Source organism: Scophthalmus maximus, chromosome 4 (assembly GCF_022379125.1).
Source record: "Scophthalmus maximus strain ysfricsl-2021 chromosome 4, ASM2237912v1, whole genome shotgun sequence".
Taxonomy (NCBI): Eukaryota; Metazoa; Chordata; class Actinopteri; order Pleuronectiformes; family Scophthalmidae; genus Scophthalmus; species Scophthalmus maximus.
This window is the reverse complement of record NC_061518.1, coordinates 20,563,601-20,707,779: the sequence shown is the minus strand read 5'-3', so window position 1 is coordinate 20,707,779 and position 144,179 is coordinate 20,563,601. Positions and strand designations below refer to the sequence as shown.

Sequence of the window (144,179 nt, the reverse complement as noted above, 5' to 3'; positions counted from 1 at the left end):
GGGGTGGTTTGGCATCACCTGTGGTCACCGTGGTAACGGCGAGAGTGTTTAATAATTCAGCAAGCGCTCTTTGAGCAGCTACTTTAACAGAAGTGCAACACAAGAACAACTGGTGTCTCTGTTAACAGTGCGACCAAACAAACTCACAAAGTCGGTCAATAATTACTCCCCATCTCAAAGCACCCCAGCAGCTCACTGAGGCTGCTCATTCTCGTTCTGTTACTCAATGCGATATTTAAATGTCATCTGGTGAAGAAAAGTGCGAAAACAAGTGACCACGTCTTATTTTGAAGTGCCGTGACAAATGCACTGCATTTCCACTGACTGTTTCACAATAAAAGCCGCCTTAGTGCTTGGTGTGTTGAACCTTTTTGATGCAAAGCAGCAGCCGTGGGACCTGTTCTGTCTGCGTTGCCGCTAATTTAATAAAGAGTAAAGAGAACAAACAGTGCGCGGGGAGGCTGATGTCATAGATATCAAATCAAACTCGGTCACACTGGATTACGTGAAGCATTGATTCCTGTGAAGTCCACAGGAAATCTGAATCCAATGTGGGAAAACAATAGAAACCGTGATAGAGAAAGATAATTACTGAATGTAATGGCTATTGCCGAAAAAGACTGAAAATCATAAATCCGATGGAAAAGAGTTTATTTTAATGACATGTTTTGTTATCATAGCTTTGAGAACTTTGAATGTAAACTTACTTAATTTCATTCTTGTTGCTATATTATTCATTTATTTTATAGGAGTCTTGTTCCTTCAGAATTTTTCCCCCAATATGTATTATTGTTGATAGGAATATGCAATATGAATACAAACAAATTTTTACACATGTGTATATATATATGTACAGTATAACTTCTGTTTGATTGTCACGCAGTATCCATCTTGGTAACCAAATCTAAAACAATAATAAATGTTGCTCTCCTCCGTTATATCCCCCTCGTGTCTTCCAGTGCAGCACAGCGTGCAGGACTCCGCGGCTTGTTTGCATTTTTGCGCTGAGAATGTGCGGCACTGACGGGGAGTTTGGTCAGGGGGAAGTGCTGAAGGCAAAGAGCCAGCAGGGACAACAGCTATTACAACAGGGAGGCTGAGGATGAACACTGTATTCTGCTGGTCACGTTGCCTCTGGGCCGAGTCCTGGAGCAGCATGACCTGGATCCGAAACAGAGCTACAAGCGAAGATTGGACTCCTCACACACAACAACACAGGAAAGACGTGCCGTGTTGTTTATTCGGGGGGGGGGGGTTATCCCACACTGTTGGGAAATATAAAAAAATCGAAGTAAATGGTGACTTTTAGCAGTTATTATTGCAAAAAAAACAAAGCACACAGAGCTCAACTCTCAGTCCCAGGCTGACATGGATGATGCTGGGCAATGAATAGGACTTTGAACAGAAGAGTGCCTCCAGCTAAGCTAGAGCCTTGTCCCACTGCTACTCAGACTGACATCCATGCAAATCATAACAGAAATGACAGGGCAGCCCCCCTCCCTCCCACCACCCACCCAGGCAGGCAGTCGTGTCAGCCAGCCCAACCGACAGAGCAAACTTCCCCACCCGAGGTTCCACCCCTGTCCCTGTACAGACAGACAGACTGGGACAAATTGGGACAATCCCCCCCCCCCCTCCATTACCACCCACTCTTCCTCTCCATTGCGCGCTGCAGCAGCCTCTGCTCAGGGGGCTAATTCCACGTTCAGATCACCATTTGTACTTATTATGCTGACATAATTAATCCCCTGTTGTGATCAGCGGGGGCATGAGGGCCTCTCCGCTCCATTGGCCTACCCCTGCCATGACACAGCCGCTCCCCCTTCTGCTCCTCATAGAAATCGGCCACTCGCTCCCTCCCATGTCCATCTTGCCTGGCTGGAGAGGTCTTCTGTCTGTCTCTCTTTAATCTGCCCTGTATCTGTCTGTGTCGTTGTTGGTCCTGTTGTGAGACAGGCCGACAGGTTGGTGGAAGAGTCACCTCAGCTCTTGTTTTTATACTCACTGAGGACAGTGGGGCAAAGTGCCTGCACCAGGCTTCCAGGCTAAAATGGCAATATTTGTTAAAACTCATCTGATTGTTGTCCTGTTTTGTAATGAATGACATCAGCCTTCATGTAATACCCAAACTGGGCCGGTCATTGAAGGTGCAGAGCAAATCCGTCTTTTGATATGGGTTTGATTTCTGCTGCCCGCCCCCCTATGGCTAGGAGACATCAGCAGGAGGCAAAACAGGTTTGATGGTAAAGTCAACGCTAAGGACAGAGGAGCAGGGAAGGGGAATGGAAGGAGAGGAGAAGACAATGGGAGAGGAGGGGAGGGGATTCTCATCAAAAAACACCAGCTGGATTAATAAATCCAACCAGTGACTGTGTCCACATCTTAACGTGTCTGGCAGATTAAAACAGAATCTCAAGTTGTGAAACATATGTCAGCAAGGCTGAGCAAACACTGGGAGTATTATAACTGAGGAGACGACTGCTGCTGTTGGCCCCAAACCGCCGCTCAGCGACAGTCTGGACCAGCCGACCAACCGCTGCTGCCTAGAAAATCAAAGACACAATTGCTGAACTCTGATCCCTTACAAAGGGGTGCCATGTATGTGTATTTGTGAGGTCAAAGATGCAGAAAAAAAAATGTGCCTGAGAACAGACAAATATACAATTCTAAGAAATTATTTCCAGTTCCAATATCATCCAGGCTGAGTAAATACAATACCTCCCAGAATTTTGAGCAAAAACATTGACAAAAGAGCTTCACTGCAAAGTTTGTTTTTTAAATATTGAAATAAACTACTTAACCAATAGTGCTGCATGTAGGTCAAGCTACCTCTATCTTTCGTCTCCACACAAAGTTAATTAAAATCTTGGCCATTTGGCATTTAAGGATACCAGGTTACCCAGAACACCTGCTAGCGCTGGGAAGCTCCGTGTTATTCTGGCCAGAGCAGAGACTGTTCAGTCAACAGGTCTGCGTGTACCAGTGGAGGAATTCATCACAAATACCGAGAAAAAAACATGAAAGGGAGATAGGTCTTCCTCATTTTGAGTTCTGTCAAATCTGAAGGCAAAACTTGGCGCAGACTGTCAGATGTGACCTGGAGCACCAGTAACATACTAATGCATAGTGAAGGGATAAGTAGCACGCGTATATATATATATAGTAATTTTGTGTATGTGAGTTTACATGTAGTAAAGTGACATAAATAACTATTGTCACTGTGCTGCTTTATACCATCAATGTCAAACTCCAGGAACATTCACTCAAAACACCACTAACCCCCTCGTCCCAAAAGCTCCCCCCCCCCTCTTCCCTCCTACCGACCCCCTCCCACCCCCACCCCCCCTCCCCTACTCCTCATCTTTACATAAAAGTTCAGGCTGCATATTAAAAGGAGCTAAAATATTCACACTGTCAAAGGTGGTCAAAGGCTTCTGCGTTCACACAGGAGCTGACAAAGAGGAGGCACCCAGCGCTTGGCCAAAAGAGCACTGCTGAAATAAATCAGCACATACAAAGACACAGAGAGATAATGGGGCTGAAGCTGGGCCTGATCCAGAAACAGAAACAGACTACGCACCAGAACACATACACACACACACACACACACACACACATACACTCACAGACACACACAGAGGGCGCATGGCTGGGAACAAAGTCTGTGCATAGATTAATATTTAGTTTTTGCAGCACACATTGTTCAGTACATACGGTATCAGGAGACTAAAAAAAACATCATAACTCCCCCATGGTGCAGCCTTGCCGTGAATCTCATGGCTGAATCAAACAAATAACAAAAATAACAAAAAACAAAAAAAAAGTTCACAGATGGTTTCACATGGAGGAGTGGATCAGAGTCTCTCAGAGACACCCATGGAAGCCCCGTGCATGGTGGGTGTGCGTCGACATGAAAGATTGTGTGTGTGTGTGTGTGTGTGTTCTTATGCATCTGTGAGGTAAAAGCTGTAAAAACAGGTACAATTTAAATGAGTAGCATATGTTCTGTTATTGAATTAAAAGAAAGTATGTCAGAGTGTGTGTGTGAGTGTGTGTGTATGTGTGTGTGTCTGTGTGGTCTAAGTATTTATCATGTTGTAGGTACCAGAATGTGTTTACAAAAGTCAGAATATGGGCACTTGTCTTCTTTTAAAATGCAAGTCCCCATAATGTAAACCGTTAACGGTCAGATAAGGTAAGCTTTAGGTTTGGATGAAGGTAACAGATAGACTAGATAGGAAAATGAATTTGAGTCAGGCATGGAGACATGACTGTATGTGTGTGTGTCATCTCACTTTGTCATCTTCTTATCTGAGATTCATATTTATTTTTCCTGTAAAATGTATTTGGGTTTAATAAAAAGCAAGAAAAAAATGTCATTGTTTATCAGCGAGGCTACATTTCCAATATGTAGGGTGTACTTTGGCGTGCCGCCCGGTGGATAAAGTCACTCAGTTTAAACTTAGTTGAATGCTACATTAGAACGTCTCATTTCACTCTTTTCAAACGAAAACATTTTTTGGGCCACACACCTGTCTGAGTTCCATGTGCTGCAATAACCGAGTGAGGACTGGAGGAGTCTTCTCTGTGTGCAGTCTAGCTAGAAATTGACGTTAGTGTGGACTAACGTGATCATCCGTTCTTGCGGCCCCCCTATCAGCATCGGGCCTCCAGGCAATTGCATGCTTTGCCTACCCTGCTGCAACGCCCCTGTGCCTACCTCCATAGGTAAATCATCAACCTGTTGGAAACCCTGTGAGGTGAACTATAACTTTTTTCATATTTGTTCACAGAAAAAATGCTTGATTGCTCAGTTGTTATTGAGTCAAATAACATGATGCAATACATTAATGTATTATTAAAAAAAACATATGATAATTGATATCCTCTCCTTATCCTGCGTTGATGATACTGTACTCAGTAAGGGGGGAGTTTTTGGTCTTTCATATTTCAATACGAATATTTTTTCCTACTCAGGCTCAAGGACGGAGTCATGTAAAGTCTTCGGAGGAAATTTAAAACTTATTCTTAAAGTCCATCGGACATTTGGCTTTACTTCAACTCACCGAGACCCTCACAAACTGGGGCTCCACGTTTACGCAGCGTTTTATTTGCCCCTGTATCAACACAGAGAGGAAACAGAGGCCTCCCTGAACTAATTTCGCTCATGAACACTCAGTCATTTGTCGAGCACCACACAGCAGGCCCTGCTGTCTGAGGCCCACGGATTAAGGCTCAATATTTGTAAACCTCAGTTGGCTTTCGAGCGGAAATGGGGAGTGGAGAAAAACGGGAAGCCTTGACAAACCAGAGTGTGAAAACTATCAAATTGTCAGCCATGACACAAGCAGTTACACACACTGGCTTCTGGCTGACAGAAACAATACACTGTTAAATCTATGAAACACTATGGCCCTGTTTGCATGAGTGTGGTTGGGTGGGAGTTTATAGGTTTTTTGGTTTTTGCGTGCAGCATAAAGCAAATATATACACTTAATAAATTTATGTCACAACCAACTTTCTCCAGCAAAACAGATGTTCCGGTCTACTCGGATTACTTCATTAATTTGTTGGTGTAGTATGTCTGTTGTTTGTTTGTAATATTGCTGGAATAATTTGTTCTATCATTAAAGCTACTTACACGAAGGCCAAGACCCTTAACTTCTCTCATAGTCACTGACCTCTTCCTCACTGGAATATACTCCCACAATGCACATTATCAGCCTCACAACAGGCCCATAAAGTACTAAAAATCCCAGGGCCTTATTTCCAGCTGTGACACACAACCCAGACCTACTTAAGTCCTCTACTTTGACCTTTGTTTGAAAAGTCTCTTTCAGCCCGAGGTCTCAGCAGTAAATTCATAGAGCTATGAAATTAATGTGCCAGAGAGCCCATCTAGTCTTTCATTAATCTCAGCCAGAGAAAGGTAGAGACAGGTTACAGAGTCACGTTTTATTTTCTGTTTTGTTTTTTTAAACTTTTCCTTTTGTAACAGGGCATATTGTGTAATGGCTGCACTCGATATTAACTGTGTTCCGCCTATCAACATCCGCACTCTTGTGAAATGGAGAAGGTGGTGCAGGGGCGGGGGGCAAACACATCTGACACATCTGTGTTCCGTGGGATCTGAACAGCCTCAACGCTTTAACCTTCGCCACCTACAAACTGCACACACATGCATCCATAGATGCACAAACACACGCGCACTTAACAAAAATATAATCGAAACACTGAACTTTGCAGCTCTTTATGTCAGATAACATAACAGCAGGCAATGCAACACAGTCCACTTGTCATCTGTGGTCAGGTAATAAACTGAGGAAAGGTTGACATGAAGAAAGTAGGCAGATGCACTTTATAACTGCGAAGGAGATGTGAAGCATATCCTGCGGGGTAATTGTACAGGCAGTGAACCGAAGCGCTGTCAATGAGGCGTTGTGTCTGGTTGTGGGTATTAAACATCAGTAGTGTGGCCGGCCACGCTATGGTCCGCGCCGCGCAGTGCTTAATTACACATGTCGCGAGCAGCAAGTGCTCAGAGCAGGAAATGACAGCCGAGTGGCGCTCACTTCAAACACAGAGGCGTAAAAGAGCATTCAATAAAAACAGACCTAAACTCTAAGCGGGTCCTAATGACCTGTGGGTAATGGATCAGGGGGAAAGGGGGACGCACGCAGGCCTACAGGCAGGAGAGTGGGTTCCACTTGGACTCAAAAAATAAATGACAGTAAAGTCCGTAAGACAAAAGAAAGGGGAAAAATGATTATGATTGCCTGCATAAAATCAAATTACTTGTTTGTTTTTTTACATGAAAGAAACAGATGATAAATCCTTAGCCAACATCATAACAATACGTTTAACTAGTTGTTTACATTGTTTATGGATATTGCAGTGTTTTGACGGGGCATTGAGACATAAACCGTCAAATTACAATTTTATTATTTCTGCTCTAAAAGTGTAAGAACTCATAATTTAGACTTGAGTATGTGCGACTATGTGTACAGGGCTGGGGGGTTGGGGGTATTCAACCCACCAGACGGCTGGCATATCTGAAGACATTCCCACCACGTTCGCTTGACAATTTTTACGAAACAATTCAAAGTTTGAACCAAATTAGCACTGCAGACCATGGCAGGTGGAGACCTCATACTATCCAAAATAAAATATTAGAGATTATCAGGAGATTTTTATTGTCAAGAGATAATAAGAAAATTCGGAAACTATGCGCATTATGTTTGGTTTTGTAGACCTAAATTCAAATTTGAATTTATATCCTGCAACCCAGAAGGCGAGTGAGACAGAGAGAAATCACTGGATGCAGTGGATGGAGTGGGTGTGGTGGAAGATCTGAGGAACACTTGACTGGGTGGACTCTGCCACACCGGCCTCAGTGATCTTCACAAGTGGCACATTTACGCATATCCACACATATAAGGGCACATACGCATACACGAAGTCTCCTTTTTCTGCGACTCGCACACGCTGAGCTCCGACTCCAACTGCCTTCTCTAAAACACAATAGCCCTGCTGCGCTGACAACTCAACTGGAAGAGAGCTTAACCTCTGACCCCCGGGGTCAGCTCATTAACACCAACACTCCTCCCCGGGATGCAGATGACCCAACTTATGAATAAATATGACACACAGACTTTATGGATGATTGATAAGATGCTGCTGCTTGATGTTTCACCGCATTTAATGAGTTGTTTTGACAAGACGTGGTATTTTTCTTTTATGATTAACAAAAAGGTTTCGAATTGTGATAAAAAAGGGTTAGGGTTAGTGGATAAACTGACACAGCTCAAACTACTAACACTGGAGATGGAATGATATAATATATTGTGTTCCTGGGTGACAGCAGAGTTTTGGAATAACAAAACCAAAAGCTTGCCTGAAGTGGCTTAAAGTGACATTGCAATTTTGTGTAATGGTTCTGGACTTAAATGCACTGATCTTTTTTCTTTTTTTGTTTTGTTTTTTAAAACAGGTGAACTTTGCAGGTTGAGCACTTCTCGTTCGGAGCGCAGTAGTAACAGAAGCTCATAATTTGAAGTATCCTAAGTGTGCAGATAAGGTAAGGTCAATGTTGAGAGCAAGGGGGCAGGCGGGCCTAATGTTTAGCTGCATGTAATTGGACAGAAGTGCAGGAGGCAGGTGTGCAGCCATTGTTCACTTTGATAGGATTATTTGCACCTCTCAATGCTGAAAAAACAGGTATCATCCGAAGGCAGTCATCTAAATTTACAATGGCTGGATTTAGGTTTTTCCTCTCTTCCTCTCTCCATCCAGGTTCTGTAATTACAGCTGCTCTGTAATTAGGGGCAGAGCCTTCAGGACCAGGGTGACTACTGACTACTTTAAAAGGGTTTCGCTAAGTACAAGACTTCTAACTGGGGGATGGGGAGAAAGTACAACGTTCCTGTTTTGCTCTTTTCTGCACTCAATCTTGGTGATTACATATCCGTTCTTAGTCGAACCCAATAACACATAGTGCCATTAAACCTATTTCAAAGCAAAGTTCTGATTAATCTAACATTTTGGGAGACACCTAGAGCACCATTGCATCAATGGTAAATCACTGCTGAAATATCACCAGCCATCACTTCTAAGTTTCCAAATTATTATTTAGTCAATAGTTGCACAGGAAATTGCTCAGGGGTGTGATCATACACCCAGTCACATTGAGTGATGGACGTTGTGCGGAAAGGTATCATTAGGTGAAGCCCTGACTGTACAGTGTGTACATAGACGGAGACAACGTGGGATTAAGTGCAGATTGCTCGGGTTATGTACGAGTGAACTCTGAGTGTGTGTTTGTGTATGTGTGTGCATGAATGATAAGGTTAGTGGTAGGGACGCAATTAAGTTGTGCATGCCCCAGCCCCCTGTGCAGGCATTTATCAGACTCCCCTTCCTCAACATGATACAGTACATCTTACAATTTTACTATCTAGATGTAAAATGTGAAGGTGACATATTGGGACTGACATGTTATAATTTCTAATCCATGTTTTCTTACCATGGTTGAAGCCTTTTAAAGGTTTTACTATTCTTTAAAAAAAATGAAAAGTTGTCACTCAATGAACAGTATTTTTAACTCCTCTCGCCTCCCTTTTGGATGAAGTGTTGAAGGCAACTTTACCAACGAAACATAAAATAATAACTTAAAGAAGATCCTCAACTAAGTTTACAGAGCCATTCAATATTCTTTGTTCACTTGATTTTGAAAATCCTAGTAAGCCGAGTCATTTCAAGTTACCGTTTTTATAGGGAACACAGGATTTCAGGATGTATTTGAAAATATCATATCATTTTGGAATCAAGATAATTAGATTTAGCATATCTGGTGTAGACGGTTACAGCTTCATTAGTCAGTTTGTTTAAAAAAAAAAAAAAATAGAAACCACAACTAACAAAATACAACCCAAATAAGTAAGTTTCACTTTTTCAAAATGTGCCTAGATTTAAATCTCCCTCCTTTAAATACCTAAAGGAGATGTTCAAATTATTAACTTGCCTACCAAGCATATGCAATAGTAAGTGTTTGTCAACTGCTCAACATAAATTATGTTACAGCAATGGAATATTTATGGTGGCATTACAAATTAGTCCCAGCATAAAGCAGCATAGTGTTAAGGTCTTTCTGTGTCGTCCTACCACCAACCAGAATCTCCCATTCGTGCATTCAAATCCACAAATATAAGTGGCGAAAAAAGAAACATATGCCTAAGTCAGACGCATTTACTCCTGACCTTCCCTGCCATGGTGCTCTGTAGCTAAGCTGCGGGGATTTGCACCAGCTCAACATTTACACCATATGGATGCTTTATTACTGAGTAATGATGTCTCTTTCTGTCTCCCGCACTCCTCTCTCTAACTAGAGATGATTTGAAAAACCAAACAGCCTCGTGTGTAACCAGGTGATTAGAGAGACTTAAGGGGGATTTAATAGAATTCTACAGAGGAATGTGGAGGCATATTTCTGCTGGCTTTATGTGAGCCCCTGTCAGATGCAGAGCATCCCGCAAACGACTCCATATGGAGTCATCAAATCAAATACAGTCTATCCAGTCATATTTGACTAAATCAGCTAATGACATGCACCAAAAGTACAACAAGAGGACAGAGTAAGCATGACTGTTACATCACCACAGTGAGAAGTCACAATATTAAAATAATGTACAAGGTTTATGTGAGGTCACAAGAATTATCATATTTATTTTGACATCGCTTACCCTGTGTGTGATATGAATATAATATAGACAAACACAAGTGTTGAAGTCATTATATCTGGGCAAATGAAAATAACATGGCGATCCATTTCCTAACTAATTTCTTCAGCTTTACCATTACCAATAATTGGATTTATATTGAAATGAGAGCTAGGCTGCTTATTGATTTTGGCCACTGCATATTAGCAGGGAATAATCAATGAAGTGGATTCAGTGCTTATTAAACTAGAATAAGATGGGATGGCCTTTTTTCATTTGTCAGCCAATGACTGTTAATCTCATAACTGGTCATGGTAATCCATTGTTCCTAATAAGGGCATATTACTATTGACAATGGGTCAAATTACAGCAGTGGCATTGATCAGTGTATGGAAATTCACATACTTGTGCAAATCATAATTGATCCATCGAGGGAATCCTATAAGATTCAAGTCACTGTACATTTTACAGTATGTGAGGGAAGTCAAATATTGGAAACGTTTTCCACAAGGGCAGAACTGGTAACTGTGAACAGCAGCTTGAAAAATGCTAACTGTAACAAAAAGGAAAAAAAACAACCTTGACGAAAACAGGAATTTAGGGCGATGCTGTCAGGCCAAAGCCAAATTACAGCTGGTCTTTACTTTCTTTAGCGGCCTCTTAGAATTTTAGTCGCGGGGAATTAATTGTAAAGGGTCAATTTGCAAATGAATGTGATTTCAGTTGTGAAAATATAACTGTGGGCTCAGTTTGGGACATTGGGACAAACAGCCCTGAGACAGAAGAAAGAGAGCATCTTTATTTATTAGCGATCTGTGACATTTTTCACCTAGAAGCCAAGGCAACTGCTCCGCCGAGACTGAAATGAAATTAGTGCTCTTCTTGAGCTGGAGAAAACAAAAGCGTCTCCAAAAAAGCAAGTGAGGTCCCAGTCTGGCACAGTGAGGTCAGCGGGCTGAGGCCTACAGCCAACCCTAAGCTGAGCACTAGTGCTGTGTGCAAATCAACCGCTTTTCTCCCATTTCATTTCTCATGCGCAGCGTTTGTGCTCCTCTTTTCATGAATGTAGGACCCTATCGTTGGCCCTCCCCTCTGAAAGGGCCTTCCCGGTGACGAAGGTGACCTGCCACTGAGAAAAAGGAGGACCTGCCATGAACTGAGTGTCAGCCATTAAATATGATTTCGCCCCTGAATGGCGCGCAAACACATTCAACCACTGAAACTCATTAAGCCCGCATAATCTCTCTTTTCTTAAGCATAACAATGATTTCAGCTGGGAAATGCAATGGTTTTGGGGAGCCGAGCCATTGGTTTGAGATGCATTCAGAGTAATAAATCAAGTCCAGCTTCACATCCTGGGCCCATTTGCCTAATTCAGCGCCTCTCACCATACTGGTCAATTAGTTTAGAGCAAATATATTCAATACACAAGGCAATTCACTGACAAGGCATAATAAATCCTGTGGCTTGGAGATTGTCCAAAATAACCTTTTGCTGCTATTCTTCCCCTTTACAAACTAAAAAAGGTACCAAAAAGTGACCGTTTAAACTGATTAAAATACAACTGAAACAACCATGCTTTGCATCAGCGTAACTATGGCCCAAGGTTCAAATAACTAAATACTGTTTTGGATTAATCATAAACCGTGACATACCATGGGGTAAACTTCAATGTTGTTATGGAGGCTGATCCTGCTTTAACTCAAATGAGGCCACTGGGAGCGAGAGAGGCGGAAATGTAAAGATGCCAACTCCTGTCTCACAAAGCGAGCTGCCTGTGTGATTCCTCTCACGGCACTTTCACTCCCTCCGTCTTCGCAATCTCACCCTGACGCGCATCCCTCTAAAGGGCTGTGCTTTTGCTCAATTATTATTTTTTATTTCTTTTTTAACAAAGTTTCCAACCGGTTTCTATTGACTTTGCTTCAAAGCATGCAGAGGGCAGCGAGTGGCTCAGCCTGCTAAATTACAGCCCTGTGGACTGGGAGAGGTGGGAGCAGCTGCGCGGAGGGCTCTCAGTAGTCAGACCATTGTAATCTGCATTAACCACATTGCAAGGGGGTGCAAGGGGTCAAAGTCTTTAAGTGCCTGCAGGGATGGGTGCTTGTGGATTACATGTTATCGCTGCGAGAGGTTGTAATAATTCTACAGTGCCGCTTGCCCCACTACTACCTGTTGTTCGCCTAGGATGATTTACATTGCAGTGTCCTTGGTGAAGGCAGCCTTCATTGTTATTTGGGTCCGAGGAGTGATATAGGATGAGATAAATTAAATCTGTGTCTTTCACCAGGATAGGTTAAAAAAAAAGTCGTTGTTTTTTTAAATCATTAAAAAGTGCGTTTGATTTAAACCAAGGACAGGGGACATGTCACCAGGATCAATGCATATGCTAATTCTTCCTGGTAACGCTGACCAGATTAAGGGCATTTCCCGGAAGGTGTGCTGGAATAGCTTTGGCACCGGCTGTATCCTGTGATGATCTGCTCTGTCTGCTCTAAACAAACCATGAGACAGTGAGAGGGGCAGAAGTAACCGCGTCACTTGCAGGCCTCTGATCGAAAGAGCCAAAAACGACGGCGGTTCAATTTTTTTTTGTTCCTGCACATTTCAATATGCGCAAATCATCTGTCAAACAGAAATGGAGTGAAAATGATTTCAGAGAATAAATGAAGTAGAGTCTAGCTTTGCATCGAGACTATGAATTATTTATAGCTACATTTCAGAGTGATTGAAATTGCGAATTAATCCCATTAACCTCTCGGATGGCAAGAATAAAAGCATATGTCCTGATGAATGTTTGCCGGGCTCAAATTTAGTGCCATTGAGAGCAGCTTTTCCCAGGCGAAGCCCAGCAGACAGATTGTATGCCATGTCGCACGGAGCTTATACAGATCCTCGCGGTCTCTGTCTGAGTCTGCGGTGGAATGACAGAGAGCTCAATGGAGGCGTCTGTCTCGCGGCCCAACACCCTGTCCGATCCTCTCCCCATATACCACCGAGCCTGTGATGAATGCATGCAGCGCCCTCTCCCCCCCACATGCATTCTGACATTATTAACACAATATAAAATGTGATGGAGCGCTCCGCCATGCTGCCGGGGCCCCCCTGATCCGGCGCAGCACAGCTCCACGCCGTGATTTATTCCCGCAACCATGAAAAAGTAAGCGTGCCATTAAAATCACAGGTGTTTGGGAGGCCACACGACTCACCGGGCGCGATCGATAATGTCACTCTTTTACACGGCTCATTTTGAGGCCGCCGCAGCATCATATGCCATTAGTGAAGCCGTGATCTATCGGGGAGCGCTCCTCTGTCTGGCTCTGCAGCTATGGGCACGCATAGATGCAAGCTCACAAGGAGCATGCACATGCATGCACGCCTGCTCCCAAGCGCGCACATGCATGCACTCCGCCAGGGCTCGTGTTTACAGTGTCTCCACCTGCACACTCACATAATTCAGCTGAGCTAATGTAGGAGATAATGCACTGTAAATGGCAAGGGCTCTGATTGATATCCGCACTTAGAACAATTACTGGTGTAAAAAGATTGGGAAAAGACAAAAGTTTGTGCTACTTACCGCTGGGTTACCTACAGTGGCCCGGGAAAGTGATTTGTTAGTGTTTGTTGAGCGTGTTCCCAAGGCCATAAAGTGTGGCACCGGCAACAAATAAGGACTAATGTCCTGGTTCCAAATGAACACTTAGCGCAACCTGTAAAATAGTGTGCAGTCTCACAGCCACACAAATTATTTGGTGCTGTTCCCAAATGCTGAGAGTCCAATTGAGATTAAAGAAAACAAATCGCCTGATTTTTTAATATCATATTTATCAAATACCTATCTGAACATATTGCAAATGTTTTCATTCTGTTTACAAATAATGACATCTTCATCCTGAAGTTTTTCTTCTTCCTGCTATTAACTTTCTGCTGTGGTTTTTTTCCGTTACAAATGAAATAAAGATCAAGATTCAAATTTCAACATTATAACACTAACACAATAATGTTATTCTTAACTTGTTTAAAAAACGACAGGCAGACAAGGAACATGTGAACCCAAACTTTTTTGGAGCAGACATAAACATGTTTTTATTTCCATGCTAATTCTGATAAATTCAGGGGAGGTATGCAAAACATTTCTGGAGAGGAAGACCATTGTTTCTGCAGCAATTCCCTGATAAAATACAACGGGAGATTATGGGAAAATGAGGATGGGGTGGCAGTCCTAAACTTCCTGGTCGCTGAGAATGCATTCCGGATGACATTGTCGTCAAGTTGGAGAAACAAAACGTCTATTCAAAGGGACTCTTGTGAAAATGCAGACTTGTGTCTTTCTGAAAGCAAAGCATTTGCATATGGCTATACAATGGGCATAAATGTCCTTTTTATCATTCATCACAAATCTCAATGAAAAATGAAGGAAAAAAATCATAAAATGATGAAATGAAAGGAAGTCCCTTTGAAAAGAAACCTATTTTATTCCCTCACTCACCTCTCCGTTTTCTTTCTCTCTCATTCTCAGCGCAACTGCCATGAAAATGAACTATTAATCTGTTTCCCAAAGGAATTCCTCACGCCACGCAGGCCTGACAGCCGCAGTACGACGGTTGTTGTGTGGTCAACAAACAATTTTCCTGGGCTTCACTGCCTTTCAAAGGCACTTCTTCATCCAGGCCAGATCATGTGAAAAATGTCGTTGTCAAAGGTTTTTCTCTGCTTTTCTTCTCGCACAAAGATGTCAGATGGAGAGAGTTAGAATTTCCAAACATGTTAATCCGTGTGAGCATAAACTCGGCCCCTTCCTCCACAGTGCTCGAGGGTTCATTCAGCACATTGGAAATTTCCTGTGCTTGAGCAACACAAGTGTGCCTTTGAGTTAGGATGCAACATGTCCTTAAACTGAAAGAATACAGGACAATGAAGTCACGTCATCCAGTCGAACAATCGATGCTTGCTTGCTCTTGACTTCATGAAATAAAATGACACCTGTTGTGTTCAAATGGAAATTCTTATTAGTAAGTAATACCATTCTATTGAGGGTTTGACACCGCATAACTATTTTGTCAAGCACATCCGGTGGACTATTTTTTAGACTAGAATATACGATATATGTTGAATGAACATTTATCAGCATGTGTGTAAACTAACTGGGGGGATTGTTCTTCTGCTCTCTGACATGACCCCAATAAGACCATTCCTTACCAGGTCGACGGGTGTAAAAAGGTGGGCCGCCTCATTACAGCCACCCCCCCCAGCCTCTTCCTGCCCGCCGCCAAAAAACCACCGAAACCCACCCATCATCCCCTCATCCCACCCTTCTCCTCCACTCTAGCCTCTCATCCCCGATCTCTCCTGTCATCACACACACATCTCCTGTCACACCGCCGTCTGATTGATGAGGCCTCGTTTGATAATGGCATCAGGAACTGGGGTGTCTGCCTTGTCATTAGATAGTATCAGCTCTGTCTTATTACGTCGGCGGAAGACCCCGGGCAGACGAGCGGGTTCCTCGGTTCCGCGCGATACGGCCACAGATAATGAAGCCCGGCGACGCTGCACTCTGACGTACCCCGAGTTAATCCATCCATCACAGGCACCAGAGTGTAGTGAGCTCCCTCAGATCACATGAACGGCCTGTTTTTAGGTCGACGGCTACACTTCCTTGTGGGAGGGACAGAAGTGAGTGTCACCACAGTTGTTGTGTTAATTTATGACATTTTTCTGCTCAATATTCTCCAATTCCATGAGGGAAGCAGAGCAAACCAAAGTTGACACACACACAGGGGCCATGAATTATAGGTGAGGGCCAGTGCCTGCTGATGATGTTTGATGACGCTTTTTATTATCAAGGAAAAAGTGTTTAATTGGTGTTAGCTGACAATACAATGTGATGCAACAAGTTTGAAACTAATCATATGCACAGTTATTTATATCTTTATAAAACAAATTCAACCTTAAATTTACAACTAGCAATGGACGATTAATAATGGTTTGTGTCATGTGCGTGCTTTCTATTAATCCAGGACAAAGGTGACGTAATGATCAAACTGCGGCAATGTGAAAGGGCCCTGCGAGCCAGGATAAGAACCATACAACACTCACAAAGGCCCCGGCTCGCCAGTGGAAGAATCACTAAGGTTTGAATTATGGAAAGATGTGAATGGTGTCTCTCCTCTACAGACGGCTGCACACATGAAAATCCAAAGGCCTGTATAATTGTACTGCTAATAAAGACTAACGCCAATTAGGCATTTAAGAGCGCTGTAATCACTTGGATGGACAGAGATGAAGAGAGGAGCCCGGTGAAGATAGAAAATCAGGCCAAAGGACAAATGAATGCCGCCCCTATTTCTCTCCCACATTGACAACCATAATTAGACATAAATTGTATGTATGCCGCTGAAAAGTCCCCACAAAACCTTTGTTGTATCTTTGCTGCTCCTGCTCTGATTCATGTCCAAGAGGTCTGCATGACAAGAGAAACAATGGAAAGGAGAAAGGGGGGGTTGCTGCATAGCAACCATACAACCAAAAAGCTGCATGAGAAATCACGCCACATGTAAATAATATGACAGCAAGACATGACCAAATGGTGAAAACTGTGTGTTTTTCTGTTTTCATATCCTTTGTTAACTCCCAGAGTCAATGTTCACTCTCTGACCCTCCGAGTAAAAAAACGTTTTAACTTTAATCTTAATCAGTGTCATTTTTTTGAGTAATACTAAGAATTTGAAGATTGGAAAGTTAGCACAAAGCTCTGTTTTCTCTGGCACTGGCTCTATTGTTGGTGTTGAAACCTGACACCAAACTATCACTGTTTTTTTGGTTTTCCGTTTGTTCAGTTGATACTGAGTTTATATATTTTTTTTCATCCAATCAGAATGTGCCACATCATAAGTGGAATGACAATTTGAGAACCAATTAATTTAGAACAAAAAATATATAGCACCAATAACAGGTGAGGGGTGTGGCCTACATCAAATACAAATCCTGAAGACCCACAACCACGTATGATATTTGTGTTAAAGTTGTCCACATCGCAGCTCACTCTTGTCAGTCTGAATCTTGTGCTTGATTTATTATTTATTATTTAGTATATTTAATATACTGTTTCGAATACAAATACAAACCATGCAACACAATCTACGCATTGTAGTTAATGGTATTATTCAATTTGCTGTACGTCTGCGTGTGTGAGAGAGAAGGAACCCTCTTTACAGAAATAGATTTGATCCTTTCTCCCTTAAAATCCTCATATTGAAAAAAAACAAAACAAACATCTGTTATCCTCTTTAATATCTCATAATTTACCCTAAACCTAACCATATCCATTTGTGAACAAAGGTTAAAGAATGTATATGTGTTTATGTATTTTCATAGAGAGGTAGAGGGACGAAAGAATGGAGAGGGCCCCCCATTCACCCTCGCTACCACCCAAAGTGACGTAATGCTCTGTGTGTGCGTGCGCGTGTTTGTGTGTGTGCTTCCCTGTAAGAGGAAAGCTGGTGTGTATCAGTACGCCATCTGACTCAGTGTCAACTTTCCGATTGAAACGGACTCGATCAAAAAAACACTGCTTTGAAGAAGAAGAAAAAAAGTAGAAGATTGTAAATGATTTGTGACCAAACAGTATTTATGACATTCCTTGGTATTTGTTTCATGACTATGATACACATTACGTTTTAAAATGTTGCGTGTTGAATAGATACACAGAGAATATTTTCTCAGAAGCTGAATCAATGTCCAACAGCACATCTCAGCCCACATTGGAACGGTGAAGAGCAATTCTGAGGTCATCAGGAAAAAGTTGACCACAAAAACAAGATGTATTTGTTTGATGCCATGTTAATAAGTAACTTCTTTTACCTCATGCCGCATCATGTGGGCTCATTTCAAAGTGTTTTGATGGGCACAGCACAGCATCAGAGGGTACTTACTGTTCAAATAAGCTTCTTTCATTGTTGTTTGCTCTATTTTCTATTTTCAAAAAGTGAAAGGACAGTTCTGGACCGTTTTCAGCTGGATGGACTGGGCAACTTTGGTTTCACAAATAAACAGGAAACATTTGACTTGTCAACCGTGTGTTTGCCCTGTGTACGTCTGGGATTAGCGCTGGACGATAATTAGTCTAGCCCTTTTCAATTTGTGCTATGCCAGATCATTCATCACAGCTACATGCAGAAATGTGCGCAGCAAAACTAAATGTACCATCGCATGCTGCGCTAACTGTTGAGGGGGCTGCTGTATGTACCGACAGTGCAGACAGGCCATAAAACCCTACAGACAAGCTGTCTGTCACAACATTTGTTTGCCAGATTGCATTCCTTTCTGCCACGGAGAGTGGCAATAAAATGGGTGAAATGCTCCAACCGGCATTGCTCTGGTCTGTCGAGCTGCAATATGTCTGTAGTCAAATATGTTTAGCGGTGGGATTGTCAGCACAAAGCCTGATGCCTGGCCCTCTTTTTTTTCCATGTTCTGGAACTTTTTAGATTCCAGCAGGCCGGGAGGACAAAAGACGGGGGATGTCTATGAGGACTATCAATACATTTAAACAGGGGCATGCGTTTCTCATAAAGTGGCTCCAAAAGCGGAGCGAGCCAATGGGAGGGGGCTGCTTGATCAACCCATAAAGGGGAACCTCGGTTATGAACAAGAGAAAGAGAAAGAGGAAGAAAGAATTGGGCAAAGGGGGAGAGAAAAAAAAAAATTTGAAAGAAAAGGTCATGAGTGGCAGTTGATTTGAGGAGTTTCTGCGACCCCACAAAGGGCCATGACATCATCAGGTATTGAAGTGAGAGAGGAGGGGAAGGGGTTCTTTAAAAAGCTGGCCGCTTACCGAGGCCGTAATTACATTTGCGCTAAACATGCCCAAGTGCTCCTGTGCTGTGGGTGTGTGTGTGGGGGGGGGGGGGATCATTTTCAGGGGTGGGGGTTGGAGGCCTGAATTAATCAGCTCTGTTTGCTGTGGGGACTCTTTATCACAAAAAATCTTTCTCACCACGAGCTTATGTTCCAACAACACCATGTTCCCTGTGTCCTCTCTTATGGAAAAATGGAATTTCCCTAAAGTGCATTTGTCTTTTGGACTACCTGTTCTCGCCGGGCGTGACTGTAAAACCCCCGGGAACTTCAAACTGTCCTAATGTCAGGATTTAATAAAAAAAAAAGAAAAAGGAGAAAAAAAATGTTTTACCCACTCTAACACCGCCCCTGACGACCCCTCAAACTCTGAGCCTCTCCATAGCGCTGGGAGCATATAAAGCATTTGCAGTGCATGGTGGGTAGGCATGGCGTGAAGTGTACAAGGAAGGAATGCTATTAAGCAAGTTATGCACATAATGAATCTGAGCAATGCTTGGGAAAACTTCAGCAACATTTATTCCTCTTTCAGTTTAGCCTATTTCTCAGTGAAAAGAACGGGCCGAGTGGTGAATACAGTAAATCACTCTTTAGTTCTGCCAGAGCCGTTTTCACCCAAGGCCAGTGCCCCCAAAGACTTCATCTATTTACAACCACATGGTGAGGCCAATCTCGTGTCAAGTTTTTAAATGGGCTCAACATATACAATGCCTCCACTGTTCCGTGTGTCAGTTTTAACGGCGCAGAGATGAGCCAAGACAAAATGATCACGTTGAAGCGGATTTGACAGACTTTAAAAAATGTGGCTTGGATATAGATATAAATCAAGCACTCCGGCTTATACAGTTGTGGTGACTGCGGTGCGACGCGAGGGTGACAAATTCACCATTCGTATGACACTTGCGGGCTCGGGGGGCTTTGCCTCACTGCTGGTGATGCGCTACAGTGCAGCGTGACGCGTCATCACCATGCTGACAGACCCACAGCTGACTGCAGCACACACATCACACAAATCCAATTAGCTTTCCCACGATGACACCACTCTGCTGTCAGGATGACACACTGCGATATGATGAAATTACACACCAACACGTCTGTTTCAGTTCTGAGCCCTGCAGGACACTGGTGACAAGAATCGCACAGCGGCATGCTAACAGCTGACAGCTTATTCCCAGTATTATCCACTTTGTGCTCGGAGACTGAGCTGAACGACGGGTGCAGTTGCTTGCTACAGGCCGAGTAAAAACACGGATAATGAAAAGCATTGAAGGGTTGTTGCCCACCTTGCATGTGCGCTATATATATATATATATAGTGTCTCTAATATTATTGGTTGCAAAAGTTAATGTTGATGACATTATATGACGTCATCTTCTTCACAATGACATCACGATGATGCCATTCCTTCCACACGATCATAAATTATTTTTCGATCTATAGTCCGACAGGATGCAGATATCCTTGAAAAATGCATTTTGTTAAACCATGCATGACCTTCTTCATGACGTTGCTTATTATATGATTAACAATATATTTCTGATAACATAAACTTGCAAAATGTAACTTTAATACAGTACTGTACATGTTAAAAGTAGATTACATTACAAATATTGAATGTATTTAAGCCAACGTACATGCCATTTACAGAATGTTTGAGCAACCGATGTCCCCAAAGACAGACTAACACGTTCCCATACTGAGTGGACTTTAATTCCGCGGCGAGCAATGATTCCACACTCGATGGATTGTATCTTTCGAGCCTCGAGCTCTTATCCATTTTCTCCTTGCCATGATCTATTTTATGGATGTTCCTCCATGATGGCCGCATGTTGCCATTGATGGTTTCCTTTCTTTATTTCTCCAAGGACTCAGAACACCTGTCTGCTTTAATCGCTAAGTCCTTCCCAGCAGGAATGCCATCACTGAATGGACACTGACGTTGACAGAAACAAGATAGTATAGATCCCCATTCGGCAACAACAAAGCAGCAGTAAAGAGATCAACAAGAGTATCCGTCTGTTGTCCAGATACTAAAGTTGTATCTTCACCGTCTGCTGCTGTATGACTCACTCATATCATAAAGGAACAAGTCCGGAGTCTCAGCAGTGACTCACCATGTATTCGTGAAGCATTGATGAATGAAATCCTATTTTCACAAGTCCCTCCGATTACGTGTCATACTCATATTCAGGATGACACGCTAATGTGCTTTTCCCAGAAGCTGAACGAGTCATCAGCGACATAGTATGACCAAAACAATAAACTAGAATCCAGGAAAAGCAATGCAGTGCATATTATATTGCTTCTGTAAGTATGCTCAATGGCCAACAGTACAAACTTTGGTGTGATTGTTTATGTATGACTACATTTTCCAACAAAAAAGACTTCCCCAACAGCTCATTATTGTGATTGTGCGCGTGTTATATATTTCTTTTTAGTTTCATACACACTGGTATGACCGATTGAAGCATTACGCGATACTCTATATAACATGACAGCATTTCAAGAGGTGAACAGAATCATTCTGGGAATTTACGTCCAGGGGACATCTAGGTCCCTATTTGTTCCAGTGGCCAACGGCCTTGACAGCTATGAAATAATTTACCAGTGAGGTTAACAAACTACATAGCTGCCACAGGGGACAAACGAATCAACACTCGCCATTTGACTGAAGAGCCAAATGCCCTCGACATCAGTGAGCTGTCCCTCCGTGGAATTTTTTTCTGAATGCAAATAATGACTCAAGTTTGCTCAGTGATGAACAGATTGTTCTATCAGTTTTTCATGGAAAACAATTTGTCCTTGAATGCACAACATTTGTACCCATGGACTTTTATGAAAGGTCCCATTTACAATTTCACATGAACCCCCCCCCCCCCACCGACACCCACCTCCCCTTAGTGAGAGATAAGGATGGGAGATTAATAAATATCCAACTCTACAGAAACACACACACACACACACACACACACACACACACACACACACACACACACACACACACACACACACACACACACACACACACACACACACACACACACACACAGAGCTGGATATTATCATAGTGGCTTGTTGTCATTATGCTGACAAAAAAATAAATACATTTAAATGTACTGTTTTCATCTCCAATGTTTCTACAGTCTTCTCCTCTGCATATCCCTAGCCCCCCCATTACACTTTCTTCTTCTCTGTTTGTTTTTTCTTGTTTTGTCTTCTTTTGTAGCGCTTTGGGTACTTAAAAAGCGCTTTATAAATCCAATATATTATTATTATTATTATTACTGACAAAGTTGTTATTTTCTATTACCACTTTTAAAAACTTTCAAAAATAAGGAAAGATAAAACACGCTCAGCCCATGGCTTGAGGCATTGGCATGGGCGTCTGCTCCTGCAGAAGCCAGTGGAGGTGGCCTTCTTAGCAGCAATAAAAGGTGGGATTATCGCCCCGCTTGTAAAGACTGCCAACCTATTTGGGTGAAGTGTAAAAAGCGACAGGAACCACAGCTGATAGTTAAGTCAAGGCAGGTGTTTGAGGAAATGAAAGCTGCTGCGCAACAACACAAACAGGTGATCTGTCAGGGTTATTGCGTCTTATTTTATCCTAATAACCGCACTGTATACCGTGTATTGGCTTTACATATCTTCATACCACAACACACATGGACGTTCTTTACACCTTCTCTTCTGTGTACTTATCTAAGTTAGCAGCATGGTTCTAGGATGGCAATGCTGGTTTGAAAGCTGATCCACTGATTCCCTTCTTTTGGGCCAGGCTGAGAAAAATCTCTACAGATACGCTACTTGACAGACTGCTAAAAAATGATGACATTCATGGCACACAGAGGATGAACACAACTGACTTTGAAATCAAGAAATTTCCTCTAGTGCCACCATGCAGTTTGTATATATATACATATATATATTTTTACTGAAATGGCTTGATTATTGGAATCAACTGCAGTGAAATCTTTCCACAGACATTCATGGTCCCCAGAGGATCAATTTCAATTGCTTTGGTGATCCATTGGCTTTTCAGATAGTGCTAACAACAGGTCAATAGATTAGATTTTTTTCTGCAAAATATCTCAAAATCTACAACACTGATTGCTGTGAATTTTTTTCTATTTATCAGATGTCCATGGTTCCCTGACTATGAATCTTAATTTCAATGATTCCCTGAATTTTCCTCTAGCGCCACTGTGAGGATGACATTTGTTTTGAGTGAGATGCTCAGCTATGTCTTTGGCAGACTGCCATGAGATTTGTGCAGAATGGAGCTGAAAAGGAGTCAATTACTCTATATTGGTCTCTTCGTCGTATGATAGGTTGTTTAATTTTTTAATGTTGAGTTGCCAGACATTAGCTTGATCCAGTTTCTCATTGGTCAGGATTTTCTACGTTTATTATTTTTCATAGTAAATTCATAATTTTCGATGTTTAAGACTTTTGGTGAGACAGAATACAAAGAAATCTATTCACCTTGCCAATTTTCTGACACTGAACTAAAGGATTAGTTGATGTAGTGTTGCAGTCCATAGGACAGGCCTTCATGTCCCACAGATAAGTTGTAATAACTCTGATGAGCCCTGACATCTTCTGGTGAAATGTTTAACTCGTCCAAAACTTGGGTTTATTAACAACTGCAAAGGTAAAGACATTTTGTCATGCGCTAATAAGCAAGTGTTAGCATGTGAACATGCTAAGCTAAGAATAACAAATGTCACCCTTATTTAACTGATGCCTGGACGCAGAAGAAAACAGTAAGATACTCAAGAAAAATCATTCACGCTGTGGCATGTAAGGACCTGGACATGCATCTTGACTGTCCCGACCATCTGTGTGATGTAAATAAGACCCAGTACAGCAGTGTGACGGTGAACAGTGTTGCCTTGAAAAGGCTCCGAGCCTGAGGAGGAAACTCTTTCAGAGGGACAGTGGTTGCTGAGGTGCAGTGAGAGAGTTCAAAGATGACAAGTTTCCCACAGAGAGAAACCAAGGGACTCAATTCAACGTGTCTTTTTCCAATGTCTTTGGAACAAAATTCAGCTTGTTGTGAAATAAGATTGTGCTTCATTAGGTTTTTAAAAGATTTGCATATGTTATAGCTCCTCTATTTGAGGATATTTAAGAGGCCGGCAATGGGATTATTCTCCAGCTGTGGGGCTTGTATGCCTGAGCATGTTTGCAGAGCAAACAGGCTGCTAAACTCACTGGCCAGTCACTCTGGCCACTGGTCACTTCTGCCTCCAAATCTGCTTATAGATTTCCTTTGCCTTGTGGCCTGAGACAGGTCAGGGGGTCAGCCTCTTGCATGGCATTCTGGGAGTGATTGTTCTCCAAAGGCCTTGGGTTTGGAATCTATCATCATTAATGCACCAGTCTGCTCTTGTTAACGGGCCGCCGAAACATGACGGAGAGAGAATGGAGGTCTTTTGAATTGGCTGCTTTTGAAAGGAGATCCGATTTTATCATTCCATCTAATAAGTGGGCCAAATAGGAAAATGCCAAAGAGGTCACAAGGTCAGGCTCAGATGATGATTTGAGTCCACGTATGATAGCTGAGATTTTGAAAATGGACGATTAGGATTTGCATTAGTACAACATTAGTACCGTATTATTCAATGGTGTGTGTCTTAAGCAAAATTCCACTATGTGAAAAATACATGTGTAATTTCTAAAACAATATACAAGAATCAGCTGACACATGACTAAGCTGCAGAGGGACCACCAGTGTGATGACCATACTTTAGCTTTTTCAGGTTGCATAGCAACAGCTGGGAAATCTCACAATGATGAATATGGCCAAATGTATGCATCCTCGGAAATGTTTACTCAAAGTTTGTGAACCGTGGTTAGATATCACGACCCAGGGCCAACGTCAGTGTCCTCCATCACCCGGTCATGCACTTCTCTCAGCTCACTGCTATTAAAACTGTCCACATGATATAGGTGAGAGGAGCCAGCTGCCGATGTTAACGTGAGGTCTCTCTTCCCCCATCCGTGGTCCAAAGCAAACGATTCCCTCATTTTATCATTGTTTCAGTTTAACCTTTGACCCCACGTGGGAAACTAAATAATGAATTCCATATTTCCCTATGGTGGACGGCAGGAGTGGCTGTTAGTGACCATCAATCAAAGCCAGCAGAGCTGAATGGTCACATGACCGACTCACACATAGTGTCTACTATGCACACACAAACTAGAATGCCACGACAGTGCAAACCCAGGCCTAAACATCCATTAGCTAAACTACAGCTACACATTTTTATCCAACTACATCCGAGGAGTCAGCGTTACTGTGTAGCCTGAATACATTCCAAAATTACCACTATTTAAACATTAATGTCTGCACATGGTCCAAAGAGAAATAACCAAAGAAAAACAATCAGATAAATATGAACAGACAACACAAACACAGAGGAAATGTCTGGTATGTGACGGCCCAAAGGTGATTTTTTATTACATCAGCTATTTGAGATGGGGCAGTTTTGCACATGTGGTCAACAGCAAGATGCGTTTCAGGGCATAGAAGTATCATAAGCCATATCAAAATAACCATGTGGGCTGTGCATTTTAATTTGAACAAATATATTCCATCTACACTATACAGTATACATTATATGTATTCTATACATTGGGACAGAAAATTTGGAAACTCTCGGGGGGGGGGGGGGGGGGGGGGGGCGGGGGCTAACATCAACATTATCCTTCTGTTGACTCTTAACACAAAAAACCCTAAGGGTTTAAACTTTTGATTTTGGTCTTAAACAGTTTTTGTCAGTGGTAATATTTTTGGAACAAAGATTAATCTTTGAGTATGATAACCAGAAAATATGAATAGTTTCTGATAATGCCTCCCGACAGTTATAGTCTGATGTTTGTCTCACTTTTGGAAATGTTGAATACGAAAGTCTGGCAGTCACGTGATTGTCATATGATGTTTACTGAACATAGAAAAAATACTTTTATTACCTTATACATGGAAGATAAAAAAATGAGAGAGGCAAAGATCTGACGTCAGTAAGTCCAACTTTGTCTGGTTGGTGTGTTTCCTGTCTGATGTTTAGGAAAGAGCGTTGATTCATTATTTCTTGCGGGTAGAGAAACATTTCTGTCTGCGCCAGCACTTGACAGCAGAATTTAATTAGGGCAGAAAGTGCAAAACAACAAGGTCTTAATTAGACGGGGCGGGTCACATGTTTATTGCAATTCCACCCTGTGATGTAGGCTTGAAAGGAAATCATGCACAGTGCAGGTTTAGATGAAAAGTACAGGAAAGCAAATACGGCAACAATGAGAGAAAATTATGGAGACCAGAGGGAGATGTGTTACGCACAGCGGAGAGAGTGGGAATGGCAGGTGTGTGAATTACATCTGGAATGACACCAGTTATATTAGGGAAAAACTATTGAAAGAAAAAATAAAAAACTACTGAAACTATTGCCCAAGATAAGAACCGTGTGAAAAATCGATGGGGGAGCTCAGTTGTCAGTATGACGATGTGCTGACTAACTCTCGGAGGAGCGAGGCAGAGTGGGAGGAGGGTTTTAAGGACGCCCACTAGAGATAAGAGACCATTCACATGGGAACAGCAGTAGCCCTTTTAATTTTTTTTTTTTCTAAAGTCACCAAATCTTTAGAGGAACAGAGTTGAGCACATGCCTCCCTCCTGATGGAGACTGGGATGACAGCCCGAGGCCCGAAGGAGGGCACCGTCGACAGTGGGAAAAGGGGAACGGGACGAACAGAGTAATCTCCTCCTAAGCCTTGCCTATTTATCACGGAGGTAATGATAAGAATCAGATTTAAAGGTGAACCCTGAGATGGGTCAGAGCCTCACACAGGCGGTAACGTGATCTGCAGGAGAGCGCTGATAACCCAGGACAATACTGGGGGGGGGGTGGGGGGGGGGGGCGCACGCCTGTCAGATAAATAAAACAAACGGTGCAGGGCTATAAAAAGGAGCCCATGTGGCATCTGCTTCACAGAACGGGCGCACCATCGGTAAGAATAGGACGAGAGTGATGGTCAGAGAGGGGACGAGAGGGATGTTAAGGAACAGATAAAGGAAGCAAAAGAGACAACTTATTTTCAAAGGAGCCCGGAGGCGGAGCACGTGCAGAGTGGTGAAAGAGGCGGACACTCGGTGCACATCAATGGTGTGCGGCGTCAACAAGAGTTTGCACTAGTGTGTTGCGCGACAAAAGTGCCATGCATTGATTAATCAACTTTTTTTAATTGGTCATTGCAAAATGCTAATGAATAAAACTGGTCTCATTAAAAAAATTATATATATATATATATATATTTATATATAGATGTGATCTACTTGGTTTTGAAACAATAAATCTGCACTTGGCACAGTGTAAAAATGAATGATATAATAAATAATAATAGTGACGGTGAGTATCATGAGGTGCCTAAATGACACTTACAAAAAACAAATATTTTGTTTGCAATTTACGAGGTTGTGTTATGAATATGGTTCATACGCTGCATAAAACAGAGGAACCATAGTCCTATTTACCAAACCTCAGTTGCATTGCATGCTACAGTAAAAAGCCAGACTTCATTCAATCTGTCCTCTGAATCCCCAAACCACATAGTGTGCTGGTTTTCATTCCAACCACCAGTTGCTTCCACTGCACACCTTCGACTAGAGATGAGGAAATAATCAGTTGAAAAATGTCTGCCGCAGAGTTGCACTGGCTTGAAAACCTGCAGACACGCTCACCGCTGTGGATCACGTCCGGCGTGACCACGGGGCTCGGGGGCCGCTGGTGGGCGTCTTGAGCCGATTGCCCTCTGCTCGATGTGTCGCCCGGTGAGGTCACACCGTGGCCTCGGGGACCCTCGGGCACTTCCCCTCTGAAAGAACAACAGTTCTTTGACCTCTGGGAATCTTCCCTCTCGGCAGCGCGTGTGAAGTCATGTTTTTCCAGGCCCCTGCGCATGTTCTTGTGTTTTCTGTCCTCCCCAGTGTACTGTATCAACACGGCTCTGCAGTTATGAAAATATAGCGAGGCAGACGGAGGCATATCCTGTGCCATCTAGGGAACAATGGGGGAAAACATGTCACTGATATTGCACAGGTTGGTCACTTGAAAGATAAAGGGGCCTGTAATGTGCAGGCTCTTTGTCACTAATAAAAGAGTCAATAGGGTTCGGAGGCGGACAGTCGCTTCCCACACGGTAAATTGATGGCCGGAGCTGCTGAGCATAGATGACTGATGACTTGGAGAGGGCTCGGGAGCCCTGTTGCCCCTGTCACCTTTGTGTCTCCTGTGGGGTCCGAGTCACTGGATCATGTCGCCCAGCACCCAGGAACCACCTCTGTGTTACAAGAGATAAAGTTGATGCTGTGATGCTTCACAGGCGACAGGCTTCATCTCAAGCCTAGTCGCCCAGTAAACCACCTGCAAACAGTGCTAATTATTCACATCATGCGTTATTCCAAGTGTTTTGGACCAGGCGCACATTCATTCAAAAGAATCAATAGATGATACCGATTGACAAACTGAAGAATTGTGCAAGAAGCCGTTAGGTAGCACATTTGATTTTGTTTGCTTTTTTACCCTGCTCCGTTATTTATGGAGGGGAAATGAAGATGTTGTGGAAACTTTTGCACAGGAAGTGCGTGTCGAAATTCCTATTTCCTGCTTTAACAAGTCCACAAAACATATTTCTGAAGTGAGCGAAAGGCCTCATCCTCTGGGTTGCTTAGACGAAGCCGCATTAGTCTACTTTACGCAGAAGCCCTTACGTGCTCTTAATTTACGGCACGACGAATCCAAACACCACTGTGTGACTGCGATGACTCACTGGATCGCACAACCATGAGGCCATGCTGTTTATATCTCCCATGAGATCATGTCTTCCCCATATCATCTAAACACACAATTACCCGGCCAGCCGCGCCAAATCATGACGTCGAAAAGAATGTGTTCATATGATTTGTAAATGAATCACACACACACGGTTTAACAACGGACGATTTCTAATCGCTGCAGAAGATATATTGGACTGTGAAGGTTTGTACTTTTTGTATTCATGTTGTAGTGCTCCTTTTATATTCAGTGAGTGTTTGATCCAAATGAATGCAATGGATCATGACAAATGCTATATGTTAAAAAACACCTCTGTGAAAGTCCGAGAGCTTTGTGTGTGAATTACACTCCAGGTATCCTGTACGCATTGTCTCCGTGGTTGTTTCCTCACACGTTTTCATCAGAACGGTGCGGCGGGCTGATAACTTGCTATTTAGTAACAACAACAAAAACAGCAAACACCAACCCCTCCCCACATTCCACACGTTTTGCTTTCCCATGTGTGCCGGAGCCTCGGCTCGCTCTTCGCCACGCAATTACACATGGGCGCTTTCAAAACATACACGTTTACCCCCAATATGCCATTGTTCTTCTTTTCTGTCAGTTGAAAGAAGTTATTTCTCCAATTCAGCAAGAGTTCCCTTTCTTTTGACATCAGGGTGCGTAACCCCCCCCACCCCCCTTTGCTCTCCGTCTCACTTTCTCCTCTTTCCTCTTCCTTTGACTCTCTCTGCCTCTTGTAGGCTAGTGTCTGCAGCTGTATTTTTAATCAAGTGAAGGATCCATAGAGAAATGGGCATTTCTTTCACAGCATTACATTCTTCCCCCTCCTGTCTGCGCTCATGGATCACTGGTTAGCTTAGAAATACAGCCGGCACAAAAGCAGCAGCTGACATGTGGGGCTTAATGGCAATAATGGCCATTTTTAAGCCCAATCAATCACATTTAGTGGACATCTCCATTTTTTGTCCGTGAAAAGGTATAAATAATAATAATGATAATAAAAAAAAGAAAAAAAAAAGAAACGGGAGGAAAATGTGGTCGGTGGGGAAAAGAAAAACCCACCTCGGTAAATATTTTAACTGCTTATTAAGATTTGGAGCTCACCACAAAAGGAGCATCTGTGCTCCACGGAGCAGAGTGAAAGAAGAGACCCAGATGGTTCTTAGAACTAAACAGTGAAAACTGATCCATGAACTGGGCAAAGGGAAGCCCATTTATTTAACCATTTATGTATTGTGTGTATGTGTCTGGGCCTGTATGCGGATGCAGTCGCTTTTGTACATGGGATGACTGAATGTGTGCTTTTGATTGTGCAAATTGATGTGTAGCACTAAAGTTGCACTAAGGTTGCACACACACACGAAAAAAAAAAAAAAAAAAATACTACAAAATCCTGAGAGGACAGAATTCTTCGGACAGCCTATAAAATGTGCAATGAATACCTCCGTTTGTTTATCTTTGCAAGGTCTAGATATTCCAATGTCTCTTCGCCTCTCCTTTTATGAGTCTGTGCGACTTGCGGTGCGATTCTTAGACACGCAATACGCCGGGCAAAAAGAGGGGGTGAGTCAGGTTGTCTTTTCACAACAATGTGCTTAATTTATGACCTCAGGTCTTTGGCCACTTTCTTGCCTTGAGGAAGAAAAAAAAAAATGTACGTCAAAACACTACAGCAAAAAGTATTGGTACAAATTAGTACTGAGTGCGATGGGGATGACTCGCTGAAAGTTCAAATTACTCCCACTTGGGCTCCGTCCTTCAGGATAATTAAGGTAAATTTAATAAGAGGGAGCAGGGGAACATAGCTTTTCACAAGATAATATGGAAAATTTTACAGCTTTCATCCCTTCCTAATCCTCCCTGCTCTTTTATCTTGTTGGCTTTTTATTGGCTGTGCAGCTCCTGGGAACTTTACCCTAATAAAAAACAATCCCGCTGAATTTTCCACACAATATATGCAGAATGCAAAAAAGATGGGTATGTACTTTCTCTCCGGACAGCACACTTTTCTGTTTTATTTTACAATCAGTGCAAATGAGTGTGTGTGTGTGTGTGTGTGTGTGTGTGTGGGGGGGGGGGGTGTTCTGAATTCTGGGCAACTGTAGTGAGAGTAACTGTGAACTGCCATGCTATTCTACAGCGACTGGACCAGAAAAATTTGATTGCTTCGTCATATATGAATTATCTATCTATATAGAAACCTATACAAAAACACAAAATGTGTCATACATTCTTTGTCCCCCGATACTGTAAAGCATCTTCTAACAGACGGCTTTCTATAAACAAAAATCATGGAGCGAAAAGATTTATGCCATTTGCATTTAGTTTGATTGATTTCTTCACCACAAGTCACACTCATATCTTTGTCCAGGTAATACATTCCATTCCATCTGCAGTAGCTCTGTTCATTTTCAAAATCAAACTCATAAAAGCATCATATAAGCAATAACCCGAAGAGAGCCCCTCGTAGAAATTTACATATTAATCCAATGTTAAAAATCCCCCTCTATTAAAACATTTACAGGCCAAAATAAAACTGAAAATGCTTCATGACAAAATGAATCTATCCTTTGCCAAGACTTTGTTCTGAGCGAGTATATCTACACGCATAAATTCGCAGTGTCCCCTGCAACGGCGAGGTGTCACGCAGGTGCCTCTGCTGTAAAGAAACACGTCCCACACAGAATATTCCCTCACCTTCTATCCCGCTGCCGGCTGTTTGTCACCGGGGGGCGAGAAATCGACCTACTGCTGCAGAAAGAGTCACTTAAACGTCCTCCACCTGACCCACAAGTTTTACACCCACAGCAGGGTGACACCGAACGGAGCCCGCAGGGATATAAAGAAATGGTACAAAGTAGATCTCCCCTTGAATGACGGGATATTTCCGGGCTGAAGTTAGTCACTGTTTAAGTAATATTCAAATCATACTTTAATGACCTCGGGAATGAGTTGGAGTATTTCTCCAACACATACCTATGACAATAGCAGAAAACTATTACAGTATTATTACAAATTATTACAGTTGGAAAAGTAAAATAGTTGTTCGAAGCATAATGAGATCAATGATAAATCACCACGGCTGAGCATGCAGTAACTTTTTTGAGAGAAAATCCAACATAATTGCTTAGCGGGGGGCCGGTTCACACTAAGAAGGGAGCGTTTTAAGTCAATACATGGAAGAGTCGGAGGAGTTGAAACTACTATTTGTTTCTGCTCATAGCTTCCTCCTTCCATTGTGGGAATCGTTATCTTATTAGCTTATTCGCTCTCCTGCCAAGAGTTAGATGAGAGGTTCGATGCAACTCTCTGGTCTGCATGTTAAATACAGAGCAAAGCCCAGAAGGCCGAGCTTTGCTTAGCATTAACCGCCTGGCTCTATGTAAAGAAAAAAAAAAAAAAAAAAACGCCTACCAGCACGGCGACAGCTTTCTCATAACGTCAATTAAAAACACCTAGTGTTTTTATTATAGAGTTATGCAAAAGTTGTTTTTGCATGCGAGTAAAAAAATCATGACCACACCAGTGACTTACTGGAGGCTCCGCTGGTTGTCTTGACAACATACTGCGATGACAGGACTGCAGGAATTAAGTTTGGATTTGTGCGAGATGCGTTATTCGACCTCATCTGAAACTTTGACATGGTTTACTCTGCGTTTGCTGGACCAGGTTCACAACGATGGAGAGGCTACTGTCAATTACTCAAATGGACATGTGACACATCAACATCGCATGATGCCGGGGGAGGGGGACGCGGCTCGGGTTATTTTCTTCAGCTTTTCTGGCGTAAAGTCATTTTATTTATTTATTTTAACGAGACTCATTTGAATGATGCTAGAGTAAATATCCTTTGGGTTCCCACGTGAAGAGTGTTTTTGGAGGGCGTCTTTTCAAGTGTCAATTGCTTTCTGTGACAAAGAGGATCTGTATCATAGTTTAGTGTTATCAGAGTTCTGTGCCAAGAGTGGGAATCTGTATTTGGACTGACAGTGGAGTGCATGTTAGATACCAGCAGAGACAAAAGAGGAGTCATTGATTTGTATTAATCAATCAATTCCATACATGCATTATATCTTATCTGAAATATCTATCAGCCTGGATTCTGACAAGTAAAAATGGAGCCAAAAGGGCAGTGAACCTCTATCTTGATACAATTATTCTGCGGTCACAGGATTGACTCGAGCACATATCGCACACTGCTCCGAACAAAAGCATCTGGAATCTGCTTTCAGTGTCAGATTTTAGTGGCGTTAACTTGCGGATAACCAGCACGGCAGAGGAACATCGACTGTGGATCAGAGTCCAAGGCCTGGGAGCAGGAGTCAGGCGTCCACCTGGGGTTAGGGCTGTCAGACACCATGTGCCTCTGTGCTGTGCAAATAATCGCATTATAGCTGCTCAGCATCAGATTGATGTGCAGCTGATTCATTTATCATGTGAACTGACAGGCGGAGCTCAGCGGCTTCATCCAGCCTCTTCCTACTTTAAACACACCCACAATGTTTCCTGACAAGTGAGGAGGAGAGTCAGAGCGGCCCAGCTGCTGCCTGCCCCCGTTCTCATAATGACTTTCTGACCGGACCGAGGTTTGTGGAGGACCACAATTATCAGGCAGGAACCCCATAGGAATCAGTCATTTCACTCTTAATAGTCGGCCCCGTGTGATAATCACCCACATGATCATTTTAATTTCTTGCAACTGGAGCATCCATAATCGGGTCCGTTTCTTCCCCAAATGTTTGCACGAATCAAAAATAGCTCAATTCCGTAGACGTTTTTGTCCAGCAGTAGGAACACAAATCATTTTCCGTAAGGCAATGGAATTCACAGCCCTAATCGGAGGGCTTCGTACTTCATGTGCCACCACATCTTAATGTTACCATGTCAGAGCATCACTGTGCTGGAAGCAAAAGCTGCAATCCAACATCGCAGTGTTTACGAGCTCGGTGCCACTCGCGTCTAAAAATAAGGCGCTGTGCACTTCTTTCACATTTACATATTTGCTTCAGGGCTTGTGAGCTTGAGTGAGTGACTGACAGCTGCTTAACACTACTACAATGGCATGCTGTCAGTGTCCCAGACGCTGTATTGACAACTATATTTACAACTCAAAGTAAATAAGTTGTGCATATTACAGAACGGTTTAGTGACGGCAAGGCTGCAGATATGACCACATGAGCAGTCAAGAATATGACTGCTGTCTTATATTTCTAAGGCTTCAACTTTAATTCACTTCATTAATTGATGAGGTGTTGACATTAGTGACCACTGGAGACGCCAAGTGTCCTGTTTATCTGGCGTTGTCAGATGGAGCATGACTTCAGCAGCGAGTGCAGTGTTCTAAGTTAAGCAAGTGGTCAACGTGACCATAATGGTGAAGAAGCAACTGCATGAGCTTTAATGTGACTCGAGATTAAAACAGCCGATTTACAATGCAGCCCTGACTGAGGCAAATATTGGGTACTGAGCAAACGAATAAATCTACAGGGCCTCTTTTAGAGGGTGTCGGAGTATAACCACTGCTCCTTCGTGTTTTTCAAAGTTTAAGGGATAGAAGGCATTCGCAATGTTAAGAGGTTTGTCAGAAGACTGAAAATGTTGAAGACTTAGTGTGTTTGAACCAGAATAGAGATTTTAGCACTCGTTGCACTGGCTGGTGTAACGCTGAAGAAGAAAATTGTGTAAAGATGCAGATTTAAGACTGTTGTTCACTGTGGATCATGGTTTTGGAGACTCCAGGAGCTACTTCTGCTTTTACACAAAATATGCAAATCTCTTATGGGCAGATTGTCATGACATTTGCAGAGCAAATTCAAATTAAGAAGGACATGAACCCTTTTGACTGTGCTCAGCTTCTTTTGTCACCTCAAGCTCCAGGCTTTTATACAAACACCAAGGTCCTCAGTTTGTTGTCGAATAAACACTTAGTTTAGTTATTATATCAGGCAACAGACTTTTAGTGTTTCTTGAATTATTGATAGCTTTAAGACGTTTTTCAGTTATTTTGTACCAATTTCGTTCTCGATGGAAATAGATAAGACCTGTTTTAAACTGGTTTTGGATTTTTCAAGAAAGTAAAAAAACCTCTGTCACGCCGAGATGAGCGTGGTCAACGGCTGATTGTGTACAGCAGCCACTAAAGGGAAGTCACCATCTCCGTCCACATCAGTTTCATTAGATAGTAAGTCGGCCTTTTGTTTTTTTTCCCCAAGCAGACATCTGTAGCCTGTCGCACAGATGTGTCTGCCATTGTGGCGTTTCACATTAATTTGATTATAACACCCTGCAACAATCAACAGCAGCAAGAAAAGGGCTCTGATATACATAATTGTAATCAAATTTGACAAAAAAGTGTCCAAAGAGCCTGCATAAATCAGATCTGGCGTTGTGCATCCACTGGGGCTCCAGTGCGACGGGCTCTTGAGAGGCTTGAACCCGACGGAGCGGGCGAAAAAGTAATGTTTGGTTAGTGACACTGGCTTCCTCAGAGGGACTTCTGCACACATACAACAGTATCTGCTGTGGGATTGGACCGTGTAATGAGAGCCAAAATAAAGAGCCACTTAAAGTGTGGCCCCAGCGCCCACAAAGGCTTCCTCAGTGTGGCGTATAATAGGGCCTGACCGTGTAACCCCTCCACCCCAGCCCACCCCCGCATCTGTGTTATTAATGTAACGGGGCTAAACATGGGCTGGGAGTTGGCCTCACACTGACAAACACATATTTCACACCAGCCCATCGTGCTGAACAGATAAACTGGGTATAAAATTATAAGAAAGAAAAAATAAATAAAAGACCACGACCATTCATCTTGACATCGGCGTTGAATGACACACATTTGTCCTGTTCTCTAAACCTTAAGTACAAGATAACATTTTTATTTCGCACAAAAGGGCATGGAGGACGTTAAATTGTATCTCTTCCGCACCATAAGTGACATGCCATTGTCCCGTGGCTGCCAGAGAGCAATTCTGCCTTTTGGTTTTATTGTTTGTCATTTTTTCTGGAGCTGACATCAACCTCGTGGTCCTGTAAATCATGTCCCTTAAAGTGCCAATGGAAACACAGGCTCATGTTACAGCTTGATTGCTGCAGCACGGCGATGGGGAGGGAACAAGGGCGATGGGACCTGTGGATTCTCAGAGATATCTCTTCCTAGTGCCTCATGGACCATTAACTGCCTATCAAAGACCCAACAGGCCCCACTCTCTGATCTGCTATCAGCGTAATGGGAAGACATTCAACCACATGCATTACTCTGAACAAACTGGCCCTGAGCTACTGTCCTTGGTAAAATGGGACTTAGTGAATTGTCATTTCAAATACTTAGAGTAATGTGTAATTATCTTAAGGTGACAACACTTGTTAGTGTTGTACCTACACTTTTTTATTTTGATGTGCCATAACTTTAAAATACAGTGAAAACAACCCTTGATGGGGGAAACAAAGGTGGTAACATGTCCATTTATCTGATTGCAGGTGGGCCGAGTGTTAGTCTGTCGGCCAAGCACCGCTGTGGCTGTCAGCTGGTGCGTATGCCACATAAACTCTCATAAATTGTATTTGCCATTCTCAGGACCAGAACAAGAGGCAAAGGCAGCCCATTGATCCTGTCAACAGTGTTGTGCATTTTATATAATTACCATGTTTATTGGATTTTTATTTTCGCAGTGACAAAAGGGCCATCTGCCTACAGCAACTCTCCAGCGGAGCTCTAAGATCAGCTGTGAAACATGTCGGGGGAACGGATCAAAGCTCCCCGACGGCCCCCACCGGGCCCCAGTTAAAGAAGATGCAGCGCTCGCTGTGTCCTACACAAGTCCAACTAAAAAAAACCTTAAACCTGCATTTTCTTGCTTTTTGGGCAATTTATTTTTAAAGGTGAGTAATATGGTTGAATCGTGAACCTGAAAGTGCTTACAATTCTTCTAGTTTATTTCCTTTTTACATTGTTATTCATGTATTCTGTGATTTTCGGAGCCACAAAAAAAAAACCCATTTAACCATCCTTGTGGATTGAATCGTATCTTAGCTAACAATTTATCTACAAACAGTAAGATATAGGTTGTTTTTAATAGATATACTCGGTTTCCCTCCTCAACAATGTTATGCACTAGACTACCTCGCCTTCACCAAATCACCCATTGTAGCAAAAAAAAACAGATTTGGATGGGTAAGGAATGATGATAGACTTTTGCTGATGCATTCTTCACCCAGGACATTGTAGGCCACCATATCAATTGTTCCATTACCTCACATGCAATGATGTGAATAACAGTATTTTAGCACTCATCTCATCTGGTCTCTGCCTGGGAGACACGTTAAAGGAAAAAACACAAATTCAATGAAAAGAACACTTCAGAGTTTGCTCAGGAGCTGTCAGGAAACCTATATCAATCAGGAGTTGTTCTCCACTCCTGTTTTATCCCACTCACAGCCAAAGATTGGCGGGGATGATCACATTTGAGCAAAGTGTCCGGTACGTCACCAACCACATAGGATGCGAAGTTGACCGCGTTAAGTTGTTAACGTAACTTGTTCATTTGGGATTTGCTTTAAGTCAAAATCCATTTAAACCTCATCATTCTGATTGTTGTGTTGGCACCATGAGGCTCTGGTCCGACAAACTATATGAACTGGTGTTTAGGAAAGGAAAAAAACAAAAACTGTCACAACATATTCCTCCGTAATTGTTTACTTGTCGACAACCACAGTACGTCTCATGACAAGTGTTAGCCATCACGTGTTGCTTGAGAGCATGAGAACCTCCTCCCCTCGTCCCGCCCGGCTCATCTGTGTCACCGCGCTGCCCCTCGACGCGGAGAGGTGAGAAGCCTGTTAAGAGACGCTCCGCCGGGAACAAGGAAAGTGGAGAGACTGCCTCGCTCCCCCTCTCAGTGGGATCGTATTTCTGAGGGTTATCAAGCGGCTCATTTAAATGAGGGCTGGTCACAGCAGGAACCAGCTGAACAAAGTTACTATTACCAGTGCCTCTCCTGTGCTGCTCTCACTCTCCCCTAATTGGGTTTGACTGCATTTGTTTAAATCCACAGTGGAAGAAAGAGAAAGGAGGGTGGAGGGGTTGCAGTGAAACTGAAGTGTGTCAGTTTGTCCAGACACGGTGGCACTTTAGAAAAAAGAGCTACCACTCCCTGGGCTTATTAAACAAAGGTTGGGTGGGTGGGGGGTGGGGGGAGTAGGTGATGCTTGGTGGGTCACAGAACAGGCCTAGTTAGTCATTGACTGGAACAAGCCAATCCTGGTCTCTGCTTGCACATGCACAATCACCTCTGGTGGTCCCAGCTCATTTCCTCAGTCAGCGGGAGCACTGACACACTGTGTACGGTGGTGCACGGACACCCACATAGGCATGTAACACATGAACACATACACAAACACCCCTAATCCATAACCACTCGCACGGTTACCAGGCCTAAGTTGTTCAGAGCTGACTTCCAAGGTACAAGTGGCTGCCCTGCGGCTCTCGTGACAAGAGGACGCCATTGATTTTGAAATAGAACAACATTTGACAGCGGTCGAGAGAAAGTTAGAGGGCGTTCAAATCTCAATATGTTTGAATCAGCAGCTTTGTCTTCCAAGGACAACACTGACCCTTTCACATACAGTCAAAATAAGGTCCTTACAGTCCAACGCTGTCACCTTCTGTGACATACCGCAAAGTCAGATGTTGCGGACCACCAACCAACAGCATTCCGAGGTAACCAGGGACAAAGCCGATCAAATGCTGTTTAAATGTCAGCCATCCGTACTTCCCAGTTCACATAAACAAAGACAAATGATAACTTTAATGGCCCGCTACCTTTTTCAAGCATGTTTCTTCCCCTCTTGACCACACTTTGCTTCGCATCACGCTAAAAAGGGATTCCTTGTAAATTTTATTGCGGCAGTGTCAAAAAGACTCCCATCGAAGGAGCAGTAAATATCCTAACAACGTCTAGATGCAAGGCCATTCCTGCTGGCTCCAGGCACTGAATTAGGCCGGCCTGTTTCTAGTTAGACAGTCATTAAAGAGATCTTACAGCCACAGCAAATGGTTTCCTGTCCTGAGTGCTTAACTCCTGTAGTAGGAAATGTCCTAGGCCGTAAAGGGTGAACCAAACTTCCTGAACATTTTTTAAAGTTACCACAGAGGGCATGCGGCATGTTCCAACCATTCGATGTGGCCAATCAAATAGGACCCTGCTTGACCCCAACATGGCACTGACCGTTTAAACAGGTGGTGTCCATTTATTGGACCAGCGTTGTGCTTAATATGGGAATGACAGGCTTGTTCACTCGCCGGGGAAATACTCAACCCCGGTATGACAAAAAAACAACACTTGGAAAATGGAAAAATAAGCATCGGAAGCTTCATTGCTAAGAAAATATCATTCATCAAAGTAGAAATGGACAATTCTTTAAGATTTTTCTCTTAGGGCATACTCCATATGAGTCTGGAGAGAGGCTTTAAGGACTGAGGTTGTCGTTATACTGGACAGCTTGTAAAACCCATTGAGGCAAATTTGTGATATCGGGCTATATAAATAAAATCTGACTTGACTTTAGTAAAGTTCCCATTGGTGTCGTTGGATCTGGGGATTTGAATGGAATCAACATTTCACAGCAAAGAGCATTAAATTCTCAAGAGGCTGTTTTGGAGGTTGAGTAAACAGGGATGAATAATTATGTGTCATAAGGAAAATATTTATAGTGCATTTGTTGTCACATTTATTTAATTGATACATTAAGTGGATTGCTCAGTTCCTTTGAGAAATCCACCTCCTCATCTCCATTTCCCTTCCAGCAGCCAGTCTGCAGGCGGCACAATCGTTCCCAAGACAGTAAAGGTGTTGAGATGAGAGAGGCAGAGCACCTGCTGGCTCCACTGTACAGGTGACTGTGTTTCTTTGACCTCACACAAATGAAAGAAGAAAAAACAAAACAGAACCCAGGGTTTCTTGTTCCCACCGCACACTGTCTGGCCTTTGACTTGCATTAAACCTGGCCTGGCAGACAACACGCATCATCTATTAGTCATGTGGAAACACATTCACATTCAGCTTAGCCGGATGTATAATGCAGCACAGGCGGGGTTTATGGTGCTGTGGTTTATTGGGCCATGCATATGTCTCCATGCCTGGGGCGCAGGGTTGAGACAAAGTGAAAAATATGATATTACAGCATCAGGGGGGGATGGATGACTAATATCCCGCGCAATGAGTACCTACTTGACTGTTATGAATCAATGCACTCAAAGAGTTGATAAAAGTACTGTAAACGTCAAGTTAATAGCCGGCTGCTATGGGTCTATGAGTTTTAAAAGGAAAAGATGAACAATGCCCACGTCGTAAAAGAGGAGGGGTTGTCGGCAGGTCAGATTCCTTTAGTTCATTAGCAAGCCGTACACCATGTTTGAGACTTCAGAGATATAAAATATACAAGTAACTTCAGAGAGACGGAGGTTATAAACTGCATGGTGACTGTCAGTGTGTGAGCCAAGGCCCGAGGCAAACAACATAAACCATGTACCTGACAAAACATTTAATCATATAAGAATCAGGCCTGTTATTAAACACGGACGGCTCATATTTGCACACCGCACGTGTTCGGGCACAGATAAAACGCATATACGCACACATGCAGCGGGTGCAGCGTTCCTCTGTTTGTGGCATCGTGTCAGTAGAGGCAGATATGTAACTCCAGAGCAGAGTGTCGGTAATGATGCTGTCCAGCCATTAATCACCGCCTGTAGAGAAAACAGAGAGTTCACTCATGGCAGAATCGGCCTGGCCCTGGGATGGAGATTAGAGGGCTAATGAAAGCAAAACAAATCTGGACATGTGAAATTTATTGGCACATTTAGAAAAGCAGCCCCAGAAGGACACTGCCACCAATAATCATTTCAGAATCCCCAGTCAAGTGCCGTTTCCTCGGCCAGACGCAATCTGGAGAGGGGATATTTGTGGAGTGGCTGAACAAACACTGATTTGCTGGTATCTTCATCTTTCCCAGCAGCTGAAAAGGCCGAGGGAAGGCAGGTCGCTGGTGTGCGGGCTGACGCCCCGCCTCGCTGCAGTTGCCTTCTGGGAACAACACTCTCTGTCCTCCTTGCTCCTCCTATGACCCAGTGCACACTGGCTGCCTATAGATACCCACGGAGAGGTGGGACTGTAGATTCCAATCCAATCAACATATTTTACGGTTATGTATGTATACATTTTATTAATATTTAAAATGTATTATTATGTTATTTTTGCAAAAAAAAAGGACCCAATCATACCTGAAATGAATATATACATTTTATCACCATAACAAGTGATTTCACAAAGTTTCATGGTAACAAAAATTAAGACACAAAACATCAAACAACATTATCAACATATGAGTTCTGTTAAACTACGACCTTGGGAAAAAAAGCTAAATTAAAACACTAACCTCTGTCATTTCATGCCAAGTTATTATAAAACTCTCCAAAGCAGAGGGCACGGATCGAGATAGAAATAAAGATATTTGGTCTAATGGCAAGATGCCTAATGTGTACCACATGCAGCAGGCGGGAGAAGGAAGAGGAAATGGTACTTAAAATGGCCATTGTTCTAATTCAGAGCCAATCTAGAGATAATGACACCGACATCAATAGCAGACAGTCGATTCGCAGATAGCGTCTTTTCCTTTTTTTTTTCTTCCTTTCTGTTGCTCCGTTATCATCAGCTCGGGGATTAGCCATTTTGATGGTCGAGGCTGTGATCTTGCTGCTTCGATAGTTTATGATTTCAGTCCTTGAAAATGTGCCTGAAAATCTATATGTGTGTGATTCGGTAATGAGAACTGCACACGAGGCAGCCGCTGCAAGCAGGTGAGTTGGACATATTTGTGCAGAGGGCACCATGGTTACGTTTGGCTCCGCACACGGTGATGAGGTTATTATGTATAACTAAAAGGGTATATGGTCACAATCCCTTTGAATCTGATGTGTTTTTGGGTCAAACCGGTCGATGTTCAGAAGATGACCCCGGTTTCTAACGGTGACATAAGCAGTTCAGCTAATTACAAGCTACACTTTGTCAAATCAGTGCATTGCTTCCTTGCTGGATGGTGTGATGCATGTGTTCTTTGTATTTGTCTCGGTGTCTCTGTCCGTCTTTGTTTCACTCACTACACTGAGCTGTTCGCCATGGTAACCACTAATTAGGGATGATTCCTTCTTGTGACCTTTGCCCTCGGTAATTTGCCTTTTTTTATTCACATTCCCCATGTGTTGTAACGGTACACCACTCCTCTGAGCAGTTTAAATTATTCACTTCTCTAAAATAGGCCTCTGGGTGCAAGGAGCCTGACTGACCTCTAACCTGTACAACTCTGGTCCTTTGGTCCAAAAAAAAATCTATATTTTTCAATTTGTGGAACTCCAGACATTCAGGAAGTGAATCTCATCACTGAAGGTCTCACTAGTGCTCTGCACATGTAGACTGACAAAACCTGACATTTAAGGCAGTGTGCAAACTAGTAAATAGAATTTATCCAAAAATAGAAACATTTAAATATGATGAGACATCTTACTTTAATCAGATTTCCAGACATCCTTGACCAAGTGGATATCCCTCAACAGTTCTACAGTTTATGTTTGTAACCTGAACCAAGAGGGTAGCAGTTTTTCATATCTTTATTTGTTTGACATCATCAGGATATCTTAAAAAAACTAAAGAAATCCTGATTACATTTGGTGGAAAGTTGGGCAAAACAAACATGAGACCAATTTAGGAATGTTTCAAAGCCAAGATTATATATATATCATTAACCAAAGAATGAAATGTTATTCTCAGCATGTTTGCAGGTACAGCCTCACAGAGGCACTAACATGGCCATGGACTCTTTCCTAATGACCTGAACATATTTAAATGTATCATCACATTAAGTCAGTTTAAAAAGTACGCTATAAATAAAGATTGTTATCATTATCATTATGCAGATCCGGATTTTAAATGCAGATTGCATAAATCTAAACATTTCCTAATAATGACATTTGGAGGACTGAGCACAGACGTATGTACCCCTTAGTTTGTGCATGAGTTGTTACCTATCTAGTTTTTGTCAAAAGACAGTTGTGGGATTAATTTTAATCTTCTAAATTTAGTTTTTGCTCTGCTGTAAATAATAACAACCGAGACATATCTGGATGTCTACTTTGTTGTTTGCTGCCATCTTTGTCTGACTGACTTAAGACGGACTGACAGACCTTTCATTTGTCCTCTGAGCCTTGTCTCTCTCCCTTTGAAGTTTCTGTAAAATGGGCTTGTTGTATGATATACATCTGATTGATGAAAAAACAAAAACAACCTTCAGACATTTTAAAACGCCGTGCAACATCAAAAAAAGAATTAAACAAATTAGGGGTAGCAGCCATAGGAAAAAGATCCTTCTCCCAAGACAAAACAAGTAGGCCTTAAGGTCAATGTGCTGAACGTGATCGTGTCAGTGTGAGCTCACATGTGAACGACTGAGCGCTGTTTGGCGCCTGGCGGTGCAGAGCCTCGAAAAATGCAGCGGGGTGCCACCGCTGACACAGAGACACTTCAAACCACAGGCACTAATCTCTCTTGAACCAACCCAGGCACCAACGTGGGACCATATGTTTGGGAGGGCACAAGAGCTTCCCTGTGTTATTTTAAGGGGGGGAGGGAGGAAGATGAAAACATTTTGCCAGCCCCTTTCCCCCCCCTGCAATCGGATCAGTCATCGAGTCCTCCTGCAAGCGTGAATGTCTCCAAAGGTATTAAGAAAACTTGCGCACATAGCACAATCAGTCCCACTCAGAGGACAGTAAAGTAAATTACATAAAACAGACGTGTCATTCTGATTCCACTCAAATTGTGGATTACTGCTTTGATTAATCACTCTTTAATCTGAGTGCAGAATTTATGTCCCCCCATCACGGAGAAATAAGCTTATTCCTCTCGAGCAAAGGGCCGTGATTATTTCTTTCTTCTCCCCGAGCTATTCTTCATTGCCCAGAGGATTGCAACTCAATTATCTTCGTGTCAGACAATTATCTCTGGCTTTAATTTAATCTCCATTACACCCCAGTCATATTTCAATTGAACATGCTATCATAGCATTAAAACATACTGTACTTAACCCTCTTATTCCTTCAGTTAATATTGTGCCGAGAGCTACCGTGGAGGGTAACAGATGTCATAATTATGCACTTATTAAACATATTTCACACTTGTCTGTGCGCGCGGTATACGGAGAGCTCAGTATGCAGCGCTATCAATCTCACGGCAATATGCTTTGGTTGTGATCTATAATACTGCCACAATCTGCTTGGCTCCCTGCTTAATTGTGACACGGAGCGAGTCGGGTTAGGGAGGTTCAAGCATTACTAGATTGCGGAGCATATCCACTGTACATCACTGCTGCCATCAACGCTACTGTGAGTCGGGTTCTTGTGTTGTGAGCGTGACACTTTTAGTCGGACGAGTTTATTTTCTGTCAACTGATTATTTCTGGTGATCAGAGGTGAAGTTGGCTGAGCTTAAGAGGCAGGAGAGTCCCAGTTTGTTCTGTGCCAGAAATGGTCAAGCAACGCAGGGCCGTTGTAGTGCGAAGGATTACTGGATTTACCCGCCTGTTTAGACAAGGTCAAACGCTCCCGTCACAAAGTGCAGTGCATAACAACCCGTTGTTACAGTTGATTCGCCGGCCACAAGTTAAATTCTATTTTTTGTGGAACAGAGCACTGTCAGCTTGCAGCAAAGTCTATGACTTGCACTTAACTTAGGTTGGAAACCTGTGTAGCGTTTCATTATTACAACATATTCCCAAAATTCACATTTTATATAGCCATTTCTAACCACAAGTAAAACATTTTTAAAAAATGATGGGAGAGAAAAAAGACGAGTTGAGATATGAGGTTAAGGTTGAGCTTGTTTTCTTGCTTTTCTATTCCATTGAGTGTATTTTTAAAGAAGAGCAAGGACACGGCAATAACTCATAAACATTCATGAGGAGAAATGATGCTGGATATTGATGTAATGTTTCAGTTTTGTTTATTTCAGAATTATTATATTACTGATCCTTGAGCTAGATTTGGTTGCCGTCCCTTCTATCAAGGTCTTTCTTTCTTAAGAAAAAAAGCTTTTATCCAAGTCGCTGCATGCTATGATTCATAATAATCAATATTATTGCAGTGGATGGTTGTGTCGTAACTCCTATCTACTCTTATAGGATAAAGTCCAGTTTTAATTCATCCTTCCTAGGATAAGAATACAAAAGAGAGAACAAGGAAACAAGTGTTAGGCAACCGCATATAGTGTTGTTGACTTGTGGATCTGTTATTCAGAGATGGATTATCGACAAAATCTGCTTTTTGTGCACTTGATCTCCTCGCAGATTATCCATGTATTTTCCTCCAAAGGTTAAGAAATCCTAATCCCTCAATAACACTGCAGCAAAGGAATACTGTATGGATAACTGCCACATACAGCCCTGCGACAAATAATAATAATGATAATAGAAAGAGAGGAGAGAGGTCTTATCCTTATCTCATTTAACTCTCCTTGTGCTATTTTCACAAACTTTGTACATCTTATGGAAATGTACCTCGACTCCAAACTACTGAGAAAAAAAAAGTTGAGCTATCTGGTCTTTAGTTGCAATCAAGGAAAGCCAGCCAAGTATGTCTCCACGTCTACCTCAGCATGATAATGCACTAACTCTGTTGCCAGTTCAATGAATCCAGACACTGGCTGCCCGAGTTTCCTCCCGCTAAGAAGAGAGAATAGATTACCAATAGCTCAGGCAGGGAGGCAAACAAACATACAAATAAGCTGCACTCAGTCGGAGCACGCCTAGCAATTAAAGCAAAATGCCTGTGATGCCCACCAGATAGGAAATGTGTGGGACATGAACCAAATGTGCAGAGCAGACCTGCCAACTGGCCCACGTTGAGCGGAAGAGCTCCGGGGCAGGCTGTCAGACATGTAGGAAACATTATGCAAGAAGGCAAACTTGAAATCTTGAGTTAGTTAAATCAGAAACAAAGGATGTTGTGAGGGTCTTAATGAAATTATTATAGAAATTCATATTATCAGATGAATCTATGCACAATAGTCCATACGCAGTATTAGATATGCTCTGTGTGGGGTGGGGGTGGGGGCTATCGAAAGCAAGGGAAACCAAGACACCCATGTTTCTCTCTGGCTAGTGTAAAACACCACCTGATTGATGCCCTGAAACAAAGTTCGCCGGCTAATGGATGCTGTGTGGTGATCTAACCCAATCTGGGAAGTATTTGAAGTTGAGCTCGATAATCTCTGCAATCTCAAAGGGATATCCTGGCGACTAATTTTTTGAGAATCAACACTAATATGAATAATATGCGTGAGAGGCCCAGGGCCGCTGGCTGCTCCGCTCTGAACATTGTGTGCAGAGCAACAGTGAGCGGAACTCCCACACAAGCACAAACACACATGCAGGTGTGGTTAAGAAGAAAAAAAAAATGGAGCTATTTACTTATATGCTGCTGATATTTACCAGAAATGGAGTGACTGGACAGGGGAGGGGGTGAGCCTGAGCAGAAGGGAGGCAGAAGAATTGAACTAAAATGAAATTCTAAAATCATTCTCTACACAGGTACATGTACACACAGTATATTTGCTTGTACATGTGAGTGCTGTGGTAGGGTCCGCGTTTTGTTCGTCTGTGCATGGAGATATATAAACGGCAATAAGCGTGGTCCCTAAGGAGGGGATGGAGAGGTGGACAGGGGGAGTGGGTGAGCGAGGGGGTGGGGGGCAGGGAGCAGAGGCAATCAGGGATTATTGTCACTGACAGGGCTGCACCTTGATGGGGCCAGGCGCTGCATTGTTTGTCACCCAACCAACCTCAATCAATCAATCAATCATCTCCCTCGGCCCACATCACCCATCAATCAGCCCGCTGCTACGCCCACAGAGGGCCCCTCTTTGCCCGGCCGCCTGGCTCGGGTTACGCCAGCCAATCAAGTGTCACCGCACCGAGCAAGACCCACATCACAGCACTTAGCGCAGAGCTCACTGTTCACAGGAGCGGCCGATGAATTTTGATGTGTTCTTGCGGAGAAAAAAAAAAGAACACAAAAAAAAAACTAATCTTAGGGAGTGTTTTATATTCATGTAATTTTTTTTTGTTCATGACAAATGAATAGTGAAGAGCCAGGTGGACCACAGCAGGTAATTATCCAGACGCTTATCTAACAATGCTGCTGTTGTAATGTCATGTTTTTATGCTCGCCTGCTGTTTGCAAAGAGTTTCAGGCTAATTCCGCACTACTGCATCTTACATGCATGTTTGTTGCATATTTGTTTGTTAACTCCCCCCCCCCCCACACACACACACGCACTGTAGCTCTGAGGCAGTATTCAAACGACGTCTCTGGAAAGTCTCAGGAAACAGCTTTGAGTCAAAGATACGGTACGCCTGATGAACTCTGGTGAGCTTCACAACAATTTTTTTCTCTTTACTTTCTTCGCACCTCTCTAGAAAATGACTTTCAATGTCACACATTTAATGAATAACACTTCTCAGGTGACTTGTACAGTGTTTGCTTATATTGTGTTATATATTGAATTGTTTTAAACTGTCTGATCTAAACATTGTTGTATCTATGACTGTCTGCACTTGTAATTCAGACAATAATTCATGCTTAGATATAGAATTGCTCTGACTAAAAAACATTTTTGACGAATCATACATTTTCTCTTTCAACGTTAGGTTCAATAATGCCTGCAAATTATCCTTAAAAATGAGCAAAAACACAAGCCCTTGCTATTGTGCAGTACGTATTCACTTTATGAGCTGCTACAGCATGTAAATATGACTCTGCCCACAGTGGATGTAAATGTATCGGATAATCACGTCCACCAGCTCTTTCTATTGATCCCTTGCATGTTGTGTGGAAGGTGTGTTTCATCCGATGAGGATTGTCTCCCTGCCAGAGCCCCAACTGGGGCTGATGTTTCTTTTTTCAGCACATTAGGTTGCAGCCTTAGGGCTGCTTTGACCAGTGGATCAATGGCTCTCGCGCTCTTGTCACCATTCATTTGGAGTGAGCGAGCGCTGGCTCCAGTCCTCGTCTGCCGCTGGCCCTCCTTTCACCTGGCCTCCACTCTCTCCCTGAGCTCCCCTGACAGCTGGCTGCCACAACCAGCAGCAGACAGACGACAAGTCCTTGGGCTCCACAAATGCATGCACACCCTGCACAAACACAGCGCTGCGGCGAGTGGTTGTGATGCATCTGGATGCTGACGCCACACACCCCCACTTTTTTTTTTCTTCTTTCCTCCCTCGCACCCCCCTCCCCTCGACCGTTTCTCTACCCCCATGCAACACACCTATCTTTCTGTCTCTGCCGCTCTCACTCTCTGTCTGGGTTTTTCAGCCTCGTCCTCTGGTCTCTGGAGTCAGGAAGGAGCAGATCATCTAGTTGGAGGGGAACCAGCTGTGGGCCAGAGTGGCTCCGACGTCAGCTTGCTCCCGCGATCCAACATGTAACCACTCCCGCTGCTGCTGCTGCTGCCGCTCCCACACTAGCTGGCTCTAGCATGTTGTTCACATCAGTAAACACAAACCCAAACACATGGTAGAGAGTCTAATAAAAGAGGAAATTGTGTTCAGGATTTTCCCTCCGTTAATAAGGCTTTCATTGGATCAAATATGATGTGATACAAGTCGGTGTAGTTAGAATGCAAAATTCGGTTTTCCACTTCTGGTACGTGAAGCCAAACCAGATCAAACCATTTTTACTGCAGCATTAAAACTGTTTACTATTCAGGAACAACAAGGACTCCTAAATATCCCCACTAGTTATTGTGCCCTTGTGCTATAGAGCATATTGCACTGTATGTAAAAATGAACAAACATCGGCTGGGCGTCAGCCATCGACGAGGAGGCTTGTTTTATCACCTGTACTTTATTACAGTTTGCCATCTGCACGGAGGTATGTTAATAGCTAGCTGCGACTATTTACACATATGAAAAAGTACATCCATCTGCCATGTTCCGCCAGTCTCACATGAATCAGTCCCGCCTTCCCCAAAGAACAACTGCTGTTTATTCACAAGGTGACAGGCAGCACCAAAGCCTGGCGACACCTGCACCTTACATCCTGCCGTCTGACATATGTGAACCCCCCCCCCCCCACACACACACACAGAAACATCTCACATCTCACCTTTCCATGTCACGCCCTCCCCATAGCCAACTCTCTCCATCACCATGATTCTCGAGGTAACAATACACAATATGTTTTGGCCCCCTTGACGTTTGCGTTTGCCACTTTGTTTTGAGAGGATTCATATGGCGAGGAAGCGCGTGTCAACGGAGCAAGAACCGATCATTTCTAATCAGTCAAAAAGGGATTATGAGGTTAATTACTTATATAGTCATGTAGGCTAATGCCCTCGCCAGGACTTGGCTTAACACACTGCCAGGTGACAAAGGCCGGCTGGGCACACATGGGCCATTTAAGGCAAGCGCAAGATCCATAGCAATTACTATCTCGCAGAAATACTGTATACACATTGCTTATAAAGTGACAGAGAAATGCTTTGAGGAAAGACGAAGGCGCTTTTAACGGCGGCAATAATCAAATAATATACGGTTATGCACACATGTGCTACTCTGCATCAAATTATGGCTCCTTTCCTTTCGCGTACATATCAGCACACTATATTGGATGAATAATAATCTATATAAACTAAATATCAGCGTGGAAAGTGAAAAATAAATCTTGATTATGCAAACAGAAAACATCCCTGTCTGCAGTGTGTACAAGACTCACATTATGCCATAAGTGTGGGGTAAATCACCGCTCTGTGAGAATGTATGCCCCCCCCCCCCTCCCCCTCATCAGTCAACAATAGCAATAATCTCACTAATCGGTGGTTTCTGCAGCAACGGCAACACAAACAGGAAGAAGACTTTTTCAGAGGTGACAGGCTGCAAAACAGGCAAGAGACAAAGAAGATAATTATTTTTTTTTTCCTTTTCCTGTGGCTTCATAACCACAATGCTTCCCTTACAGTAATAATAATAAAAAAAAATCATCACAACTCTAGTTTCCTCTTGTCCTGTATGATAAATCATTTTGATATCCGTGCTCTTTAGCTGATTTGATTTACACAACAGGGAACCAACCTCCTCCACTTCTCCTGAACAGTTACCTAACCTGCAAAATACATCATGTCAGGGTGGAGAGCCGATCCAGGTAGAGTACAGTGCGCTGTGTCGAAGGTGAGGGAACATTAAGCATTAATCCCTACCTGACACTAATACTTGATGTATGATTGACCCTGGAGCAGGACACTGCACATTACAATCTGTGCCATATGGCAAGACATTAGCCCTTCAACCCTCCAGCAGGATAATCTCTCCGTTCTGGCAATGCTTTTTCTTCACAGATTTCTTTGCACAATAATTGCATGACAGTATTAACGTACTTGGACAGATTTAGAACGGCCTGCGTCACTGGGCGGAGGAGGGGCGTATGTAAACGGAAGCAAACATAATCTGTGATCAAGGAAGCCGTGCACACATCCTGTGCGAGACTTATTCATTAACATGATTGATTTATTAACGGAAACATATCAAATATTTCTTATTGTAGAAATTTAAAAAAAGGACATTATACATTGAGAAACACTGAACATCTCCTGTATCCCTTGTATCAGGTTGCTTGGGTTCATCACGATTATTTTTTTCTTTTAGAGGACAAGTAAGTCAACAGATATGCAGATATTTATACAAATGACAGATTGAGTGGGTGTTAAAACCAAGACTGCACTGGACACAGGCAGCCTGTTTAAACAACCCTATGAGCTGAGGAAACCCAGGCACACAAACTACACTGGTCCCATATCCAGTGGTGCATCTCCATCAGAGACGCTGATGTGATACACATCTTGATGCGTTGTCAATGATCTGATACATTAAAGATCCATATAAAGAATATTACTGCTGTTGCAATAGGATATGATTCACCCCTGTTGCAATGCAATGTCTTTTAGTCAGTCGGTTGTGGTGCAAAAAGAAGCATTCTCTGACCAAAGACAAAATAAAACGAGGCCTATATCTCACCAGTCCTTCTTTCCTGTTCTCAGTCTCCAGCTACACAGTTTGTTTTTTTTAGAACTACTAGCACATTTAACAGTTTAACAATTTAACGATGCTCAGGATACACAACAAAGCACAGTGCCATGCGCGGAAACTACTGCCAGCAGACGTAGGTGCTTTGCACTTTCCTCACTGAGCACAAATCAGTGCTGCAGTTTCTGTACTTTGCGGGGAAACTGCTTTTTTTTTTTTTTCAAATTGAATGCATCTTGTCAAATAGTGGAAAACTCGCCAAACATCTGATTTTGTGGCAATTCAGTGGAACGTGTGGCTCTTCCTCCTCCATGATAAACGGTGACTCGCCCAGATACACCACATCAACTCCACCAGACTCGAACAGTTCGGAGAGGAAGGATTGATCTAAATATTAAATTAAATAAATTATTCTAATAATTACATGAAAAGAATTCAGCAGTGCATATCAAGTTCATCCTAAATTGTAACTGGTGCACTTTTTTCTTTATAAATGTGGGGCAGTATGAATCTAAACATCCCTAATATCCAAGATGAGTGTTCCCCAAACGCCTTCAACCTCTCTGATCTGCAACGCCCCCCGCCCAACACGACTCCCTTCACTCACTCATACAGCCAACCCAAAGTGACTGTCACAAACATACAGAACCCCCACAACAAACAACACACACACACACACACATGCCACACAACGCATACATGAACAAACCCTTCAATCCCCCAACCTTGAAACACTAGTCTCCCTGCAGTGGAGAGCGGGTGAAACCACGCCCCGCTCCTCTCCAACCCCAGCTAGTAATGAACAAATTCACTGCGCATTACTCTGGACTTGATCTCTAGCAAAATAGTGCTGGAACAAACAATTTGGTTTGTCAACACCTTTCTCTGGACTCCTCCATCAATGTCAGGGGTCCAAATTTAAACGGCAAAGTGCATTTGACTGCAGGACCCTGAGCTGATTAGACTTCCCAGCTCAGCGAATTGCTCCAGACAGGACGGCAGCTCTGATTGCTAACCCGGCTTGAAAATAGTCTCCGCTGCCCGGGATTAGCATGAATATTTTGATATAGATCGATAAGCAATCTCCACTCCATAAGAAATGCTAGCAGCCTTCATTTGGCTGATCAAAGGCACATCAGCCAGTGGGCGACAGCTGGCTATTGTTTTTCAGCCAGGCCTCTGTTGAGGGAGCGAATCCATGGGAGGGATCCGCGAGCGCGCCTCCACTGCTCTTCCCACCTAATCGTGGAAACAATCACTGCTTCACAGGATCCCATCTCCCAGGGATGGACCCACTCAAATGAGGGAGGCCGAGGGCCCGACCGCAGGGGGACAGAGCTCATTACTGCAGCGGGCTCAAGCCGCTCGGCCACCAGGCGCTGCTGACCCGGAAGTAAAGGCAGGGTCAGCAATCTATCTGTTTACCTGTTCTGCACCTAAACGCATTTCATTGGATTAGACACTAGACTGACCAACGGGGTTGAGGTCGATCACACTTGGTGGGGCAGCAGCAAAGCAAGAGGCATGGGAGAGGTTCATGAGATCTGTTTACAATTCAGTGGCAGCCGCAAAGTGGACAGGGGATTTGGTAACTCAAAAGCTGCGCAGGACCACACAATGTGCCTTCATCAGCAAACTTTAATCTGTAACATCCTAACAACCTTGTGTGTGTGTGTGTGTATATATATAAAGCTGCCACTTGTCCATACTAATGTCCTTGTCCTGCATACAGGGGGGGCTGGACTGATCACTCTCCTCACAACACTAACCCCACTGATTTGCCAGACCCCATAAAAGGGCGCAGGTGTGACCCAAGCATTTAGCAGTTAACTAATGTGGAGTGAGACCACACGCCACTGACAGACCGGGGGCTCCCACACGGGACCAATATGGGAGGCTGCAAAAAAAGCAACAGAGGGAATAGTGCGGCAATTGTAAATTGCAGGTTTAATTCATTAGGAAGTGTCACTTTATTCCAGGCCAGCCTGAGCAGGCCGATTAAAAAGTGGTAATCAGGATTAATTAGGAGAATATATATGTGAGGATTAGCAGGCCTAACCCCTGCATGGCCCAGCGGCTCTCTCCTCTACCGTGCATCTCGCTGCTGGTTCTCTCTGCTGGTGAGAATTCACTCTGAGACTTTAGTTTCTCTTTTTCCTCTCTCCCGTGGCAGTAACAGCTCCTTTGGCAACTCCTCCGGGCGAAGCCTTTAGTCATGAGGCGACACTGTGCGACCAGCTCCTGTGAGAAAACAATTATTTCAAGTTTGTCATGAAAAACAAACTGCAGCTATAATAGTCAAATGGTATTTACTGCAGGTTTTTCACTTATAACATTAGATCTGGTTCCATTTAAGGCCCTAAAGTTCCTTGTTATCAATGATAGAGTCTGTTAATTCACTTTTTGAAGATTTCATTATAGGTTTGTATGTGTGCATATACATGTGTATATGTGTCTATATATTATACACACACACGTGTTTGCATCTGTATTTATGTATTGTGTATGTGTATGTATATCTTTATGTGCAAAAATATTTATTCGTTATTCAATGTTGTTGTTTTGTTGTGGTTAATTGTCAAATTACAATTGCCTATCTTATCGTTTCATGAAATTCTTTTAAATTGTTTTTTTTTTCTGAAACAAATACTGTTATTTTAAATTACCTGTTTTCACAAGGACAATAATGGGTAATATAAAAAATAAATTGTCGGTGTGGGGGGTTATTGGTGTATTATATCTTTTTGAATATTAATTACCTATACATTTTTTCATGTATTTATTTACACCATTCACTAAAATGCACCACTAAACTTGCTGTGGGATGAACGCCTTATGGATGCAGAACAGCTGCATAATGGGAGACTTTTACACTAACAACCACTTGAAGTCGTCACAAATTTCACTCAGGCCCCCTCTGGCCAGATTTATTACCAAAATCTCCCAAACTGCTGCTTTATCACAGTGTTTATATTATTACTTCAGCATGTTTCAGTTAACATAACCTTGAATCACTGCAGTTCAAGTGCGAGGATGGGCTGTTTTGTTTGCGGTGCAGACCCGTCATTGATGTTAGCAGATGATGCATGACCTGTTCCTTGGCACAAGCTCAGACCAAATCTTTCATCCTTCTTGCCTCTCAAGTGTGGTCGGCGTGGCCCTTCACATTTGAGCTTGAATATAAATTCAACAAACAGGGCTTTATTTTTGGTTCGGTTCAATGAGAAAATAATATAGCTGGCACGACACCTCAGAGGTTTTTGTTAAACGTATGCGAAGAAGAGTTAACATTCGTTATTTGGTTACAAAGAGCTTGACTTTCAGGGGGGCCTCCTCCGTCGAGAGCAAATCGGCAGAATATAGACAAGGTCAAAACACACGTAAAAAGCATCAAGCGCCGTCCTACACACTAGTTTACATTCAGGGCCATTAGACATGAAGTGTCACTGCAAGGACTGAAGCGATCAGGCTGCACAAGGTGACCAAAACCTAAGTTCATGACAAATCTGTCTGTAAGATTAGTAAGCGAAACATAAATAACGTGAATCTACACTACAGCACACACACACACATGTTACTAAGTGAACCTAACCCTGCTGAACAAGTCAGGAAGTGTCTATTGGATGCAATCAACGGGGATACATTATAAGCGGTTTAGATATTTCCTCCTCGCCCAATACTCACAAACACAGTTTACTTCACTGTGCAACTTAATGATTTTGTGGATCTGAAAACAGGTTTGGGTGAAGCTGAGGACTTAAATAATAGCGGGAGCAGTATTGAATCTCCTCGCAGAAGATCAAATGCAGCTTTCATTAGTTTAGTACAGCGCCGGGGCTCATTGATGACTTGTCAGACAGTCTTCCCTTCAATACGCAGCGAGAGGCTCTAAAAATCATCCTTTCACTGAGCCCTCTCAGCTGTAAATTCAGCCTGGCTCAATACTGCGCCCGCCCCCCCTCACATCTAAACCTCCATTATTTCTTACCATGGATTAACCCTATGCTGCTGATCAAAAGGAGGCTTCTCCGTGTGTCTGCTCAGACCGAGACCCGTCCACCCATTAGACACTCATAATGAAATCTTCAACTTATTATTATGGAAAAATCCATTGTTTGTCCACAGGTACCACATTTAGTGGGGGAGCATGATCTTCCGGAGGATTAAGGAAATGCTTCAGGGGGTTGTGCTGCTCTTCGGGGGGGGGGGAGGGGGGAGGAGGGAGGTGCTGGTGGTGGGAAAGGGGAGGGGTGAGACTGCCTCGCAAAATCAGGGGTCTTGTGCACCTTTTGCTGGGTGAGACTGTTTCCAATTAAGACAGCGTGAGCCGCACAATATCACATTGTCACGCAGTAAACAGACCTCTGCTTCCCACAGGAACACGACTGCATCCCTCCGTAGAGGCTAATGACTGTGTCACCGTCCCATTTCCCTGCACTCCGACAAACATAATGCAGACATAACGTGAGTGAGCATCAAAGCATCCTGAAGTAGCACGGGATACTGATCATATTGAAGCGCAGCGTTCAGGAGTTGACCTGTGCATGACTACAATCCTTACTCGTTCTCGTTGCATTAGCGTGCCCTTGTGTTTGAAGTGCTTACAGTAAATATGATACATACACCAGGGCTAAAAGCTTTACATAAAACTGTCTTCAAAGAGCATATTAACCCATCTTTGTTTACAAGAGACAGGTCGGAGAAAAAGACAATTTGGCACAATGGTCATAAAATGTCGCTCCCCAACCTCACTGGCACACACACACACACACACACACACACACACACACACACACACACACACACACACACACACACACACACACACACACACACACACACACACACACACACACACACACACACACACACACACACACACACACACACACACACACACACACACACTGCAGACATAACGCAGACACAAGGCTAAATCACTTGGGACAGGAGCATTTAAGACGGAGTGTCACATTTCTATGTAATAAATAGCAGAGATTGATTTGACCTCCCAGCCAGGTCCTGCAGTTTACTTATACACAAGTTAGGAAAAATGGAAGCTCTGACTCTCTGGGGATCCCTTGGAAGGAAATCAGAGATGCTGTTGTGGGTTTAAGGGCTCCTGCAGTCCAGCAGTGTCAATATGGCCCCGCTATCGGGCGGCCCACCTCCACACAAGCTCCTACACAGCAGGACGAGAGAATCGGAGAGAAGCGAGAGCTCCCAACGTCTCCGGCTGTTATCTCAGCTCTGGCGTCAGAGGAGAGAGGGGAGGAGGGTCAAAGGTTTTCTGTGACTGTTTCTCCCCAGACAACAGGCAATTGTCTTGCATTATTCACAAACAGTTACCACCATCCGCATATCTGCAAACATCGCCATTTTATTTTTTTTACCTCCATTATCTTTAGAGGGCAACGAGCTCACGTGATCCGTCATCCATTTGCTCAAGCCAACTGAAACCAAATCCAAGGGAAAGGGCAGTTTCAAGTGAATTTGTAAGCAAGTTTGTTTAGTAAAGTAAAGTGCTTAAAAATTCCAAGGCCCATCTTCAACACATCTCCTCAGGAGCTGCCCTGAGGGTGGGATGAGCAGATACCAGCAGGTGTAAAGTAAGATCCCAATTTGTAGCTCATCACCAGAAGGCAAATGGCTTCTTCCTCTTCCACAGCATATATCTGCAAGCCTAAACAGGGGGCGGTGTCTCTGTAAGCATTTACAGTGACATAGGGGGAGGAAATTGCCTCAGACACAGGGCAAAAAAAATGTATGTACGTCTGGCACCCAGCTGTGGGACAAAGCTCCCCGAACACACTGGTCTGCCACACTATATAACACCCTACACACCAACAGGGTCTGGCTGACTTTACACTATGTGAAGCCTCGCACCTGTCCCTCTCTGCCCCTGAGGACACTGTACAGGTTAGATCGAACACAACATCGGAGAACACAACGGAGAAGCGCAGTAGAGCAACAAGGGAGGAAACCTCGACAAGGGAGGAAATACACACAGAAGCTGTTCCCAGGCAGCAACATGTGGTGGCCATAAAGCCCACATCCTATATAGAGTAATTATATCGCTACAGCCACATGAATTCTCAGTGACGCAGCACGCTCTGACAACATCTTCAAAATATGTCATCCATACCAAACAGGAGCTAATGACTCAGAGGCCTCGAGTTTCTATTTCAGGGTGAGTGAGAGCTAAACTTCCAGCCGAGGAAATATGAATGATGAAGGAAAACATCGTCTGACACAGGTTGTTCTACGTTTATTCGTCTGTCTGCCAAATATGTATTACTCCTACCACCTCAAATGCCCCCGTTTGTGCATGTCAACAGGATACGCAAAAGAAACATTTCAAATCACACAAATCGCGTTTCAAACAAAGGATAAAACCTCATTATGTGGGAAATAAGTCAGTGTCTCTCATTGCGGGCGCAGTTTACACACCGTTGCGGGAAACGGCGGACTGCTGTGAACACATTGGCCGGTATCGACTGGTCAGCTCGCCTCGCTCTCAGCACTGCAGAACGGAGGGAAACCAGCCAGTGATGAACGATGGCAGCGCAGTCAATGAAAAAATCAACTGGGAAGCACAAAGCTCTTATGCTCAGCCATATTGGCTGCTGACGGGAGCAAATAACATCAGGGTAGCACTTACAGAGACCAATCATACATTTCCACCAGCAACGACACAGGTTCTGGGGCGCAATAAATTCTTCCCCCTGATTAAACAGTAAATCCTGCATGCCTATCAGGGTCCCATTAAGTGGGGGCCCGCTTTCAAAAACATCATTAATCAAGCGAGAGATATGGCGCAAAATATCAGTCATCGATTGTAACTGCTTATGACAGTTTACACAGCTTTATATCTGCAGGGAGTGCTCGCTGATCTATCAATTACCCGCAGCCCTTACTGCATGCTAATTGTGCATTTTCCCCTCTAATGCATTTGCACTGTTATCTTATAGGCTAATGAAACCAAACAAATCAATAAATATAAATTATACATGCAAAGATGTACTGCTGCGAACATAAAGCCTCTAATTAATTGCACTTGATTAATTTATATACTTTAATTATCTCTCCGAGCTGCAGATGGCATAAATATCTGGACAATCTGCTTATTGCAATGTCAGTCATAAAACGGCAGACGCAGTGAAACTATTAGGTGAGGCTAGGTTTGTCACAGGGAAACGCACAGTTGCTGACATAAAAAAAAAGCCTCGCCTCTGAATAATTTAAAGGGAGCAAATTGGCAGACAATGCAGGGGCTTGGGATTGTTGTTATTTCTATGCTGGTGTGTTATGGTGAGTAGTATGTCCACTTTGCATGAGCAGGGCAAAACTCACCACTACATTTTTTGGTTCCCATTCTTTATATCCTTTCCCTAAATGCTCAGACTGATACATTCAGGCAATTTCTCCGGACGCATTTCGATAAAGGATTTGTGAGTATAATGAAACCGAGCTTCCAATAATGGAAAAGTCATATCTGCTCGTACCCTGGTCTGCTGCGTTACACATCTGCAGAACTTCCGACCAGATTTCATGAAGCTGAGTTTCATATGAATCACGTTGCTGAAAACAATTCTGATATTCTCAATTCCCATACTACCCTGTGTGTGCGTGTGTGCGTCTATGAGTTGTGGGTGCTTCTGTTTAAACCCTTTACTTAATTGGTAAACAGCCCGTTAGCATTGTGAGCATTCTTCATTTAAACCAATATGCTGCGCAGCCACGGGCTAACGAGCTTGAGAGAGAAACCGGGACATCCAGGAGTTTTCGAGCCAGTTTAAGGGACGTCGTTGGACAATGCGACTTGTGTCGGGCGTGCAATTTCGGGAGAATGCCGCAAACGCAACGCAACCACGCTGAAAAAGCAGTGGACTGATACTGCCGTGTACTGCAACGTGCAAAATAAGAAAAGGAAAAAAGTTAAGTGTGAAGCAAAGTAAGCCAAATAACCTGTCTTCCAAGAAAGCATGAGGGGAAAGATAGTTCTGCGTCTGGGGGTTTACATCTTGATGCTGCTAATGAGGGTGTTTTTAGTATAATTACCCCAACAGGGTGCTTGGCAGTATAATTACCAGGGAGACATTAGAGAGGAACATTAGTGTGTCCAGGTACAGTAAATATGTCGAGATACCGGGTGACAAGGTCCACACTTTTTCTGCAGTAGGATCTTTTCTAAACAAGCGGTTATTTCTCCAACATGTGCCAAACAGCGTGTGCGTGTGAGCAGTACGGTTAGAATGTATCACTGAAACAAAAGCACGTTCTCTGATATTAAGTTCTTAACTGTGGAACTGCAAAATGACTGCGTGTTAACATTTCAATTCAGTGTGGTCCGTCCAGTTCCTCCCATGTGTGTGGTGGGGCTTTTTTTTTTTTTTTTTTTTAAATGCCAGAGTCAAGTGGGAGTCCAAACAATCTAGACTTTATGGCCAAGACTCAAACTGCAGCCGATCCGCTGCCCACAGTTTGAATACAGTTTATGAAGTAAGCAAATACCTGACCGGGATGTCGAGCAGTTTTGTGTAGGCGACTCCAGACATGTAGTTTAGACCACATAAATGCCACAATGCCTGTAAAATCACCTGGACTTGTTGGCCCCAACTTCAAACACTGCCTGCGCACTCTGTTTACCCCGACGGACTTTTCATGTGGTTCGGGCTGTTGGAAAAAAAAATAATCTCATCTCATCAGAGCAGAACGTGTGGCATCTGAAGTTGGTACGAAGTCGTTATATGAACATTACTTGCAGATGCGGATCAGTCCGTTCCTACTGTCCGTTTGTTTCATTATTGTTTATACACACAGCTAAGTGCAGATAGACTGGGGAGGTAAATAACACTGGAAGAAAAAGTGCAGCTCACATAGGATTTTCTAGAATAATATAAACGTAACTCATAAGCCATGTGGACATTTCTCATGCAAATCCCTTCATTGGAACTTGAGATACTGAAAGTGTGTAAATATGCAGTGTATCTTTTTCCCATTTGTCGCACCCTTTGCATCAAATTTCGTCTGCTTACATTGGTGCCCACGAGTACATCCGTGTTCAATTCGACTCGAGTTATTAAATTGATGGTTTCAAATGGATATCCTCTGAGCAAACATCCACGAACTGAACAAAAAAATACACCACAGCCATAGACACAAAATTTAGGGACAGAAGCACAATTTCAAGACCTCGTCACTTTACTTTATCTTCCCTTCCCACAGAGACTTTTAATCATCCCGATATGATTTAGTCACTTTTAAACAATAATGAAGGCGCATCATTTGGGAGGAGGTGATCAATCAGAGGCTCATTCAGCTTTAATTCATGTAGATGCACACCTAATACTCATTACAAAGATGCAATTTCCAGCCAGTCAACAGTAGATTAATGGGCAGCCGTCTCTCCTAGTGTTTCTTTGCGCAGTGCCATGCCTCCAGCAGGATAGATGACTTTCATACAGACAGAACTGCTGCACGAGCTCATTTGTTTAATAGACACGCTTATGACAACATATTCATCAGGCAGCAATCAAAATGACACAGAGGAGAGTTTTGCTTTGGTCATTTTATTGTGCTGGTTTGACATGTGAACAAGTCTTAACCGTTTCCATCCAAAAAGAAAGGTACAAACACGGCATCAGACATTTCTATTTCCTTACTGTACATTCATCACACTATGAATCATTGCATGTCAAAACTCTTTTGATTATATCACACAAAGAATACATGTGTAGTGGAGGAAGCATTCACAATGATTCACTCTCCTGAAAAGCATTTTATTTAGTGTATTTAGGTTCAAAAAATTGAAAATATTTTGTCAAGATTGTCAGAATGCCATTTCAAAAAGAGAAAAACTATTTATTTTTTTTTAGTTTATATTGGTCTGTTTTGTAAAATGCTATTTCTTTGTTTTCAAAAATTCCTATTTTGTAAAATATGTACTGGAGTTCTGTACAGTTATATGAATAATAGAAAAAAATAATTGAAATGGTTTTGTGTATCCTGCATTGTGAAATGTGATTTTTTTTTGTCAAATACTTCATGTTAAAAAAAAAAACAAATCCAGATTTGTGTATTAACAACATGACTCCAGATATTAGACATCATTCTTTGACACGCGTGTGTGTGTGCGTGTGTTGGAATATGCCAAGATTTTAAACTCGACTTGGGGTCATCCACAGACCTTGTCACTGTTATCTGAAATCTTATTTTATTGATTGCTTAAAATTGTTGTTGTGTGCTATACGTTTGTCCAAGTATCAAACATCCAGAAATGTCCCCATCTTTAATTTTAAACAAATGAATTATATTTACAGTAAGTCTCTCCAGGGTCCTAATGCATAGATACAATTGAGAATTGGGATTTTCCTTAAAACAAGTTAAACCTTGATTAAATAAAAAAGGCGTTCACTATCATATTGACTTTACAAGAATTCAGACTGAGAATTACAGTATGCTCCCCTTGAGTATTTTACAAACAGCATTATTTTAAAATATAATTTGCTATTCTATTTTCTCCGTCTGACCGATTGAAAGAGATCATGTGAGAGAAACTGGTATCTACCATCCCATGAATTGGGAAATTGAATAGACACTTGTTGAAATTGTCATTTTCCTGCTGCAGCTATCATCTCCCTCATACAGTATCAGCCGGTGTTGAGAGCATGGCTGACGGTGGGTGGGTGAGGGGGTGAGGGGGTGAGGGGGCTATCCTGAAGAGCTCCAGGTGGCTGGAGTTGAGTCTGCCCTAGGCAATGTCACTGTGTGGTTGGACCAGTATCCCTGCCCCGTGGCCCTCCCCTTCCTTTCGCCTATATCCTCCCTCTCCCTCGGCAGGCCCAGCCATCCATCCTGCATTAATTGGGTTTGGTGCTAGAATTCCCCTCTCACGGCACACACTCACGCCCAGCCGCCAGCCGTAAAGACAAGCATGTTTAGCGCAACAATTATGATAATTGCTGCAGAGCACTCAGCTAAGGGAATAAGCAAATCTGATTAAGGGCCCTTCTGCATGATCAAATATTAATCTGATGTGTCTTCACTCTGACCTGGCTTGGAACATAAGAAGCTCTTATGGTCTTATGCATTAACAGATTTGCACAGGCTGAACTCATAGTGACTAATAATATTGGACATGCGAGTCAGAGTGCTGAAGAAATCTGGAGGCGGAATCCACTTACAATAAAACTAAATAAAAATAGCACGGATGATAATCAGACTAAGCTTTATGACGACTCAATTACTTCAAATTACTAATGACAGTAAACACCTATTAGGACAACATTCTCAGAACCACCTGTGGGACTGGACTGAATACAACAAGCTGATCTAAACCTGACACTGAACTTTGTTTGTGCTACACAAACACACACACACACACACACACAGCTCCACCTGCATCATTTGAATATATCTTAAAAGTGAGCTGAAGACTCACGATAGATAACATACGGACAGACAGATGCATTCTAAGAAACAATGAGTCTTGGTATGAAAACAAGGAAATAAGAAAAATGTAAATGTATAGTGTGCTAGCGTTTTATATCTGCATATTTGGGGATTACAATATAGATAGGGTTAATTGTGGCAAATAGGATTTATAAAATTAGATCGTTGTCTGACGGTAGATAAATTCCTCAGTGAAGTGAGTTTGTCACCGTAACAAGTTGTTTTTCCACCAAGATGCTGCCCTGACGTTTGCAAGTTTCTGGCAAAAGGTGGAAGTTAATCACTGTCACAAAATGCGCATGTGAAACATTTTGAAAGGAGAGGATTGAAAATGATAAGATATTTTATCAAAATATGATATATACATATATATATATATTTAGTTTTTAGTTTTTTTTAAACAATTAAATGTGTTTGAAAATATATTGAGTATATTTTGAAAATCCAATCTCACGGATTAGTGAACAGTTCAACGGTTCGGCACCACATGAACTCCATTGGGCTCATCAGATATTGTTTCATCCTTCAGTAGAGAACAAGCAATAAACACAATAAACCAGACAGCAACAGGCAGTTTAAGGGAGATTAAAATGATATTAAATCAAACACAAATACGCAGTATTTATCAACAAAAAAACAGCTTGTAAGAATCATTGGATTATGAATCTGGATTACATCTCTATGCCCCCATTGCTTAGAGACTGAGCCTATGGGGAGGGGGTGGGGGGGATGACTCCAGATGACCTAATCTACTTACAAAGCATATTTAACTCACTATGATTTATAAATAAGATAAGGCTTATTCCAAGGTCAAATCTTAATTCAAAACATATTGTTTACTCTGTTGGGCATTAGAGCAACAGATGTCTCTGCTGCCTGCTGCTCCCTGACAAATACATTTCAGTATGGAAAAAATAAATAAATAACTGGAACTGTGAGATAGTGTGACATGTGTAATAGGCGAGTGATGTGCAACTGAATGAGGCGAACCACAAGACACACCAAATAACATTCATACCTACAGGGATGCAGTGCATCATTCAGGAGCAATGCTACAAAATCAAATCATTTCACTTGATATTATGAATGGGGATATTCTAATTACATTTTACTAAGAGCTTTAACCAATCATATAACATGTATGACTAACAATGTAAAGGTTAGCACGGTGCTTTGTGGAATTGCACTTAGAGTATCCATCCTCTGGATTTTGGGAGTTCAACATGCTCTCCGAGTTGAGAGGTTTTCAAGCATTCAAATCTTTGAAGAACAAATTGGAAATTAATCATTACTTATTTTTCTTTACCGTTGATACATAATGATTCGCTAATGCTTGAGACACTTAATTTAGAACATAGTTCTGTGAAACAAAGTCTACGGCCGTCCGTGAGAATGATTCTTCTCGACTAATAAGAGATTAACCCAGATGCTCTGCGCAAAAATAAAACACACTCACTCGAAGCTTGATGGCGCATATACAGAAAAGCAACACAATGATAGCATTGCAAGGCTAGAAAAAACAGGGAAAAAAATAATGGTGTACTCAGTTCAATTTTTAAATATGAGCAGCCATTGTGAAGTAGCCTGAGACAAATGTTGGAGGTTAGGAAATAATCCAAAAACCCAACATGGTTGCCTGTCTTTTACTGTGGGGGAAACCACCAACCTCACCAAGTGATCTGAGAAAAGTCACATACTGTACACAAGGAGATAATACAAACTCCACACAGACAGGAAAAGAATGCTATCTACTGATTGGGTAGGATTTTGATGCTGCTGAGAAATGGAAGAATTTTCATGTACTGTAAGGTGCAAAAAAATAAAAATAACACTCAGACCAATGAACCAAAACACAAAAGTAAAAAGACAGTCTGGAAATGTCTTAAAATTCCAACCAAACTATTACATGTGGGCTCAATATTTACAGTAGACGATGAGGTGAGTTGTACTATTAGTATTCTCCACTGAAGCAGCAGGAAGTAGTGACAGCAGTGACTGATGTAGCTTGACCTGCTCAACTACTATAGCAGGGACCAGCAGACAGACATGAGCAACTCGGCCAGCAGTTGTTGAATGAATTAAAAATGACACCACCTTTGTGCAGAGAAATTGTACTTTTATATATATTATGTTTCCTATTTAGACGGACACGGAAGATACAGTTAAGCTTCAAATTAAGATGGGGTATTGTAAAAATACTCAATTCCAGTCAACCGCTTAGTCATTATTCAACATCATCGGAGCTCATGCGATCCCTGCCTGTTGTTTGACTGTAAGTAACCATAGTAACAAAAGTAATGCTTTACAGTACGTTAATGGTTAAGCTAAGTTACAATTAAACAAACACCGTTTAGCCAGTGAAGACAGCAGCCAAACAAGTGAAAACCAATAACACTATTCTGTTTTCTCTGTGTTAATTAGTGAAGGTTTTAGAGTCAAGTCTGTTTCTTTTTCATATATGGATGCATATAGAAATGTAACTCAATGCTGCGTAAATAATCAATTATAGAAATTTAAAAAAAAGCAACACAAATGCAATTACACAAAACCAGAGGAGTGGGCTCATATTTGTCCAGAAGGAAAACAGCCTGTTATTGTTCTCGGAGCAGAGAAGGCCCTACTACTGTCTGCCTGCGGTCATTCCACAGCACAATCCAAACACTGACGTGGACGAGGAGATTTATTATTTTCATGGCGTCAGAGACTGACCAGTCGGTGTTGGAGTGACCACAGCTCATCTGCCTGCATTGGGAGAAGGTCAGTAATCCTTCCTGGGCGCCTGAGGAAGAGTGACAGGTCGGGGGCAGAGTATACTTTGTGAACCACGTGTGAGCATATGTGAACAGACGACTGACTCTGTGCTCTCTATGTATGTCTCTTGTTCTGTCCTCGTACACAATTGGATTATGGCAGAACCCCTCTAATTCTGTCTAATTCTAACAGTTTCCCAAAGATTTAATATGCCGCTGGAATTTGATATATGACTTAATTTAGATGGAAACCTCATGACATGCAGCTTGTGACCGCCTGTTGAAGCTGTCATTAACTCTTTGTGAGCATATTAATGCTTTTGGACATGACGCTTTCTCAAGATTTATTAAATATGAATAGTTATCGTCAGAGCAAATAAATCAACACTTACCAAAAATGTAAATAATTGTAACAAACTGTAACTGGGAAGATTATTTGCTATATTATGATGTCAATTGTGATTTAAAAAAGTGTCATAACACTTTGGAAAATAATCAACCAATATTGTTATGTCAGTGACAAAACTGATTCCTCAATTTGTATTATTCTTATTTCATTGTGTCTGAATATTGTTAATAGAAAATCTAGCAAAACAACAGCATTACATCAATATCTAAACATGTCATTTTGTATGAGATTGCCCTTTTTTCTGAATTTAGAAATTACTGCATGACCATGTAGTCTTTCAACAATCTTATTGATTAAACTTCTCTTTTTCCCCTTCAAGTATTTTTTTTAACACAATTGATATGAAATTTTGTTTCATTAAAACACAGTACTAATACTAAATACACTAAATGCTAATAATGATAACTTGCCATGCACTTATTTCTTCCATGCATTTTTTTTTCTTGACACAACTGTATCTTTTAGCATTGAGCAAAAATATGATGAGGGTGAGACTATTGCTCACTAGAAAAGAGCAAAGCTAACATTAAGGGTGAAATGAAAATAAATAGTTTCTACACATACTATTATTAATATCACAATTATTTCATACATCATTCTGTGATCAATGGGAGTGTGCAGCTACAAGTGGCTGAGGTTTATTTCCACTTTGGTGCACATGCAGGCCGGGCAGGTGCATGCAGCCCACCGTGGGGTATCAGGTATCCCCTTGGCCTAGGCCTCTCCCCCATTTGTCATGGTGAATGAGTGGTCTGCCTGACTGCACTTTCTCATTCCATTTCCTCCCAGGTTGTGCTGAGGCCGTACCACCCACTGTACGCTGTCATTTCTTTAACCCCTTTTCCATTCACATGAAGTGTGGGCAATAATGCTCTCTCACATTCCTCCTTTCAATGGCTTACACACTACAGCCCCCCCCCCCCCCCCCCCCCCCACCCACCCCCCCACCTCTACTACCAGCCCCCGCCTCACCATACTGCCCCCCCCCCCCCCCCCACACACACACACGTGAACACACACCTCTCTTCTCCCGGTCGGCCTACACCTCCCCTAATGGTGTGAAAAGCAAATGTTATGCATTTGACAAATCACAGATTTCCGATAAAAAGCATTGACTCACTGATAATAATGATATCATCAATGATTTAAAAAAATTATATTTATATATACATATATTTAACAGAAGAGGCATAATTATTTAGCTATGACATCAAGATTAACTCATTCTTCAATTCGACACAACCAGACCCTGGCAGATGCTTACATGCTTAATTATTAACCTCTTTCCTAGACATGCAGCATGCTCGCTCGTCTCCCTTTCCCCTCAGTGCACTTACAAAGAAAGATGTCAGTGCTGCTCTTACTTACGTCGACAGTGCCTCCCACCATTCTTGCTAGCTGTGACATTTGGCCCAGCCATCCTACCCACCATGTTCCACGGCGGCAAAAGCGCCAAAGCTGAGCCCACCGACACCCTCTCTGCGACTGTAGGAAGCAACTGGAATGGAAAAGACTGTCTGTTCCTACTCAGCGAGGGGAAAAACAGCTTGAGCACAAGTAAGGGTAATTGCAGAACACCCCGAGCTCATCCTATGAAGAAACTTTGCCCCCCTCCCCCCCCCCCTGCAAAAAGAGGACCAGGAAAGCTCCACTTATTTCAACAAACATTTGCCTAAACTCAGGAACTAAGTCGGACTTTTTTTCCCCCTTTTTATTTTAATAGTTTGCAGTGGGAGTTCGGCAGAGCATATGTCGTATAGCTCCGCTGTAGATGTATTGCGAAGAGACTGCAGCACCATCTGCTGGAACAAACAGGGAGTCAGAGAGAAGGGGGAAAGAGAATCATGGAGGGAAAGTTGTGGCAGTTCGAAGTTGGCAGAAACGTGTGTCTAATGTGAGCGCTTCAGGTTCAGCACTCACCGGGGTCATTCATTCTATATGTATTATTCGTAGTGTTGGAACACTTTGGATAAAGACACCTACGTGGCTGAAGAGGGATGTCCCACACGGAGGGAATGAGCACTCGGTGTCAGCACTATAATTCAACTTCAAATCGCAGACCACTGATTTGCGGAGGTAAAAGTTCACGGTGGCCTCTTCCTCACATCACATTCATAACTCTGACCACGGGACACATAAACAACCTCCTCCGTGCTTGCCCTCATTTCCTTCAGTGGATCCCTTGGACAACTAATAACGAGTTAATCAGCCTGATTGCACATTCATCACTGTGATCTGTTTCTCTTTTTTTTTTCAGCCGACGAGGGGAAGCGTGTTTTACTTGGGAAATGAAATATTTAGTGACCTGTTCCTTTTGCCCTTACACTAGACACAGAGGCCCTACAGCTGAGTAAACAGTAGGGCTGCAAGTGGACAGGTAAAAACCAGCGCCTGCTCTTCTCAGCACTGACCAATAAAACCACTGTTGCCCTGGACACGGGGTTCATTATTTAAAAAAGAAAAACATGGCTAATTGGCCTAATTTCCCTCAAGCAAAACAGTAAAAAATATTTCAATATACAGTGAGCAATTCAGAAATACTTGTATCCTCTACTCTCTTAGATTGAAGAGTAAAATAAATTATTAATGTGACATCAACTTTTTGTGTATAATGTGTTTACAAGAGTCCACTTCTTGATACAACCAAAATGGGATTTTACAGAAAAGTCCTCTTTTGAAAAAAGCTTAATCAATGAATTGCCAACATTAGAGGCAGCATGTACAATGGTGAGCTGAGAAAATGGAAAATAAAAAAATGAAATAGACCAGGGCCCTAAGAAGATAATAAAAGTCTTCCTTTGATAAAAGTATGGCCATCTGGGGTTTTCTGTAAACCGGTCTCATCTATGACTTACTCCTAAGCCTCAGTTCTCAACCTGACATCGTCCTTACCAATGGACTTTGCAAGGTGATGCACAATGTCTTTGCCTGTAACTCTTGCCCGTATGCTCTTGATGTGGTCAGCGAATGTAGATACATGTTATACCAGTTTGCTAAGAGTCTGAGCACTGAGACACATCCAGAGCATTGCAGAGATTTGACTGTACGCCGCTCCTGACTAAACCCACATCTCATGCACCGCCGCCGCACAACTTCAAGGAGAATTAAGATCTTTACTTGGGGTCTTTTCGACAAACTTCAAAGAGTCCAACGAGAACAGAGAACTCGGGAGGTGTTTGGGAAAATGAGGACAATCGATAACTCTGAAGGGAAAGTGAGGAATTGTGTAAATGTATTGTTTAAACGTAAGGACATGTCCAAATATATATTTTCCTGCAGTAACACCCAACACCTAACGGGACGACATTAGCACAGAGGTTTGTAGGGAGGCAGTTTATGAGGCAGTAAATAGACAAAGGCATCAGGAGCACTGATGCATGATAAACCTGAGGTGGCTGAATCCCATCACGCAGTCCTTCTGCATCACACCCCCTTTCAAAAGCACAATTCAATATTTTAAGCAACAAAGCGTCAATCTGACAATCAAGCCTTTATCACTTTGAGGATTTTAAAAGTGAAGCGCACAGCTCGGATTGTTGTGTGTGGAATGAGAAAACACCTTTTTTTTCCCACAAACATATGTTCTCAGTCCCTGCTTTTTTAAATAAAACTGTATAATTTTGGTACATTATAAAAGGTGTAAGATACACCTGGGGATAGAGGCCCCATGAGCAGACTAAATATCTCATTTTGTTCATACAGCAGCTGTTCGCAACCACTTCTCCCCTGTGATAATAATGTTCATACTTTTTAATGGTATTAAGAAAAAACAACCAAAAAGATGCAATTAAAAAACACTGAAAGGAGAATTCTTTATGATTACAATCCCGAGCTTCTGTGTACAATTAGAAGTTAAGGATTGATGAACATAGATCGGTGGTGCCTGATCAAGGTCTATTGAATTCTTACCTCTCAGCCATCCCTAAATGACCAGTCAGCACTAATGCACCCATATTGTGTCTATAAGTGTGAACTGATTTATATTGCTGCAAAACATCCCCAAGACATTGAAAGAGCACCATTGGAACCCAATACCAATTATATATGTTTGTTTCTTGGGAAATGGCCACTCAGTACATTGGATCAATGTGGACATCAAAGGTCAAAGCAATACATTTCTGCTGAAAAGTTAGTGCGCCATCAAGCCGCTCATCTGCCAACAAACCTCCCGACTGGACGTGAGGGGCAATAAAGACGAGACAGATTGATTGACATGTGTGATGGTTTTCTAGCGTGCACCAGTTTCCAAATGAACGCAGCTAGTGTAAATGTAAATATGCACAATTCTACTAAAGGTGACCTTTGACCACCCACACTGTACATATAATATGAGAGGTAATGGAAGAAAAAACAGACCATGTCTGAGTCTGGTTTGTATGGTAGGTTTTGATAATGAGACCATAATCATGGGCAGCCTCAGTAGTCTTGCCCACAGATCTCTAAACTTATACTACTGTAACCGTCCCCAGAGGAGCAGGGCCTATCAATATTCATATGCAAATCTCATTAAAGACCATATTAATTACCTGGTCCTGAATGCCCCTGCTGAAACTAACACCTGGCAAGCCTGCAGAGAGGATATCCTTATGCAAGCATGCCTTATAGATTGTTGCTTCTTTTTCTTTCTTCCCCCCTTTACTGCTCACATCTCTAAGGACCTTTTGAATCCATATTAATTTCCTCTCTGGCAGTTATGTGGGCAGGGTATGAACTGTACTATTTCACTTTTAATCTGTCAGTAATTTAGTAATGTGTAAACTAATTATGCAGCAATATTTATGTAATTGGTTCTGGGAGCTGTTCAAAAAAATCAATGTGTTTGCAGAGAATGCCGTAAATTGCATTGGGTTATTATAATCATGTGTCAAGTGCTGATTATGTTATGAAACTAAAAAGTGGATGTCAGCCACAGGTCAATACAAGCTAGCTCCATAAAATCCATGCTTCTCCATTGATTAATGTAATGCTTCCTCCACACACTCCCACCACTGCCTGACCACTTTGTCTGTACAGTGTATGATGGAGAGCTTCAGCGTATTAAAATTATTATATAATATACAACGTCTGCTTGTATAACAACATACATAGTGAAAACAGGGAGGTCTACAGACTAATTGACCAACTGTTTTCTCTTCAAAATGATTCTTACTGTCTGAAAATGTCATAATTAATATTTTTATATTTTCAAATAAAGTGAATTAAAGTCTGTCGGCAATATACTGTCTATGATTCAATCAATACACAACATTAAACAATTGGATATAAAAAGAGATATGGGGAAAAAACAGTGAGGGGTAATTAGATACAATAAAAAAAATGACACTGAGTGTTAGAGAAAATAAGGTGATGGACTGCAATTTTGATGTACAAAAAATAAAGAAAATAACAGTGCAGATGGATGAGAGAGCAGAGATTGATGTTGAGCTAATTTTGTCTGATGTTCTCATCCAGAATGACCTCAAGAAGACAAAGACTAACTATTTGTACTGCCAAATTCATTGGGTCAGAGAGTCCCTGATGACACGCAATTTACCCTTAACCAAAAAAGGCTTGTGTAATATAAGAAATCAGTTCCAATAGACAGTAAAAGCACAACAGTTTATAAGTTTACACAAATGGAAATGGATTACAATTCACTTAAACATGATACTTTGCTGTTTGATGAGACTGGCAGAGACTACCGTGGGACGGAGCGAATGAGATGACTCGCCATCTCTGGTAGCAATTACGACTGTCAAGGGTTATGATTGATAGCCTTTGTTTACAGTGTTTAAAAGGGGAGACTGATTCCAAAACATTGCTTTGGTGAATACATAAATAATTGGGTTTAACCTTAGTGCTAATCCGGAGTAAAGACTTTTGCAGTTGCCCCAAAAGGTTCAATAATCAAACAGCAATAACATTTCCCATCTTTACCATGAAATGATGTCTGCTTTACACGCCAGCTCATACATCTTAACTTGACAGGTTGCAGCCAACTGTGGCAATTACTGGAGGTAAATACAGTGCTCATGTCAAACTGTACATACTCATCAAGAGAGTGGTTTGGACTTTCATCTTCCGAAAATGATTAAAATGAAACAGGGCGTATGCATTTTTAACGGCCTGCAAGGCGAAATCTTAGTGAGAGCACAATGTCTAAAGTGCAAGAGGATTTTAAATGGAAGATTATTTTACCCTGACTAGAAATTCTATGTAAATCTGGTTTAGTTTCACATGCAAAAAAGTGTGAGGATAAGTGAAGAATATTTGGTGGCAACTCTTCCTTTTCTCAGACATATTTGGCTGAAACCAGAGTCAATGAGTCGATTGTATCCCACAAAGAATGCATTTAGATGACACTGTGCCATACTACGAACAAGAAGTCCATCTTTCTGTGAATCCAGCAATGGATTTTTAGTTGCTCGAGAGCTGGCAAAAAGCCTTGAGATACTCCCTCCCCCCACCATCACCCCATTTCTGCCTTCACCCTTCTCTCTCTGAGTATATGCTGCTTTTAGTGTGAACCCTAAATGCCAAACTTAAAGACATATTATGAAGGTTTCTTGCAGTATATACTGTAATGTATATATGTAAAAATTAAAATAAAATGAGCCACATAAGGAGCATTAGGTTCGGTTTGCAGATCCAAAGACAGATGCCAGAAAAAAGTAATTGAGGCAGTTGATTGTTTTAATGTCATTTTCCAACCTAATCAGTTTGGTTTTAAATATCCTCGTTTTATACAAATATTTTTTGGGGGGAGGAATGTGTCATGAAAATCATTATTTCTATACCAGACATATTTTAATAAAAATAATGACCACTCTCAAAAGCATTCAATAAATACATGCCCCGCATGGCCCTGGAATTGGTTATGATGTTTTGGCTCCTTTAGTGATTGAGCTCTGACAACCCTATAGACAGACAAACATAATTTTATATACATTTTGGCCATAAATAACTTGTCTCCCCTGAGAAAACCCCCCCCCCCCCCCACAATACTTTTGTCCTGAGCCAAGTAGCATTACTGACTGTCTTTTTTGCTATTTCTTTCTTTCACAGTGGTGGCGGATCACTAGTGGATCACTCTCTCATGTCCTGAGTGGCTGAGCTCTGGGTTAGCCAGGAGTACTGGAACAACCTTTCACTCCCAAATCACACTAAACCTCTCTCCTGTTTAACAAATTGCCTGAACCACAGAATTCCATGTCTGGGGAAGGCTTGATCAAGCTTTGAAGTCTGTAGGTCAGTGTAAGGCCAGCATTTGAAGTCACTGCTGGGGTTAGACTGATTTTCTCTGGTGAAGGCACGGGAGCACTGTGCAAGCCAAAACACAGACACTGTACGCCTTTCATTTCTATCGTTTCCCTTTTTTGAAATATAGTTGAGGTGAATTTATCAAAATAGTTGTGATTTTTATGGTGAAACGTATGAAATGGAAAGACAGATAAAAAGGATTTTCGGATCCTTTTAGTCTACCTCAGTGGCAGTAATGGTTACGTCTGGAGTGTTAGCTGAAATTATCTGTGAAAACTGGAACAGGAGGTAAGATAGAAAGTACAAAAATGTTTTGTGATCAGTTTGACTTTTGCAATAGACATCACTATATAGTCTCAGTGCAACCTGGTGAAAAATCTCTCAATGAGAATTATTGTTATCGTTTCTGGTCAATGGTTAAAAAAGTCATACCCGATACACTCAACTTTTCAATTACACTGGTACACCATTAAATAATTCTGCAAAAGTGCATGTATTGTTTTTGTGTCCGACAAATCATCATTCACAGCGGTGGCTCGTGCACAAGGGAGTGATTTCATATCTCACGCTGACATGTGCTATAACCACCCAAATAACACAAGTCACAAGCCGAAGGTTGCCTGAGCCACTTACTCTCTCTGGTTGCTGGGCATGGAGCGCTCAGTCCCTGAGTGAATGATTCGTTTGTGGCAGAGCCGGTCAGGCAGGGAATGATCCGCGAGAGCTAAGGTCACAGGCAGATGATGGGGCTAATTAATCTTGCTTTGCACTCGACTCACTAATTATTTGCTTCCATAATTGTGCCCCTGACACCAGGCCGCCCTTCTGAACCACGTTCGCCCGTCTCGACCTCCTGCCTGTAGCTAAAAAAAACTGCCCAGAAATGTGTACTTAAGGTGAACATGGTAGGATAAAAAAATGGAATCTGTGAGAGTGGTTTCAAAAACAGTGAAATGTAACTTTGCACCACTCTGACCCTGCACCCCCCTGCTACCACTGGTTATGACGGAGTGCTTAAAGTGCGCTTCTTCACACCACATCCCAGCAGGAAATCGCAGAAAAGTGGAAGGAGGTAAAAAAAAAAAAGGGTGGAGGGAAGGGAATCATTAAGTGACTCATTAATTCTACATAATCACTCTTTCAGACACTTTTCTGACACTTCCTCCGCGTGTGCTCCATACTGTTAACAAGCCAGCCCGCATGAGCCTGGCAGAGAGCGCCGCAGCAGCAGTTAGTAGCAGCTTGAGCTGGTGGTGTTGGTGCGACGCTCAACGCAGTGAGACAAGTGAGACATAGACAGGCAGTCACAGGGCTGGGGGATAAAGAACACTGGAGTAGCAGGAGAAGGCGGGCTGAAGACCCCAGGGCTCGAGCAGAGCTAGATTTACCCTTATGTGCGAGTCTGGAGGAGCCACGGTCATTGATCGAGGCTGGAGAGCTGTGGAAGCCGCCATTTAGGCTGGAGCAATACAACTGTGCTGGTATTGATTGATGAGCCTGGTCCTGTTAATATTATTTATGGTAGGGGGGCTACACAGATCTCTGGCAGAGTGAGCCCCACCATAATAAGTGGTAATTGATGGCATGGGAGGCCAAGTCTCCCGCACCCTGCCCCCCCGCCCCCCGCCACCCTACTCACTGACCCCAGTCCTGTGAAAGTCAGATGGATTGCCTCTAACACAGTTATGATTGATATTATCAGATTACATAACCCACTACAGAGGCCTTGCGGGCCCACTCAAGTGGGCACATTGATTTTTGATTAGGACGCCACTCAACACATCTCAGAAGGAGCTGGGAAAATATATCCTGCAGATCAGGCTGCTTCAAGATTTCTGAAGGGTTGTTTCCCATTTTACAGTTTCTGGGCACGGCAGTGATGTGTGTTAACATGACTCAGGGCTGAATGTTTCCTTGGCAGTCTGACATACTTATTATTTCTCCTTGCAAAAATGAAGCTCTTTTTTTTTTTTAATCACAGCAATGTTAACAATTAGATAATGTCATTGTCAGTATGGGTATAATTTATTCCTCCTCTCTTGACTCATCCTGCCATAGACCACGGTGTGTTTGTCTGTCAGATACATTAGTCGTGCTAGCTAAAGACCACAAAACTCAGTTTTGAAACCGTTTTTAAAGATCAAATTTGTTTACATACTATTTGTGCTATAATGTGTCCAATATAATGTATCTGCTTTTATTGATCTGGGTAGCAAGAAGCTGTAGGGTTACTGGTTCACTCTTCAATGATGGAACGTTTTGTGTAATTTAAGATATCATTTTCTTTTAATAAGTAAAACTAAAGCTCAATATGACCTTATCATTCTTTGTCCGTGGTCACTACACAGCACAGAACAACAGCTCTTAAAATCCACGTTAAAAACCCAAACGGACCATTTTACTAGTCATTTTTATTTGGCTTGCAATAAATTAAAAGGAAAATCTTTCATCTCACTATGTGGAAAAACTGAATATGTATCTGACAACAACTCAAAGTGATGAAATTGAGGATTTTAATCTGTGAAAAATAACCACTATTGAATCATACTTAGTTTAACAATATAGTCCTGGCCTGAGAACAGAGGAGGCTTTCTAACGGTACCTGCACAGTAAATGGCTCAACTGTTGCGTGACCACGTTCGGAGTTCTCCCTCCCCCCCGAAAAAGACTTGCTCAATTACTGCGGACAGATGGACGACATCCAGCAGATCTCAATGGCTTTCTGTGAGTCAGACGGAATTTTTTCATTTGCGGCGCTTGGTGAGATGAAATCAAAATGTGTATGAAAAACACATTAGTGTTTCCCCAGAGGCTTGCCACAGTTTGTACATGCACATGGTGTTAAGGTGACGGTCGAGAGAGGGGCATATGTGTACCTGCGAATGTGGGATGCAGCCTGTGATTAATGTCTCCTCATGACTTTTTTGACACCTCTGGCGCAGTGGCTCCTTTTTTTTAGAAATCGCTAATTATCATTTCATTTCACTAAAGAATTTCCTCGGTGCCATTTTTCCCCCCCTTTCTTGCAGGGGCAGGGTCATGTTCAGCTTGCAAGAGAGCTGCCTGGTGTATGGAAACATCTTAAGGATAGTGGAGAGTCAAATGCCTGTTATGTATCCATGCAAAATCTTTAATTTTCACAAACCGAATACAGACAGAATCAGTGAGGCAGCTGTGTGAAGTGACCTTTGGCTGACCCAGCATGAGTGGGAACAAGGTAGGAGTTATGCAGCTATGGATGGAATACAATCTCAATATAGAGGCTGGAGTACACCATGAACAGGACTGCTTATTCAAAACAACACATTTTTCCACATTCTACAGAGGTGATATGAAATGAAAACAACACAAAGAAAACCTTTTGAGTTATTTCAGTTAAAAGTAGGATTTTTGGGGGAGTGTCAAAACACTTCACAACTCAACATAAAACATGATAAGCACAAAAATGCATGATATACAGAGTAGAGTAAAAATTATTAATTTCCATATATAATGACAGACTACACTTGACACTTTGTTTATGATTGATAGTAATATACTTTTTTTTCTTTACTAAAGTTTGGTGCAACATAAACAGTGTTTGTTCCAATTTAATGTCTTGAATAATTTGAGGACATTAGTTGAGGGATGATAAAAAAAAACTCCCGTATTCACTCTTTTGGATTGGGTCAATAAATTAAATGGTAAATCAGAACAGACTTGTAAATATGATAATAACAAATCATTCCCCTTGTGCTCTTCCCTCATTGTTTTATTGCACACTGTGGGCAATCTTCCAGATAGACCTCAATTGATTTGTTTAATGATCTTCAATCCCTCCAACGCTTTCCCCTCATTCTCTAACAGCCTGCCTCAAACCCCACAGCATCTTATGCTCTAACCCCCTGCCTCTTTATCCCACCCTCGCCCTAATCAGCACAGAGTGAAGCTGTGAATATGAACATTATGAGCTTTGGGTTCAAAACTTAATGGTTCACAAATCAGCTACTATGGATTTTCTGCTACTGGAATCAATAGCTGCTGGAGGGAGGTCATGATTTCCGGCTCTTAGATATACTTCTCCTCCTAATTCATATCAGTGAGTTTAAACTGTCTTCGCAAAGCTGGAATAATTTCGTGTCATAGACAAAAGACCAATGAGCAAAGTGGGAGGGGCAGTGATGTAAAGACCCAACTTCTGTGCCATTAAACCTTTTCACAATGAAAAACACAGCAATGCACTTGGCACAGACACACATTTCAGTGCACACCGTTGATGTATACATTCTCCACACCGCCACATTTCCCACAAGCAACCAAGGCCACATAAATTATTAGCAATTCCTCTAAATCCTAATCTTAAAAGCTTGCAATTTCCTTGGTAAATACTACCGTCCATTTGCTTTTCCCAGAAAAGATATGGAGGAACCAGTGAGAGCGCAGACAACATCGTAATGTTCTGTTGGCCCCAGTCACACTGAGCAAGATGCAGCAATGAAGCAGGTTAAGCAACATGTGCAACCATTATTTTGTATATATGACTTTATACAAATAAAAGATTCTGCATACAAGAAGTGGACTGGTCATTTTAAATAATGTGTTCATGCAACTGTGGCAAAAATAACATGTTTTCTGTTGTCAGGTGTAATCCACATGCAGTAAAAGTCTGCATACCATAGTATGATTTGGACAATATGTTGTTTGTTGTATATGTCAATAAGATCATGCTACTTAGGAATTTATATAATATGTACTGACATTTTTTGGGAAATTGCAGTTCTACAAGTAAGATGATTCGATATTATGATTATTTGCAAATGTGTTTACTTCTAATAAAACTTAAAGACGACCCTATGTCAGTAGGCCATAAGCCCATAGAAGTCAGGTATGAACCTGTTTATTAAATTAAGTACTGCAGTAATGAAGTTTGAAAAAAAGAAAAAGTATTGGGTGTGCAATCAAAGTTATTATCTATCTTAAGCTAATTGCCCAAGTTTTACTGCTTTGAGCTGTTGGCCGTTGTAACACATGGTCAGAGTAACCAATAAATTAAATATTGATTCATGCATCAGCGAATAAAAACTTAGTCCCATCCCTAAGGGTTTCAATAATTACCACATTCTACACCAATACTTTACTCTTACAAATGCTACCAGAGCATGTTGCACATGACCAAACTGTTCCCAGCATAACTTGGAGCCTGCGTCCACACAGCAGATCACTACATGATGGTCAAACGGCAAAGAGAAACACAGGGCCGTTCACTGCAGGACAGCCTTACATGATTAATGACCTCCAATTAGGGCCTGGGTGGCAGGTTTCATGGGTTCCTACTGCCCACGCCACCCCCAACCAATGATAATCTCTCTCAGGCATGCCTCAACAACTCCCCTACATCAACAACATCCCAAACGGGGACAAGACGCTCTGCTGTCCAGACAGGACAGGCTCCAGCGTTACGCTCCACTCCTTAACATCTGTAGGATGATATCACTTAGTTTCACTGCTAAGGCAGATTCACATTAAGGATGTTTACAGTGACTTGTTAGACTGCTCAAGGAAATTCTCCTTTAGTGCCTGTTTGTTTATGTTGGAAAGCACTATTCTAGCCTTTTGCATTTAAAGCCCAAATGTACATGACCAACAGCAGTGTCTCGCATAGAATTAGGTTCTAACTGCGGCGGTAGCTGCCAGGGTGGAGGGGATTGACAGGTACACAAAGAAGACCGGTGTTGTGCCGAGTTCTGCCTGTCTGCCAAGGACGGTGAAAGCTGTGGATGTTTCATGGTTCACCACTGCGACAGGATTTCTCCCTGTACTCCTGATGTCTGACAGACGGGGCAAAGAGCGCTTTGTACAGCTCTACATTGAAGCAAGAGCGCAAAACAATATGTTTGAGATTTGCATGTTATTATGAGAAGTGTAAAAAAATGAATTCTTTGGTTCATTATGAAACTGTGGGACAAATTAGACTGTGATGGCCGTAGGATATTGGAAAGACTTTGAGTCGATTCATACAAAAGGAACCATTTCCATCAGGGCTGCTTGAGCCCCTCGTAGGGAAGAAGCAAACCTGCTTAATAATAATAATTAAACTATTGATCTGCAATATATAAACTGGAGAGAATTAAATTATTTGATTGTTCACTGTTTAGGTTCAAAAAGCCCCTCATTCACCTGTAGTACTGTATGTGATGATTCTCATGTTTATTCGAGTAAAGTGGATTAAAGAGCAACTGGACTTGGTTCAATCCTCATCCAAACATCTTGAGACTGCTCTATATTTCATAAGTCATTTTTGATAACAGCAGTTCTGGGTTTTTGCAAGTTGTTATAATTTTTTTTTTATTTTCTTAGTTGATACAAGTGATAATGACGTGGTCAAATTGAAAAGACCAGAGAATGCGAATGTATGGATGCGAGCCAAAGCATGGTGGTTTTTCTGAAAAATAGCAGAGATATGTGTGCTCAGGAAGCCTTCTCTAGGTTTTTAATAAGAGCACATATCGGCCTGTCTTAATGAGTATTGTGTTGTGCTCCACAAGGAACTCACATTTGGGCAACATGCTGCCAGATGGAATCAGCACAGGCCTAGAAGAACCACTTCTGTTCATGGAGTTTTGACTCCCGACGTAGCCCTCCAAAACCACTCTGTTATTAAGACCTGGAAAAGGCTTCAATGGGTAGGGGCAAAGGAGAAAAAAAATCTGACAACAATTTAACAGAAACCGCGTTTGTACTTGGGAGAGGAGTGGCTGTTGTATTCCAATCCCAGAGGACCTATGGGATGCCACGGAAGTGTCATTAAAAAGAGAAAGGATGCGTGAACAGCTGTTTTCTGTGACAGCTCACACTGCTTACCATGATTTCCTTCTGAAAGACTGGGTCAGGGTTACCACAACCCCCCGGCAGCCCGCTAAACTTTCTTCACATGGCGCACATGTGACAGAGTAGACTTACAGTACTACGTACAGTTTGTGAGTGCGTGTGTTAGAGGCTGAGGCGACGTAAAGTTAGTGTAAAGTGTAAAGGAATGAGCAAACGGATACGTGTGTGGGTATGTTATTGAAGACGGAACTTAAACTGATACTAACCCAGTTGAGACAGAAAGAACACGACATTGTGTGTGAGATGTACAAAAAGGAGCAGCAGAGTATAAGCCAAATAGGGGGGAGGAACGAGAGAGAGAGAGAGAGAGAGAGAGAGAGAGAGCTGGAGGAATGTGATTAAGTCTGTTTATGGAGTCCTATCACTGCCACACAAGAGCAGGACCACCTGCAGTCTGGAAGTCATTACTCCAGGGTCACGGGATACCCTACATGTAAACTCTGAGTCACTTCACCTCAAATTGGGTGTAAAGATCCCATTTCCTCCTATCGACAAACTGAACCACCTGCAGGGCGATGGGATATGATGCCGTCGAAGTCTACGTATTGCTGTTCCATCACGCCGTTACAATAGAGCGGCGGTGTGAGGCGATCTGACAGGTCGGAGCTTGTGTTTGGTCACACTGAATTTCATTCAACATGTTACGTGTACACTATGTAATCTTAAACAAAAATAATGCAGGATATACAATGTTCAATTATCTTGGATCATGTGTCCACGTACAGTGGGGTCCACTGTACACATCGGGGGACCTTTTGGACTCCACGGTGTGAGGTATTAATGTGTGAGCACAGTGCATTTGTCATCTGCCAGGATTTGTTCATGGTAATGCAGTTGAGTCAAATTTGTGACCAATTTTGAAACGGGGAAATCACTTTCATATAAATGTTAATACATATTCTGTTTCCTCTTTTCAGTGAATATCAAAATAAAACCTTACTGGTCCATTGTAGGGATGAAACAGTTACCGGTTCGACGGTAAACCACAGTGAATTTTCCGATGGTTAGGTCTACCGTTTCAAATTCTAATTATGATTCAAATCAGCTCAGTTAGCAAAAGTGGGCGCAGGCGCAGCATGCAACGTGGGTTTGTTGTGGATCCGAGTCGCGCTTAGGAGACGTTCCTTTTATTTTGCTATCATGCTCCTTGTATCAGTTATTTACCAGAGCTATATTTTGTTGAGGTTCAACACAGAACACACACTTTCAGTTTCAGTTGCCCCTTCCTGCCAACAAAGAGAGAGAGGGAGAGAGTCGGTCGAGCGGGCTACAGAGTGAATGCAGAGAGGGAGCGGTGTAACTGAGGACAGATAATTGAATCAGATAAATTAAACTCTTTTCTTTTCTTTTAAATCTGATTGTTTCATGGTGGTTATGTTGTAAAGCAGAAACAATTACAGCCACATCTCTGACCAAGATAGGATGTTTGTGTATGCAATGCAGCCAGGTTTAGGTATAATTTTAGAAAAATGTCATCATATTTAAAAAATACCATGATAGAATTGATAACCTTGATGTTGAATGTTCATACCTTGACTTCTCTAGTCCGTTGTAGCCACTGCTACACCCACTGTAACTGAGTCTGGACGTATTTCTCACACAACAAACAAAGATGGGTGAAAAAAGAACTGCTCCGCAGTATTGCTTGTATTAAATTAAAATGTGAATTAAGTATTATTATTATTATGTGAAAAAATATGATAAAGTGAAAGGGTTTGTAAAAATGACCCTACAGAGAAATATCACCAGAATCTTCTCACCTTGGCATTACAGAGCGTTTAGGAGTTTCAGCTCATGTTTCAGCTGTCGCACATGTAAATGTATTGTTGCGTTTCACTCTTCCCACTTTGTGTTGTTTTCAGCTCCGGCAGGCAGCTTCTCTAACTGGAAAAGCACTAGAACTGTGCACTCCTCGCTCAGCACCAAACAGAAAACTGATGTAGAAGTTAGATGGTGGATACTTAGCAACTAAAGACGCAGAGACCAAAAGCAGAGCTTAGAGAACTGTTCAATTAGTAACAGTAGTCATTTAGTGATGGGCTGAAAGCATAACAATGAACTATTCTGAAACCACACGTTCGCAATCTAGGGTGGGATGCATGTGTTTCGAGTGCGTAAAAGAAAAGAAAAGTTGACTTGCTCTTAGTATGATAATAGAAATATTACTGTAGCTCTAAAGAATCGATTATCCCTTCTCATTCTTGTTCTACCATTTTTTAAACATGGCCATATTGGCATAAAAAAGCAGAAAAAAAGGCTATAGGCCTGAGTGGCAACAAAAGACGGAATTCCTAATAGTCCACATGCAATATTAATCTGAAGGTTTTAATATTACAATTGCTCAATTATGCCTGTCAGGTAAATTAATATTAACATTTTACTAAGGTTCTTTTGTAGAAAATAACTGCCACAAAAGAGTAACACTAGCCTATATCACATATTTTTAAAAAAAGATAGAAGTGACACTTTACCAGACTCTGGCACTAAACAGAAGGGCGAGACGGGAAACGCAGACTCATATTTGTTGTGTACACTTTTCACCCATCTCGTGACTGGAAGGCAGATGAGCAGACGATGTGGCGAGTTAGATTGATGCATCTGCTCCGCCTGACAGCTCTGAATCATGGCCCGAGCCACGCACACCACCAGCAGCTCTGGAATGTCTGATAAAATGATATTAATTCCGCACATTAATGAGATTAATGAATCAGAGCAGCCCAAAGCAGAGGAACCGGCTTTTCCTTTTTGTCTGGCCCTGAAATAATAACACAAAGGTAATTATAGTGCATCCATCAATCTGCTTCCGGACAGTCTAATTATCTGGGCATTTCTGAAGTGCTCTCACTTCTTCGCACCCATTTGTATTGTGTGATATGTTATTTTTTCATTAATGGAGAGCTCATCTGCGGCTCCTCCTGCATGTTACAGTGGCTGCCTGTCAGCGGCTGCCGGAGCTATGATCGAGAGCCGTGGGCCTGGAGATTGAGAGATCCAAAATTTCCATGATGGATACAGACGTCCTACTGCTAAGAGGTACACATCATCGACTCATCGTGCATCTTGACAAAGCACTCTTATCCTCCAAAGGGAATAATGAGGATGCTGACAGCACATCCACTATAATCAATGGCTTTCAAATGAATAATCAACTCCACTAATTGAACAAAGAATTTTTTCTTGGCTTTAGTCTCTTAGTAAAACCGAATATAGCTTTATCCTGAATCTGTCTTTTTACTGCAATGACGTGTTTTGCCTGAACATACACAGCAGCCAATTTTAGTCAGCCATTTTGAAGATCTACAATTCTTTCCAAGAAGATTATTTCCACAAAAACACGACTATTGCTTGTGATTAATACACAAAGGCCCTGGCCACCGTGCTATCCATGTTTCACATCAAATTGGAAAGCGATATTGGTTCCAGTTTCCCAGTACTCTATGTATGTATGGAGAATGAAAAATAACAATGCAAAGTTCTGACATTCAGAGCACTTCCAGGAGGACGATGCAATTATTTTAACCTAAATATCACCATCTGGATCTCAATGTTTTGGTTTTCCAGCTCATAAATTGATCAATTTCAACGAATGCATGTATTTCCAAATGAAAACATTTCCAAATTATGTAAAATAGTCGACATACAAAATTTAATAAATCCTACAGTACCAAACCATTCAGTGCCCTTCGCCAATTTGCCAGAGCAGCTGCATAAACCCTTACCAAAACTCAGCCTCTCTCAAACAAACTCTTCAGCTCCATCATCTGGACTGTAATGGATTTCTAAAACAATAATAATTACGTGAGTTGACCGAGGCGGAACAAGGTTTGGCTGGGCCTGCCCTCCGTCCCAACTAATTGTGAAGCATACAGAGCCACTTCCTGGAGCTTCCTCACTAATGGTTACAGACGACTGACATTTCAGAGCAAATAAAATGTCCCCCAGCTGTCTAAATAACCGGTTTAGAGCCTCTCCTGCCTCCATTTCAAATTTCTACAGTGGGAAACGTAGATCGCATCCTACCATAAGTGTCACACGGAGACTCCAAAAGTTGACCTACGATTTACATCCGTTTCTCCGAGTAACAAGGTCCCACTACACCTGAACAAACTATTACACAGAGTACATCTGTTACGTTTCTTTAACCCATTGTTTAAGGAGGATGGAGCTTTCCCAAGTTTCCATTAGCTCAAAAAAATGAATTGAGAAGAAATGCCTTTAAAAGCCTTTATACACCAGGCACGCCACAAATCATTTGACAGACAATGTTATGATGTGTCTCCTGGCTCGAGGGCACAGTCACCCCTGACTGATAAACACTCCCGTAGCAATCTGTAGTCATAGCCCAGAGGGGAGTGAATGGGAAAATGTACAGTCTGTACTTGGGTTACAGCTGTGGAGCCAGGCAGACAGGTTAATGGTAATATCATGTAGCAACTTTAATTTCAATAAACTCATTAAAATTTGAGACAAGTCATTCCACTTGATTCAAGTGTCTAGTAAATGGCTCATAAATGTCCATTTCTTTTATAAACACCAGGGTCGGTTACTTAGTGAGCGTCTGCCAGGCCTGGCAAAGTGACACTTACTCAGAAGAGGTTCGCTTCTTTGTTTTTGCATAGGAGCAGCACAGATGACAGTAAAATAAACAAATGAAGACGATGTAAAACAAGACACAGGCCTCGTCCTGTCAATGTCAGAGAAGCCCTTACATGTCCACACGCACGCAAAATGAAGAGTTTCAGATACGGTATCAGCTCCCATCTCCTACATCCTTTTAAGAAAATATAACGAGCCCATAAAGCCCTGCACATGCGAGGCACGCGATCCACTCTGTACGCATCTATTACAAACTAAAACACAGTAAAACCTTTTCCTGAGCATTAAAAATGGAAAAAAATAAAAGCATGCCACATACAAAGTTAAGGGGTCAGATATATTGCAAAAGGAGACAAAGTAACAAAAAGCTGAATCAAGATTTTTTTCCTTTCTGTTATACTGTGCAGGCATTGAGCCAGAGAGAGACAGAAAAACACACTGGTGCTTATTCTTTTACCTCAGACGTAAGAAGTCATTGAGACTGTTTGGTACAAACGATGGGGGAGCACGAAAGCTACCATGTTTGGATGTGACATGCAGTGTTTAAAGCTGCATGAAACAATTTTGGCCCCTAAGGGGCAGAAAAACATCAAATCAAACTGACACTTTATCGGTAACATGTTAAGATAATGAAAAAAAAATGTTTATTAAAAATACAGCGATTGTTTTATATGCCAGATGAAAATATCAATAGAAAACATCAAACATTACAACCATACACCGTTTGCAAAGTGCAATTTTGGGCGGTGTGAAATATAAGTGTGAGAGAAACCTGGTATAAATCTTATAAATAAATGTCGATCCAAAATGTTGACCATTGATGTCACTGTGAGACTCGTGATTGTCCGTTTGGAGCTTTGGTGACCAAAGACAGGCTGCGGCAAACATGTTGGTTTCAGAAATGTATGAACGAATTCTTGCCATGTGGCTACAAATATGATCCAAATCTTCAAACCAGCCAAGGAGAATAAGACATGCGCAAACGTGCAGCCATGCAGCAAAGCCTGGAAGAAGTAAAATATCATACAGAAAAAACACAGAGCTGAAAGAGAGAAACAACTTTTTGTGTGGAAAAAGAAGATAAAATTGTGGATTTGCATGTTCAATACACAAAAGTGGTGCCTTTGGATGACAGACATTCATATGGACTTTGTTCTACTAAAAGTCTAAAAGAGCCTTAAACCTACACATACGCCATATGGAAAAATCCTTTTGGAAATTATCTTCACACACGAGAAGAAACATGAGCCATTATTCTGTTTTGTCTGCAACCACAAACTCATTCTAAAAGTGGGAAAAGAAAAGAAAAGTAGCAAATGCTATAATAAAGACAATTTTGCCATAGGGAACAAAATCTCAAAAACATGCAGATGTTTCTCACACTCTGTCTGTCTAACACACACACACACACACACACACACACACACTCACTCACTCACTCACACACACTCGCGCTCTCTGTTTCTCACCTGGTTTGTTCAAAGTGAGATCTTCCCTTGAGGTGAAATTTGGGATAAATCAGCCCACATGTCTGTAATCTGACTCTGGCATGAAAAGGAAGCCTGCTTGTCCATATCCAACGTTTTAACTTCATTTGCATTGCAAATTGCTTGTGCCACAAGTTTCCATTTGTCTCAGAAGACAAACCAGCCCAAGATTGCTGCATTGTACACCTTCCGGTTGAGGATCTACAAAAAGTAAACCATATTATTGTTGTTTTTGCCTTCCACACCTTCATCTTTTTTGCCTTTTCTTCTGTACTGCAGAACACAATGTTTCTGTTTTAGCTCAGCCCAATGGACAGAGATGTATTCAGCTAAATGTGTGTGTTGATACAAAAAGCAACTCTCACAGACAGATGCCATGCACTGAGATATATTATTGCAGTTCACTCCTTATGTATACAGATGTCAGAGGCTTTTGACTCACATTATTAGCAACAACACAACGTCAGTGAATGTGACAGATTCAAAATGTCCCATGTGAACGTCAGCTACATCTCATCTGCAGTGCGACCATGGACACGCTTCCTGTGCTCCAACACGAGGTATCCAGCTCAACAAAGACCGCGGGATCTTTTACGTTGAGTTATTCTGTGCGGTCTCTGATAGATCACCATCCCAGCTTGACTCGTGTGGTTTGAGGCGATTTCATTTTCCAACCTCTCTCAGAAGTTATCTAAATGGATTGTACAATAATCTGTTGTGCCCTGAAACCACACAGCAAATAATTATTCTGTGCTCAAATGTTTGACAGCAAAAATTAGTAACAATCACCAAGAGAGCAGGTGTTTTTCTCCCCGGCGCCCCCCCTCGCCGAGTGCCCGCAGCAGAAAAGGTTGTGTACAAGGCTAGTATTGATTTTGAGACCATTTCACAAAGGATAAATAAGACGGGGGAGGAAGGAGGCCTTAGCCATGAGCTTTTTGATCAATCAACATGTCACAGCTGGAACTAAATTCAATTCTTATTTATCAAAATCCCCTGCTTGGTTAGAATGCTATGCAACGATGCTTCGCAGAGGCCCTGAACAGCCCTCTGAGCCACGAGCATCACTGTCAGCGGCATAGATTTAACGACGGGAATACTTTGCAGTGAAATCTTCATCATGCAAAGACAATACATTAATTTACATTGTATGAGGTCATTGTATTTTGCATTCATGCAGAAGGCTGCCAATGTTAGGGAGTGTAGAAAACGCCAACAGTGCTATAGAGTGAGGTAGAGTACAGGCCAGTAGTATTTGGACAGTTACCCAATTTTTGTTTTCTTTCTTTGGGATCAGTGCTGTAGCTCGTGCAATTTGAAATAAAATAACAGCTACTACATGATTGTATTTGAGTGGGCATTTTAATGTTAAACCTTTTAGATCCTGCTTTTTAAACCATCTATTTTAAATGAATGATTGACTGTATTCTAGTCAAGATTTAAATGTAGCATCTTTTTTTTTTTTTTTTTTAATAGCTGAAGCACAGAGCCTGAATAAGAAAATACTTAGTGTGGTCTGAATGCAGCTATTGTTATGAAGGTTGAGTATATGATTGCATTAATGTCCACAGACGAACAGCTATTACTTTGCATCCCCATGGATCTGCCCCAAACCCTGTAATTTCACACAATATGTGTTCATAAAACAGAGACCAGAGGTCAGGACCCAACCAGTCATTCCACAACAATACAGTCTGATGAACACTAGACACCCAGAGCACCTTCACTCAAACACGCCTGATTAACAAATCCATTCCAGTCATCCACTCACAAAGTCAGATAAAACCTTTCTTGACTTATGTTATTAGTGGAAGAAAAATTGAAAACAGGTCACATTTTTACAATCCACCCACTCCCCCACCTTTACTCCACCACTAACCCTTCATATACCTCAACTCAACCCATGTTACTCTCAATGACACTGAAAAATACAAACCCTTTTGACAGGTCGACAATGTATCACAAGGTTACAACTGACAGACACACCAGTGAACAATGTCAGCTAGCAGTTTCCCTAATGTACATGTCTTTGGACTGAAACTGGAGCAACTGGAGTAAACTCAAAAACTAGAGAGGACCATACAAACCCCACACAGACAAGAGCAGGGCTGAGATTAAAACCCAGGACCATCGTGTTGTTAGGACAATGCCAAACGTTACAAATCATGAGGCTTTGAAATGACAATTATATTATTATGCTATTTGCATATCAAACACCAGTTGCCTGCTTAACAGGCATTAGAATGAAGGCCAATTAAAGCAAATACTCCTCTGATTGTAATAGTAGGTTATTGCTGTGGATTCCTGAGGATAATTTCTGCCCTCACAATCTCATGAGTGGTATCAAGTGTCTAATGTGATTCAATCTTGTATTTGCCCAACTCACCAATGTAATCACTCTGTTCAGGGTTATTCTATAACAACGATTTCTCTCTTTCTGACCTGTTTAATAAAGTAATTAAAAATACTTGGTGGTTTTTCGGCAGAAAAAAACAACAACAGTAACATCACAAAGAATGAATGGGTCACATGTGGTTACACTGCCTTCTACCGAGCTGCAGCAAAGGCGGACGAAGGTAACACTGCAATTTACTCTTGTCAGTTTTCTCATCCCACTGCTCCTTTGTGAAATCAAACACCCATTTTCTTTTCCCAAGCACTTTTAGCTTTGATGATAAACTGATTATCAAATAACATAAGAGTAGATTAGATCTGCAAGATGAATGCCCAGCTGGTGAGACAATTCTCCCATGGTTCTCTAAAAGCATTCGAGCAGAATAAGGGGAAGCGGGGAAACAGGTTTTGTTTGAATGGTGGGATTGAGGGGCAGTAGAAATGTATTCTCAGCTTCACAGCAGTTAAGAACATTATGTAAAATTAATTCCCTTTCTAAAAGCAAAAAATTAAGAAGCGCTTTAAAAATGTCAAACTGAGTAATAATGTAATAAAAAAGCCTTAAACAAAGCCCTTGATCTGCTTAACTGGAACTGCTCACAGGGCAAATATAAGAGTGTGACAGCAGTTTTAGACATAGAGTTTCCTCGATAAACCATATTGTGAACTATACTGTATTATATGGAATCTCAGTGACTGGCTGTATTATGTTCTGTGGCATCAGCGTCATTAAAAGATTCTCTCAAAGAAAATGGATTTCAGAAAAAAAAAAAACTCAGCATCAAATGAATCTGGCTGGATAGAGACAAATGGTGAGGAGGAAAATATATATTAAATTGATAGTGTGGAAATATTTATCTTGAAAATTAATTTTTCTAATATACCCCTTAAGCTATGTGAAAATAAAGGATCGTCTGAAGGAAGGTGTTCCTATGACACACCTATTTTACAACAGTGACAATCATGAATGAAAGCTTATTCCCAAATGAGCAAATAATCAATCTGGAATGCTTATGACAATTAACTGTGCGAGATGCAATAAGAGCTGGGTGTTTTGACAGCTTAGGTTTGGATAAACCTGGTTAATAGGATCATTTTTCTCACAAAAGGTACTCCTTCAAACCAGGGTAATCAATTATTATGAATTATACATGCATTGAATTAAGTGCCTAATGTCATTAATATGTCTCATTAGTTTGCACTGAGTGCGGGAGATTTTCCCCTCTGTGACTCCTCCATCAAAAGAAGGATGGGGGGTTGGTCGGGGGAGAATAACAGTATTTGCATTGAGCAGAGGCGCCATTGTGTCAATGTCAAATGGAGTGTTTGTAATGTTTCTCTCTCCGCTCCTGGAAAGCCTGAGCTTCATTCATTTCAAATATTTTCAGTGATGCATTAGTGTCAGGATGTGTCGGTTCCATTTCTCAGAGACGAGCAGAAGCCGGACAGCCTGGGTGGATGTGTAAATACAACAGAAAACACTTAACTATGAGATCATCTGCACCGGGTTATTAATCTTGCTTTTTAAGGGCCTGTGTGGCCTGACTCCATCTATGATTCTTCGGGCCTGGTGTTGCTATATTCTGAGCCATGTTATCAGCCGGAAAGAAATATCCATTAAGGAGATGGATGTTTTTTGGGGATTGTTGGAAGACAAAAGGAGCACACAAGTGCTGATTGGGTGGGTTATGGGTTAAGGGCACATTCACAATGGGCTTTTTTGTTTGGATGGGCTACATGACACCACACAGGGCATAATGGCTGCTGCTGCTGTAAATCCACACGTCCTACCAGCCGATGAGTGAGTCCTCGTCGACCAGTGAAAGATGCAAACAGAGAATCTGCTACAAAACATTTTTCTAATATACCTGAGCTAAGTGTCTATATTTCAAATATAACTTTCTTTACATGAGCTGCCTGCTTCACATTAATACAGTTTCACACATTTACACTTGCGAAATGTGAAGCATACCATTGCCAGTTATTGGTATTCCCAGTCATGTCCCTCACAGTGAACGGCTCTCCTATTAATTCAAGACACATCTCAAAACTCAAAACAGCCACTAAGCATGTACATCAGTGAATCGAATACGGATACCTCGCATGACAAATTAATCATTATCGTTAACATTGTGGACTGCTTGAAAAAGATCATCTGCAGAGTGTATTCATAACAACTCACTGAGGCCATTCCAGTGTGCGCCACAGCATATATCGTCCATACTAATGCACAACACTGACTTTTAAATGTTCAATGACCCCATGTATCATCTCTGGTGATGTTGAATCAAGAGGTGATGACGTTTCTGCTGCAAGGCCCAAAGCACTAAACCACAGGCCAATGGCTTCTTGTCACTCTACAACTCAAACAATACATGTCCGGAACTTCACAACTTTTATGTTAAGACAATGAATGCTCTGATTGTGGAATCCTTCAACGACAGTGACCGAATGACCAGAGCCAGAACTCGTAATATAATCAAGACATGTGCTTTCATCCATTAATGATTTTCTATTCAAAACTGTTAGGCTGTAAAAAGCCTGTCTGAGGAGTGAAGCTTTTTTATAGGACCAGAGGTTTCCAATGAGAAGACCCAGCAACCTTTAGCTTGTTGAATTCAATCCAGGTATACTTCAATTAATTAGAACTAAATAAATAATGTGCAAGGAGCCTATTTAGAGGTTTTATTCTCAAGACATAAAAGCCATTAATTATCAGGGTCAATGGGAGAGAGGGAGATAACAGAGGGGCGAAACAGGTAGAATTCTGAATGTCAATTAAACTAATAAACTTTATCACTAAATAAATCACATGAGAAACAACGGCAAACTAGTGGTCAATTTTTTGGGCAAATGGCTCAAATGCTGATTCAATTTTCTGAAATGAAAATATAGTGCACAACTAAAACAAATCAAAGACAACAACATTCTCCTGAAATTACTCTTCCTTGTTTTTGAATGTCCAGAGAGGCAGGTGAAGTCTGCCCTTATTACCAATGTCAGAAATTCGATTAAGCATGAGGAAAGCAAATGATCCCAATGAACTAATGATTAATCCAGCAGGTCTATTTACTAATGTACCAGAATGCATTAGAGGCATAAGTTAATGGGGACAGAACATCAATTCAAATACAAATGAACCACATTTGCATTGGACGCTTATTGACTGGTGTAACAAAACGAATTACAAAAGGTAATCTACTTATAAACCTTAGAGACGAATGAAACATGATTCCTACCATATCTACAATTTAACTTGGATCCACTCTTGCCTCCAGAAATGACAGCATCAATATCTACAGATCTAACGATCTGTTGTCAAAATAAAACATGACAATCCGTCCAAATTAAAGGACAGACAAGAAATACTTAACCTGAGTTCCTGTCAGAGCAGAAAGACAACTGTTTATTCTGATTGGGCGAAACGATGAATGCTAATTACTGTTTAGATATAAACCGTGAGTATGATCACGAGGATTAATGACGATTTTGCATTAAAGGATTTTTTTTTGCGTGTATTGGAGTTTGGTAACTCACTGCCATCCTGCCTATTAGTGGCAGAAATTTTCCCACACTCTCCTCCGCCAAACAAGGGACAGTGTGAAGGATTGTCAAACCTGCCAAAGGCGACAGTGCTATAGCACTTCTCAAATGGCTCCAGGCGAGCACAGGTCCTTCCCCAAGGTTGAGTTTAAAAAAAATAAAAAATAAAAATACTCGTTTCACTTTGGGGATGAAAGAAACAGACTTAATCCTCGCTTTGTTCTTGTACATAGATGAACATGAAAGCCCACTTCTGTGGATTGCTTCTCTCCGGGCCCTTGGGCACATTGCTGGACCAAGATCGAGTCTTATCAATAACGCTAACTATAGGCTTAAATTGGTGGAAAATATTCCACAATTTGACAGAAATCTATCCATCCCCTCTTCCCAGCGGTAATGACACTTTTGCTAGCTTGTCTAATAGCATCTAGTAAGTGATTTTTTTTTGTAAGGGGAGGAGGGGGGTTTAAAAAGAGAAAAGCAGCAGTTCTATTTGATGTTTCGATCTGCGATTGATCTCAGAGGAAAGACTCACATTCTGAAAGTAGGATTATTGGCTTCACTGGCTCTCCTCAGAAGTCAAAGATCTTTGAACAGCCTTGTAAAGTGCACTACTTCCAGGCTGCTGGTGAACTGCTTATGAACTCATCAAACGAGCACCTGTCTCCATATTAATGAGGCACCGTGCACTTGACAAGGGTCCTCTTCCCACACTTACCTGTCTCCCTGAGAACCTCAGCGTTTTTCCTGGAAACCACAGAACAAATGGCTCCTCCTTCTCCAGCTGATGTCTCCTCACATTCACAATAGGAGCAGACTCACCCGATCATCGGAGTTGCAGGACGCCACACTGAGAGTAGAAACAATCAGATATCATGATCAGAAAAAACAGCAGTGCTGATAGGAATATATTTGAAAACATTTACCACATGCTACAACTGTGCACAAGTCTGGCATAAGGCCGCAAGACAATCTTGCACACTGCCAACTGCACATTTCGCAGTTCATATGTTCAACAGCTGAACAGCTTCTCCACTTTACCAAAAATCATGTGGTGGTAAATCAATATTTAAGCTTATTTATTCAGCCTCCTCTGTGCAGCTAACACAGCTAATAACTAGCGTCAGTCAGTGTCACAAAATACAATACAGCCCTTTAAACAGAAATGTCTCAATTTTAATATTGTATGGATCAAAAACAAAATTATGTGTCAAAGTCTTGTGATTAATTAGCAGATGACTACATAACAATGACATTGGAAATTAGATAAATATTTGGTGATAGGTAAAGTGCATCCATTTTTGTTGCGTACTGCAGAATGGGGTGCTAGTGCTGGTAGTGGTCGTATGTGTGGGTGGGGGTTTGTAGCTAAGCCTATGGTGGTGGGGTGTGGTGGGTGGTAGCGGCATGGCTGAACTGTAATTGATAATGTAAAGGCAGATGGGGGTCTCCGGGGAGACGGAAAGAATCCAAGCAGATGGCCAAATTGCCACTTATTTATGTGGAGCAGAGGACTCAGCCCTCTGGTCCACATGGTATGATGGATCATTATAGCTCTCTGTGCATAAACACCAATATGCTTTTAAATCTGGATGGCAAAGCTGAAGACAGCCGACGAGCAAAAGTGCCATTTTTCAAAGGTGCTGTCAAGAGCATAGGGTGTAGGGGGTGGGAGGGGGGGTTACGGTAAACAACCTATGCTACAATGAATCTAATTATAGACCATCCGCTCACAACCTCTGCCGTCTACCTCCCAAACACAAAAAAGGAAAGCGGACGTTTGTCAAGTACAAACCTCCAAAGGCTCCATCTGCACTGAATGCCGCCGTGTTAACGAGCTGACAGTAGCAACAGACATGGAGAGCCAACGCATACATGTTTTGTTTTTTAGTTCAGCAGCAGACATCTAGATTAGGAGTCACAGTAAAAATTAACGATGAGCGCACACACACACACACACACACACACACACACACACACACACACACACACACACACACACACACACACACACACACACACACACACACACACACACACACACACACACACACACACACACACACACACACACACACACACACACACACACACACACACACGTTAGTGGTCAGTGTGTTTTGATGACTGTCATCATCTTCGATCAGCTGCTGTGTGCAGACACAGACAGATTGGTTAATATGGTTGAGGCCGTTTGATCCCACTCCGTCCTCTATTAATGTCAGCCTGGACCACCTATTTCATATTTACTAAGACTCTTATATCCCTCCCCATGCAGTAATTGGTCTCCTAATGTGAGGGCACTGATGTGAAGGCCATCCATCGGACTGAAATTACAGAGCATGCTCCCCCCTGCTTCTCATAAAGACACTTCAATACTAACCAGCTTTTCGGTGTTGGGGATTGTAGCTTTAAGCAACTGTTCTAAATCATTTGTACAGCGTTGTCCATCTTTGGTCAAAAAATTGCATCAATACTACAAAAACCATCACTGAAAACTCATTGCTGACCCCTTGGATAAATGACTGTGCCTCTGTGCTCATCAAAAGACTGGATATAAACTGATTATATACAGGGTTAGCACTTGAGTTAATGTGGACTGGTTCTCTGAAACCTGACTTATGCTGATAGCAACAAACTACAGTATATCAGTATATCCACTGACTACAGAAAAAAAACATAACGCAAGCTTGTATTCTTTTACACTTCTCGTGTGAAGGAGTTCCTACTGGCAAACAAGTACAGGTAGCCTGAACGCTGACACATGTACAATGAAGAAGAAGAAGTTATTTGAAAACAAAACTGCCCACAGAACAGGAACCTAAATGTGTCATTAAACGGGGAATGCACAACACCTCCCTGGGCCTCCCATATTTTACATTCCTGAGTAACACCAGTGAATATTAATATTTGCTTTTCATTTCGAGCAGCAGTGGTACTCTGTTCAGGAGGTGCAAAAAAAGTTGGAGTGTGGCAAATGTGACCTTCAGACAGGATATTATGGTAACTAAGGGTGCTTCATCCGGCCAATGAAATAGATGTTTACTGTAATTGAGGATATTTTTCCCAAAGATGAAATGAAAATAAATGTGCATGAAAAGAGTCACACTGTGAGGCCTAATTAAAGCTGACTATGAGGTAAAGGCCTTCTTTGTGTGCAGTGATGATTGACAGAAGATGAGAAAAATCGCCCAGTCACGGCAACTGCCAGCGTGTAAAATAAGATAATCCTTCATTAGTCCCACAGCAGGGAAATTTGCCAAAAATAATTTACAAGACCGTGTGTGACCCATTCACCAACCATACCTTCTACATATGTGTGTTGCTGAGATTGGCTGAAAGCAGGAGCACCGTTTGTGGGCAGCGCTTAGTTAACAGCCCTCTGTACACGTCCAGTCACAAAGAGAACAATCACAACTTGACAAGAGCTGTACTGATCAATATCATTGTAAAGACTGTAAAAAAATGTGTGCTCAGAGGGAGATGCTGCACAACAAAGCCCCATCTGCCAAGACAATGTAAAGCTCAGATGGGTTTAATACAATTCAAATGGTTTAAATTGAACTCTCAAGAAGAAGCTGGCTTCTTTTAATGCAGCATACAAGTTATTGCCTTAATCTATTGCATTACAAAACTAACTCTTGGTCAAATGAGGACTGGTTTCAGGGTGGTATTTAAATTCAACTTTCTATAACGGATTTTGTTAAATCTTTCCAAATATAGCACTTGGGTCCACTTTCCCAGAGGTTTGAGGAATATACTGTAGCATTAAAATACCCCATAAATTAGTCAAAACTACACTAATGAGTTGGGTTTTTTTTTTTTTTTTTTTAAAGAAACAGTTAAAAACAACATTTCCATGAAAGCACAGGATTATTATGACTCATAAGTACCATCCACCATGGCGACCACTGTGAGGCTGATATCGGTTTAATAGGGTGAAGAACTGCCACAGCTGCTGCTGATGATTCACTCAAATCTGTGGCACTGAAAGGACTTCAACAATCGGACTAATACAGGATTCTTCTGAGCAGCAACACAGGCAAAAACCACAGATAAGTACTGAGGGAAAACTAGGTCATTTGTTTGAAATATTGGGCAATTTTCTGTCAATCAAAAATGATTCCTTTACCTCATGCGCAATGAAATCCCAGAGGAGCACTGATTTCACACACCAAACAATGGGAGGTGGGTAACTTGACCTTAAAATAAAGATGTTTCAGATTTAGTTGAGTACCCACTCATTCTACACTTCAAAGAGAAATGTATGATTCTGCTATAATGGTGTCAGTGTCTGCACTCAATTTTGGTAACAACTTGCTCCGAGAGAAAGAAAGAGTCTGGAAGCAATTTGCTATAGAACAGTTTTCCTTTTCCTCTAACGAAAGTTATTATAACTATTGACCTTTCCAGTGCTTGAATGGCATTTCCAAGCATTCTGGGATGCCACTGCTGCGCTCTAAAACGGAACTTTTTAATTCTCTGCGTCAGTGTTGTTCTAGGCCTTGTCTCCTGGGTAGAGCACTTAAACTATTACTGTATGCTCACTCTTTCACCACACTGTTTGAACAGCAGGGCCTTTCTGCTTTTCCTGTACTCTCAGTGACATATTGTAAAATCTATTCAAATGGCTTTTAGTTATGAGGAACAGTTTGTAAAGTAACAGGAGTACTTTTTAGTACTTTTTACTAAAACTGAATTTTAAAATAATGTCTAGCACATCAGAAACTTCCCACTCAAATGTCTAAACAAGAGGTGTCAAACTTAATCACAAGAGGTTGTATTTAAAAAATGACAATTTGATGGCAACACAAGTCCTATAAGTGAAAATATGACTCCCCAAAATCCATCTTTGCATAAAACAAAACAAATATATCTAAAACCAAACGTACTCGAGGGAAACAAAGAGTCCACCGCATCATTACTTGTTTACTGCAAACCTACCCGGATTATTTTCAAATGACAAATAGAATGGAAATCACATGGAATGAAATTCACCAGATAACCAGATAAGTGATATTTTGATTGAAAAAAATGTAGTCATATGTTTTGAAATGTACATGCACATCAGTCGCACACAAGAAATTAAACTCATATTTTCGTGTTAAACCAGTAAACCATTTGTTCATAATATGCTGTTTTCCACTTTGACATAGCCGATGATGAGCTAATCAGGAGGAAGAAGAGGCGAAGGCATGCAGGTGTTTTACAGTGTTTGATAGCGCAGGATATTGCAGTGCATGCTGGGCTTTGTAGTATGCATGTTGTGGGAAAATGCAACTGGGCCAGTATTATTGGAAAATCAAAATTCATCTCACATATATAATTATACCAGAGGCCTGACCTGGCACATAGGCCTTGAGTTTGGTAGATGTGGCCTAAACAGAGAATGAAATGAGAGTTGTTCTTATTTGGTCTATGAAAAGGGCTGAGCTCGCTTCCCTTTACACTGCTGCTCCCTTGTGGCGCATCTACATATGATAGGCTGGTGTGAAAAATGTGAATCTGGTAGTCTCGGGTGATTAATTAACAACAGGAAAAGACGTTGTTGAGTTCAATCCTTTTGTAGAGTTAATGAACGGAACTCAAGCTAGCTTTAAATAGAATTTACCACAAAACAGTCTCCATAGTATATTGTAAATTCTACAATTTTACTGAAGTGCTTCAGTATGTGTGGTTTGATACTTGCCTCTTGTACTGTAGTTGTGTTGGAGTTGCTAAACAGACCAGCAGCATTAGGGCCGGTTCAATGATAAATGTTAATTTGTGCCTCTATTTTAGGAATCTGAGGACTGAAAGTCAAAGTCACACACCCACATCACTTCCATCCACCCTTGCCTCTCAGTCACAGCCTTGTCCTGCTGTCCCACCACCTTCATCCCAGCCCCCGTCTCCAACCAAAGCAATCAGGTAAATCCCACATTAACTCCTGGGAAACAGCCCATTAATATTTCACTTGTTTGCAAGCCTGTTTGCACCATACATCAATGCCCAGCCACTCCTTTCAAAGCCATACATTAGAACTATTTTCAAAATACTTCATTGTCAGCCTGTGGCAGCCTCATTACTTATTAAGATAAGCAAAAAGATGTGCAGGAGCAGTTGGTGGCTCAGCTCGCATTAAAAGCTCCTTTCTACTGTTTCCACCTCCCCTGCCTGGCTCCTACTCCACCTCCTTCTCCTCCTCCTCCTCTGTACTCATTTGTGTGCAAACGCCATCTGAGATTCTTTAGGAAGTTACTTGTCTTAAAATAAGAGGGATGTTAGTTTGGTTAAAGGAAAAAGACAACATGCCTGCTGTGCAGGGTAAAGAGTACTAATCTAATTGAATTAAATTTTAAATCCTTGCATCATGTAAAGATGTGGTGCAGTAACAGCCAGAGTAGTGATAAGTAGATAGGTTACATATACTATGCTAAACTAATTGATGGCAAACTTGCAGGTCCATAATTCACAAGAAAAAAATCATAGGATGTTGAACTATTTGAGGCACAACTTCTTCAGGACAGACGGAAAGTGAGAAGATGCGCCGATTAGCATTTTACTTTCCAACGCTCTTTGAGACCAAAGATACCGATAATCGGTATTTGAAACAGATATTTGACTGCAGTAAAAAAAAATGTCAAATGGTGTCAACACACAACTGTTGTTCAATTCACAGAACTTTCCCACATAACCTTAACACACAAAGTGCAGTGAGCTATCAGCAGCATTATTTAAAAGTTGAACAAACAAACAAACAAACAAATAAATAAAAATTGACGACCGATAACTGGCAAGGCCGATAAGCGGTCGACCTCTAGCACAAACTTGGTTATAGACCGTTTAAAAATCAATGCTTTTGTGCTAAAATGAGCACAAATGAGATCCTTAACTGTAGTTCATTCAGTGTAGCACATGCCAACCAAAAAGGACTGCCAAAAGCCTAGAGTACAACATCCAAAATATTTTACACTATCACACTATCATTACTGCTTGGGTTGTGCCTTAAAAAGCGAATGCGGCAAATGTCACTTCCGGCATATGAGAAGTATCTGAAGAGCTGTTACTAAAGATTGGGAGCATTACACTGCCATACCACAACAAAAGAGAGATTGCCGAATTATTACCTCATCATTTCTGACAAAAAGAAAAAAAAAAGCTTTAAAGGGTGCTCGAAATCTACTACAAAAGGCATAAAAGATCAGAGAGGAAGAGGTGAGAGGCTTATAATCTTTTTAACTCATAATCTCACTTCACTGTCATTCATGTAACATGATGGTAACCCATTGTAACTATTGGGGAACGATTCCAATATTTGGAGCCAACTTTCTGTAAATATTCAAACTGTTAACATCAGATGGATTATAGCAATTGAAATCAATTATGTGGATTCTGTACAACGCAATTATTCATTTTAGAAAACTACAAATTATTCCTCTCCAAATTGGTGAATGTACTTTGGCTTCAGCTCCAAAACCCCATTACAAACAAGTTAGTAAATGGAAACCAGGCAAAACGGTGACAATTACCCAGGTGTTATTGTGAAATAAATCTCTGTGGAGGTGGACAGGCTTGAAGGAAAGTGTGACTGGCATCCATTTCCTATGGTGACACTGAATCTGCCTCAGTGCCTGTGGAAAGTCAGGCGCACTAAAAAAATAATAACCCTGTGCCTGGTGCGGATGGTTACATACTATCTGGTTTAAAAAAAGCTAATGAATGTGAGTGGAGACTCCCCCTGTGTCCAGTCCATCTCAGACCTCTTTAGTTTGTCAGACATCACCACCATGTGACAAAGACATGCAGCTCCAGTGGAGTGGGTTAACTTTCACACTGACATTTGGACTTGGCCTACAACAGGAGACAGCGCAGGTGTGAGAGTAATAACACTAATCGTGGCTTTTGCTCCATTTAATTGTCCCACGCCGATCAGCTGGAGAGTGTAACAGTATGACCGAGGGGAATTCAGTCATCATTAATGTGATCAATTACACCTTTCTCCTGCTTAAGCAAAGACAGGAGGCCAATGTGAGCTGGAGCGCAGTCAACTACTGACGGTTTCATGAAAACTGCCCCGTGAAAATAACAAATGTAACCTGCAACAGTGACGACGTTTCCTTTTTTAAGTATGCAGATGACATGGCCCTGGTGGCCAACATCAGGGATGAAAAATCCCAATCTGCATAATGCAGACGGGTTGAAACCTTAATGACCTGGGGTGAGGTCAAATTGTCCTTCCTATCTACTATGCCTTGACCTCAGTGGAAAACGTCATGAGGCCAAGGAAAGGTGTAAAGGAGGACTAGTAGGACTTAGGAAAAGCAGACCGCGCTGCTCTGAGAATCCGCCTCGACTTTCACTAAACTACGTCATCATGCGACGGGGGATGTTATTGACATGCGTCTGCCGTTTCCGAAGATGAACTACAAAAAACGTAGCGGCTCCATCAGCATGTTTCAGTGTGTTTTACCACCGTGCAACATCAGATGTAAATGATTCATCTGTAACAGTAACTTACATGATGTCATGCGTTTCTTCTGGGTCATATTCATACTCTTCTACTTCTTCTTCCACTTCCGATTGAATCTTTTACATTCGTGCATGGAGCGTCACGTTCAATATCGCCGTTGTGGGGCGTCTATATCTCCTTATTGTCACAAAGGAAGCTCCAGTGTACCCAATGCTAAATGAGATAGGAAAGGAAGCATTGAAGCTGCTTTCCTATGCATTTAGAGAATCCAAACAGCTCTTATCATGGCCGCTGATCAAATACATCCGGGTCACGTCATGATTTAGGAAACTTCCTAAGCCAATTTGCCAATTTGACCTCACCCCAAGACAAAGGAGTTGTGTTGTGGAGAAAGGCGGACATCCAATTTAACCCATCCTCTCTTTGAACCCCTTGGGCAGTGGAACAGGTAGAGGCCTTCAAATACCTGGGAAACAAAGATGGACCTTGTTCTGTCCTTCTCCCACGACACTGACTACTGTTTGCAAAAAGGTACAACGACATCTGTTACAGCTGAGGAAACTCAGGAGCTTCAACGTCAAGAAGGACATTTTGTTTACAAGTCACTCATTGAATCAGTACTTACCTTCAATATATTACCCTGGTTCAGTTTCATCTCAGTTAAGAATAAATCAAAGCTTTCCCTGATCATTAATCAAGCAAGTTAAAATAACTGGCAAAACCCAATCTCAACTATCAGTACTTCGTACCCAAGCAGATAAAAGGAAAGCCAAGCACATAACAGCAGATCCCACCCATCCATTGCACAAATCTTTCCAGCTATTACAATCAGGTCGGCGCTATGAAGCCCCCCTAAAACAACAACTCCTTTATTCCCACTGCCATAAACATCCTAAATTAACAATAAGATCCCTGTAACACTACCACGACTACACAAGCAGGAGATCAAGTTGCACACAAATAGTATTTTAAGTATTGTCTATTTTACGCTGTTTTATAAACATCTTTCTGTCAGTGTCAGATTTTAGTTTTGTCTTGTTTTGCTCTATCTTATGATGACCCTGGTGAAAAATTAGTATGCTAAATATATTAAATAAGAGTTTACTTTAAGTCAGACTAATCATCAGTATACTTCAAGTATGCTAAAGGTTATTTCACTTAAAGTTTGCTCATTTGGAACAACTCATTTTGTACTAAGTACATTTTAGTTGCATTCAAATTGTAGAAAAACACTATTTTATAGTGTGCTAAGTGTACTTTATATATATTTCCAGATAGCACATTTTGCTGTTAATATATTTGCAATATTTATTTTTTTTAAATGTGAGCACAAATAAAATTCAACAAAGTACATTATTTTTTCACCAGGGGGGCCAAGCCGCCCACAGATGATTTTCTGTCACAACAGACAAGTTTTGTGATTGTGATTCATGTCTGAGGTAAAAAGGTCGCTACAACAACTACAACAAAGACTATTACTATATTTCCATCCACGGCGTTCGTTGGAAACCGACGGTTGCCGACGGTTGAATGACGTCACGGCCTACTGCTACACCTGTAGTCTGAAGTTACGTTGGCGCTGCTGTAGCATTAACTGACTCCACGAGCTAAATGGCGACATTGTTCTAGCTCGAGTGTGTGTGAGCCACTGCACGGCAACACACACGCACCGTGTAGGTCACGTTACCTCGCGGTGGAGCCGCACACGTTGTGCCGGTGAGGCAGGAGTGTGTCGCGGCGGTGTTCCGGTGTTAGCATCGAGCATCCGGCGTCGTCGTCGTCTTCAAAACGCGTCCGCGGTGCGCGCGTGTGCGACAGGTGAGAGTATTGAACAGGTTCCGCTCCGCTCGGTGTAACTTTCTATTCAGTTTCAGTACATTGCTTTGAGCGAGGAGCAGCATCGTGTGCTCACTATCCGTTTGTTGTTCGTGTTTGTTTGTTTTCTTTTTTTTTTATTGTTTTTTTTTGTCGCTTGAGCTGTTGACCTTTGACCTTTCACCCCTATCGTGTCCCGTCATCCTCGCTGCCTCCTAATCGCGGTGAATAATCCTGATTTCTCAATGAATATGTGGACTCCATAAAATATCCAAAGAGCTGTAAAGCTATGAAGACTGTGCAAATATATCCAACACTTGTGACCTACCGTGACAGATATTGGAACTCTTCTCACTGTAGTTGATGATATGAATTGGACCACCTTTTGATTACCAATGTTGGACTTTGTAGATTACCTGGGATATGAATTGTTCATTATTTATTTATTTATTTTGTTGTTGTTGTTGTTTGTAAGTTTATTTGTGTTTTATGTATGTGCAAACTGTCCTTAATAAAGTTGTTGATTAAAAAATAAATAATAATAATAATTCTTTCTGTAGGCAGTAGAAAATAATGTTTTTTACCTCTAATAGTTTTTACTTATAATGTTCTTTCATCAGACCACTAATGGCCTTTGTCATAAGAAATATGATGATCTCATATACAGTTGCCTATATATGAAAAAAAGGATCAGGAGATGATGTATTTCAAGGAAGGGTAATCAAATATATTCATCTTGATTATGACTTTAGATTGGTTTATAATTTACTTGTAAAATAAGTAGTGCATCGGCATACATAATTAAAACATTCGCAACATTAAATTGCAACATTAAAAATGTATTTTGTAAAAAATAAAAACATCTCAATGACAAATTACTTGTAGAAGTTTGTATATATATATATATATATATATATATATATATATATATATATGTGTGTGTGTGTGTCACTCAAACTGAAAACATTCAGTGGGAAGAATCTTAAATACCATGTCGGCAACTTTAAAAGAAAATTACACCACATTGAGTCCAAATGCAACCATATATCAATGAAAGTAAAATGGAAACCTTATCGAACGCTTTCTAAAACATAAATTGTCTTCAGTTCTTCTCATCCACTGTAAGCTGTTGTTTGTCGTTGTTTGGCATTGTAATGGAGTCATTTAGCCTGTAAACACAGTCACACCTCAGTGTCCGTGGATCATTTCACCTAAAGTGGTGCTGTATTATTGATTTTCTTCTCTTTATTTTGCAGTTGTTTCCAAAGATACATGGTATCTAGGGGGGGTACTCAACACCCTGACATATAATTGTTGTGATGACAACTGAACATCTTGTTGCCAGGAAACAGTAAAATGTCTGGGCCTTGCGGCTCCATGTATCTGCTGCTCCATGTATCTGCACTGTAAAAACAGTGATGTCCTTTTCTAGAAATAGTGATGAATTATGAAGTCCTAGATTATTATTATCATTTAAATTATCATTTGTGGTTGAAAATGTCAGTTCCTTTTGTATCCCTCCAGTGGACTGCATTGCATTAATCAAAACAAATTATTTGAAGTGTTCACCAAACTAAAAAGCTGCTGCATTCTTCACCAACTTTAATAAAGCCAAAGCTTGTTCGGCACAGGTAAGTTGATTAATGACCGGAATGGGGCTATATTTTTCAAACCGCTCCAAAAGTGGGCACATCCATGTACTCTTTCTAATGGCTTACAAAAGCCGCTCCAGGGGCCACGCAGGTACAGTACGGGGAGCATCATCTGCTCCCGAGCAGATTATTTACACTGTGCCTTTATCAGCTATCTAAACTGAGGCTATTAGTCATCACAGAGCAGATGGCAAGTCCTGGAAAGTGAGCATTTACTGGTAAATGGTGATGAATGGAGCAGCAAATCAATGGCTATACATCAACCAGGCTTCGCCTATACACTGTTCTCTCATTTCTCGCGCAATGACGAAGTCTGCATTTACTGTATGCATAATTCCCACATCACATTTAAAGTGGTAGGTTGTGCAAAACCTGTGACACCAATCTAAAGTAAAAAGCCTTAAGACTGCTCCGGCATTATTGCGTGTGACCCATTAAATCAAGGCTGGAAGTTACAAAACTGAAACAAAGAGAGGGGTGAATTAATTATTTCAGCCACTGCCTGGGCATATATTAGGGGCAAACTACCAGGGATTTAAATAAAAAATTGTATTTTTAGAATATGATGTAAAAGCCTCATATACTGTAGCTGCAACAATAAAGGAGGGTACATAAGTATTTATGTTGAGGATTTGAGTAAGCCTAAACTGGTTGTAGTCATTGCAGCAGCAGAGTAGATGAGTAAACATTATTTTGGGATTCTTATCTTCCACTGCAATCCTTTCATTGTGTGTGTGTGTGTTCTGGATGGAGAAAATGCATTGAGAAGGAGACCAAAAAAGAAGAATTTTGGCTTATGTTTGCAGTTTTTTTTTCTCATCTTGGCTCCCAGCGTGAAAGACTTGCTCTTCAGTCAATGTGCATGAAGCCAGCGTGTAGTTCCTTGCTTGGGATTGCTTGTTGGCTAATTTCTCTCAACCCTTACTCAAACAAATCAACTGTGTGTGTGTGTGTGTGTGTGTGTGTGTGCATGTGTGTGTGTGTGGTTGGGGGGTGGGGGGGGGGGGGGGGGGTCATGCAACTGGAGCGAATCCCTGGCAAAGAGCCAACAACTCTCCCAGCAGACTCAGCAGGAGTGTTTGGACAGTGAACACTCCAACAGTCGGCCTCATCCCTGGCTTGATGCTTTCTATCCCCACACTCACACAAACACACTCCACCCAACCAACAACGAGCACCACAACACATATATAGACGTATAAGTCACCAATATACAGTATTACTCTCTTTCTAGCACAAATACACGTAAACAGGCATATGTATGCACGGATGCACAATCATGCCAGCACTGTCATACACACACACTATATAGAAGCAAAGCAGGAAAAGGGTAATAGTCGGTGCAGCAGAGAGATCATAATAGTAAGTCTGGCAGATCTACAGGTACTGTCCTGTATATTGTGTGTGCATCTTTGTGCTCCTATGTGTATGTGTGGATATATAGAGGGTTGGGCAGGGACGTCCCTGTACTTCAGTATGTGGCTCCCACGACAGCCCGGGGTGGCACATCCATCTATGTCTTTTTGCCAAATTTGATTTTAAATATTTATCACACCATACATCTTGGCTGAAACAAATTGCTGGCAAAGTGCTATTGTCTGTGAAGCATGCAGTAAGAAGGATGGAGGTTTTAGAGGGAACATCAATGTTTCATTTGGTAAAAATGAATGACTGGGGAGTGCAACTACAGCACCTTTTTAAAAATAGGAGAATGACACAAAAGTAAAACTTTGTGAAGTGCACTCTTCCTATGGAGTAAAGGTGGAAGCAAGTATTTTTGATATAAAATGTAGGTGCTTTTTAAAGGAGATTTTTTTTTATCCTTCATGTACATTTGACCTTGTTAGAAATGGCACTGCAAAGTGTTTGAAGACTAGTGGGGTTGCTGAAGGTTTGTAATTCAACTTCTATGATATTTTTGAATAGGAATATAATATCTGGATAGGGGAGAACTCCTTGGAGCTCAACATCTGCAAGATTTTGTGGAGGAAGGCGAACTTCCGTTTTGATGTAAGTGACTGAGGGCCCCTGTGTGAAGGTGTGGGTTGATGTCTATGTCAGCGGCTCATTATCCTGCCTCCACTGTCTCTCTCACTTCCTAGTACAATACCCACCTTTAATGTTTGTTTTCTTATTTAACCCTTTTTGTCTTTTTGAAAATACACGTTGAAATCTTCTGCATCCAACCCATTGTCGGTTCCCTCCTCATGTTGCGGCTTTTTGAGCAAACCAGTGTTGAATCAGCATGCCAGCAGGGCCCCAGTCCTCCTGCTGTGTGTGTACCGTTTTTGTGTCTTAAAGCTTTGATTCCTAATCTAGGGAAATATTTAGACCAATGCATTCTACCATTACCACCAGAGAACAGCTCTTTTAAGTGCCTCACCTAAGGGCAGTTATTAGTGTTCGTTGGGAAACTGGTGAGAAATACCAGTTCACTTTCACAGTCCTCTGCTCAGAGAAACCAATATATACAATATTAAAAAGATATACACTACTGCTGCCAACTGTTGTAGTAACACTGGACCAAATTCAGAGTAATGGTGGCTTTCCCAGCAAACAAAAGATGATGTACAGCTTACCTGGGGACAGAAAAGCCACCCGAGCACAGCGTATACCTCGGCTGGATGATGCCAAAAAAGCAGCGGTGCCGAGCGACTCAAATATTGCTCCGCTTTTGTTGCATTGGTCCGCTCAAGGGAAGGTACTGCCACAGATTTGATTTACTGCGTTGTGGGCACAGCAACACACATTTCTGTTGCCTTTATATGATAGAAAACTATAACACCAGAGGAAAAGTGTGTCAATATAATAAAGTAGTGAATATAGAAGAAAAGAGTGGAACACCGGATAAATAACTACTGCAGAAGGACTTATAAAGGAGGTTTTGACTTATTTTTAGGAGAAATAATCCACATGCTCAGTGCCTTTCATATAACTCACTGTAAATTAACCAACTGAATGCTTTGAATAAATCCTTCCAGCCTCCATGGTTTCACAGGGCCACAGATGGAAATGAAAAACAATATACAACATCGTGAGTATAATGCTTCAACAACATCTGGCTTTGTTTATCTCCCTAATTGATGGATGGCTCAACTTGTGCAGAATATACCCAGTATACATTTCAGATTGTCCCATTCCTATTGCCCATAGATGAGAATGAATATGCATGCGTCTGCACAATAAATATTCACCTTAGTAATCTCACTCCGTCCAATAAATCATACCTTACCCTTCAGCTGGGTTTGTGCGCAACCAAGAGGCGACCACATGGTGGTGCTATTGTCTTGTGCAGGATAAAAGATGATCATTCACTGAACAGGACATGCTGTGCTAACATTGTGCAAACGTCTTACATTTAGTACTGCATAACATAATAATTTACATATTTTACTTGCTATTTAAACCTGATTTCTGATTGCATTATTTCAATGTGCATATTATCAGCACCATCCAGATTCATACTAATTATTTTACATCTAAAAGTGCTCAGAAAAACTACTCTCTCCTATTGTTGGCCAATGGTTAAAGGGTATTTGTGTTGTTAGTGCTGTCTTTTATCTCATCGAGATTTTCCTTTTTTGGTTTCGAGAGCTTTCTAGTTTCACAGTTAATACAAACTGTCAGGCATGATGCCTGTTTATCTCCCCTGGCAACAGTAACATCTCTTACATCTTCCACTAGATGGCACTAGTGTAGCACTGCCACTGGGGAACTGCTGTGCTTTTGCCATTGTCTTGACACTATTCCCTTAACTAAATGACTGGCAAAAAATGCAGCAGGTATTAATTACCAATTCAGTATTAGCAGTCATTAATATCCGCGTTCAAAAAGGGAGCGCACAAATGGTGACGTGCGACCAAACAGTGCGCAAAAACAAAATGAATCAGGAGTTTTAAGGCCACTCAGAAATGCATCCCACAAAGCTTCTCAGCATATAAATATGTATTACATCTGCAACTCAATTAGGCATGGTGAAATCTGGCCTTTGGGGTAGAAACCTGTGAACCTGCGTATGTGCCTTTAAGTGTAGGGCTTTTTGCTATTACTGATAATCATCCCAGCTGACCTGTATATGGTGGCTATGATATAAAATACACTTTTGATCTGCGTGCACCAAAGGATTAAGTTTACTCGCATACACCTGGCCCATGCCGTAAATGTGGATCAGGGTAGGCCGAATAGCTTCATTACAGTCAGCTGTGTGGAGCTGGCATATGGAAATATCCCAGAAATCCAAATGGAGAACTGCAGCTTCATTAAATTTGGCAATAAAATATTTGCAATACCTCATTGGTTTCTAATGGCCATAATGAGGAGTATGACTGAATCCAATCGGAGTGCGTTAGATTTAATTTGTTTGGCATTTCACAGATGAGAATGCATTTAGAACTGTGAGGAGACATGGGAAGTCTTTTTCAAAACCAGGACATAGACGCAAGCTCGCCTTGCGGTGAGCCGGGGTCACCACAGAGCCACAAAGGCCTCGGCTCTTTCCAGTGGGGATGATTCCCAGAATGCTTTTATGGAATATACAGAGGCCCGAGCCTCAACCACATACTGGAAATGCCAATGGTTGATTTTACCATATTGCGTTTCAACATATTAGGTTACTGGGACTTAATTAATGCAATTCCATTCCTTATAACTATCTGCAACTGGCTTTTGTCCAAACCCCAGATAAGATTGGCCAGCAGACTCAGCATGCCAACTAAAGAGATACCAGAGGAATAAACAATGAAGCTGCTTGTCAATGGGGAAAGGAGGTAAATGCAGTTAGAAAAATGCCAGTGTAATGCTTTTTAATATTTTAATTTAATATATGATTAAAACAGCATACTGCAAATCAGAAGAGAGCAAATCAAATAAAGATAATGTCAGCTTTGCTCTAACAAGCAGCTGATAAGCCACAACTAGAGGGACTGTGGAGTGATACTACAGGTCTTAGTACAACAGCATCCGAGTGTACCATAATGTAGACAGCGCAAATAGCATCTTCAGAAAGCGATGCCTTTCGAACTGTAAACACTCGTGTATGTCTTGAAATTTAATAAACATCAACGTGACACACGGGTAAAAAGGATTACCTCATTCAAGGGCTGTTTGGTTTGCTTTTTACAGCCAAGTCAAACATACCCCTCCATACTGTATGTCTGCCAGCAATATTCTCTCTGTCTGCCTGTCTGTCTGTCTGTCTGTCTTTCTGTCTGTCTGTCTGTCTGTCTGACTGACCGACTTATATTTTCAAATGTGTAAGGCTGGTAGCTGCAGCAGCCAATATGAAAAAAATAAAAAATCTGTGCTAACAGGATAGTGAATAATGAAGACCACAGCGTCGGAACAGTGCACAGTGCAGAGGCAAATGGTTACGTCCTGTCAGGAGAATAAGACTCAATTTGTTCACCTCCTTTCCATTTCAGACTGCTACTGCAATCTATTCTATAAACACAAACTAGCTAATCAATTACAACCCCCAGCTAATGCAAAGATGCTTTTCATACACAGCCCCCTCACTGCGCATTGCTAAGATAAATTGGCTGTGACCCATGCATGACCCTGGCTGACGTTCATGAGACCATTAAATTCCCTGCAAAGAGGGTGCAGCAGGGTTCTGTGATTGTGTGCGCATGTGTGTGTGTGTGTTTCTGTACACAAGTCGGTATGTGTATGTGCCTGTGAGAGACAGAGAAAGAAATCCAATGAGAAAAGAGGATGGGGAGCAGAGAAAGAAAAGGAAACAAAGAGAGTGACAGAGAGCAGTAATACTAAGCACGAGTTACAAGTGACCGGTTAATTTTCTCACTAGCTTCTAGCAGACTTCTCGTGAGCCATCCTTTTTTTTTGTTGTTATTATAGGTGTGAAGGTTTTGAAATGGCAAGTGGTGTTTTCGGAATAAAACTCTTATTTTGTCTCCTTCCATTCTTGTGCTAAAATGTAAGTGAGACTGTGAGATTTAGTTCCACATTTCATTAACCTTTACATGCATACAGGTCAACTGAGCCCTCTTCAACCTGCCATTATTTTCATCCAAATCCCTTTTTATTTGTGAAGACCTACTAATTTCATAACGCTCCACAAAATGATTTAACTGCACACAAGTATGACATACGATCTGTCATGTTTTATTTTGTCACTCTCTTATTCTTTTCTTTTTTTAAAAAATAAGGAATTTTCACATTTGACAAACTGCCCGTCTCTGGTAGTGATCACTGCAAATGAGAGCTGTTGCAGCATATGCAGTTATTGTTTACTTCATGTTCCCTTTCATTTTGGCTGTGTTGTGGCTTCTGCCAACGCCCTCCCCTTCCTTTTACTTCAATGAACTGCAATAATAGTTGGGGTCAACCTTTCAATAAACTCTGCTCACGCGCTTCCTAGTGAACTCCTTGATGTAGGGCTTTAATAATTTAGTGATTGGTCTGGGTCGTCTTAATCCGTTATAAACGATTTGAAGACTAACCCCATCACTGATTCCGCACCCAGCATCTCTAAGACAGTATGTCATATACTGTAGCACCAAATCATAAAACTAGTAAATCATGTGGTAAGAACATACAGTATCTCTCTAAAAGATTAGCTACTGCGCTAAGTAGGAAAGGTAAATAAACAACTATTTGTAGGCCATGAAGTGGGCTAATGTCACTGTACTAGTAGATACTCTTTAACTTTTATTTTTTTATCTACAAGTATATGAAAATAATGAATACAAAGGGCAAAGTAAATTAAGAAAATCAAGGCCACTTACTTCACTAATGTTTTATGGAGCTGCTATATTCAGTTTGACCTCCCCCGATACACCCCACAGCTTGTATAATCTAGTTTCTGTTTTGTTTTCATGGAGATAAAAAGAAAAATCAATAATGCTTCTTTTTTTCTTTTTTATAAACAATCAGCACATAGGTGTGTTTAGAATTCTAGTTTCATATGTGGTTTCATTTATCACTTACTGTTTTTTAAACAGATAAAGTTTAGTCTGAGACCGACTGTTGGATGCCACCGTACAAACAACGTAATAATATTGTTTTAATGAAATTAAAATATTAATACAGCGTAGGTTTTATGGGACAGAATAGAGCTTTAACGCATGCGTCCAGTGACACATATGCCAGTTAGACTAATGGGCTGTGATGGAGATGCCTTTAAAACACTCCAGTTGGTATCATAAAATATAAAGCTGCATGCGGTATTATCTTAAACCTAAGAGGAAGAATTTATTGGTGCAGAGATCCATAGACGTGTTTAACTGAGCTTCAGGGAGAGAAAAAACAGTTGAATGTGATTGAAGCAAATGCGGTGCCCACCTGTTTATGTACTTTAGGGTTTGCCATCAAGTGAAGATTCAATTAGGACTTTAAATTCTTGTTTTTCTTTGCAATATGTTCCGATCTTAATAACTGATTTCTGCTCTAACACAAGCGGACGTGGAGCCCACTGGGTAGCTGTGTGATTTGTATCGAGGCGGATTGGAAAAATAGGAGATTGACAGTAATGCGAGGTCACCCTGCGAGCTTTGCCCGACAGAAATACATGAAAATCATCAACATCAGTACGGTTGATTGTTGGGAAAATTATTTGAATTTCCTGAAGAACGGTCCCGGTTTGCCATTTCAAATCAATGAGTCAATCGCTCTCCCACAAAAAGAAAATCCATTTACTTATAGTATCTGCAAAGAGGACAAATGGGGTGGTCTCTGGTATCGTGCAAATAAAATTTGCCATCAATTTAAGTTAGTATACAGTGCTCATCAAAATCAAATCACACCCTCACACCGCAGTACACCCCACCAATTACTGTAATGCCATCGGCGCTGCAGAGATCATCTGCACAATTGTAAGCTTGTATTAGCTGACAGACATTGAGTGGAGGATGCCACGGGGAGGAATGTGAATCTTTACCCTGTTATTGTCATTGCACTGCATCCAACCATGCGCAGTTTGCTGTGTTAGTGTGTCCCTGATCCCTCTCATGTATAACCACAGTGTCCATGGATCCAAGGGTCAGCTCTTGTAGCTCTGGGGTATGACCTTATTGTACAATACCCACGGCGTTGAAACACTTCCACTCCGCTGTGGTCGCTCTGACAGAAGTCTGTGGACGCAGTGAGAGGCCCCACCACAGCACTTTGTCATGTTAACGTAATCCAGAGTGATGTCTGGTTAATTTGTTTCCCTATTTTAATAACCTCGCATATAAATAGTTCCTACCAGCATGCATGTTTCATGCATTTTCACCCTTTTGAGCCTCAGAGGAAATTAGCATTTGAATTTGTAATCACGTCCCCTTTTAAGCTGCATCACATCAGCCGAGACTGAAAATGAGGAGACAATTAACCTGCACAGCTAAGTGGACAAGAGGATCTGACAAAAATAGCTTAGAGGAAAATGAAGTCAAGTTATATTTTTCATGTGCTGTTCCAATCAGGTTGGCACAACATCGGTTGTAATATGATTCTTGAGCGTGTGTGTGTGTGTGTGTGTGTGTGTGTGTGTGTGAGAGAGAGGGAGAGAGAAGTGCAAACTTTTCAAGATTTGAGAAAAACAGGTTTATTTTTGCCAGATTACATTATATTTTTTGCCATTATCCAAAGTGTTTTCAGACGGCTGTATGGGTTTTTGGAAAATTGTCTCAACCCCCAGAGGAGCACGCAATCTTTCAACTTATTTGAAGGCATTGGAAATCACCGAAATAGGATGTATGCATTAATGTACCTTCCGTGTGCTGGACTCATGAGATAGAACAGGGAAAGAGGCACTCTACTCCAGCAGAGCAGACAACAAAATAGTCTACATAAAGTATTCTGAACCTGCTTCATGGACAAAAGATAAGAGCCAGATGTGGTTTTTATTGCTCGCGTTCAACATTTCTCACCTCAAGACATTATGTGTATCCTGAGGCTCAGCAAACATTCTTGTCTTTTCTCATCAAACATTTGCAAAGCTGCCCCCCCCCCCCCCCCTTTCTTTTTGTCTGAAACCTTCTTGTTCACTAGCAGACTTCCTGTTCCTGGACTGATGCTGCTGCATTGGTATGTGGTCTGTTATCGCCAGCAGCTGTCAGCCGGTGGAACAGTTTAAAACCAAAGGATGTCAGTGACAGACCAGGCATATTTGGAGATAAATGCCACATTCATTTACTGTCATACTGCTAGTTGACCTATCAACCAACGGATGTCGGCTTCTGCCTCTTGTTTCACTTGTTTGTCTTCCTCTCCCTCGTCTCCATTTTTGACTTGCATGTCTTACACACCCTGCATGAAGAAAAGGTAGATTTATGTGCCAGATCATTTTGAATAGCTGCAAACACAGCACAAGGAACAATAGTGTGCTATTGTGGCTGTTCAGACCGGAGTCATTTACTCGAATGAACTAGTGTTCATGTGCAATACATGAACACTAATTAGTACAAATAACCATACACTGCCTATTCGTCTTTTACATAAGTGAAATTCAGAAATGCTTCAACAGCACAATTAAACCTTAAATGTCATAAACATTTAAGGATAATACCCAAGGTGAAATGTTCAACCTCGTCAGTCGCAAAGCATTGTTTATTTCAGTATCATTATAACATCTACTACTCAATAATAATGTACAGTAGCCAGTGATCGGAGTAATTACTGTAAGGCAGCTACTTTTGGAAGTGACGAGCAGTGTAACAAAATAAATGAGGTAACGAGGTTACAGTTATTGTAATGCAGGGTCATTATTTGTTTTTTTTGCCCTGGGGGCAAGGGTGAAGGGGAGGACTTTGATTTGTTCACGGTTGTTATATAGCGTCTATAAAAGAAGACTTCAGACGATATGCAGAAGATGCTCCAAATCAAACTACTACTTTGTCGTGGTTGCAACGCATTTAAATTATAATGACCAAGAAATAATAGTGGGTTGCATGTATATAATGATAAGAACTAACAAAATAATATTTCTGGGCATGATACCATTACTTAGTATTAACATACAACACCCTTAATACTGCAGAGGCGCACTGGTGATTTGTGAAAACAACATCTGTGACACACCGCAGTATTCTGACGCATTCATTTTTCGACCATCGTCTCCACCGACCAGGTTCATATGAGGAGTCTGTTGTGTATAAAAGTCAAGCATCGTGAGTTGTGAGAGGCTCGGAAGGACAGAAACTCAGGGTTATCATTAATAAGTGGAGGAGAAAGAACATTATGCCGGCAAGTAGGCTCATGAGCCGGCAAATTGAGCTTGTAAACACTAAGGCACCTCAGAGATGGGCCATTAAGACACCCAGAATGAAACTAACAAACACATTTCTCACAGAAAGGATCCTGTTGGATTCTGAAATGAGCTTTTCTCCGTTTGCTAAACAGCAGAGCCCTCTCGGTGCCATACATTTAGACAGGTCCTCTACACGGGCACTGGCTTTACGCAGAACCATCATGGTGATAGGCAACCATTAGAAAATGTGTGAAGCTTCACACCAAGGTGTTTCAGCCGCTAAAGCAAATGGTTAAACCACTTCACTTTCAATATGTCAGATGTATTTTTATCAGGTTTTTTTTCTGTTGGCATACTGAACTGTTAAACTGCCAGGTGCTGTGTGGAAGCACTAATGGTTTTGCAAACATCAGCAAAGGACCATTGGGAGGCTGAGGGGGCCCTCGATACGGTGAAATCTCTACGGCAAAATGGATTTTTTGGATCTGCGACGGACAGGTTTCATTCTTCAAGCAAGTCGTTAATGCGGTTGAACTGAACTATGATTACTAGAGTGTCTTGTAAAAGAGGGCTTACGTTGCCTATCTGTCTGGCTCGTCAAGGACATACCCCATTTTTTGTTAAGTGTTTAATGGAGCATTTGGCAAGATGTGTATGATTATTGTTTTCTTCTACACATGCGTGATGGTATATGCCAGTGAAATGGGTCAAAGAAAGAAAGAGATAAATGAAAGAACTATTGCTCCCACAAAAACCCTCTGGAGACCTCGTTCTTGTATTTTCCCTCTATATTTCAACCCCCGTGAGAAACCAACAGTGCACTGATCTGATCGCCCGATGACCAGGAGGTCACTGACCTGACCATCCACCTCGGATTTCCTGAGCCAAGTAGCTGTCTGTCATGCATTTGTTATTCCATTTTCCACCTCTCCATCTGACTCATGTTGGGTTTTTTTCAATAGCATAAAGATAATTGTAACATGGAAGCTGAATTTAAAAAAATGTACAAATAAAAATTCTGCATTATTTAGATTCATTCTGAGGGATATTGTGTGCACGTGTGTGCATCTATCTATGTACAGTAAGTGATGTGTTGCTAGGAGCCAGGGCACGACTTATCCTTTAGTAAACCACATCATTATCTCCTCTGTGTATGACACCTCACACATAACAAAAAAAAAAATAACAAAAAACCAAACCAAACAAAAAAAACACGCCTAAAAGCATGCATGAATAAAAAACAGGTTGTTGAGATTCACCAGTGTTACTTTATTAGCACAGCAAAAAAACTGCCAAAGTATGGTCCCATTAGGGCTGCAACAGAGATAAGAATGTGAAAAAAGCAATTTCCGAAAGGCAGATCTAACTAATCAACAACTCTCTTTTCCAGCCCATCTGATATACAAATTGTGCCTAATGAACCTTGCAAAATCAATTACCTAGGTAATACTTTGCATGCAAGGGGAAACCAAACACTGAATGCATGATGCATACGTAAACAGACATTACTCACTGCAGATTATTTTGCTCCATTTACATTGCATTAGCACTAGGAACAGCAAAGTGACTGGTGCATATTCCTCAATCATGTTCATTACATTAAAAGGAGAGCAGGCCAGATACATAAACCATGACTGGTGAGAGCGTTCAGTACACCAAACACTGTAGCTTGATTCATGTTAAAACATGGCCTGGACAAACAAAAAAAGCAGCAACTGTGCTTCTTGGAAAAGCCAGGGCACCAAATAATACGGCATTAAGTATTTAGGTGACTCCTGAATGATGAATGATGGTGCGGCTTTCTGCTGATAACATTCTTTTTCACAGGTCTGTTTAGCACTGTCACTTTGGCATGAAATACTGTATAAGATAACCTTGTTAATGTATTGTTTGACTATAATGTAGTCTATATTCAGGCGCTGTAAAGAGAGAGCCTGGTCTTTGTGGTGCCTTGCGACTTTGCGGCATATAATGTGCATATATGTAGACGTTATCAGGCTCCCTATTGGAAGCCATTCCCCTGAATAAGTAGGCTTTTGTAAAATGTTCTGAGGTATAAGCCTCGTAATGAAAAGAGACAAGTGCACTGGATGTAATTCATACTTCTCTGCTTGCTCCGTTGCATTTAAGATAAAGTGGTATTTGATCAACAATATATCATGCTTGGTGAAAAGTTGTTGGACTGTACATAAAACTTAAAAAAAAAAAAAAGAAAAAGGAAAAAAAGAAGCTGATTCACAGCTTTTCTGCGGAGTAACACAGTGGCGAATTTTCTGTTTCTGAGCAGTGAGGCACAGATCTAAATCTGGCGTCATGAATTATTAAAGGCCCCTTTATATGGGGCTTTCTTCAGAGGAGAATATCCAGCACAGTATAGTACAAGCTTGAGATCAAACGGAGCAGAAAGAAAGAGCCAGATGTAATGCCAAAAGTATTTCCAACAAAAGTGCTTCCCTGCACTTGAACATAACGGCGACTTCAGTCGGATGAAGTGTGAGGAAAAGGCTCCAGGATTCTGGGTGGAAAACGGAGACAAAGAGGGACCGGTCTCTAATCACACGGTCAGTGTGGGTCTCCTCCATGGCAACGATCATTTCAGTGCACACACAGAGGAAATGAGAAAACTTGGTGTACATTACGAGACGCCAGCATGATGACAAGGGATCAGATTTATCTCTGCTGAATATCACTAGACAATAAATAGCTTTGGTTTGGAGGTGAGTGTCAGTTGTGGATGCATCGCTCCCCTTGGTGTCATCCAACTCTGCGCGTCTTTGTGAAATTGCTTTTCGAGTCTGAGCTGCATGTACTAAACATTTTGTCTTATCCCCGAACGTGTTTCTAAATGGCATTTCAGTCGAGTTCCTGCAGGGAAGCTGTATACAAAAGTCCTTTATGGGCACTGCATCCGTTTGATTTGGACGGTGAAGTGTTTGTGTCTCACACTTGTTGTGAAGTGTCTGTATTATTAAAAAAGTTGGATGGATGGAATGGAAAATATATGTTTATAAATACAGCCCTGCCTTTTACTCTATCTTTCTGTCTATCTATCTACAGTATTTGTTTGTCTGTCTGTCTGTCTGTTTGTCTGTCTATCTATTTATCTATCTATCTTTGTGTGTGTGTGTGTGTGTGTGTGTGTGTGTGTGTGTGTGTGTGGAGTGATATTCTCACCAAATTAGATAATGGCGGCCCACCACGAGTTATCATCAAAATGATAGATCATTGCATTTTTAGCCATGACCAGTAGGAGGTCAGCGAGCCCCCTGACCCAACACAAACTGCGCCTGTGATCTTTTGCCTCGGTTAGAGGGGGGTTTAGTGCCCCGGATGTTCAATCTAACCCACAACCTGTTAAGACGGATAAAAGAGCCACGCCGTTGCATGAAGTGAAACATTTCTTCATCGCAATAAACATGACCTCTCCTCGAGCTAATTAAAACCGCAAAGCAGAGGGAATATGAAGCTGTGTTGCTGAGCAGGGTAAGTGACGTCTGAGTGAAAAACACAGTTGTGGAGCTGTACCAGAATCCTTGTGAGCCTGTCCTTGTTGGTCACAATGAATCTATATGTCAGCCGGTGCAAAAGTAAAGCTTTTGAAATGTGATTTGTAAGACAGTGGTCCTTCGTTTTGCACAAAGACAAAAGCCTCTGTGTATCAGGCTGAAGCTACTTACTGTACAATGCATTGAAGAGGAGTATCTCGATCTCCCCTGGCACACCTCTGTCAACATGACGCCCCTCTCTTCTTCTTCTCTAAAGACACAGTGATAGATCGAATGAATTACTCCACAGCATGCTCAGGAGTTAAAACTGTGCAAGCAGATTCCTTTTTCTTTTTTTTTACTCGCTACCACCATGTAGCGAGTAAAAAAGCAGAAAAACGCAGTCGAAGCAACACAAGGATACTGTATTATTGCCTTTTAAGTTAACATGGTGAACAGCTGCTTCTTTTTAATACACACTCAGCAGTATGCGAGCAGCATTAGCATTTATTTGGTATTGTGTTCATGTCTTCTTGGAGAATGTGAGTCCATTATTCACTCTTTGCTCCGAACTGTTCCAGTACTCAATTTTTTTCCCCAGCTTCTTGATACATTTGTCCATTAGCTATTTTGTGCTGGACAGATATTCAGAGCTCTTTCGCTGACATCAGCAGCCTCGCCGCCACGAACAACAGGCGAGAAAATATGAACAATGAGCAAAAAAGACGCCAAAAACTCTTCGTAGAGGTGAGTATAGAACTTCACTAGAGTGAAGTGGAAATTATCTCTGGGTTCGTTTCTGCAAGATCTTTCCAGCCAGAGTCATTTGACCTTTTTGAATATAAGGCAGCTTAGCAGCTTTAACATAATCATTACAGCAAATGTCTATGAATTCCTCAATTTAAAGTAATAAAGCTAAAGTATTTTAATCCAACCCTGCAGCAGAGTAAGTTTAATTAAACTTTATTCCTTATAATTTTACATAATAAATTCATGTGGCCGAATTGCTTGCTTGCTTACTGCTACCTGGCAGCAGTGTATTTTCAGTGCTAACTGAATTACCATTCGACTGAAGAGTTAATGTTCTCTCGTCTACTCCCCGTGTGTTTCTTGATGAACGCATTGCCAAAGGGGAATACCAAACAACACTTCACTAACACCTTTCAAAAATGCAACGAAAATATTCTAAAATAACATCAAACCCGAGAACAATTCCGAGTGACTGCCAATCTGCAGTCATTCTGCTCGGCTCAAAACTTGCAGCATCAATGTGATTTCAAGGTATTTTCCTTAGACCTGGTCTGTTTCATTTTGCCTCTAACTTGATAAATTCTCATGCACTTTCCAATTTCCAAATGACCTCATCATTCCTTATGGTGAGTTTACGTTTTGGGTGGAATACAGCATGACAATGGTGTTTAATAATCATATAAGGCATTCACCATGTGTGTTATACGTGCAACATGAACACTAAATAGAGAAGTTTAAGCAGACTATGTTTTGGGAGTTACTTACCTTGAAAAACATGGGAAAATATGTTAAACAGGCTGAAAGTGTCTTGTACTCCAATGCGTTACAGTGTTGCCTCTTTGCTGGAAGGTTTTGCTCTAATCTAATCTAAACCCCTTTTTGGATGTAAACATCACGCAAGGGTTTAGATTATAGAAAGTGCACCTTGCATCTCAATGCAGTCAGTCACAAAACACTCTGAGTTTGAAACCAAAAGAACCCCCTACAAACTAAAAAAACACCTAAACTAAAACAATGAAATATATATAAAAGAACAGGTTAAAGGTTCTCACGCTTGGCTGAGGTGGAACAGATGGCACAAAAGATGATAGGAACACTGTAACGCATTGGAGTACAAGACACTGTCAGCCTGTTTAACATATTTTCCCATGTTTTTCAAGGTAAGTAACTCCCAAAACATAGTCTGCTTAAACTATATATATATAATGGTCTAATCCATTGCCCTGAACATGAATTGTGATGTAATCAAATTCAATTTTTAAGAAATAATCCAAAAAAATCACACATTTGAAACTGGTGCTAGTGGCAAACTCTGCAACGCTTTAACTTGTAATGGGAATAAGAATCAGAGGAAGCGCTCGTCTCTTTGGACAGATACACTCAGCTCCTAGAGTTAACAGCTTTCTAGGGGGAGAAAATCCTTTTCCAATGTTTATACCATTTGAAACCACTATGAATTAGAGAAAAAAAAAGAAAGAAGAGAAGCTGATATAATTTTGTTTCAGCAGAATCTCTCCACTTGGCTGAATATGTCTATAAAATTCTCAGAGAAAAGTAGGTTGCTAAAATGCACTTAATTTGGCATGATAGATTGAGTCCATGCTTCAGTGACTGTAATTGAATCTGTGACCTATTTCTTCAGTAGAAAATTGTCTCCTGGGTTATTTGTCACCATACATTTTAATGGAATTCAATAGACTGACACAGAATTTACACATTTTTATCCAATTATTAGCACTCTCCTTCTAATCTGTAGGCTTTTTAAAAAAACTGTAGTCCTACATGCAGCAATATCTCAGCTTTAAACAAAATAGGCTCATGCTTGTCATGATGCAGATTTGTCTTTAGACACCGGTGTATTTATCGCAGACTTCTGTTTAAAGAGTACAATGGAAATAAGCACCAGCACAGCACTGGATGACAGAACAGTGTGGTGTGCTGGACTGCGATTTATCCTCCATTCCTCACTATAAATCCCACCAGAGATCAGCCGCGAAGACGTGAAATCACAGCACAAGCCAACCACATCATGAACTAAATGTGTCTATTAGCAGAGACCAGCGGTGTTGCTGCTCTTCTGCTCTGTTATAAATAAGAACATGGAACAAATATCATTAAGATAGTCTGGGGTCGGAGGACCGGTCACAATTCATCCCGGGGAGGACCTGAATGTCTGAACCAGTTCTGATGGCAATCCATTCCAAACGTTCTATGTAAAAACCACAAATGTCAGTCTCATATTGCTCTTGCGTGAAAGTCATACGAGGACCAAAGTCATCGCGATTCAGCGTCTGGGTGCCACGAGTGTGTGTAGCATCGTCCCAAAGTTAATGAGACATTTCTGTTTTGATCAAAGTTGTGAAACAACTGGCTGGAAATTACATGTTAGCAGAATCAGAATCGAGCTGACTCTCCTAGTATCCAAGATCAGGAAAACAACGTAAAAGCACCGAGAGATCTTTTAACGCAGTCCCGCTCCCAAAGACAACTACGCGTTCACTGCGTTGCTCCGTCGACGTCGAATCCTACAGGAGAGGCGGCCAGAACATGCAATCTTATAGATATTTGCTGGCTTCTTCTGGGCCTCAAACATCTCCACTTATTTCCCCTCCTGACATACACTGCATTCCATGGCGCTTCCATTTGTTTCCCTCTTAATTTCCTACTGATATTCACGACTGAAATGCTGGATGGAAACACAGATAATGGTTTGTTTGTTTTTTAAAAAGCACCATCCACACAGTTCTTAATGTAATATAATGAAGAATGCAATAATGAACTTTTAGTCATAAAATGTTAATTTATAATTACCTGACTTAATGTAAGTGTGGCCTGTAATGATAAAGTACTTGTGGAGGTAAAATGCAATTAATGCACATCAGCCAGTGTGGCACAGCTGATGCCACCAGCTGTCGCACTTACATTTATGTGAATTATAAAGTTCAAAACCGAAGGGGAAAAAAAAAATTTGATAAAAGGCACTTTGCTAATTATGTGTTAATTCAGTGTCCTCTGCTTGTTCTATTAAGTCAGAGCGAGAGTGTTGTCTTCACCATTTCCCAGTAAACCGCTGTTTATCATTAAAGGTTCAACTGGTTGACTCCCTGCGAAAATGTTATCCATAACATACTAATGATTTCCTAGACGTTTTTTTCTTTCTAATTAATTCAACTAATTCCTGTTAATTCATTGTTGCCGAGTCCCACTCCTTCTGCTGAGTTCAAGAAAGTGAAACGGGGTCATTGTAAAGGGAAAGAACAAGGTGGTACGACTGAAATATGGGTCTAGTTTTCCTCCATAATTTGTTAAGCAAAATGCCTCGGCAGGTCTGCCAAGTAGCAGATGTAAGCTAATGTTTACTCTGTTTTCTATTTTGCATGAAGAAAAAAAACAAACAGTCTGTTAAATGGTTTATCATATTCAAGTGCCAGTGGCAGTCAAATGCATTCAGAGTATTATGCTGCTCAAATGTTGACGAGTGAGGAATCAAGTCAATTCAACGCCGCAGAGAGAAGTCCAACTTCATTGAAACCGGCATGAATCTTATTAGCAAGTTATGCTAGATAAATTAATAAATATACTTATCTGAAACACATTCCGCTCAGAATCACATGAGTGAGACTCACTGCCATGTGCTTTCTGTGACATCAGATGTGTTAGTGCTTTTGCTGATGCTCAAGCAGCAAAGGTTAGACTCCGATTGCCTGGAGTAGCGTTGGACTTCACCAAAAATTTGAGCCGCTCATTGAGTATTCAGCCGTGGCCTTTCAGATGTGTACACTGAGGTTATGTGCAAATATTTGAGGCTGAGATGTGTTAGAAACTGCAAGTCGACGCATAAAACCTAGTATGCTGAGCATACCGCTTGGCCTTGGGGCTCAAACATGTCATCATATTAATAATCAGAATCATTATAATACAGTTTATCTGTGAGCGTCTTTCAAGACACCCAAGGACACTGGACAAAGACATCCGTTTCTTAAAACACGACAAAAAGGGGGGAGAGAAAAGTTCAGTGGATGGCCATCAGAGGAGCGAACAGATCGAGTAGGCGTGTGGGGATGGAGGAGACTGGAAAGGTGGGAAGGGACCAGGCCATGGAGAGATAGGTGGTATTTCAATGACTGATATATCTCTTTTTTGTTTGTTCGATTTGTCATCTAAAACATTTAAGCAGGCATCAGATATGCCGTCATGTATGTGTTGCAGCAGCCTTAAAAGATGACAAAAGTACGACCCACTCACATGGCAACCTGACAACTGGGGTCCTGAGACTGTGGCGACCTAAACAAAAACGAACTGTGTCACCGACGATGCATAGGAACTGTCCTGTCTACCGTTTCCAATTGCTCCGAGACCAATTAACAGTGTTGCGCCGCTCAAAGATACAGCACGATCAAAACTGCATTTCCCTGTCTGATGGTATTGTTCGACAAATGATCGGGGCTATTAGAACTGGCACTGCTGTGGAATATTAACTAGCTCTCCTCTGAGATGTTGCTGAGCCAGACAACAAGGAGCTGCCAGCCCAAACCAACATTATGTTTATAATGATATTATACTCAGATACCCCCCCCCCCTCATTTTTAGAGGGGCTGGTCGTATTATGACTTTATGGGTTTTATGAACTACTTAGAAAAGTGCAATTTCTACAACAGAACAAATTCCACTGATTTGTGCCAACAAATAAAGTTTGCTTGTAAAGCGACTGCGAAAGAGTGTAATTAACATCATCTGGGCAGCGCATGCTGCAAAACCGACGTAAAAAGCATATTTGCTGACTTAACCCCTGTGTACTGGTGAAACAGCCGGAATAGACAGGCCACTTACCCACAAACAAACCCAGCAATAGGGAAGTAAGTTCTCAGTTATCATTTCTCTCTCTCTCTCTCTCTCTCTCTCACACACACACACACACACACACACTCTCTCTCTCCGTGTGTGTGTGTGTGTGTGCATCATTCTGCAGTGTAGTCGAAAACACGGTGAGGGACGCACTCTTTGGTCTCTGCTGAGCATGAGATGGTGCCAGCTGTCACTAGCTGGTAACTGTAAATATGACGGACAATAATTATTCATCCCCACTGATCACAGAGTGTAAATCAGAGCCACTTGGACATTTGACCTTGGCCCCAAGGCACACCGTTCTGCCACAGCACACAGTTGGAAAACCTTTGAAATGAACCACCAAAAAAATAGTATTTGGCTTATATTAGTGTGTACTCCCCATACAGCCTCATACAGAGGCATGAGGAAGGGAAATGCTGCAGTAAGTACATTGTAGTATATTGAGGGGTTTTTAGTTCCATAAGAAACAATATATTGAGGCTCGTAATTCATGTAACATAAGGTGAGTTATGATGGACACTTACTTTCACACATTCATCACCGGGAGGCCATGTATTCTTACACATCGCACCAGGTTCGAAGAGCATGGAGATTTAAATGCCAACATTTGCATTGATCTATGTCCACTTCAAGGCCTTTCTTTCATGTTTCCTGCAGTACATTTGAGGGAATATGTTTGACGTTCAACATTTTCTAACATTGCATCTGGCCTTTTGCAGGGAAAGTCCTCTGTTACAGTGAAGTCCCATTATGGCTCCTTTCGCGACAATGCTGAGGCCAGATGGATGACGTGAGTTCCACGGTACGCAAGTCATAGGGAGAACTGGCAGTTTTGTTTCCTCCTCGACGTGGTGGAGTAGAACCGAGGAAGAAGAGGGTCGTCAGTTCTCGCTCACGCTGCCACACAGGCTGGATTTTAAACAGCAAGTTGACATCAAGCTGAAAAGGCTTTTTCTTGCGATCTCCCCCAATGAAAGGGTCTTAAGTGTTTCGCATGATCACACAGGCGTCACCCATGAGTGTGGTCACACGTGTGCTGTAACTTTAACCAAATCAAACTGGGATGTCAGGGTGAACTGACCTCGCCCTAAACCTCACTGCACCGACAACAACAGGAAGATTATCAGATGCTTTTAATTCACTCCGTGACAGTGATTTAGCAGTGGAACACTTTGGCTATTGATCCTTAGCGGCCGTCATCTTCAAGTTGATTTAGTGACCTCACAGTTCAATCAATTTCATAATTTTTTTAGATTTGACTTTAGGATTATACAAAATTTTGGAAATATAAAATGCGCTCATTTGCTGATGATGTGTTTATTCAAGTGGTGTGCAGGAGTTCTTTTCATATAGTATAAACAATATTTGGTAGAAGTTCAACATTTAGTACGACTGGGCTGATGGTTGTTGGACTCAGGAGTATTTCCCCCATCACATTAATATGTAAAATAGCTTGGACATTTACGCAGTGAAGCGTCTGTGTGTGTGTGTGTGTGTGTGTGTGTGTGTGTGTGTGTTTGTGTGTGTGTGTGTGTGTCTGTGTGTGAAAGATGGCACAGAGTTGAGATAAGATGAAATGAAGTTGAGAGAAATAGTGCCTACGGAGAAGTCACCCAAAAATAAACACTACCCTTCTTAGGCAGAAAGAACAAATATTCAATATGAATATTATCTTCTACTTGATTACTGGAAATGATTGCCCTCCTCTTCATACACTGCTCGGAGCTAGTGCATGAAAATGTATTTATTAATTTCCTTGAAATGAGCGGATTGTCGCTACCGTCAGCATCAGGGAAGAACAATGGTGCACACGGTTTGATCTGAACTCCGTCTGGAGCGGCGGCAAAGAAATTCCCCATAATAATACCGTTGTTTTCCGACACAGCTATCTAATCCACAAGGACTGCATCTCAGTCAGGTGACCTCCATTTTACTGTTTTACCGATCTAGAAAAAAAAAGAAGAAATTCACATCTAGATCTGCCACGGCACAACACAAAGACTACCTTTGTTCAACGACGCGTGGCAGCCTCAACCTGAGTGGTGATTTAGAAAGTGTAAAAGTGGATAAAACACCAACGCAAACCTATTATTGAGATCTGTGCATTGTTGCTGTTCAGACACAAGATATTCCTTTGTATGGAAGCATGTGGGGGAAAACCCGGACACACAGCCGTCATGTAATGCTTTTCTCCCAGGTGAGCATATATCGTGTGTGATTGTTTCATGATCAAAAGGACGAGAGGGGATTGATTTCTGTCCATAATCTTCACACATTTGTTGCACTATCAGCGGGCAGAAATGACCCTAAGAGAAATTAGGACCTTTCAGCTTCTAAGTTGTCAGCCATCATTATTGTGGATCGCAGATTCCTAATAGGACAGACTGTATGCAATATTCAGAAAGAAAAAAAATGAAGCAGTACAGGAGATAGTCTGGCTATGTGATATTTATTAATCAGTGTCAACAAATCCCTGAGTTGCTGATTGAAATTCACTCATGATGATACAAAAATCGGGCTTAATGATAATGATAAGTGAGATCAAAAACGAATGTATTGTTTGGAAAATACGGTGATAATCTGAATCTGAACAGTCAGTAACGTCTGAAAGGTCTGTGGAAAACACACACACACACACACACACACAAGCCTCTTACAGGGAAGAAGGTTAATTTGTCTGCAGTCTGGTCTGTTGTGCTCCTTTAAATAATCCAAACATGTGAACATGAAATATTCATTTGCATAGGTTAATTAAAAGCAGTGTTTGACTTCTCATTCCTGTGTTGATCAGAATACTAATTAAAAAACGCTAATAATGTACATGCAACTGATAATGTCGACGGCGTTTTCATGTACCTTTTAAATTATTCTTTATTTAAACAAAATAATATGTTTATAGTAACTGTCACAGAGGGTGTTTGAATATGAATATGTGGACATTTTTCTCCCACCCGACAGCACAAACTGCAGAAGCAATTCACAAAATAGAGCCAGAAATCCACTCAGGTGACAATATTTATCAATAAAATTGATTGTTGTGACGCATCATGACAATCAAATGAATGATAGGAACAAAAACTCCATTCATCTCTTGTTAAATTGAAGGATTAACAGACTGAGGTTCATCCTTTGTGGCAAAGTGTATCAAGAACAGTTGTGACGGCGTCTCTTAAGTGAAGACAGGGACATCTAACACGTGCACAACGTCAATTCAATCAGGAGAGACAAGTGAATGAAGAATAATTATTTATTACAGATTTCACAGAATGATATGTGATTACAAAGTCGAGGGCATCGGTCCTGAGCAGCAGCAAAATAAATCCCCTGCCATGGAGTCCAGCCACTGGTGGTGATGGGGGTTGATGACTCGCTGGGACTGATGAAGAGATGAATCTGAAGAGACTGCGCAGACTGGGCCGTGATGGTGTGCATCACGGCCGCATGAGAGAACCAAGGCAGGGAGAGAAATGTGTACTCAATAAATATTCAAAAAAGACATCAGCGAGATGATAGGCTGACAAGGCAGGCGTGGAGCAATGCTGTTGACCAGCCCAGGGAAATTGAACTGAGTGTGCGCGTGCGTGAGGGGATGAAAGACAGGATGAACGAGGATTGATAAACCCCAACCGAAGCGACCATGAGAGCAGTCTTCCTGACTGAACGTACGTACGTACGCTAGAGCTACATCTGTCACAGTGAAGCTCTCTTAGCACAAAAGGTTTTGGAAAAAAGAGATCTATAGGTCTACCCCACAAATTATATTTCACCATGTGACTATTACACAAATCGATGGCTGCTTACTTGAACCAATAGAAGAAAGGCGATAATTGATGTTATTCTGCTGGTGGGGCATTTTAGTTCAAGATCATGCTTTCTTTTCAAAACACATCTTTTCAAGATCCTATTATCTTTTTTAAAAAACAGAACAGAACAAGTCTGATACCTGTTTGTCGTGACTTATTAATAGTTTGTCTGCAGGTAAAGTTCAAAGAGAGAGAGAACAGTAGGCCCGATCCATTACCACATAAGAAAACCCTCCTCTCCTTCTCGGCAACCTGAAAGTGCACGCATAATGTCGAGGTCTTGTCTTTTGCTGCTAATTAATTGGAGTAGCAATTATGTACGTGCAGCTGTTCGGCCAGATGCCAGTGATCTCTGCCCTGAAGTCATGTTGGAATATCAAACTTGACAAACATGAGGCATGTAATCTAAAGTTTGTCTAATGGTGGGAATTGCATCTGGCCTGGCTCACACCTGAGGTGCAGAGATGCACCATTCAGAAGGATCATCAAGTAGAAGTACATAAGTTGTAGTGATAAATTACTTGTGTAGAAAAATCGCTCCGTCGTTGTTATATTGATATCTACTGTGATATGATTGGATTATAATTTGTTGTCCATTATGCGTCTTCTGTTGCAACTGGTCGAGGTGGAGCTTCCATTCAATCTAGATGAATCTACTCTAATTGCGGTGCATTGTAATTTAAAGCCACATCATTAAAGTGTAAGATCGGACTTTATCATCACAGTACACATACACCGACAGCTGTTAACTTCTGTGAAAGAAGTAAAAATTGACAAAGATTGCCACGACCAAAGCTGTATTGATGTGGAGTGCATTTGAATTTTGGAGCAAAGCCAAATTGATGTTGGAAAATGGATATTTTTCTGTTTCTGTTTACGGTGAATTCAACACCGTTTGTTTTCTCTGTGGTTTGACTTCACTCACCCTTTTACTATCTATAATTGTATCCTTTTAAAAGGCAGCAATCAGTTGTGCAACACTGGAAGGAGTTTTTTTTTTTAAAAGCCCATGAGAAAAAGAAATAAAGTAAAGGATGCTTTGAGTCTGTAGAATGTAAGTGGCAAGGCTTGTGTTAATGCACACGAGGAAACATTACACTTGTAATGTATACAGCAGTAAAAGCACTTTAGTTTTAGTTTTAGAGCCATTTAAAGTAGTTTAAAAGTAGTTTAGTTTTAGAGCCATTTTCATCAGTCCGAGTCTGTTAGTCATAGTTTCCCTGCTCGTCTCCTCCAGTGAAAACTGCAAAGGTCCAAAGCGAACAAACTGTGATATGCTGCAATGCAGATGGATTTTTCATTGCCCTGCATGGAGCAGGGCAGAGAGGTAACATCGCCTCCATTCTCGCCAGGGTCCCTCTTTTCTCGCCAGCCTCCAGTCAAAACGCATGATCATCATTCCTTCTCTCTTTATCACCACAATGTACCGCGTCCTCGCCGCCTGACAATTTCATATATCCTGAAATTCACGACCTCATCACTATGTAGAAATTGATTTAGCATGCTGTGGTTTCCTCTCGCGTCTGAGGCCCATTCAGATTTTTTTTTTTGATGGCAATGAGAATATGACTGAATTCTTTGCACTGTTCAATGACATTGGATGTTGTGAAGTCAGATTTGATGGTGCTCAAAGAACACAAGCAGCTGGTCCAACATATGACACCAAAAATGGTACACAGAAATATATACAGCCTACCAAATGACTACAACTCTCAATATCCACTCTTAAATGTTACAATAAACGTGCGTCATATCTTTTTCAAAGTTATAAAAGGCACAGCAAGGCCTTTATTCTCTGGAAAGTCGCCAGTCCCTAACATGTATATTCATCTGGGAGGAACCAGAAGATTATGCATTGCAATGATTTGGAATAGGGAGCTGAATTAATAACTGGTTGCCTTAATAACGCGCTGTTGTCAAAGATGACAGGTTGAGGCGATGTATTTGATAGGTAGCGTTTGGAAATCCCATTGAAAGGCATCATTAATCTTCTCATCTGGATGCCATGGGACATAAAATTAAAGAGTGGGAAATTACTTGTCATCCTCTCAGCAGTGCACTGGAACATTTGCGATGGGGGTGTAATTGTTTTCCTGATTAGTTCCGTGTGCGTTTATTTACATGTTCCGTTAACAAGGACAGTGTTTGTTGTGACCTACTTCCCCCTCCCCGCCGTACCCAGTTGAGGATGAAAAATCCCTTGGAGCTCCGGGAGCAGCCGCAGAACTGCCTCTGCTGGAGAAAGGAACATTACAGTAGTTTGAGTCGACAGTTGAAAGATTCCTATTCACCAGTGAAATGATGGGATTCTTTCCTTTATGAGCAAACAAATGAGCAAACGTGAAGGTATTAAATCCCCCTTTAAGGTTCCTGCTGTGAGACAACACTAGTGACAATGTACGGTAACAGGATTAGTGTTTTTACAGAGCCATATATTGGAGGTTGATCCATGCAATTGTTTTATTTTCAGTAAAATATAACTAGCTATTATATGAAATTGGCTATTATTGGCCACATATTGGATGGTGAGATGAGCAATTAAAAAAATACACAAAATGGCAGAAATGTAAACAGTACTAGAGTGCATAGATTCTATAGAGGCTGCATAGGCACAGCAAAAAGTGCTAACAATGTTAACATGCTGATATGTAGCAGTTATTGATTTTGTTTCAGGGTGTTCGCATGCTATCATCTGTGAATAAGCAATGACTGATGTCATCATTTTTGGAGACATTTGGTCATGTATCATTTTGGATAGTGGCACTGGAGTAAAAGTCATTAGTCACCTCTGTAATTGCAATTACAAAATAACTAATCATGTCTGCAGATTTTATACAAATACTAACAGACTGTAGAAATATTTTAGTCTTGACCAAAGTCATGGACTGACAAGACCAAATTACAGACACAGGCATAGCTGAAAGAACAAACTACAAACTCATGACACTGATATTTGACCTGAATTAATTTGCATAAGCTGTAACCAGAACAATAAAGATATTCTTGCTCTAATAAAAGTTGAAAGCCAAAACCATGGCACAAAGCAAACACAGCAACATTAGCATTTTTTTTTTCTGAACACAGGACAAATTAAAGTCCAATATTCTCTGCACTTTTATCTCTGTTTTGCTGTCCACCAACTCCGGAGGGGAAATAAATCTGTCTCACTGGCTCGCTGCTCCACTGTGTTCACCAGCTAATCTCAAGCTGTATCTGTCTACCGAGCATGTAGTGCAGTTTATCACGAGCTTGTTTGTTAAAAAAAAACCAACTCGTCTGCGACACTGATGACAACGCCGCATGTGAACCGTGATATTGCAGGTCACGGAACCAAAAACAATACCGTGTGCTGAAAAATCCCCAAATGCTCAGAGACAAACCTCGGAGACGGGTTGTAGTTCTCAGCAGGTTCATTCATTGATATATAAAAAATCAGATTAATGCAGGTTTCAGAGAACTGACATGTTTGTTTCATCCATCGATCCATCCATCGTCTACCACTCAATCCACTTCAGGATCACGGGGGGGCTGGAGCCTATCCCAGCTGACATTGGGCGAGAGGGGGGGTTCACCCTGGACAGGTCGCCAGCCTATCGCAGGGCCACATACATTAACAGCTACGGTCAATTTAGAGTCCCCAATGAACATAACCCCATTCTGCATGTCTTTGGACTGTGGGAGGAAGCCGGAGAACCCGGAGAGAACATGCAAACTCCACACAGAAAAGCCCTGGTTGGTTTGAACCGGGACTCGAACCCAGAACCTTCTTGCTGTGAGGCGAAAGTGCTAACCACTACACCACCGTCCAGCACCTACGTTTCTTTCATTTGATATGATATTGGTGTTATATTGTTATCGTGTAGAATCTATGATTTCCAAAAAACACACTTGCAGTGCACTATGCAAATCACCGGGAGTGGAGGTGAGGCAACACTGGAATATTCCTCAATGACAGTAAACCACCCACCCACATCCACCTGGCAGACACTGCAACAGTATGCAGTTCCACTGTCTCTAAAATGAGAGCAAAACGATACATTTAGAAACAGTGACGTCTGTAATCTGCACAGAATTCTCAGTCGTGCACGGATATACTGTTTCGTGTCGGGGTATCGCTTGGCTTTGAAGTAGTGTATTGCGTTTAGATTTCCTCTCAAAACCCATAATTAAACGACCTGCCCTTGTTGAAAAGGTTTAGGAATGACTTCTGAACGAGCAGATGTTTGCATTTTTAGTGCAGCTGTCAGGTCTGGCTCGTGCTCGTCGTAATTGAGAGGTAGTTCTGCTTGTCAAGTGAAAAAAAAAGACATCTGTCATAACAAACTGCTGCTGCAACTGGCAGGATTTATTGATAAGGGCTTGTAGAACTTCCCGGCAACCTGGAAATAATTTGAACTCTGTCACGGAGCCCTGAGCGGCACTGTGCTATCGGGCAGGCTGGCCATCCTTCATCACGCACGTGTCTGAGCTCCCCGGTCAGGGCTGCGCTCAGGCGCCCGCCGCGGCCGCACCAAAAGAGAAGAGAGCGGGAATACAATTGAACATGCAACGTCATCATACAAAATGATTGTTGGTGTGAAGCACCAGCTATTTCTTCTTACCTCTGTGATACATCTGTTCCTTCATTACTGTAAAAAAAACAAAAACACTTTGTAACAGTATGATACCTCGTTGTGTTTTGCTTGTGCGCCCTGGAGCGACGTGTGCCGCGGACTGCTGGTCACAGACACACACACACACACACACACACACACACACACACACACACACACACCCCACTTCATGATGCAAGGAGATCTAAGCGCAGAAAGCCGAACCCGATCATTCGAGTGTCCCGGGGATCCGTTGATGTGCCAAAAAGGCTCAAGTTCAGAAGCAACAAAAAAAAAAACCCAAGGACGCAAGCCACCTGCCGCTGCTCAAACAAAACAACAGGCAAACACTGCAGGTCACGCAGCCACTCCTCAGAAGCTCTGTTGACCAGCCAGCACAGCATCAGCCCTGATCCAGATAGAGCCGGGCCCCACACGCTATCAATAATTGACGGCGAGTCACAATAATCACAAGGTTTTTAGTAAATGACTAGTTGGTCATTGGTCTTTTCAGGGGCGGCCAGCTGTGTTGTAGGGGGAAGGCAAACCAGGGCTTTGTTAGAGCTATCCTTGTCTTGCTTGACTTCACTGGTTTTGATCACGGTAATTTAATATAGAGGCGAAAAAAAAGTTGTGACGCATACAATTCATCTTGACTGCGAACACGGTCTTTTCCAAAGGTCATGACACGAGGAAACAAACATTAAGTTACTACAACATAAAAAATACTGTTTGAAACAAAACACATTTGAAATTCCGTTAGAAATGAGACATTTTTGTCTATATCTGAATCATAACTCTGGTCAATTGGGCACCATTCTTAAGGATAATTATTTCAAACTGACTGTAGCCCTCTGTAGTTGCAACAGAAGAAAGGCTGACCATATACCCACATTAGATGCGCTTGTCTCCTTCTGTCAAAACAGAGCTTTACGTAATGCCTGCTGATATTTCAGTCTGCGGAGATGGGAAACATGATCCAAAATATCAACGCCCCACTCAGCTGCTCGGAGCCCGGCCACATGAAGGTGCACAGACTTGGAATTAGTCAGAAATCTATCACCAGACCAGGGCCAAAATAATCAGGCGCGACAACTGTATGTTAATAAATCGCACACCAATAATAGCCCATAATTCATAGTGTCGTGGAATTTTCGTCTATCCTCCCCCGAGAAACTCTTCAGACGAGTCTTCTCAGGCACCAAGCAAGGCCATCTTATCTGTGACAATCATTGAGCAGCTGAAGTCTCTCTCGACGTGGCATAGTCGCGGGGCGAGGATGACATTACTCAAAGCTAAAAACACTACGGAGACCGGGGAGGGGCAGACTATCTTGGGACGCCGAACACTGTGAGCCTGTTGATCTGTGCAGCGGACCGGAAGTCCCCCTCAATATTGAGCTCTTATAATAAACACTTCTGCTTATGACATCTACGGTTTCCGTCTCCCTGAATCAGCATCCACTCCATCAATTATTCCCTTTCACATAGGACTAAACAAACCTCTTCGCAACAAAACAAAACAATTCATAGACAGTCAAGGGAAAAAAAGAATGAAGAAATTAAGAATCATCACGACAGCACAAAGGTGAGCAAAGACGACTTCAGCCTGATGTTAGACTCCATTGCCATTTCATCTCACTCTATTACACAGTCTGTTACGGTGGGGTTAAGCAGGACCCAAAATGGGGGAAAGGAAAGGAAACAAAATGACAGACCACAAGTCTTATAAGGTCTCAAAATGAACAAAAACTCACTTAGATAATCCAAAACTTCAACACAGGAACGTGGACAAAGAGCACTGAGGTGAAATATGGCATGGCATGGCATGGCTTCACAGAGGAAAAACAGACACCAGGGCTACACAGAGCTAACCAGGGATAAACAGACGATCCAACAAGAACCAGGGGAGGCACAGAGACTATATACACACAGGAGGGCACAGGTCACGGGTCACAGGTGAGATACGCTTGGAAAAGGTGCAGACGATCACAGGGAATCGCAAGAAACGTGAAGTAACAGAAAACCAGACACAGGAGCGCAGGAAATGAATTACAAAATACAACAGGGAAATACAGGTTACTTTCTTGTGTTCAAGGGAACACAGGGAAGTAACTCTGCATAAAGCAAGACACACAAGGAAGGGCAATCACCGAAATCAGAAACAATAAAGTCCAGCGAGCAACAAAAGTCCATGGAGAGTTTCTCAAAGCCCAGAGAGTCTAAGGTCCACAAGAAACAGAAGTCTTGGTCCCAGCGGACCATGACACAGTCGGCAGTTCGGCCTATCCCATTCTCTCTTCTGTCTCGAACAACGCCGAGTTCCACATCTGTCCTGCTCAACACACTTTGTCAACGAGTTTTCCTCTGCAGAGAAGAACTCTCTCCTACTTCCTGATCATAGTAATCCGCAGCTTGACCATTAAAGGAGCTGGGAGATAAGCACTCTGATTGTTTTATTGAATATTACACCCAAAACACATTCATGTTTAATTAAGAGACTGAGTTCAACCGCTCTCGAACCATGCGCCTGGAGCAGCTACCTTTCTTTGGGTTCGGCTGTTTAACGTGCAAAGGTGGATTTGGACACGTCCTATTGCACATGTGCTTTAGATCAGGCACTTAGATCGTAAAAAAAGGCAGCCCTTAATCTCTTGCTCCATCTGAAACATCTCAGACCAGGCAACTCGACGAGCGTAAAAGACCTACAAAGAAGTTCATGTGTCACAGTTGGAGTCAGCAGGCCAGTGACAATGAATCTATTTCTGCTGCCATTGGGAGTGCTAATGTTGGACCTTGTTAAAATCCAGCATGCGCTACTCGAGCTCTGCATGCGGAACCGCTTTGTTCGCAAAATCGAGCTTTGTGTTGCTGCACACACTGCTGAAACACAAGCTCGCAGCCCTGTTGTGTGTGTGTGTGTGTGTGTGTGTGTGTGTTAGAGCACATACATCTGTGGCTGGCACAGTGTCAGTTTTACACAGCAAACACACAAGTGAATGAGTGAAGGAAGTTGCACCTGCCCCTTTGTTTTCTCCTCCCCGAGGGGGATCTTTGTGTTTGTCCCGAAGCACCGTGGAGTACAGTGACAAATTTCACTCTATAAACCACACGGCCGATGACAATGAGGAGTCCATTCCACCTCCCATTCACCACGACAGTCATATGTATGTTAAATGAGAGGAATTAAGCAGGAGGCCGAGCTTCGGCGACTGAACAATCTCTACTTCTGCTTTTCTTTCTTTACACCTCTTTTAATACAAACATCCACTAATGCACTCGCACACGCGCGCGCGCACACACACACACACACACACACACACACACACACACACACACACACACAGAGAGAAACACAAACCCAAGTACAAAAGAAATTAATTAGGCTTTCTGCCAAGCCTATTACCATTTTTAAAAAGCCATCTACTGATTTAAAGGGGCAAAATACTGAATCAATTAAAGTGAATAGGATACAGTATAACGGACGAAGTTTGAGTGCAAAGGGCATCTCCAGCACCTCCCCTGAAAAAGGGAGAATAAAAACAACAACTCTCCCCAGCTGCTTCGGCCCCCGTCCTGAGAGATTGGAGCCGCGGAATAAAGAAGGCATCTGTCCTCTTCCAGGTCAGTCATGGCCTGTTTGGGAAGGCTGGAATTTGAGATCCAAGGATAAACATCAGCTCCCCGGAGAGAGAATGGTTACTCGTGTTTGAATACTGCGCGGGGAAAACGAATCGCTCTGCAAGCAAACAGCCATGAAGACGACTCTCGTAGGCTCTTCTGGGCATGTTCATTCTCAACCTGTGGCTTTAGGGTACACGGCAACTACGTTGGAGAACTCACATGGAGAAAAAACAAGAGAGACATTGATGAGAAATTACAAAGCAAAGAAAAACAAAGTCTTACATCTTTTGCAATAAAGCTACCAGAAATCTCTGGAGCTACGCGACGTCTGAGATGCAACGCTGGCGTACTGCGTGCGACATTTCCCTTTTTCATTTTTGACCGCCCATCTTTTACCTGAGGAAAGAATAATGTCTCCGTGGGCACAAGCAAGAGTAAACAGCTGCGCCTTTGTATCATGAGTGGTTACAGGTAATCAACTATGCATCCACTTACCCAGGACTCTTCACAGCGGAGATTGTTTTCAGCTGCCCTCGGTGATTGAAAGCATTAGTGATGAATGGCAAACTGCTTAGATGGTTCACAGACTTCCACCGCGACCACGGCCGCGCACCGATCGTTGAGAGGAACAGAATTAAAAATACGGAGACGTTCGCACCGTTTTAGTATTTACCAATCCGTCACATTTGAGTAAGGCGGTTTTTTAAATTGCAGACACACAGGGGGATGTTGTTTACGTCACAATTTTCGGGAGCAATATCTTTGGTGCCGATCCAGTCGCAGGGAGCAGAATGAGGAATGTGTTTTAGCGAAGCTCAGGGTGGGCGCTCTCTGTGTCTGAAGAATAGAAACGTCTTTTTGAGGCTCATGATGAAGAGATACGGACGGAGACATTCAAAGGAGATCATGTGACGAGGTTACAAAGGGCACACCTTTCTTTTCCACACTCTTCTAATTTAAGAGAGACGCCAGTCTGCACGCCTCCTTCCTCCCCGCACACACTCACACCTGTTTTCAGAGCAATTGTTATCAGACCAGTGACCAACCGACCAAACCTAACTGACAAAGCTCAGATGTTGTGACTTGGCAACATTTCGTGTTCATAATTGCTGCTTTCTTTTCGAGTAAATCGCACGGTGAGGGGCTCACATTAAATGACCTCGCCGCAGCTTCAGGGCATCGCGTACACACAACGCGTCTGGGTACTTCTGTGCGGAATACAAACGATACGCTGAGTAAATGATCCTGCTTTTATACGACGGCAAATAGCATTTTTCTGCGAAAAATATTTGTGTTGCTACTTCTAATCAGCAATTTGTCATGCAGACAGCGGCTTTGTTTCGTTATTGTTAGTCTGCTGAGAGTCTACATGGTAACATGTAGCCGTGGCTCTGAGGTGAATCCGAGGAACCAATAACCGCGGCACAAACTGAAGACTCCGAGTATTAACGAGAGTTGTGCGCGTCTCAGACCCTTAAGCACCTTTTAAGATCTGTTTTTACCTTTAAAAATACAGGTTGTCAATGAGATACGTGTTAAAAACAACAGCAGATGAAGTTGCAGATCAACACCTCTGAAGGTTTTTTTTGAGGGTGCAGGTGGTGCAGTGTGAAAAAGGAACAAATGAATCGCTTGTAAACACGTGTCCTGATGCACTGAGAAAGTATGAAACTCTCAGCATTCATCAAATGTAGTTTCTAATTGTGTTATCTGGCTATGCAGCGCAGCGGAAGTCGGGGATTTCATTTCAAACCTCAGTATGAACATTTCCTCTAATCTCGTTCTCTCTTCCTCATTCCGTTTATGCATAGATTGTAGCAAAGGGAGAACATCTTAGCTCCGATTGAATGTTCAACAACTGCGATGTCCTAATTCTTGGGAAATGTCCCTTTATGATCTATAATTCTCTCCTACATTCAAATCCAAAGGTTCTTGTCAATATTTTTGTTTTGTTTTGTTGACTGTAGTTTTGTGCACTTTCATGCACTGACAAGAAGAAAAGTACCAAGTAGCGAAAGGGAAAAAGAAAAAATGCTCTGAGTCACCACTGCCTCTTTGTCCCCAGGGCACGGGGCTCAGTCATGTAAGCGAACTCATCTTCTTTTGGCTTCACGAACATCATCATCATCATGACAGCGAAGAAGACAGACAGAGGCAGATAAAGAATTTTTCATTACTTATCCATTTATACACTTATAAAGCAAAACCACTTACATACTACTGCGGGGCAGTAGAAACTTATTCCAAAACATAAAAGCCATTTTGTCTTTCCATGTGTAAGTGTGGGACTAATTACTGTCTAATAGAAGCTGCAAGGAACAGACATGTGCCAAAGAACTAATTTGATTGTAAGCAAGCCAATTATAACCCAATTACCCAGCTTACCTTGCCTGAATTAGAGCGCAGTGGGTGAACAGATCGTGCAGAGCTGGGTTTCAGTCAAAAGTGTTAATTCACGCAGATGAGCTAAAGGCTATTTTCATATAAATGTTATATGCGAGAGCTTTGCTCTTTTGCAGCTATAACCGGATCATATGAACTTGTTTTTTCCACCATTCACAGCAGCTGATGAAATCTGCTGCACTGACGTCGCAGCCCCCGTGAATCTTGCAAACATTCCCACTCCTTAGACCTGCAATTACCGACAGCGGCAGCAGAAGCACACTGTGAACACATACTCTCTTATTTCAACATCCAGCTGTATAAAACACAAGTGGCATTAATTTGGATGATACATCGAATGTTCACGCTCCTATTAGCTGGCATTTGGGTTTCTGTGCAGAAAATCTATTGTATTCTTGGTTCACAGGCTCGTCGCTAGCCGTCTCTGTTTGGCATTTGTGTGCACTGGAGCTGTCGTACTGACTGAGAAAAAAAAGCTGCAAGAATCTCTTGTCTGGAAAAAGACATGGATGAGAAAGGAATGAAAAACAGATTTTAAAAAATGACCTTGAGCCTGAAAGTCTTTTAATTACAATAATAAACATAGTGCTCCCCCTATAATGTCAGTCACAATTTGGCAACATGACGGAATCAAATCTCACTGTCTACTATCATGATGTGATACATGTGACCAATGGACGACATCACCATCCTCTGAGACTGTATTCATGTCTGGGTCTGCATTTGAGCTGGAGTAGTAAAATTTGTCAACGAAAGAACAAAACTATTTGGCGCACAATTCAGGAAACGCGTAAAGAAGAGGATGAGAAGATTTGCCTTGATTGTTCACATTCCGTCCATCCATCCATCGTCTACCGCTTTATCCATTTAAGGGTCATGGGGGGGGGGGGGGGCTGGAGCCAATCCCAGCTGACATTGGGTCGCCAGCCTATCGCAGGGCCACATACAGAGACGGACAACCATTCACTCTCACATTCACACCTACTGAACCTGAACCTTCTTGCTGTGAGGCGAATGTGCTAACCACTACGTAACGGCGCAGCCCGATTGTTCACATTATGAATGTTTAATTTCTTACAATGAGCATTTCTTCACAAATGATTTAAACCACCTGGCCAACTAGTTATCTGGCTAATGTCATCAGATGGAAGATCTGTCATCAGCTGAGAAACTGATAGAATTTGTGCCTGGTAGGATGCATCGAGTTTAATTCCATACTGGGCCGATTTGTTACATTGGATTGTTATTTAAAAATCATCACAATATTGATATACCTTGTTTGATGACGAATCATATTTGTAATATACCTTGACCTTGCAATATATATATGTAGCCCATATCCAACTAGTTAGCAACTAGATATCGTGTGCAGAGGTCATGTAGCATGTTATGCTAAAGAAAACTTTTTCCATGATAACTTTTTTTCCTTTAATAGCTACCTTTGCTGTATGCATTTTAAGATTTTGTCTAGTTCACTAGCTGTCAGTAGCCTACAGCAGATTTCAGGCTGTAGCCAGTGTCTTTAATTTTTATACTATTCTTTGCCTGCCCGTGTGTGCAGGCTTGCGTGAGTGTACATAGTGCACAAATTCTGGGGAGTGAGTGACAGGCTATTTTAGAGTACTTGAAATATAGAACATATAGGATTTATGTATGTATTTCAGTTCCATATGTCATATTTCATCAAAATGCAAACACCAACTGCACTGCGTTTTTTTTTCTTTCTCTAAAATTATTTAATTCCACGTTTTATTAACTAGTGAGTGTTATCTCTTCAATTTGTGTGTGTGTGTGTGTGTGTGTGTGGTCAAGACTAATGTCTAGCATCTTCAATATCCTAACAGGTTTTCTAATGACATATAGGGACACCCACCTCATCTCTACCAGCCCCCTGTGGCCAAGGGGAGCGAGCCTCTCCATCTACCTCATTGATATATGATGATGGTTAATGGAACCATTGTTAATGTAAAAACAAAATTGTATAATCTTTTTAAAATTATTTATGTTGTTCTATGGTGCTCTCTATACATGGAATGGACAAAATAGTATTACGATCTTGATTTTACCAAGGCGTATAGTATGGGCTAAATCATTTAAGAATATATTAAGAAAGAATATAAATAAAAACTGGATATGAAGTAAAACAACAAACAAAAATAAACCCTCCCCAAGACGCACGCACAAAAACTGGCATCACCATTTGGTTTTTGTAATTCGGCAGGTATCCTTCTTTTTCCCAACCCTTCCTAAGTCGTGCAGCAGTGGACAGCCTGCAGCAGTGTGTCCCTGAGCTGGCTCCAGTTGTGTTGTGTTACGCCGGATTAGAATCAGATACGACAGCCTGGACAAGTATGAGGCAGATGGTTTCTAACATGGAATCAGTTACAGGTCTTACAGGGAAAAAACCTTTCATCCTTTTGTTTGCCCCTCCCGCTCAACGCTTGCAGAGATCACATCATTAGAATCCTATTATTCACAGGCGCCATTAGTCAACTGAAATGTCAAACTGCTTGGGTCGTGCTTCTTTTGATAGTTCTCTTTGTGCTACACTAGTTAACAGACCTTCACCTTACATAAAGACTGAGTCGTTAACAACGGTGCTCTTTTTAATTCATTATTTCTTAACACAAATCATCTGTTTTCTGTATTGATCCAGATGTTTTTTTTTTGTCAAACAAGGATTTCACTGTTTTTTGCTTGAATTTTTGAGCTGTCAATCATGTTTTCGAACCGGATGATTTCTGTTTCAAAAGGAGACTCGTAAATTATAATGTTTGGTCCAACGAGAGGTAGAAAAAAAAAGGTAGAGCAGTTTGTTTTCAAAAGCAGCTCAGTTCACAGTGATAGAACCTGTTTATCACGGTGAACTGAGCTGCTGGTTCACAAGCAGCTGCCTTATGCTGTTGAAAAACTCCCCAAGAGTGCAGCTGCACTTTCCAGCTTAGACAGAATCCGCTACTTCTGTTCACTCCTCACATGGCTGAGAAACACATGTCTATTTATTCTCGGGTGAACATTGTACACAACCAGGGGGAGCAACTGGGCCATGGCCTCAGTTAACTGACTGGACTGAATGGAAATCTCCAAAATACATTCAGTTCAGTCTTTAGGTCCTCATTCTCTAGCCGTGGGTGTGAGACGGTGATAGAGCACTGTTTTCTCTCTCTCTCTCTCTTTCTTTGCTCTCCTCTCCTAATTTCATAAAAAAGTGCATAGAAATAGGGAACATATTGTCTGGCAGAAACTTGAAAACGAGCACTTTGTGGTTACATATGAACCACAGAAATGTTAGGCTCTGGGCCATTATAAAGTACAGTAGTCCTCAAACACATGTGTTCTCTTAGTCACCATCTGATGCAGTCACAATAATAGTATACTCAGCTGCAATTTAAAATGCAACTTTAAATCAGACTATGGACTATATCATCTAAATGATATATGCATAATTATTTGTAAATCCGCTGTTAAATAGAGATAATCTGTAACAAAATGTACCCAATCCAGCTGAGATTCATTTTACCACCCTGCTTAGTTCTGAACAGAAAAGCAAAATATGGATAGTAGTGTCTTGGTTACAGGAGGTAGAGATTAAAATATTGTCCTGGATAATTATGCTCATGCCGAGATAGTTTTGAGAGAAAATTCCGCAGCTGCAGCCTCGTGAATAAACTGGAGCAGCAGCGCGCGCAGAAAATACACTCTTAGACATTTCTGTCATCATTAAAGTTACTTTAGTTAACCCAGTCTAAATCTATAAATCTTTCCAGCAAATTGCCATTGCCTCATAAAAATGTCAACATCTAAATACAGAGTTTTACTGGAGCCGATTTACCCAAAGGGCCATCTCTGTGTTTTTGCAGTTTTTGAGTTTTGTTTTTTTTAGATCAAAATGTTACTGAATTTTTATTTCAATCTGAATTGATAAGCTCCTACAAGATGCTAGAGCAGCAATTTCCTTATTAACCTTAGATTACAGATCCGAAGCAAATATGTTAACTATGGAACCTCAGATCAATGTACTGACAATAACACTGTGACCATGTTGTGCCAAACCCCAATTAGAGCATTGCAGCTACATGAAATATTTCTTCACTATGAGGCAATTGTAACGCGCAAAGCAAACACTTGTTAAAGATGGAAGAGACATAAATGCCAATGTTTGATGTTAACTTTAGTAGCTTTCCGATTCATATTGAGCAGCGTCCAGAAATCAGCATGCACTGTTGCCATGTACATTCTTGTTGAAACCCCTGAATATGTGCAACAGCACATTTATAGCCAAAATTATTTAACCAAACCCTACTGTACACCTATGTGTGCTGCAGCTCAGTTCAAATTCAAAAGATTTTTTTCAACTGGTCTAAAACCCGAGCCTTTCAGGCCACTAATGACAAACAATGACGGACCGTGGTCCCACTCCAAATCTTGTCTAAATGGTTTTGGACTGGAAACGATTTTGTCTGGCAGCATCTTAAACAAGCCACATGGCAATATCATGAATGGAGCCGAGCAGACATTTCTCTAATTGGCATGCTGTTGTAGAAGAAATAATTGGCTCATTTTAGTCAGTTGAGTGATGACTGGAAAACGTGCCCTTAAAGAGTATCCATTCTGTTCTTTGGGGACTAATCTGGGAAGCATTCATATTTATTGTCTGTGCTCAGATAGACATGGATTTCCATGTCTCACGTGTCAAGGGTATGAAAGGAAGGGATGATTAATGATGCAAGTTTCTCTTTTAAGTGCCATTATGGGGCGTCATTCACCACTGCTATAACCTCAAGCACCGCAGATCTTTATTCAGTCCAAACTGCCTCTGTAAATTCACTCACTTTATCCTCAGCAGTGAAGGAAACAGGCAGGAAAGATCATGACTGTTTTGAAAGCAGGTAAAGTAGAGCGGCTTACGTGAATTCTGACGTTTGAAAATGGCATTACAGCAGCGCAAGGAAAAAATAATTGCTCCGAAGCCCTCATTGATTAGTCAGTTCTCAAATTTGGTATTTGTAATTAGAATTCATAATCAGAATGTGTGTTAATTTGTTTCGGGCGTATTTGAAATATGTCAAACGTGAAGACGTGCTTGCTCTGCAGGAGTAATACATTCCACGAGCCACACTCTCACTGAGATTCCTCGGCGCACAGTTTTCTTGTATCAACATGCCCCACAGCACCTCATACACAATGGAAAAAAATAACTCACATTTTCCTATACAATAGTTCTGCTTCGGTAAATCTAAGTGTAAAATTGAGGAATTCCTGGCTGTCTGTCTGTATTTATATTCTCTCAACAACCACTCATCCAATCGACTTCAAACTTTGTCGGTGTATTGCTGAGAGCCCAAGGAAGTAAAGCGTTGACTGTGAAGTTTGTGGACGAGCGATTCAAAGCTTCAAACATCAATTCATTTGCTACTGGTTAATTTTAGTGGATAAAAAAAAATAAAAAATACTCTACAGGGCAGGGCAGCATCTGGACAGTTTACAGAGTGCACATGCAAGGGTTGGAGGTAAGGTGGAACTCAACTGTGAGGAGACTCTAGTCCGCCACACAGACAGTTTTGGAGCAGATCAGTAAAATCCAATGGTAACAAATGAAGTTGACTAACCACACACAACACACACAACACACACAACACACACAACACACACACACACACACACACACACACACACACACACACACACACACACACACACACACACACACACACACACACACACACACACACACACACACACACACACACACACACACACACACACACACACACACACACACACACACACACACACACACAAGCCTGGAAATGACGCAGGCTAAACAAGCGACCCCTCACGACAGGCACATTTTGAATATACTAATAAAAATACTAATACTAATAAAAATGAAGGAATCTCTGAAGGATGGCCTGTCAACCACTCATCTGATTTGCTGAAAACATTGTACCTAAATTGCTGAAAACCCAAGAAAATTCAGTGATGACTGAAGTTGTTGAGGTAAGTAAAAGAGCAGACAACAAATAATCTACACAATGCTCAAGCTACAGTAATAGATCACAATTGTGTCATGAATTGTGTCACAGGCATTGGACATCACCACAAAGCACCGTTAACAATTGTACATTTGTATCTGCACACAAGCACATCTCACCGTACATTGATTTGCAACAACTATTTTGCATTAACAATCATCTTTTGGAAATGTCTTGGGGTAACATAATAAACTAAATAAACTAATAAACTATTTCTTTTTCTTGAACAGGTGAGACAGAAAGAATGAGCTAAACCACTGTACCACACAGAGAACATAACATTCTTCCATGCATGTTCCCTATTTCTGTGTATAGGACAGACTGGAGGGTTCAGTTGCCTTCTGTTTTTCTCATCTAACACTGGTGTATTGGAGTTTAAATCAAGAATTGGCTTTTGTGATTATGCCCTGAAACAGGCTAAAGAACAATTCTGCACACCACAATTATTGTTCTGGTTGATAGATAAAGGGCAGATTAATAAAGTTCTTTGACAGTGTTGTTACCAAAGAGGCCTATTAATCTGCCCTTTATCTTTTGCAGTATTTGAACTTATTCTCATATGTTTAGGACATTATCACTGGGATCAGAATGAACATGGTCCTATATTATTCATACTGAATCACTGTTTTTGTGTGTCCCTTGTAGTGAGCTTTGCTTGGTGGGAACAATATGTTGTATGAAACGTTGTAAAGGTGTGGTAAACCAGTTTAGAAATGTATCAGATAAAAACAACAATGGAAATTGGCTTTTTATTGTCCTCCA

General features: G+C 41.7%; 1 long non-coding RNA gene across 2 annotated transcripts; it reads right to left on the bottom strand.

Moving 5' to 3' along the window:
• Positions 1–40,387: 40,387 nt before the first annotated feature.
• LOC118302414 lies at positions 40,388–102,366 on the bottom strand. 2 transcript variants are annotated; one of them, XR_004790542.2, is made up of 3 exons: positions 101,910–102,366; positions 92,489–92,620; positions 40,388–40,652 (listed from the first exon to the last, which is right to left on the bottom strand). It is a non-coding gene; the product is annotated as an uncharacterized LOC118302414 (long non-coding RNA). The 2 variants fall into 2 exon arrangements; XR_004790544.2 differs by lacking the exon at positions 40,388–40,652 and adding an exon at positions 52,964–53,272.
• Positions 102,367–144,179: the final 41,813 nt, after the last annotated feature.